General features: G+C 36.0%; 5 protein-coding genes across 5 annotated transcripts in view; 3 read left to right on the top strand and 2 right to left on the bottom strand.

The window, feature by feature from the left end:
* The first annotated feature begins 63,579 nt into the window (after positions 1-63,579).
* On the top strand, positions 63,580-71,592 carry thbs1a (thrombospondin 1a). Its single transcript, XM_073826527.1, has 23 exons — positions 63,580-63,676; positions 63,751-63,822; positions 63,910-64,472; positions 64,760-64,835; positions 64,919-65,011; positions 65,098-65,207; positions 65,349-65,474; positions 65,961-66,057; positions 66,150-66,323; positions 66,405-66,581; positions 66,662-66,835; positions 66,930-67,057; positions 67,149-67,301; positions 67,398-67,616; positions 67,692-67,799; positions 68,236-68,395; positions 68,482-68,600; positions 68,685-68,919; positions 69,008-69,235; positions 69,319-69,590; positions 69,668-69,765; positions 70,014-70,153; positions 70,246-71,592. The coding sequence occupies exons 2-23, from the start codon at positions 63,759-63,761 to the stop codon at positions 70,254-70,256; spliced, it is 3,525 nt and encodes a 1,174-aa protein (XP_073682628.1). The 5' UTR covers positions 63,580-63,676; positions 63,751-63,758; the 3' UTR covers positions 70,257-71,592.
* Positions 71,593-73,585: 1,993 nt separating this feature from the next.
* On the bottom strand, positions 73,586-99,702 carry fsip1 (fibrous sheath interacting protein 1). The gene is made up of 12 exons (XM_073827610.1): positions 99,274-99,702; positions 99,124-99,187; positions 97,108-97,235; positions 96,971-97,031; positions 95,744-95,898; positions 95,593-95,665; positions 95,366-95,458; positions 93,993-94,111; positions 92,297-92,416; positions 85,506-85,643; positions 78,933-79,025; positions 73,586-73,937 (listed from the first exon to the last, which is right to left on the bottom strand). Exons 1-12 carry the CDS (start codon positions 99,367-99,369, stop codon positions 73,737-73,739), a joined length of 1,341 nt encoding a protein of 446 aa, XP_073683711.1. The 5' UTR covers positions 99,370-99,702; the 3' UTR covers positions 73,586-73,736.
* Positions 99,703-99,877: 175 nt separating this feature from the next.
* On the top strand, positions 99,878-106,260 carry dorip1 (dopamine receptor interacting protein 1). Its single transcript, XM_073827447.1, has 5 exons — positions 99,878-99,974; positions 102,007-102,531; positions 104,660-104,749; positions 104,868-105,002; positions 105,451-106,260. Exons 1-5 carry the CDS (start codon positions 99,907-99,909, stop codon positions 105,632-105,634), a joined length of 1,002 nt encoding a protein of 333 aa, XP_073683548.1. The 5' UTR covers positions 99,878-99,906; the 3' UTR covers positions 105,635-106,260.
* Positions 106,261-108,457: 2,197 nt separating this feature from the next.
* On the bottom strand, positions 108,458-118,321 carry LOC141295928 (kelch-like protein 28). Its single transcript, XM_073827214.1, has 5 exons — positions 118,061-118,321; positions 114,783-115,420; positions 112,917-113,360; positions 110,777-110,985; positions 108,458-109,575 (listed from the first exon to the last, which is right to left on the bottom strand). The coding sequence occupies exons 1-5, from the start codon at positions 118,319-118,321 to the stop codon at positions 109,412-109,414; spliced, it is 1,716 nt and encodes a 571-aa protein (XP_073683315.1). The 3' UTR covers positions 108,458-109,411.
* Positions 118,322-123,885: 5,564 nt separating this feature from the next.
* The window catches only part of LOC141296215 (TOG array regulator of axonemal microtubules protein 1), an 18,006-nt gene continuing 4,250 nt past the window's right edge, over positions 123,886-137,641 (top strand). The window contains exons 1-14 of the mRNA XM_073827489.1: positions 123,886-124,914; positions 127,494-127,554; positions 128,842-129,029; positions 129,110-129,333; positions 130,841-130,911; positions 132,209-132,391; positions 133,796-133,858; positions 133,944-134,122; positions 134,201-134,321; positions 134,411-134,608; positions 135,483-135,600; positions 136,543-136,648; positions 136,872-137,107; positions 137,525-137,641. The exon at positions 137,525-137,641 is cut by the window's right edge and continues 42 nt beyond it. Coding sequence (XP_073683590.1) covers positions 123,886-124,914; positions 127,494-127,554; positions 128,842-129,029; positions 129,110-129,333; positions 130,841-130,911; positions 132,209-132,391; positions 133,796-133,858; positions 133,944-134,122; positions 134,201-134,321; positions 134,411-134,608; positions 135,483-135,600; positions 136,543-136,648; positions 136,872-137,107; positions 137,525-137,641 — 2,894 coding nt within the window. The remainder of the gene's footprint in view (positions 124,915-127,493; positions 127,555-128,841; positions 129,030-129,109; positions 129,334-130,840; positions 130,912-132,208; positions 132,392-133,795; positions 133,859-133,943; positions 134,123-134,200; positions 134,322-134,410; positions 134,609-135,482; positions 135,601-136,542; positions 136,649-136,871; positions 137,108-137,524) is intronic.

The raw sequence follows: 137,641 nt of genomic DNA, 5'->3' as shown, positions 1-137,641 counted from the left end.
AAATCTTACATCTCAGTGATTAAAACAAAACTGTCTACAAAACTGTTTGCAAAAATAAGTAAATAAAAAATTATAAAAGCAGTACAGTGCAATGCAAAATGTGTTCTGTGTGAACGGCCCCTAAATAACCTGCTTTATACCAGAATGCATTGCAATACATGCAGATATTTTATACATTTCCTACCATATATATATATATCAAAATGTAATTTTTTAATAGTGACATGCATTGCTAAGAAACTTATTTGGACAACTTTAAAATGCTTTAAAATGCTTGTAACTTAATGCATTTTACAAAACTGTTGCAAAAGACATATAATTTCTATTTAGTTTAAATAAATAAAAACTACAAACATTAAAATAAAAATGTATTTAAAAAAAAAAGCATGCAACTTAATTACTAAAATTAAAACAGAAAATATATTTTAAAAATCCCATAAATAAAAACTATAAATTATAACATCCCAGTGATTAAAACAACTACCAGAATGCATTGCAATACATGCAGATATTTTGTACATTTCCTATCGTAAATATGTCAAAACTTAATTTTTTAATAGCAATATGCATTGCTAAGAAGCTTATTTGGACAACTTTAAATTGCTTTAAAATAGTTTAAATAAATAAAAACTAAAAACATTAAAATAAAAATTAATTAAAAAAAACAAAAGCATGCAACTAAAATACTAAAACTAAAACAGCAAAATATAAAAAATCCCTTTAATAAAAACCTATAAATTATAACATCTCAGTGATTAAAACAACACTGTCTAGTGCATGTTTACAATAAATAAATAAATAAATAAATAAATAAATAAATAATGCAAAAGTAGTGCAGTGCAAAATGTGTTCTGTGTGAACAGCCCCTAAATAACCTTCTTTATACCAGAATGCATTGCAATACAAATCATTCATCAATTAAGCAAGAGTAATTATGAACTGATTTAAACCCACAAATTAAATTTGGTTTGTATATAGCTGCTATTTTTTGTGTTGTTATCTTTGCAACATTTGAGAAATACTACTGAACACTAGGGTTTGGAACAGAGTGAATATGAACACATGCTGCTGTTTTCAACTTTACAATGAGCTTTAATAAATTCATCTTTTGACAGTAACTGGTGTCTATTTGCTAAATGCAGTGTTTTACCAGATAAACTCTAGTTTCCATTCTTCAGGCTGAGGATGATCTGGTTTGGCTAATGCTCGCTGTGAACGTGAGCGGTTTTCTGCTGCATATTAACTCTGTTACGCAACAAGGCCATAGCTGTGGTTACCGCAGATCAGCAGGAGAAAACAGTTCATAGAAGAGGACTGATTCACATTATTCAATTCATTTCATATGACTCCGTTCCACATGGCAGAGAGTCGTCTATTTTAAATCAGTTTGAAATCAGTTAATCTCATTCTTCTTCTTCTTATTTAAAAGAGTCCTTAAAAGGTTTTCATTCATTCTTACACAAGTTAAGGCACAAAGAACTTAAATCAGAGCAGAAAGTCTTCAATTCATAAAGTCAAAACATAGACTGGAAAAAAGGAACTATTTTTTAGTGTTTTTGTCTTGTTTTTCAGTACAAATATCCAAACATCCTACATCAAGATACATTTACTGGAGATGCAAAATTAAGACGTGAAGTCTTGTTTTCTGAGAAATTGAGTTTATGATTAAAACAAGAACAAATATCTGTCAAAACAAAACTTTTTCCCTTCGTTTCCCTTTGAATTAAATAGATTTTTTTGCGCCCGCTAACAGATATTGTGAATCTTTTGATTCAGATCGGGACTTCAAATTGCATTTCTGACTTTATATCTTGCTTTATATCAATTCTGATTTTATCTTGCAATTCTGACTTTTCTTACTTTTTATCTTGCAATTCTGACTTTTTTCTTGTAATTCTGATTTTTCATCTTGTAATTCTGACTTTATATCTTGCAATTCTGAGTTTTTATCTTGCAATTCTGACTTTTTTCTTGTAATTCTGATTTTTCATCTTGCAATTCTGACTTTTCTTACTTTTTTTCTTGTGATTCTGACTTTTTATCTTGCAATTCTGACTTTTTTCTTGTAATTCTGATTTTTCATCTTGCAATTCTGACTTTATATCTTGCAATTCTGAGTTTTTATCTTGCAATTCTGACTTTTTTCTTGTAATTCTGATTTTTCATCTTGTAATTCTGACTTTATATCTTGCAATTCTGAGTTTTTATCTTGCAATTCTGACTTTTTTCTTGTAATTCTGATTTTTCATCTTGTAATTCTGACTTTATATCTTGCAATTCTGAGTTTTTATCTTGCAATTCTGACTTTTTTCTTGTAATTCTGACTTTTTTCTCACAATTATGACTTTTTTCTTGCAATTCTGACCTTTTTCTCACAATTCTGACTTTATATCTTGCAATTCTGAGTTTTTATCTTGCAATTCTGACTTTTTTCTTGTAATTCTGATTTTTCATCTTGCAATTCTGACTTTATATCTTGCAATTCTGAGTTTTTATCTTGCAATTCTGACTTTTTTCTTGTAATTCTGATTTTTCATCTTGTAATTCTGACTTTATATCTTGCAATTCTGAGTTTTCATCTTGCAATTCTGACTTTTTTCTTGTAATTCTGATTTTTCATCTTGTAATTCTGACTTTATATCTTGCAATTCTGAGTTTTCATCTTGCAATTCTGACTTTTTTCTTGTAATTCTGACTTTTTTCTCACAATTCTGACTTTATATCTTTTCTCACACTACTGACAGATATTTATTCATTTTGATCATGAAAGTGAAAATTGTGAATATTTATGTAAAATGAATGTTTTAATGTTTTTTTTCCTTTAAAGTGCTGCTAATGCAAGGCGTTTAGAGATCATTTAGACATTATGTTCCATTCAATTTATATCTTAATGTTTCTTTAAATAATCTTAAAAGCGCTTAAAAAGTCTGTTTTTAGTGAAACGGCTTATAAAAAAAGAATAAATGTAGGACGGGGCTCGGTTCTATCCATCGCCCGTTGATTGGATGTTGAGACGTGGAGGCAGATCGTAGTGGATCTTAAGAATTTACTGATTGGAGAACTTTCGTTCAACTTGGATTTTGATATTTTCATTTAAAAAAAAAAGTTATGTAATAGTTCACAATAACGACATCTTCTTTATAGAAATGTAATTTCATGTTGACTTTAATCCTCATCTTCTGTTCCGGTTATTTTGTCCTGGAGAGAATTTTATTTTGCCTAAAAATGCTTGTTAATGTTACAGCATCAGACTAAAGCTGTTTTCTATCAGTGAGCACAGGTTTATGTTTGTTTTTTTGAAGCTCTCACGGACTGAACTTATGCACCTCGGTTATTGAGTGAACATATCCACAAATTATGCTTTTTTCACTCCAAAGCAGATGTTTTGGTGAGTTTTGGAACGGGACAGAAGTGGTCTGGAATGAGAGAGTAAATAATGAGCGAATGTTGACTGTTACTGAACTGGTTCTTAAAGGGCAGCAGCAGCAGAGTCTCTATTAGATCATGTTTGTGTTCTTAATAAAACTGACGGACGGCAATCCTGCTGCTGTTTCGGTGTGTTTGAGCGCGTGACGCTCTTGTTTTTCTCCATCATGTGTAGCTTCTTCTTTAGATTATGTGTCGGCGGTTCTTCTGTGTTCCTGCGGACGCTGGGAGAGATGAAGTGCAGCAAACGTGAATCAGACCGCAGCATGTGCTTCTGTCATCTGTTTACATCTGCACTGCCTGGAAAAAACCCTGTCATGTGAATTTCTATCAAAACATCATTTCTGTGGCATATCGGTGATACTAGAGATCAACACAAGAACAAAAATGACCTTTGAAAAGGAAGAGCTCAGTGCATACAACTGTAAAAGACTAGAGAGAATCACCTGTTGGACTGATTACAGCAGCGGCGAGACACGACGTCTGTTCGGTATACGCTTTAATTTGGCTCGTTTTTCATTTCCGCTGACATTCTTGTTTACCTTTGAATTATTTTAGTTTTAGTTATTTTAGTACATCAAGTCAAACTAAATGAAAATGAGAAGAATTACCTTGGCAACTCAATTATCTGACATAAGATCTTTAATAGTCATTTTTCCAGCGGTTTTCATTGTATTTAAACAATAATAACCCTGTCTGGAGTGCTTTTGAATCTGCAGAGGCTCTTTTTCCCATCACAGGAGATGCTGGACATCTGACGTTTATCTGGCTTGGTTTCCTGTGAGTCACGCAGACTTTGGATCAAACACTTTTCAGAACCGAAGATCTGATGTTCACCACCCAGAAACAACACAGATAACACGCTTCCTCTGGACACAAACGTTTGCTGTTCAGGTGACGACTGTCTGACTCAAACACAAAGTTCCTCAGTGTCCAGTGATCTGGCGGCTCTGAAGCCAGTGGTAGTACTGACAGTGTCGTGTAAACATGGCTGAAGACGTGAAAAGCGGAGGAACAAACCAACCCAATCAATTGAGTGAGTCATTGATTCAAACTGGTGACTTCGATCATTCAGTTCAAGCGATTCACTAGCAAAAACCAGATCAAATTACATTTCCAGACAAGCAAAAACCAGATCGAAGTTCAAAATCACTTGTAATGATTTTGAAAAGCATGTATAATTCTGACATTTTTCTTGCAATTCTGACTTTATATCTTGCAATTCTGACTTTATATCTTGCATTTCTGTCTTTTTTCTTGTTATTCTGATTTTTCATCTTGCATTTCTGATTTTATATCTTGCAATTCTGACTTTTTATCTTGCATTTCTGTCTTTTTTCTTGTAATTCTGACTTTATATCTTGCATTTCTGTCTTTTTCTTGCAATTCTGACTTTATATCTTGCATTTCTGTCTTTTTCTTGCAATTCTGACTTTATATCTTGCAATTCTGACTTTATATCTTGCATTTCTGACTTTATATCTTGCAATTCTGACTTTATATCTTGCAATTCTGACTTTATATCTTGCAATTCTGACTTTATATCTTGCAATTCTGACTTTATATCTTGCAATTCTGACTTTATATCTTGCAATTCTGACTTTATATCTTGCAATTCTGACTTTATATCTTGCATTTCTGTCTTTTTTCTTGCAATTCTGACTTTTTATCTTGCATTTCTGTCTTTTTTCTTGTAATTCTGACTTTATATCTTGCATTTCTGTCTTTTTCTTGCAATTCTGACTTTATATCTTGCATTTCTGTCTTTTTCTTGCAATTCTGACTTTATATCTTGCAATTCTGACTTTATATCTTGCATTTCTGACTTTTTTCTTGCAATTCTGACTTTATATCTTGCATTTCTGTCTTTTTTCTTGTAATTCTGACTTTTCATCTTGCAATTCTGACTTTATATCTTGCAATTCTGACTTTATATCTTGCATTTCTGTCTTTTTTCTTGTAATTCTGACTTTTCATCTTGCAATTCTGACTTTATATCTTGCAATTCTGACTTTATATCTTGCAATTCTGACTTTATATCTTGCATTTCTGTCTTTTTTCTTGTAATTCTGACTTTTCATCTTGCAATTCTGACTTTATATCTTGCAATTCTGACTTTTTATCTTGCATTTCTGTCTTTTTTCTTGTAATTCTGACTTTATATCTTGCATTTCTGTCTTTTTTCTTGTAATTCTGACTTTATATCTTGCATTTCTGTCTTTTTTCTTGTAATTCTGACTTTTCATCTTGCAATTCTGACTTTATATCTTGCAATTCTGACTTTTTATCTTGCATTTCTGTCTTTTTCTTGCAATTCTGACTTTATATCTTGCATTTCTGTCTTTTTCTTGCAATTCTGACTTTATATCTTGCATTTCTGACTTTATATCTTGCAATTCTGACTTTATATCTTGCAATTCTGACTTTATATCTTGCATTTCTGTCTTTTTTCTTGTAATTCTGACTTTTCATCTTGCAATTCTGACTTTATATCTTGCAATTCTGACTTTTTATCTTGCATTTCTGTCTTTTTTCTTGTAATTCTGACTTTATATCTTGCATTTCTGTCTTTTTTCTTGTAATTCTGACTTTATATCTTGCATTTCTGTCTTTTTTCTTGTAATTCTGACTTTTCATCTTGCAATTCTGACTTTATATCTTGCAATTCTGACTTTTTATCTTGCATTTCTGTCTTTTTCTTGCAATTCTGACTTTATATCTTGCATTTCTGTCTTTTTCTTGCAATTCTGACTTTATATCTTGCATTTCTGTCTTTTTCTTGCAATTCTGACTTTATATCTTGCATTTCTGTCTTTTTCTTGCAATTCTGACTTTATATCTTGCATTTCTGACTTTTTTCTTGCAATTCTGACTTTTCATCTTGCAATTCTGACTTTATATCTTGCAATTCTGTCTTTTTTCTTGTAATTCTGACTTTTCATCTTGCAATTCTGACTTTATATCTTGCATTTCTGTCTTTTTTCTTGTAATTCTGACTTTTCATCTTGCAATTCTGACTTTATATCTTGCAATTCTGTCTTTTTTCTTGTAATTCTGACTTTTCATCTTGCAATTCTGACTTTATATCTTGCAATTCTGTCTTTTTTCTTGTAATTCTGACTTTTCATCTTGCAATTCTGACTTTATATCTTGCATTTCTGTCTTTTTTCTTGTAATTCTGACTTTTCATCTTGCAATTCTGACTTTATATCTTGCAATTCTGACTTTTTATATTGCAATTCTGACTTTTTATCTTGCATTTCTGTCTTTTTTCTTGTAATTCTGACTTTTCATCTTGCAATTCTGACTTTATATCTTGCAATTCTGACTTTTTATATTGCAATTCTGACTTTATATCTTGCAATTCTGACTTTATATCTTGCAATTCTGACTTTATATCTTGCATTTCTGTCTTTTTTCTTGCAATTCTGACTTTTTATCTTGCATTTCTGTCTTTTTTCTTGTAATTCTGACTTTATATCTTGCATTTCTGTCTTTTTCTTGCAATTCTGACTTTATATCTTGCATTTCTGTCTTTTTCTTGCAATTCTGACTTTATATCTTGCAATTCTGACTTTATATCTTGCATTTCTGACTTTTTTCTTGCAATTCTGACTTTATATCTTGCATTTCTGTCTTTTTTCTTGTAATTCTGACTTTTCATCTTGCAATTCTGACTTTATATCTTGCAATTCTGACTTTATATCTTGCATTTCTGTCTTTTTTCTTGTAATTCTGACTTTTCATCTTGCAATTCTGACTTTATATCTTGCAATTCTGACTTTATATCTTGCATTTCTGTCTTTTTTCTTGTAATTCTGACTTTTCATCTTGCAATTCTGACTTTATATCTTGCAATTCTGACTTTTTATCTTGCATTTCTGTCTTTTTTCTTGTAATTCTGACTTTATATCTTGCATTTCTGTCTTTTTTCTTGTAATTCTGACTTTATATCTTGCATTTCTGTCTTTTTTCTTGTAATTCTGACTTTTCATCTTGCAATTCTGACTTTATATCTTGCAATTCTGACTTTTTATCTTGCATTTCTGTCTTTTTCTTGCAATTCTGACTTTATATCTTGCATTTCTGTCTTTTTCTTGCAATTCTGACTTTATATCTTGCATTTCTGTCTTTTTCTTGCAATTCTGACTTTATATCTTGCATTTCTGTCTTTTTCTTGCAATTCTGACTTTATATCTTGCATTTCTGACTTTTTTCTTGCAATTCTGACTTTATATCTTGCATTTCTGTCTTTTTTCTTGTAATTCTGACTTTTCATCTTGCAATTCTGACTTTATATCTTGCAATTCTGACTTTTTATATTGCAATTCTGACTTTTTATCTTGCATTTCTGTCTTTTTTCTTGTAATTCTGACTTTTCATCTTGCAATTCTGACTTTATATCTTGCAATTCTGACTTTTTATATTGCAATTCTGACTTTTTATCTTGCATTTCTGTCTTTTTTCTTGTAATTCTGACTTTATATCTTGCATTTCTGTCTTTTTCTTGCAATTCTGACTTTATATCTTGCATTTCTGTCTTTTTCTTGCAATTCTGACTTTATATCTTGCATTTCTGTCTTTTTCTTGCAATTCTGACTTTATATCTTGCATTTCTGTCTTTTTCTTGCAATTCTGACTTTATATCTTGCATTTCTGTCTTTTTTCTTGTAATTCTGACTTTATATCTTGCATTTCTGTCTTTTTCTTGCAATTCTGACTTTATATCTTGCATTTCTGTCTTTTTCTTGCAATTCTGACTTTATATCTTGCATTTCTGTCTTTTTCTTGCAATTCTGACTTTATATCTTGCATTTCTGTCTTTTTCTTGCAATTCTGACTTTATATCTTGCATTTCTGTCTTTTTTCTTGTAATTCTGACTTTATATCTTGCATTTCTGTCTTTTTCTTGCAATTCTGACTTTATATCTTGCAATTCTGTCTTTTTTCTTGTAATTCTGACTTTTCATCTTGCAATTCTGACTTTATATCTTGCATTTCTGTCTTTTTTCTTGTAATTCTGACTTTTCATCTTGCAATTCTGACTTTATATCTTGCAATTCTGACTTTTTATATTGCAATTCTGACTTTTTATCTTGCATTTCTGTCTTTTTTCTTGTAATTCTGACTTTTCATCTTGCAATTCTGACTTTATATCTTGCAATTCTGACTTTTTATATTGCAATTCTGACTTTTTATCTTGCATTTCTGTCTTTTTTCTTGTAATTCTGACTTTATATCTTGCATTTCTGTCTTTTTCTTGCAATTCTGACTTTATATCTTGCATTTCTGTCTTTTTCTTGCAATTCTGACTTTATATCTTGCATTTCTGTCTTTTTCTTGCAATTCTGACTTTATATCTTGCATTTCTGTCTTTTTCTTGCAATTCTGACTTTATATCTTGCATTTCTGTCTTTTTTCTTGTAATTCTGACTTTATATCTTGCATTTCTGTCTTTTTCTTGCAATTCTGACTTTATATCTTGCATTTCTGTCTTTTTCTTGCAATTCTGACTTTATATCTTGCATTTCTGTCTTTTTCTTGCAATTCTGACTTTATATCTTGCATTTCTGACTTTTTTCTTGCAATTCTGACTTTATATCTTGCATTTCTGTCTTTTTTCTTGTAATTCTGACTTTTCATCTTGCAATTCTGACTTTATATCTTGCATTTCTGTCTTTTTTCTTGTAATTCTGACTTTTCATCTTGCAATTCTGACTTTATATCTTGCAATTCTGACTTTTTATATTGCAATTCTGACTTTATATCTTGCATTTCTGTCTTTTTTCTTGTAATTCTGACTTTTCATCTTGCAATTCTGACTTTATATCTTGCAATTCTGACTTTTTATATTGCAATTCTGACTTTTTATCTTGCATTTCTGTCTTTTTTCTTGTAATTCTGACTTTATATCTTGCATTTCTGTCTTTTTCTTGCAATTCTGACTTTATATCTTGCAATTCTGACTTTATATCTTGCATTTCTGACTTTTTTCTTGCAATTCTGACTTTATATCTTGCATTTCTGTCTTTTTCTTGCAATTCTGACTTTATATCTTGCATTTCTGTCTTTTTTCTTGTTATTCTGATTTTTCATCTTGCAATTCTGACTTTATATCTTGCATTTCTGACTTTTTTCTTGTAATTCTGACTTTATATCTTGCATTTCTGTCTTTTTTCTTGTAATTCTGACTTTTCATCTTGCAATTCTGACTTTATATCTTGCAATTCAGACTTTTTTCTTGTAATTCAGACTTTTTTCTTGTAATTCAGACTTTTTTCTCGCAATTCTGACTCTTTTCTTGCAGTTTTGACTTTATATGTCACAATTCTGACTTTCTATTTGCAGCTCTGATTTGAGATATAAAGTTGCAGTTTTGTGACTTCTGTAATAAGCTGAGACTTGTTTCATCTCAAAAGTTGTGGTGTGGTTGCTATGATGTTCTGTGGTTGCTAGGTGAGATCTTATGCATCTGTGGGGTTTATTCATCTGTTTTCTGGTCCAGCAGGTGACAGCGGCGTATCTGATCAGCGTATGATCTGAGGAATCAATCCATCAGCTTAAACTCTCACAGAATGTTCTAGTGATTGTGACCCCAGTAAACAGCACTAATGAGCAGATGAATGTAGTGAATGCTGTTCTCATCTCTTCCCAGCATTCACGGCACAAAGCGGCTCCTCATGACACACGTCTGAGTCTCTCCAGGAATGAGAGTGGCGGCTGTCGGATCGAGAGGCATCTGATGATGCCAGCAGAAGAGCTATGAGAGAAATGAGCACACGTGTTTCCTCCATCAGATCTACAGCACAGACTCGGGTCAAACCAGAGCTTTTCTGTCATTCTGATGAGTTCTGAAAGCAAACTGCAATAAATCCGTTATGTAACCGTGTCTGCTTTCATTCAGACGCTTCTTTTCTGGGTTTATGTGGTAATCTGAGCATGTGTTTGCTGCTGATCGTCCCCACAGCTGAAGAACTGATCCCAGATATGCACGGCCTATCAATATTTTTTCGTTTTCATTTTTGGGTCCCAGATAACAACTTTCACTAACCTTAAATATTAGGTCAAAACTTAATTAAATGGTTATGAAATCTTCTTATAATTTTATTAATATTTGATATTAATAATTATATTATACTATTAATAATATATTAATTAATTGTCCCTTATATTTTATTTTGTATTATATTTATTTTCAAATTTTCATTATATATTGTTGTATTTGATTATATTTTTGATGTATTTGGTTTATTAGTGGTATTTGGGTTGTGTTCAGTGTTTCTGTGTTTTATAGTGGTTTATAAGTGATATTTGGGTTGTTTTTGGGGTTTTATAGTGGGTTTTTGTGGTTTATTAGTTGTATTTGGGTTGTTCTTGGTGTGTTTTGGGTTTTATAGTGGGTTTTTGTGGTTTATTAGTTGTATTTGGGTTGCTCTTGGTGTTTTTTGCGTTTTATAGTGGGTTTTTGTGTTTTTTTAGTGGTATTTGGGTTGTTCTTGGTTTCTTTGTAGTTTATTGTGGTTTTTGAGTGGTTTACAAGTGTTTTTTGGGGTTGTTCTTGGTGTTTTTTGGGTTTTATAGTGGGTTTTTGTGGTTTATTAGTGGTATTTGGGTTGTTCTTGGTGTTTTTGGGGTTTTATAATGGGTTTTTGTGGTTTATTAGTTGTATTTGGGTTGTTCTTGGTGTTTTTTGTGTTTTATAGTGGGTTTTTGTGGTTTATTAGTGGTATTTGGGTTGTTCTTGGTGTTTTTTGGGTTTTATAGTGGGTTTTTGTGGTTTATTAGTTGTATTTGGGTTGCTCTTGGTGTTTTTTGTGTTTTATAGTGGGTTTTTGTGTTTTTTTAGTGGTATTTGGGTTCTTGGTTTCTTTGTAGTTTATTGTGGTTTTTGAGTGGTTTACAAGTGTTTTTTGGGGTTGTTCTTGGTGCTTTTGGGGTTTTATAGTGGGTTTTTGTGGTTTATTACTGGTATTTGGGTTGTTCTTGGTGTTTTTTGCATTTTATAGTGTGTTTTTGTGGTTTATTAGTGGTATTTGGGTTGTTCTTGGTGTTTTTTGCATTTTATAGTGTGTTTTTGTGGTTTATTAGTGGTATTTGGGTTGTTCTTGGTGTTTTTTGCATTTTATAGTGTGTTTTTGTGGTTTATTAGTGGTATTTGGGTTGTTCTTGGTGTTTTTTGGGGGTTTTAAGTGGGTTTTTGGTGGTTTATTAGTTGTTTTTGGTTTGTTCTTTTTTTTTAGCTTAATGTTGGGCTTTTGGTTGTTTATCAGTGGTATTTGTGTTGTTCTGGGTGTTTTGTTGTGTTTGTCTTCATTGAGATTTCTGTGCTGATTTGTTGCATGAACTTGTGAATGCGTTTGTTTGCATATATTTCTTGTGTCTCAAACTATGAGTCAAACAGCAGGAACCAATCCGCTGCAAACGCTCAAAGACTCGATTCTTCACTGCTCCGTGTTTCCGCTCGCTGAGCTGCCCATGAAAGGAAGTGCAGGAAGCGTTCCGTCACTGACCGGAGGAATTCCTGAGGGAATGATGGGAGATTACGGCCAGGGAGACACAGCAGCTGCTGATGATCTGAGTCACTTTCACTGCAGTGTTTCTGTGTCCAGACGTCTTGAGCCGCTGTCAGTCACTGAGCGGCCGGTAATCAGTGAAAGCGGCTGCGGGGGATGTTTACGGGAGACGGGTGTGTGTGTGTGTGTGTGTGTGTGTGTGTGTGTGTGTGTGTGTGTTGTTGTGCTGTTGCTGTGCGGTTCCCTTGGTGACAGATGTGCTGTTGCACAAGCGTGTTCTTATCAGACTGACCACTTGTGTGGCCTTTCCTCAAACATCAGGAGTGAATCTGTGAGGGAGCGGGGTTACTCTAGGCTGTTCTCAGCAGTTTGATCAGCTTCAGTTCTCCATCTGTCTGTCTTCATGAATCGACACAACAAACACCACAACAGTCATAAAATGCTGTTTGCAATCACTGCAGATGAAGTGTAATGCATCATATGGCAGTTTACATCCATAATGTAGTTTATTTCTGATGATATTCAAGGAAAACATTAAGAGTGTAACTGGATTTTATCTGTGGTGAACTGATTGATGAACTATAAAATATGATCAATAGGTCATATTTTAGATCACAAGATCAAAAAGATTAAAAAAAAATGTACACAGCCTTGTACAGTCGTTTTTTTAATGATGGGTTAACTGGGTTTTAGTTGGACTTTTGACTGTTTTCTGGTGGTTTTTGAGGGTTTTTAGGGGGTTCTTGGTGTTTATTTGTGTTTTATGGTGGGTTTTTAGTGGTTTATCAGTGGTTTTTGGGTTATTCTTGGTGTGTTTTTTTGTTTTATGGTGGTATTTTGGTTGTTTATGAGTTTTTTTTAGTTGTTAGTTTTATGCTAGGATTTTGTGTGTTTTATGATGGGTTTTTGGTGGTTTGTAAGTGGTTTTGGATTGTTTTTGGAGTTTTTTATGTCTTATGATGGGTTTTGGTGGTTTATGAGTGGGTTTGGGTTGTTTTTGATGTTTTTTTTGTGTTTTATGGTAGGTTTTGGTGGTTTATGAGGTATTGTTTGGGTTGTTCTTGGTGTTTTTTGTGTTTTATGATGGGATTTTTGGTGGTTTATGTGTTTTTTTAGGGGTTCTTGGTGTTTTCTGTGTTTTATGATGGGTTTTTGGTGGTTTATGAAGGTTTTTTGTTGTTCTTGGTGTTCTTTGTGTTTTATGGTGGGTCTGTGAGTGGTTATGGGTGGTTTTGTGTGTTTTTATGGTGGTTTTTGAGTGGATTTTAGTTGGACTTTTTTGTTTTTGGTGTTTAGTCTTTTTTTGTGATTTTTGGTGGGATTTATGTGTTTTATTGAGTGGTTTTAGGTTGTTTTGGTGTATTTTTGTGTTTTAATGGTGTGTTTTTTGGTTTGGTTTGATTTGTGGTTAGGTTATAGTTAGTTTTTTTATGATTTATAGTGAGTTTGGTGGTTTATGGGTGGTCACTTGGCTGACACTTTTATCCAAAGCAACTTGCATTTTAATAATGAACTGCTAAATATCAAAACGAATAATATTATTAGTAATAAAAACAACAACAATAAAAATAATATTAATAATAATACATTACATGAATAATAATGATGTTAACAGTAATATTAAATAGAATAATAAATTAATAAATGCTTTAGAGGCATTGTTCATTGTAAGTTCATGTTAAATAATAGAACATTATTGTGAAGTGTTACTATAATTTGTCATAAGAGCCACAATATTCATACAGTAGTGCACAATGGCAAACATGAGATAGAACAAATGAGAAATGCAGAAAAGAGCATCATATTGTAAAAGAGCTGAAGTGCTGCAGGTCTGATGACGGTCGTTTGGTGAATGAGGGACTGATTTGCAGTTTCAAGATCTCTAGTAAGAGTTGAACATAGGACTGAATGATTTGAGAGTTACTTACTGCAGATGATCCGGATCGAAGTGTTTCCTGATGGATCTGAAGTCCTTATATGGAGCGGAGCATCCGCGCGGCTCTGACTCAGATGATGAAGAGAGTCCAGCGACAGACTGGAAAAAACAATCAGTTGCATAAGCAGGGAAATCTGAACCTTGAACTTTGGGTTGGTCAGCAACCGGGAATGACAGGAATCCTCTTAGCCAAGGATTTAGAGCTGTTCCCGGGCTTTGACCAACAATCCCACATTGTGTTCCTGACGAGACCAGAGGCATGTGGGTTCGCTGATGTGTGACTAAAGCATCAACATAACCGTACTGTAACCGCTGATCATCACGATCACTCACGGCTTTAATTTACTGCGGGAAACACACATGCTGACATGACATTAAGAAGACAGCTGCTTGTCATTATGGAACCGGCTGATTTATTAGTAAACACATCCTGACTAATTAACAGAAGCGTTCGGTGGAATATGAAGAAGATCCATTTCAGCCTTTAGTGATGTGTGTTTGTTTTGAGATGATGGATTTGTGTCAGTCATAATTTTGATTTCCTGCCGAATTGATGCCCAGCGATAGAAACACGGTCATATGTCATGAATCATGTTTGGAAACGCTGAGACGCTGAGAAAAATCATATGATCAATAAGTCACCACATGTTCTTTCATTATTTGAACTCAGTGAAGTAGAACTTGAAAATTTCAAGTTATGTGAGATTCAACAAGACAAGCTTTGAAAAAAAATTGTAGAGTTGAAATGACTTGTACAGCCAGGGTGATTTAACTTCAAAATGTGTGTGTGGTTTTTTTTAATGATGGTTTAACTATGAATTTTAGTTCGACTTTTAGTGTTTTTTTGTGTTATGAGGGGTTTTTTTTGTGGTTGATGAGTGGTTATGGGTTGTTTTTGTGTTTTCTGCTGGGTTTTTGGTGGTTTATGAGTGGTTTTAGGTTGATTTTAGTGTTTTTGTTGTCTTTTATGACGGGATTTGGGTTGTTTTTGTGTTTTTTGTTTGGTTTTTGATGGTTTATGAAATTTTTGTGTCGTTCTTGTTGTTTTTGTGTTTTCTGGTCGGTTTTTGGTGGTTTATTAGTGGTTTTAGATAGTTTTTAGTGTTTTTGTTGTGATTTATGATGTGTTTGGTGGTTTGTATGTGGTTATAGGTTGTGTTTTGTGTGTTTTTTATGGTGGGAATTTGGTGGTTTATGAGTTGATTTCAGTAGGACTTTTTTGTTTTTGGTGTTGTTTAGTCTTTTTTTTGTGATTTATGGTGGGATTTATGTGTTGTATGGTTGTTTTTGAGCGGTTTTAGGTGGAACATAAAGAAGATCCATTTCAGCCTATAATGATGTGTGTTTGATTGGAAATGATGGATTTATGTCGATCATAATGTTGATTTCCTGCCGAATTGATGTCCAGCGACAGAAACGCGTTTATATGTCATGAATCATGTTTGGAAACGCTGACTTTCCAGTGATTATATATAATTGTCAATTTGATTATCCATTTTGTACAATTAATTGCGTAAGAATGCAGTAAAAACATTAATATAGTTAATTCTGACTCTTGTAAATTACATAATTAGACATTCTTTCCCATTATAGTAGTGTCTCTGTGTGAAGCATGTGTTAGTGATTCTGCAGAATGAGACGACGCTCAGAACATTACAACAGGCTGATTTTACTGTCATTCAGATACTTTTATAGGCTTTATTATAATTATTTTATTCCCTGTTATTATTTTCTAATAGTATTTTATTTGATCAGTGTGTGTTGAGAGCATGTGACAGGTCAGCAGCATCTTCTCCCATCTGGTAAATGTCTCCTCCTCTTGTTAATGTTGGGATTTATGTGGAAAGAAGCACTAGAGCTGCTGAGGTGTTTCACAATCACTTTAGTCTGTGAACATTTCTTCCATTCTGAGAGAAATCATTCAGTCATTTAGCTGGAATCCACCTGGAGACTTACAAACGCTTGGCAGGAGTTTACATGTGTGTGTGTGTGTGTGTGTGTGTGTGTGTGTGTGTGTGTGTGTGTGTGTGTGTGTGTGTGTGTGTGTGTGTGTGTGTGTTCACTACTGTGTGTGTGTGTGTGTGTGTGTGTGTGTGTGTGTGTTCACTAGTGTGTGTGTGTGTGTGTGTGTGTGTGTGTGTGTGTTCACTACTGTGTGTGTGTGTGTGTGTGTGTGTGTGTGTGTGTGTGTGTGTGTGTGTGTGTGTGTGTGTGTGTGTGTGTGTGTGTGTGTGTGTGTGTGTGTTCACTAGTGTGTGTGTGTGTGTGTGTGTGTGTGTGTGTGTGTGTGTGTGTGTGTGTGTGTGTGTGTGTGTGTTCACTAGTGTGTGTGTGTGTGTGTGTGTGTGTGTGTGTGTGTGTGTGTGTGTGTGTTCACTAGTGTGTGTGTGTGTGTGTGTGTGTGTGTGTGTGTGTGTGTGTGTGTGTGTGTGTGTGTGTGTGTGTGTGTTCACTACTGTGTGTGTGTGTGTGTGTGTGTGTGTGTGTGTGTGTGTGTGTGTGTGTGTGTGTGTGTGTTCACTAGTGTGTGTGTGTGTGTGTGTGTGTGTGTGTGTGTGTGTGTGTTCACTACTGTGTGTGTGTGTGTGTGTGTGTGTGTGTGTGTGTGTGTGTGTGTGTGTGTGTTCACTACTGTGTGTGTGTGTGTGTGTGTGTGTGTGTGTGTGTGTGTGTGTGTGTGTGTGTGTGTGTGTGTGTGTGTGTGTGTGTGTGTGTGTGTGTGTGTGTGTGTGTGTGTGTGTGTGTGTGTGTGTGTGTGTGTGTGTGTGTGTGTGTGTGTTCACTACTGTGTGTGTGTGTGTGTGTGTGTGTGTGTTCACTAGTGTGTGTGTGTGTGTGTGTGTGTGTGTGTGTGTGTGTTCACTACTGTGTGTGTGTGTGTGTGTGTGTGTGTGTGTGTGTGTGTGTGTGTGTGTGTGTGTGTGTGTGTGTGTGTGTGTGGTATTTATTTACAGCACTAATTACTTTCCCTTTCTCACAGACTGAACTACTATAAAGTTACACTGTTTCAGTTTAAAGGAAACTCCAGATTTTTAGTTATTTCTCATGATGATTTTAAAGCAGTGCAACTTTATTTATTTATTTATCCATTCATCTATCGAACCTGGTCATTTTGAAGTAGTCCAACTTTCTTTCATTCATTCATTCATTCATTCATTCATTCATTCATTCATTCATTCATTCATTCATTCATTCATTCATTCATTCATTTATTACTCCTAATCATTTTGAAGCACTCCATCCATCCATCCATCCATCCATCCATCCATCCATCCATCCTGTTGGTTTTGAAGGTGTGCGACTGTTCTTGATTTGTTTGTTTGTGCTGGTCTGGTAGTGTCCTGCATGAGTGTGTTAGTGGAGTCGTGATCTGTTTGTGTGTTTTGCAGTCAGTGAGGTCTGCAGAGAGCTCTAGTGAAGTTGATGTGTCACTGGTGTGTGTTTAGTCAAACATACAGTGAGTGGTCAGTCAATTACTCTGTTTACATTCAGTTCTCATGAGTCTCTGAGCTCAACTCCAGAACGGATGAATGTGATCTGATTCAGACCTCAGTCCTGCTGCTGTATGAATAGATGATATATACACATAAATCCTCAGATTAGTTCAAGAAATCAGAATAGACCCAGATGAGTCACTGATGTAAGCCAGCTTGATTCTGCCACAGGATTTAAAAGATAAATATTTTTAAATTTCACAAATGTGACCCTCGACCACAAAACCAGTCTTAAGTAGCAAGAGTAGCCAAAAATACATTGTGTGGGTGAATCTTATCGATTTTTCTTTTATGCCAAAAAACATTTGGATATTAAGATCATGCTCCATGAACATATATAGTAAATTTCCTACCGTAAATACACTACCGTTCAAAAGTTTGGGGTCAGTACATTTTTATTTTTCCTTTTTTTTTCCTAAGAAATTTTCAAACGACTTCATGACGACAGATGTTAGCACCACAGGTCTGTAGTCGTTAAGTCCTGTTATCTTGGATTTCTTTGGGACAGGAATAATAGTTGAGCGTTTTAGGCAGTGAGGGACTTCACACAGCTCCAGAGACCAGTTAAAGATCTGTGAAAAGATGGGGGCAGGCTGATGTATTCACCAAGGATGTAAGTTAATAATTAAAAGTTTATTAAAAGTTAATAATAAATAATTTACATTGTTATAAAATATTTATATTTTGAATAAACACTGTACTTTTTAAACTTGTTATTCAAGAAAGAATCCTGGGGGAAAAAAATCACAGGTTCCAAAAAAAATTTGCAGCACAACTGTTGATATTATCCAACATTGATCATTCTAATAATAAATCAGTATATTAGAATGATTTCTGCAGGATCATGTGACACTGAAGACTGGAGTAGCAGCTGATAAAAATTTAGCTTTTCATCACAGGAATAAATTCTATTTTAAAGTATGTTCAAATAAAAAACATTATTTTATATTCTAAAAACATTTTGCAATATAACTGTTTTTTTCTGTGTTTTTAATCAAATAAATGCAGCCTTGATGAGCAGAAGAGACTTCTTTAAAGACTATTACAAGTCTTACTGACCCCAAACTTTTGAACGGTAGTGTATATCAAAACTTAATTTTTGATTGGTAGTATGCATTGCTAAGAACTTCATTTGGACAACATTAAAGGTGATTTTCTCAATATTTAGATTTTTTTGCACCCTCAGATTGCAGATTTTCAAATAGTAATATTTTAGTCAAATATTGTCCTATCCTAACAAACCAGATATCAGATAATAACAAATCAGATAATGAATAAATCTCAATTTCCAAAAATTGACCCTTACGGCTGGTTTTGTGCTCCAGGGTCACATTGTGAGAGATACAAAGTCAGAAGTGAAAGTTTAGAGCAACAAAATGAACATGGAGCAGTTTAGACTTTCATGAGAGTTTATGATTGCAGATCTCAAGATTAAGTGCTGTTGTTTTTTTCTCATGAGAAACATTCGAGAAGCAGTTTTTAATGTCACTTTTAAGTGACTGTGGTGCAAGATGAAGAATCTGAGCTCTGGAATACTGCAGCGACGCGCTCGATGGGCAGAAATATTCCTCCAGGTGTATTAAGTGACATTTTCCTCAGAAACGCATTAAGACGGTTTATGACTGAAATTCGACGCCGCAATTGACCAGAACGGAGCGAATAATATTATGTTAGGCTGCTGTTTTGACAGCTTTGAGACATCGGTGTCGAGTTTGAACTGGAAATGGTTTGTGGAGTGAAGGATTGCGACATCAGAGCAGATCCAGTGTTTGTGTTTGTTGCTAAGAGCAGTGAAGCAGCGGCCGCATGCGACAGACGATAAACACCATGACAATATCAGCAAAAACACACCAACAAACACAAACCACATCTATTACGGTCATTACTTAAACCAGTCCTTATGGTCTGACCAGACGGATGAACTCTGGCTAATTAGACATGACAATTATGTGCTTCAAAGATGAAACAACTCTCAAAAAAAGGATTAAAGAGCAGGAGAAAGGATTAAATTCATGTCCTGACAGAACAAATACAGCACTGCTCAAAAATCTGGAATAATTACAATTTTTAATGCATCTCTTCTGCTCACCAAGGCTGTATTCATTTATTTAAAAATACAGGAAAATTTTGAAAAAATATAAAAATTTAAAACAGATGTTTTCTGTGATCAGTAAGATTTTTAATGCTTTTTAAAGGAGACTTTTCTGCTCTTCAAGGTTGCTTTATTTGATTAAAAATACAGAAATAATGGTAATATTGTGAAATGCTAATGCAATTTAAAATATTGGTTTTCTTTTTTAATATACTTTAAAATCTAATTTATTCCTGTGATGCAAAGCTGAATTTCTCAGCATCATTACTGCAGTCTTCAGTGTCACTTGATCCTTCAGAAATGTTTCAACTTTTCATCAATTTGATGTATCCTTGATTATTAAAGTATTTTCTTTTTAAAAAATCTTACCACAGATGAGTTTTCTCAAAAATATTGAATATTTTCAACATTGCTAATAATCCAAAGTGTTTCTTGAGCAGCAAATCAGTATATTAAAATTATTTCAGAAGGATCATGTGACACTGAAGACCGCAGTAATGATGCTGAAAATCCAGCTTTGATCACAGAAATAAATTACACTTTAATGTAGATTCGCATAGAAAACAGCTATTGTAAATTATAATACATTTTCACAGTTTTTACTGTATTTTTGACCAAATAATAATTCACCTTGATGAGCAGAAGAGACTTCTTTCAAAAACATGAAAAAAAAAAGTTTCCAAGCATTTGTTCACATTTACAGTACACTCTTAAAAATAAAGGTGCTTCACGATGCCATAGAAGAACCTTTTTTTTTTTTGTCTAAATGGTTCCATAAAGAACTTTAAACATCTAAAGAACCTTTCTGTTTCACAAAAGGTTCTTTGTGGCGAAAGAAGGTTCTTCAGATTATAAAAAGGTAAGAAAGAGATGGTTCTTTAAAGAACCTTTGACTGAATGGTTCTTTGTGAAACCAAAAATGGTTCTTCTGTGGCATCGCTGTCAACAACCTTTGAAAGCAGCTTTATTTTTAAGAGTGTATCTCATGTTCTTCTCCTGTGTTTTTACTCTATGCCAGTGTTTTATATTAGAGGTGTTTGGATGAATGTTCTGGAGGAACCTCAGAGGAACGTCTGTAGGAGGATTTTAACACATGCTTTTGTGCTTCATGTGTTGTTTTCCAATCTAATATCTCTTCTTTATGACTTGCGTTTTATGACTTCAGTTTTTCCATACTTGAATATTTTTGTGATTTATATTATAATATTGTGCATGTGGTCTGTTGGTGATCTGGTCTGAGGTCTCTTGGACACACAATCTTAAAAATAAAGGTTCTTTATTGCCATTGATAGTTCCATAAAGAACATTAAACATCCACAGAAACTTTCAAATGCACAAAAGCTTCTTTAGATTTTTAAAATGATGTTCAAAATGGTTATTTTAGGAACTGTTCACTGAACGGTTCTTTGAGGAGCCAAAAATAGTTGTTCTATGGCATCACTGCAAAAACACCCTTTTGGAAGCTATTTTTAGGAGTGTACAGGAGCTCAGTGTTCTGTCATTAGTGTCTGAATGAGGAGCGATTGAGTGTTATGATCCGTAGCTGCGGTGTTCAGATGTGGGAAAACTCTGGACAGCATTTGGCAGAAGAGTCTGTTCATGATAATAGAGCAAAGGTGAGGAGAGGAAGATGAAGCAGGATTTTAAACTGACTATTTCTAAAGAGAATATTGTCTCTATCTCTGTCTTGCTTTCCAGTAAAAATATCTGAACATTCATAAATCAGGACACATGAGATGCAAAATGACAAAAGTTGTTTTGTTGTCTGAAAAATGTACCAAAACAAAGTTAAAAATGTAAAAATAGTTTTCTTGTTTTAATCATAAGCTCTTTATTTTGATCAGTTTCTCTTCTTATCTTCTGTCATTTTGTTGCTTCAGTAAATCTGTCTTGATTTGCAAATGTTTATATATTTGTATTGGAAAACAAGACAAAAATATTTGATTCTGACTCCACAAGTTTTATTTAAGTGTTATTAACTGGTTTTATTCAAGGTACAAATCTTGTTTAATATCACTGAATCAAGTGACATTTATAACAACAATACTAACATTTGTGGGTTAAATCAAGTAGAAATACTTCTTTAGGGTCACTATTGCTGGTCAACATTTATTACAATGTATAATTGAAGAATTGAAATTCATATTTTAGATATATTGTCAGTTTTATTTTTATTTTAACATTTTTGTAATTTTGTCATGTGTTTTTCTCATTTAATAATTTTATGTTTCTCTTTAGCTTTAATTTATTAAAGTAATTTAAACGATATTACCAGTTTATTTTTATTTCAGTTTTAATGCTTATTCTTAAACTTATTTGAGGTATATATTTTTTTCTTTTTAATTTTAGTTTAAATTTTTATAATTTTGTCATGTGCTTTTTTATTTATTAGTTTTATGTTTTTATTTACCTTTAATTTATTAAAGTATATTTAGTAAAGCATATTTTTTGTTTTCTTTTTAATTTTACTTTAAATTGTACTAATTTGGTCATGTGCTTTTTTTTCATTAATAATTTTGTTTCTATTTAGCTTTAATTTATTAAAGTATTTTTAAAAGACATGAACGGTTCATATTTATTTCAGTTTTAGACATTTTAATGCTTAATCCTAAACTAATTTGAGGTGTATTTTTAGTTTTCTTTTTAATTTTAGTTTAAATTTTAGTAATTTTGTCATGTGCTTTTCTCATTTAATAATTTTATGTTTGTATGTAGCTTAAATTTATTAAAGTAATTTAAATGATATTACCAGTTTATTTTTATTTTTTCAGTTTTAATGCTTAATCTCAAACTTATTTGAGGTATATTTTTAGTTTTCTTGTAAATATTTGTTTACGTTTTAGTAATTTTTGACGTGCTTTTCTCATTTAATAATTTTATGTTTCTATTTAGCTTTCATTTATTAAAGTATATTTAAAAGACATGAACAGTTTATTTTTATTTCAGTTTTAAAGCTTAATCCTAAACTTATTTGAGGTACATTTTTAGATTTCTTTTTAATTTTAGTTTAAATTTTTGTAATTTTGACGTGCTTTTCTCATTTAATAATTTTTATGTTTCTATTTAGCTTTCATTTATTAAAGTATATTTAAGTGATATTACCAGTTTATTTTTATTTCCGTTTTAATGCTTAATCTTAAATTTATTTGAGGTATATATTTTTTTCTTTTTAATTTTAGTTTAAATTTTAGTGATTTTGTCATGTGCTTTTTTCATTTAATAATTTTATGTTTGTATGTAGCTTAAATTTATTAAAGTAATTTAAATGATATTACCAGTTTATTTTTATTTTTTCAGTTTTAATGCTTAATCTCAAACTTATTTGAGGTATATTTTTAGTTTTCTTGTAAATATTTGTTTACATTTTAGTAATTTTTGACGTGCTTTTCTCATTTAATAATTTTATGTTTCTATTTAGCTTTCATTTATTAAAGTATATTTAAGTGATATTACCAGTTTATTTTTATTTCAGTTTTATTGCTTAATCTTAAACTTATTTGAGTTATTTTAAGGGATTTTTTTTTAAGTTTAAAATTTTTTATTTATATTTTGGTTTAAGCTTCATTTGATATGTTAAAAAGCCAGTAATTGTGGGATAAATTTACTTCCGTTTAAACCCATTTCTGTCTTTCTCTGTCTGCTTTGGCTTTGAGTTCAGCTGGAAAGAGGACATTATTCCTTTTATACTGTCAAATAAAACTTGTAACCTGAACGTCGGCAGAATTTATATGCGTTTGCAGCTTTATTCAGAATTTACAACACCACTGCTGTCGAAAACACAAAACTGAGTTTATAGAGCCAAAAACTCTGAGAAATACCCAGAACTCCTTTTAGATGTTTGGTAATTGTGCATCAGCTGTGTGTTTAGTAGATTATGAAGCTTGTTTACTGAATGAACTGAAAGTCTGTCAAATGCATGCATGTATTTTAGTTTAGTTTATAGCTTCAACCATTCATTCTGATCTTTGTCACAAGCCTTCTTGTGGTGAAAGAAGGCTCCTCAGATTATAAAAAGGTAAGAAAGAGATGGTTCCTTAAAGAACCTTTGACTGAATGCTTCTTTGTGGAACTAAAAACAGTTCTTCTATGGCATCGCTGTGAACAACCTTTTAAAGCAGCTTTATTTTTAAGAGTGTAGGCTAATCCAAAGGCATGATTCTAATTAATCTCTTAATCTGGGAAGGTGTTTGTAAAATCATGATTGTGTGATTGCGAATCTGTTTATATTTAATAAAGGAAAGCGAGAGAGAGCAGATTTCCACATCCCACATTCTCCTCTTGTCATAGCGCAGCGCTTCAGACGATTTTTCCGAAAGAACGAGCTGAAAACAAGTGAGCGGAGAACATCTGTTTTCCATCAGGTCCTCCTGACATGATCCTTCCACTGGCTTCAGTTCACCTTCCTTCGCTCTTACGATAAAGCCGGCCGTATCAGTTGATCGCTCGCCAGCGTTCGCCGAGGCCCAACGTAAAATATTCCTGCCGGTAATCAGAGCGCCGCTCGTTAACATTAAATCACGGAGCTGTTCATAATCAGAGCTGGAACTTCTGACTGGATTTAGTCGAGTAAACATTGCTCAACAAACAGACGCTCTGTAATCTTTACTAATCAAACACTGACCACTGCATGACCAGAACAACAAAACTCAGTAGACCACAACTCAGTTATTGAGCTCATAAATACCTCATCTGTAATGCTTCATGCCTTCCTCATGTCCTAATATAATGGACAAAATATATATTTTTTTAATTATCTGTTTGTTTGTGTGTGTGTGTGTGTGTGTGTGTGTGTGTGTGTGTGTGTGTGTGTGTGTGTGTGTGTGTGTGTGTGTGTGTGTGTGTGTGTGAACTCAAGTTTTAAAGATTAAATTACATAATTATCACAATATTAGTTTAAAGCTTCATATTTTTACATTTATACTGTTTTCTAATTAACTCTTTAATTTATTGCATGTGTTAATAAATATTTAAAATTATGTATTTATTTATTTTTTTAGGTTGTTTATTGGGTCATTTTAGTACTTCAACATTAAAATATTTATTATATATATATATATATATATATATATAAAATTTATTACATTATATTTAAATTGCATTAATAAATAATTTAAATTGTTTATTTATTTAATTTTGTTTTATTTTAGGTTGTTTATACGGTTCTAAGGTTTATAAGGTGTAGTCATTTTAGTACTTCAACATTAAATTATTTATTATTAACTTTCATTTATGTTTAGTCAATTTTATATATTTTTTGTTTATATATATATAATTTATTTTGTTTATATATATAATTTATTACATTATATTGAAATTGTGTTAAGAATTATTTCAAAATGTTCATTTATTTATTTTATTTTATTTTATTTATAGGTTGTTTATAAGGTTATAGGTGTAGTCATTTTAGTACTTCAACATTAAATAATGTATTATTAATTTTCATTTAAGATTAGTATTTAGTATATATACATACAGTATTGTGTTAATACATATTTAAAATTGTTTATTTAATTTTGTTTTATTTTAGGTTGTTTATAAGGTTATCGGTGTAGTCATTTTAGTACTTCAACATTAAATTATTTCTTATTAATTTTCACTTAAAGTTAGAATTTTTGTTATATATATTTGTTTATATATATATATATATATATATATATATATATATATATATATATATATGTATATAAATTAGTACATTATATTTAAATTGTGTTAATGTTTTTTTAATTGTTTTTTTATTTAAATTAGTTTTATTTTAGGTTGTTTATTAGGTTTTAAGTATAGTCATTTTAGTACTTCAACATTATAATGATAAATTATTTAATATTTAATTATTACAATTATTTATTATTAATTTTCATTTAAGTTGAGTCTTTATATATATATATATATATATATATATATATATATATATATATATGTGACCCTGAACCACAAAACCAGTCATAGGGGTTTTGAAATTGAGATTATTTTTCAGATTATTAAATATTGATAGGACAATATTTGGCTGAAATACAACTATTTGCAAATCTGGAATCTGAGGGTGCAAAAAAAAATCGCCTTTAAAGTCAAAAATTAAAGTTTTAATATATTTATGGTAGGAAATTTGCTAAATACCTTCATTGAACATGATCTTTACTTAATATCCTGATGAATTTTGGCACAAAAGAAAAAGACAATGTATTTTTTGGCTATCGCAACTTAAGACTGGTTTTGTGCTCCAGGGTCACATATAATGTTTTATTTCCATCTCTGTGAAGTGAATGAGGTTTAAATTGGGGGTTTTAAATTTAAAAGTCAAGTTTTAATTGTTTTACTGCTTCCAGATGTTTCTTCATGATGTTTTGTTCTTTAATCAAAATAGGTCATCCAATGACATCATGCATCGTCCTGCAGGAAGTGACATCATTCTGGAGGGAAATCCACTTCGGTAAGTGTTATCTGTGGATCTGATGAATTCTGGGCTGTTTTCTGGTGTTTGTGTCTCTAAATGTTCATTCAGTTTGTTGTAGTGGCTCGATCGCTCTTTAGTTCCATTCAGTGCTTTGCTCTTTAATTTTGCTGTCTTTAAAGTTTTCCAACATTTTTGTGATCTTTAATAAAGTTAAAGTACACTCTTAAAAATAAAGGTGCTTTAAAAGGTTGTTCACAGCAAATCATTTTTGGTTCCACAAAGAACCATTCAGGCAAAGAACCATCTCTTTCTTACCTTTTTATAATCTGAAGAACCTGCTTTCACCACAAAGAACCTTTTGTGGAACAGAAAGGTTCTTCAAATGTTAAAGGTTCTTTATGGAACCATTTAGACAAAAAAGTTCTTCTATAGCATCGTGAAGCACCTTTATTTTTAAGAGTGTACTGAGCAGATTTCCGAAATATTTTCTTTTAGTGTTTACCTCCTTTAACCTCGTTCTCATCTCCTGACAAATGCTTTATTTCCCTCCAGTTATGTTTAGAGTTCATGTTTGTCCTTCAAACTCATATCCTGCAGTGATTTATATTCCCGCTGATGCTGGATCTCATCCGTCCAAACGCATCTCTGGAGAACATCAATCGATCAGCTGGAGATCAGCCTCCAGAAGGTCAGTCCAGTTTGTCTTAAACCCTTCACTTCACCTTTGCATTTCTCACATGTCAATTATTGTTTCAACTCTCAGTGTTTCCATGAAAGCATCTGTGTGTCTGATGAACTGTGCGCCAAACAAACCCAAATGCCATTTGCCTTTATTCCTGATGAAGTTCGGATGGAAAGTGCGAGCTGAGAGCCAAAACTGAGACAAAACCCGCCGTTAAATAATGAAACGGCCATCCAAACATGACGTAGACCAGCAGCACTGCAAAAAATCTGTCTCATATTAGTATTTCTGTTGCTTCCCGACACAAATATAAAGCAAAATCAACACAAGATATAAGCAAAGTCTTGTTTTCTGAATAATGCATCATAGCATTGCATATATGTGACCCTGGAACACAAAAAATGGAGTGCAAAAAATGTTTTTCTTACTTAAAAATTCTAGATATTCTAGAGTAAAAATTATTGTCTTGCTTTCAGAAAAAAACAAGTAAACATTAAGTGCATTTTAGCTTGAAACAAACAAAATAATCTGCCAATGGGGTAAAAAAAAAAATCTTGTTCTAAGCAAATACTCACTTAATACTCACTCACTTGGTTTTTTAAGTTTTAGGTGTAGTTATTTTAGTACTTCAACAATAAATTATTTATTATTAATTTTCATTTAAGTTTAGCCTTTATAAAAATATATATATATATATATATATATATATATATATATATATATATATATATATATATAATTTTTTCATTATCTGAAAGTGAAATAAATACATTTTCCATTGATGTATGGTTAGGACAATATTTGGTTGAGATACAACTATTTGATCTAAATATCTAAGAAAATCTAAGAAAATCATCTTTAAAGTTGTCTAAATATCTAAAAATTCTTAAATTAGATTAAAATAGATTTTCAAGACGAGTAAAAATTATTGTCTCATTTTCAGAAAAAAACAAGTCAAAATTAAGTGCCTTTTTGCTTGAAACAAGCTAAATAATCTGCCAATGGGGTAAGAAAAATAATCTTGTTTTCTGTTTGTAAAATTTTTTTTTTTTTTGCTCACTCCATTGGCAGATTATTTTGCTTGTTCTAATCAAAAACCCACTTAATTTTGGTTTGAGTTACTTTTAATTTGTACTCGTCTAGAAAATCCTTCTTGATTTAAGAATCTTTAGATATTTTGGCTCAAGACAAAAAACAAGACGAAAAATCTAAATAAGAAAAGCATTTTTTGCAGTGGAGATACAACTATTTGAAAATCTGGAATCTGAGGGTGCAAAAAAAAAAATCTAAATATTGAGAAAATCACCTTAAAAGTTGTCAAAGTGATTTTCTTAGCAATGCACATTACTAATCAAGAAATAAGTTTAGCTATAGTTACAGTAGGATATCCTCATGGAACATGATCTTAATATCCTTATGATTTAATGGCATAAAAAGAAAACTGGATAATTTTGACCCATGCAATTTCTACAAATATATGCTACTTAAGACTCCAGGGTCACATATATTCTTACTTTCAAAATAATGTCTCAAATGTATGTAAGTTTCAGAAAATGGGGTCAAAAACATCCAACTTAATTCAAAGGAAAAACAAGTGTGTTTTTCTGACCCCATTGGCAGCTATTCATTCTTGTTTTAATAATTTAAACAGGAACTTACTTCAGTTTCATCAATGTCTCTTCTTATCTTCTGTCATCTTTAGTAAATGTTAAAAAGATTAGATATCTGTAATGGAAAACAAGACAAAAATGCTGAGGAAAGACGTCATTTTTTCTTGTGAACAGTTTCCAAATCTGCTGGAATCATGCTTGTAGATCCCTACCAAATGAATTACTCAATGTACAAACCAACAAAAGCTGTTTACAGATGCATTTTACACACATGTGACCCTGGACCACAAAACCAGTCTTAAGTCGCTGGGGTATATTTGTAGCAATAGCCAAAAATACATTGCATGAGTCAAAATTTTTGATTTTTCTTTTATGCCAAAAATCATTAGGAAATTAAGTAAAGTTCATGTTCCATGAAGATTTTTTTTAAAATTCCTACTGTAAACATATCAAAATGTAATTTTTGATTTGTAATATGCATTGTTAAGAACCTAATTTGGACAACTTTAAAGGTGATTTTCTCAGTATTTTTGATTTTTTTGCACCTTCAGATTCCAGATTTTCAAATAGATGTATCTCGGCCAAATATTGTCATATCCTAACAAACCATACATCAACAGAAAGCTTATTTATTGAGCTTTCATATGATGTATAAATCTCAGTTTTGTCAAATTTAACCTTATGACTGGTTTTGTGGTCCAGGGTCACAAATGTCAAATATCTTTTAGTTATTAATCAGCTTTAACTATCTACTGGAAGCGGAACACTTTCCCCAGATGCACAATATCGCTCAGCTCCATTCAGATGTAAACATGAGAGCAGTTTGGGATTGGCTCTGATTTTCATTTTGCTCAAACACTGGCTTCCTCTGACAGATTCCCACTTCAAACAGACCGTGACACTGATCCCAGAGCAGATGCGACCGAGACGACTGAAGCCCAAAATGCGTGTTTGATTGCGACGCAAGTATCAGATCCGTCCGAATGCAGGATCAGTAAGTGGTTGAACAGACGGAAGCTGCATAATGGTCCAGCTCTGAGGACTGAGGAATGAACACATGCAGGAGTGATTATGCTGCGCAGGGGGCCGCGACACACACACACACACACACACACACACACACACACACACACACACACACACACACACACGCAGTGAAGCGTGTCTAGCAATGCCACTGGAATCCTCTTGCCTATATTCCGGAGGCCTGCGGTCGAACATACAGGCTTGAGCTGATGTGAAAAGCGTATGTAACGCGTGCTGATGACAGATGAAATATGGAGGAGCTCAGTGCCTGGTAAACGCATCGCAGCTGCAGTCTCTGCAGAACAGCAAAACATGAATCCACAAAACAGGGAATATTATGAACAAACACGCTTGCAGTAACATTAAAGGAGAAGTTCACTTTTAGAACATCATTTACTCACTTGCTTGTCATCCAAGATGTTCTTGTCTTTCTTTCTTTTTCTGTTTAGTTGCAAAGAAATTGTTTTTTGACAATAACATTTTAGGATTTCTCTTCATATGAGAGTTTGAACTTACAAAATACGGTTTAAATGCATCTTCAAAGGGCTCTAAACGATCCCAGACAAGGAAGAAGGGTCTTATCTAGCAAAACGATTGGTTATTTAAAAAAAAAAAAAAAAAAAAAAAAAAATGTAAAGTTTATATACTTTTTAACCTCAAATGCTGGTCTTGTCTAGCTTTGCTTGAACTCTGCACTCTTAAAAATGAAGCTGCTTTCAAAGGTTGTTCACAGAGATACCATAGAAGAACCATTTTTGGTTCCACAAAGAACCATTCAGTCAAAGGTACTTTAAAGAACCATCTCTTTCTTACCTTTTATAATCCCTTCTTTCATCACAAAGAACCTTTTGTGAAACAGAAAGATTCTTCAGATGTTTAGGGTTCTTTATGGAACCATTTAAACCAAAATGGTTCTTCTGTGGCATTATGAACCACCTGTGTATTCCGGTTCAAGACAGTTAGGGTATGTCTAAAAACTCCCATCTCATTTTCTCCTCCAACTTCAAAATCATCCTACATCGCTGCAGAAGTACCGACCCAGTGTTTAGCAGTGCTGTGGGTAATGCATTACAAATTACATAATCAGATTACTTTTTTCAAGTAACTAGTAAAGTTACGCTTTACTTTTTAATTTACGAGAAAATATTTGAGTTACTTTTTCAAATAAGTAACGCCAGTTACTTTTTTCTCCCCATTTATTGTTTGAAAGCTCTCCTGTCCCCATGTTGAGAGAAATCGGGAGTAACTAAGATGTTACTTTAGTTCTAGAATGAATGTGAACTTGCATAATTCATTTCACTCACTTAAAAAATGAAAATTAGATTTAGTACACTGCAAAAAAATGTTTTTCTTACTTAGATTTTTTGTCTCGTTTCCAGCCAAAATATCTGAAAATTCTTAAATCAAGAAGGATTTTCTAGACGAGTAAAATTTTTTTTCTTGTTTTCAGAAAAAACAAGCCAAAATTAAGTGATTTTTTGCTGAGAACAAGCCAAAAAATCTGCCAATAGGGTAAGGAAAAAAAATCTTATTTCAAACAGAAAACATTTTTTTTTCTTACCACACAGATTATTTTGCTTGTTTCAAGCTAAAACACACTTTTTTCTGAAAACAAGACAATAATTTTTACTCGTCTAGAAAATCCTTCTTGATTTAAGATTTTTAGATATTTTGGCTGGAAACAAGACAAGAATTTCTAATATGATATATGACATAAAATAATATGAATAAAAACAGTGAAAAGCAACTTAGAATATGATGCAAACCTGCAATAATTAAATATGTTAAATAACACATATCCTTTATGTATTTAATCCGATTTTATTAACCAATGTCTTTGCTGCTGACTTTTAATGATTCAATTCAACCATAGTAATAAGGAAAAATTACTCAAGATAAACTAACATTTTTTTGTTTGTTTTTTTATTGCTGAAAATTCTTCTGCGTTCTACTGTACAGACATGGATTTTCTTTTCCTTCAGCCTGAGGCTTTTTGTGTGAAAATATAACTTTTTATATTAAAACAAACAAGCCCTGCCCAGATTTAAAAAGTAACACAAAAGTAGCGTAATGCATTGCTTTCCATTCGAAGTAACAAAATAACATAATTAGTTACTTTTTTAGGGACTAATGCAATATTATAATGCACTACTTTTCTACGTAACTTTTCCCAACACTGGTGTTTACAAAGTGACTGTGCAAACTAGATCAAATGCCCTTTACAAAAAAAGGTAAAAAAAAAAGTGATGAAGGATGATTTTGAAGATGAAATGAGATGGGAGTTTTTCGACATACCCTAACTTGAACTGGAATAGACAGAGTTCATGCAGAGCTAGACAAGAGCATTTGAGGTTAAAAAGTATATAAATTGTCTTTTTTTAAAATAATTGATCGTTTCGCTAGATAAGACCCTTCTTCCTCGGCTGGGATCGTTTAGAGTCCTTTGAAGCTGCATTTAAACTGCATTTTGGAAGTTCAAACTCACGGGCACCATTGAAGTCCACTATATGGAGAGAAATCCTGAAATGTTCTCCTCAAACTGCGACTGAAGAAAGAAAGACATCTTGGATGACAAGGGGGTGAGTACATTATCTGTGAATTGTTGTTCTAGAGGTGAACAACTTTAACAGAGCTCTGCAAAAACCTCTGCTCAGTATTTCTGTCTGGTTTTCCAGTGCAAATGTCTAAACATTTTAAAATCAAGATACATCTACTGAGATGCACAATGATTTAGGATATTTTTGTTTCATGAAAAAAAATTCAAAAGCAAATGATTTTTCTTGCTTGAAACGAGAACAAATATCCGTCAGTGTGGTTTCTCTTTGAATTCAGTAGATTTTTCTGACTCCAATGAGTGATATTTGTTCGTTTATAAGCAGAATTTAACTTAACTTTGATCACTTTTTCCTAAAACAAGACAACAATCACTTTGCTTCTGAAATAAATGTCTTGATATAGAAATGTTTAGACATTTGTAGTGGAAATCAAGATAATGTTTTTGCAGACAATCCTTAAGACAATCATTTTTTTCATCCAAAGTTAAACTTTTTAGTTGGATGTTCATCTCATGTTTCAGAACATTCAGAGAATATTCAAAAGTAACATTCCACTAATGTTTGCAAAATGATAAAATGGACTGTTCAGTGAACATTCAGTAATGTCGTTTTTATAATGCTAACATTACCAAGTCATTCTAAGAACATTGTTTTGGCTGAAGATCACGTTTGTTCTCCATGTGATCCAGCACTAATGATCTTTATCACATCTGTCATCATTTCAGGTTATTATTGTGTGCTAAATGACTGAAGTCACTGCCTGTTTTCTGTTGATTTGAACCTCCGGTTCCTGACGGTGTCTGTTAATCGTCTACTGGACTTCTTAGAAAGTGGCAGTTCAGATCAAAGCAGAAGTCAAGGATAGTGCTTTACTGTTTTATTTACCTCTTCATTATGAGATAATTGATAATTGATGTTCTTCTAGGTGAAGTTCTACTATCTTCATCATTCTGGATTCGAGAGGACATGGAGATCTGCGGCACGGAGCAGGTATTCGGCCCTTGGCGCGCCAGTGGAAAAACTGAGCTGTTGAATGTGAATCTCAGAGATAGTGGCTGAACTCAGACGACAGTGAGGTAATGACAGAGAGCAGAAAAACATCCGTCTGCAGAGAGCCATTGAGAATACCTGATTTTGTTGGTTTGATCATGACAATCAGACCTGAATAATGTCTGGGACATCACCGATAACTAACCTCTTCACCTGATGGAGGATAAAAACAACCCTATATTAGGTCTAGAAGCTATTTTCACTTAGAAATGACTAGGGCTGCCCTCTAACCATTAGTCAATGAGAAGAAGCTTGGTAGACCAAAGTTATATTAGTCGCTTAGTCACAGAAAAGAAAAATCACACAGTCTGGGCAGGACATCCATATGCTCACCTATCATTCATTGACCTCAAACATGGCTTCTGAAAAATGTAAGAAAGTAGCAACTTTAGATGCCTGCTCCATCTAAAGTTAAGAGTGTGGAAGCCCAAAGCATGCCTACTTCACTTGCTCTTAAAATACTCGAACGAAACGTTGCTCTTTTGTAAAATAATGAAAGCAAACAGGATGCACTTTCTGTCTCAAGACAGAACTTAAGCACAAAACTTCGAACAGTGTATACTTGCCTTACAGACATGATAAATATATCTATAGAGAGTGAAATGTCTACTTTTAAATGAACCAATTCGAACAGAAAACAAATATTCTCAGATTATGTAATTCGTATGAAACATGCATCCACATCCACTTGCCGACTTCATCTCCTACACTCATAAAAATAAAGCTGCTTTTAAAGGTTGTTCACAGCGATGCCATAGAAGAACCATTTTTGGTTCCGCAAAGAACCATTCAGTCAAAGGTTCTTTAAAGAACCATCTCTTTCTTATACCTTTTTATAATCTTCTTTATGGAACCGTTTAAACAAAAAAAGTTGTGTTAAAAATGAAGAAAGCACTAGTTTATCAATAAATTAATTTAACATGCAGTCTCCTTGCTGTTTTTCCCTGACACATTCATAATTATTATATCTGCTTTTGCGCTGTGGCAAGCTTTTTTTGCTTTCTTTCTCTTGAGTGCTTATTAGGCTATTCAGGCAATTAAGGCTCATTATTATGATTTATGTGGTTTATTAATAAATGTGTGACTAATAGTCGACTAATGCTTAAAATGAACCAGAAAAATCTTTAATCGAGGGCAGACCTAGAAATTAACAGTACTTTGAGCAATTAGTTAAAAAACAACCCATAATGCAGGCAAAAACTTTGTTTTTTTTTTTACCATGCAAGACAAAAGGCTGAACTTAAATCTTGAACTTTAACATTATTAATATTTATTTCTTCCATCTAGCAAAAAACTATATTTTCTATGGAAAATGCAGGTCTAGTTTCCATCATTGCAGTCTGTTTTTTCTGCGTTTCAATGTAAGTGTTAAGGCAAAACGTTTTTTACAGCAATGTTAATATTTGATCAGCATTCTCAGATTGTCCTTAACTGATGAACATTCTAAGAAAAAGTTTTGTAACATTTGTGACCCTGGACCACAAAACATTAAAAGTCTTAAGTAGCATGGATATATTTGTAGCAATAGCCAAAAAAAACATTGTATAGGTCAAAATTAATTATTTTTTTATTCATTTGGTCAACTTTAAAGACGATTTTCTCAGTATTTTAATTTTTTTGCACCCTCAGATTGCAATTTTCAAATAGTTGTATCTCAGCCAAATATTGTCCTATCCTAACAAACCATACATCAGCGTATTTATTCCGCTTTCAGATTAGTTTTGTGTTCCAGGGTCACATTTAAATAACATTCTAATCACTGGACATTTGAACATTCTTGGCATATTAAAAATAAACATTTGAATAACATTACAATTTGGCTGAAAGTAAAGTTAGTAGAACACTGTAACATTTTAGAAACATTAAAACAACGTTCCCACAACGTTTTTATAACTTAAAATTGTTACCTGTGGAATTGAATGAACACTGATCTGAACTGATGTGAATGATGACTCTATTGTTCTTCTGTAGAACTGCTTTGCAGCTGAAATTGAGTTTGTCTCATATTTGATAGATTTTTCAATATTAACACTCTCCTGTTCCTGTTTATTTTGTGAAGCTGCTTCAGATCAGTTTGTATTGTACAAAGCACTGAGTTGATATGAATATGAATGCCGTAACACAAACTCCAAACCGCCGTCAGCAGGATCAGTGATGGAGGTTGTTAATTGTTTGTCTCGAACGAGTCCAGTTTTCCATGTTGAGGGAAACGTGAGGAACATCTGCTTTGAGGATCTAAGCTCCTCTTGTGTTTTTCCACATGTGGCTCTCGCTCAGACAGTAAATACGAGCGTGAGCACGCGTCTTCAGGTCGTCTTCCTTCGGCAACACCTCCGCAGGTTTGCAAACGCCGATTGTTTGTTTCATCATGTTTCTCCGCTTCCGTTTGTTTTCGCTCTCACTACATGAGCGCTTGCATGTGAGGGGGATTTTGTAAACATTAGGGAAATGTTAGTTTTGAATGTTTTCTGAAGAGTCCTGAAACAGGAAAGAGAGAAGAAGAAAATCAAGCACTTGGTTTGATTTCTGATGTGTGGAGCAAATCCAGACGTGATGTCACTCCATCTGTTTAACATTTCTGACAGCAGTTTATGAAGATGCTTGTGTAAAAAATTATGTAAAATCACAGATGGGTCTGATGGATGTTTTGATTATTTGAGCGGTCAGATCAGAGGAGCGGAATGAAGCGTATATGAGCAGAAACACAGATGTGATGTGAACGTAAAGCACAGTGAGTTCATACAGTAGTCTCTCTCTCGGCTCCAGGCTTGAGGCTGAAATGTGATCGTCTCAGGAGAGACTCATAAATTCCTCGGCTGAATAAATGGAGGTTGAAGTGAGACGCTCAACAGGATCTTTCCTGCACTTATGTTTCCTTAAGAATATCCTACAATGATCTGGAGAGGAGTTGATTTTTCCCGGAAATGCTTTGGACTCAAACTTACTTACTTTGTTCACACAAGCTATAAAAACTATAAAAACGAGTATATTTGTAGCAATAGCCAAAAATACAGATTTTTCTGTTATGCCAAAAATCATTAGGATATTAAAGATCATGTTCTATGAATATATTTTGCAAATTTCCTACCGTAAATATAGCAAACTTAATTTTTGATTAGTAATATGCATTGCTAAGAACTTCATTTGGACAACTTTAAAGGTGATTTTCTCAATATTTGGATTTTTTTGCACCCTCAGATTGCAGATTTTCAAATAGTTGTATCTCAGCCAAATTTTGTCCTAATCTAACAAATGATTTATAAATCTTAATTTCCAAAAACTGATCCAGGGTTGCATATTATCACCAAATTCAGTCTTTGTCAACTTCTATTCTTTTAATTTCAGTTTATGAGTGAAAACAGCATTATTTGTGGATATTTTGGACTCAAACTTACTTACTTTGTTCACACAAGCTATTAAAACTATAAAATTTGGCCCACAAAACCACTCTTAAGTAGCACGGGTATATATGTAGCAATAAACAAAAATACATTTTTTTTCTGTTATGCCAAAAATCATTAGGATATTAAATAAAAATCATGTTCCATTAAGATATTTTGTAAATTTCCTACCGTAAATATATCAAAACTTAATTTTAGATTAGTAATATGCATTGCTAAGAAATTAATTTGGACAACTTTAAAGGTGATTTTCTCAATATTTGGATTTTTTTGCACCCTCAGATTGCAGATTTTCAAATAGTTGTATCTCAGCCAAATTTTGTCCTAATCTAACAAATGATGTATTAATCTTAATTTAAAAAAACTGATCCAGGGTTGCATATTATCACCAAATTCAGTCTTTGTCAACTTTTATTCTTTCAATTTCAGTTTATGAGTGAAAACAGCATTATTTGTGGATATTTAGGACTCAAACCTACTTACTTTGTTCACACAAAACCAGTCTTAAGAAGCACAGGTATATTTGTAGCAATAGCAAAAAATACAGATGTTCTTTTATGCCAAAAATCATTAGGATATTAAATAAAAATCATGTTCCATGAAGATATTTTGTAAATTTCCTACTGTAAATATATCAAAACTTAATTTTTGATTAGTAATATGCATTGCTAAGAAATTAATTTGGACGACTTTAAAGGTGATTTTCTCAATATTTAGATTTTTTTTGCATCCTCAGATTACAGATATTCAAATAGTTGTATCTCAGCCAAATATTGTCCTATCCTAACAAACCATACATCATGGAAAGCTTATATGTGACCCTGGACCACAAAACCAGTCATAAGGTTACATTTTACAAAACTGAGATATATACATCATATGAAAGCTCAATAAATAAGCTTTCCATTGATGTATGGTTTGTTAGGATAGGACAATATTTGGCTGAGATACATCTATTTGAAAATCTGAAATCTAAGGGTGCAAAAAATCTAAATACTGAGAAAATCACCTTTAAAGTTGTCCAAATTAAGTTCTTAGCAATGCATATTACTAATCGAAAATTACATTTTGATAGGTTTACAGTGGGAATTTTACAAAAAATCTTCATGGAACATGATCTTTACTTAATTTCCTAATGATTTTTGACATAAAAGAAAAATCAATAATTTTGACCCATACAATGTATTTTTGGCTATTGCTACAAATATACCCCAGCGACTTAAGACTGGTTTTGTGGTCCAGGGTCACATTTATTCAGCTTTCAGATGATGTATAAGTTTCAAAAAATTGACCCTTAAGACTAGTTTTGTGATCCAGGGTCGCATATTATCACCAAATTCAGTCTGTCAACTTCTTTTCTTTCAATTTCAGTTTATGAGTGAAAACAGCATGATTTGTGGATCTTTTGGACTCAAAAAATCAATCAACTGAACAATTTGTTCTAAAACGAAATACAAAACCTGTTCTTACAGAAAGAAGCTGATATCAGCCCAGTTTCACAGACAGAGTTTAGCCTAAGCCAGGATTAGGTCATAGTTCAATTAGGACATTTAAGTAACTTTTATAAACGTGCCTTAGGAAAAAACATTACTGGTGTGCATCTTGAGACAAAACAAAGGCACTGATATATTTTAAGTTTCTTTCATTTGAAACAGCTCAGACTTGCATTTCAGTCTTGGACTAGGCTTAAACCTTGTCTGTGAAACTGGGGGAAAAAGACTGAATCCAAAATAATCTATCATATGGAGAGATTCCCATATGCAGTAGTTTCAAAGTAAATCTTCACTGCAAAAAATGCTTTTATTTTACTTAGATTTTTTGTCTTGTTTCCAGCAGAAATATTTAAGAATTCTTAAATCAAGTAGGATTAAATGTGTTTTTGCTTAGAACAAGCAAAATAATCTGCCAAAATCTTATTTCAAACGGAAAACAAGATTATTTTTCTCACCCCATTGGCAGATTATTGAGCTTGTTTCAAGCAAAAACGCACTTAATTTTTTCTGAAAACGAAAATAATTTTAACTTAACTTGATTAAAGAATTTTTAAGATTCTTTGACTGGAAACGACAAAAAAATCTAAATTAGACAAGCGTTTTTTGCAGTGTTGCATCTTTTTTTTGCAGAAGAGATGAGTCATGTGTTCTTGAGGAGATCTGCTGTCCTCTTACTCATGGCTCTGATTATTGGGAGCTCTTTTCCAACACTCACCGTTCTTTCTTGTGATTGTGTAATAGGTGATGGGAATGTGACTGTGTTGTAGTATAGGATTTCCCTCAGTTTTCTGGCTGTTTTAAGTTCATTTGTTCTCGCTCAGGCTGATCTGGTGAATGCGTATTCCAGTCAGTCCCAGCAGGAGCGAGCAGCTCTATATCACACACAGGAACACAAACAGATCCGGACACACGTCTGATTCTGAGTTCTGTTATACACTCACTTCGTCACGGCAGATCAACACCTTCATCTATCATCTCAGCTTCCGCTTCTCAGCATATAACTACATCTCTCTCTCTCTCTCTCTCTCTCTCTCTCTCTCTCTCTCTCTCTCTGCAGCTCCAGTAATAAGTGAACCTGGATCGGCCGTCTCACTGTTTCCTTCTGCACACTCTGAACCTCCTTTGTGTGCAGCATATCAGGTGTGTTTCACGCTGCTCACATGTGCATATTAAACCCACATAATGTGTTTTAAATCCCTGTTTGGACCAGAACAATCTTTATTTTATAAATCATAATTATTTTATTATTTTTAACTAAAAGCAAATTCTCAAATTGATTATTATGTCAGGCCTGGTTCTACAGGGGTACTAGACAGTGATAACCAGTGTTGGGGGAAACGCATTAATGCAAGTTACGTAATAATATGACTTTTTCTAAGTAACTAGTAACGTAACGCATTACTTTTTAATTGACAAGAAAATATCTGAGTTACTTTTTCAAATTTATTGATTAAAAGCTCTCCTGTCCTCATGTTGAGAGAAATCAAGAGTAAGATGTTCCTTTAGTTCTAGAATAAATGTGAACATGCATTAATTCATCTCACTCACTAAAAAATGAATAAAAACACTGAAATTCAACGCAAACCTGCAATAATTAAATATGTTAAATAATACAAATATCCTTTATGTATTTAATCCCATTTTATGAACCGATGTCTTTGCTGCCGACCTTCGATGATCCAATTCATCCATACTAATAAACAGAAATTACTCAAGATATTCTAACATTTGTTATTGCTAAAGAGTTGACATTTGTTCTTCTGCGGTCTACTGTACAGACGGCAATTTACTTTTCTTTAAGCCTGAGGCTTTTGGTGTGAAAAGGCTTTTACATTTGACAAAAATACAACTTTTTATATTAAAAGCAAACAAGCCCTGCCCAGATTTAAAAAGTAATGCAAAAGTAACGCAACGCATTACTTTCCATAAAAAGTAACAAAGTAACGTAATGAGTTACATTTTAGGGAATTACTCAATATAGTAACGCATTACTTTTAAAAGCAACTTTCCCCAACACTGATGATAAATACCCTCGAATGAAAGCAGTGATTGACATAGTTATAACCAAAGCAATGGACAAAACAAAAAATATAAGTGAGAGCCGCCTCAGTGATTTCTGGAAGCGTTCCTGGCCAAACTTCCACAGACAGCGTGTCCTGAGCGAGAACCAGTTCACGGACAAAAAGTGTGTAAACTTTATTGAGATCTGGACATATCAACCAGTAATTTCATTTCCAGTAACAGACGGTAGAAAGTTCAGAAATGAACGGTATGCCATTTATGACAGACTTTTGTCCCACAGCTGATCGTTTATTTCTTCCTCACGTGGCTTTCCTTTGGTAAAAACGATATAAAGCGGACATATTTCAAGTGACATGGGAAAAAGACATGGAAAACTTTAATGAACATGAGAGAAGCAGTGTGCACATTTCTGGTTGAAAATGAAAGGCCAATAACTGACACTTAAAACGACTCACCGACTCAAATGTTGTCCATGTATGTACAGGTGAAGTCAAAACTTAAATGTTAATTATTTTAGCAAAATAAGAGGGATCATACAAAATGCATGCTATTTTTTATATAATACTGACCTGAATAAGATATTTCGCATAGTTTACATATAGTATATATTTATATAAAAGATTCTTAATACTGTGTTGTTGCCTGAATGATCCACAGCTGTTTTTAGTGATAGTTGTTTGTCCTGAACAGTTAAACTGCCTGCTGTTCTTCAGAAAAATCCTTTAGCTTAACAAACTCTTTGGTTTTCCAGTATTTTTGTGTATTTGAACCCTTTCCAACAATGACTGTATGATTTTGAGATCCATCTTTTGACACTGAGGACAACTGAGAGACTCATATGCAACTATTACAGAAGGTTCAAACACTCACTGATGCTCCAGAAGAAGAAAAACAATGCATTAAGAGGAATTTGAAGATTAGGGTAAATTTAACTTATTTTGTCTTCTGGGAAACATGTAAGCATCTTCTGTAGTCTCTGAAGGGCAGTTCTAAATGAAAAAAAAAAAAAAAAGATATTTAGGCAAAATTAAAAAATGTAGGCCTACACATCTCCAATCTGTTCAAAAGTTTTCACCCCCGGCTCTTAATGCATTGTTTTTCCTTCTGGAGCATCAGTGAGTGTTTGAACCTTCTGTAATAGTTGCATATGAGTCCCTCAGTTGTCCTCAGTGTCAAAAGATGGATCTCAGAATTATACAGTCATTGTTGGAAAGGGTTCAAATACACAAAAATACTGGAAAACCAAAGAGTTTGTGGGACCTGAAGGATTTTCTGAAGAACAGCAGACAGTTTAACTGTTCAGGACAAACAAGAGACTCATGAGCAACTATCACTAAACAAAAAAACACAGCTGTGGATCATTCAGGCAACAACACAGTATTAAGATTAAGGGGATGTTCAACAATTATTTTCTCTTGTGGACTATATGTAAATATCTTTATGTGAAATATCTTATTCAGGTCAGTACTAAATAAACAATAGCATGCATTTTGCATGATCTCTCTTATTTTGGTAAAATAATTAACATGACTTCAAGTGTATATATACACAAATATAAATATATAAACAAACTGAGGATTATCTGTATGAACGTCTTAGGAATGAATGGAATTTAATTAAATTCCTCTTATGCTGAGCTCATAACTCAGGATTACTCACAAACAGTCCGAAGTTACGAAACCTGCATATTTAGTTCTAACAAAACAACATAAATATTACTCAAAATTTATTTATTTTACTTGCATAAACTTTTACTTTCGGATTAAAAAGTGACAGATTTTTCATGCCTCAGTGGTTCATCAACAGAGGTTCATGTTCATCAACAAAATTCAGTCCAAATGCATGTGAAATATAGACTAAAACAATGTATTTTGAGGGTCGTTTGCAACGTTTCATTCCCTCATTAAAAACTATGCATTATTTAGAAATTGTTATGCATGTGTTAAAATCCAGAATGCATTATGAGTGTCAGTGAAGCAGTGTGCAATAATAAGAGTGAGGCTTGTCTGTCAAACGTCATACATGTAGCACTCATGCAAAAGTCATTTTTGTCCAGTGTTTGCTGTGAACATTGATTTTCTGTTGATCTTCAGGAGTCTGAGGAACAGATGCTGAGCCACTCGGAGAATCTGGAGCGTGACGTCGAGTGACGTGGCACTTGTTCAAAGACATTCCTGATGCTCTTCTGCTGAACGCCGAGTCCGTGGCACGCCGGTGATCTACGACTTCCCTCGGGATCAGAGTTACCGTAATCTCATCAGCCGTTCACACACGAGGAGCTGCAGCTGAAGGGTGTCACGCAGATGTGGCGGATCATTCCCGTCACCCTCGTCTGTCGTAAAGAGTTAAAAACGGAGCATTCCTCTCATTTCAGCATGTTCCAGTAAACTCAGTCTGAGCGCTGGACCCAGCTTCATGTGTTTCCAATGATCCCATTCCTTTATTTTTAACTATGTGCTTGAGTCACCGCTTTTATTCCACCGTTCATGTCACGGAATTACACCCAAACTACATGTGGGCACAAAATACATCACTGTTTGATTTAGAGGTATTTAGAGGTATTTAGAGGATTTAGAGGATTTAGAGGACTCGAATGCCAATATTAATTATCATTAAAAAAAATACATACAGGGCACAAAATTCATCATTGTTTGATTTAGAAGTACTCAATTTTATTAAATTTATTATTAAATAAATAAATGTACTTAAATATTACATTTATTTATTATTAATTAATAAAAAATATATATACATGGAAAACAAAATGCATAGATGTTAGATACGCTCACGTCAAAATTAATTCCTAAATTAATTATTAAAAAATACATATTGAACACAAAATACATATGTTTGATTTAGAAATAAACAAATATCATAGGTAATTATTATTTAAGTTAGTAATTATTTAGAATAATACATGTGAAAAACAAAATACTTGTTTGATATAGAGGTACTCAAATACTACATTTATTTATTATTAATTAATAAAAAAATATATATACACAGAAAACAAAATGCATAGATGTTAGATATGCTCCAATGTCAAAATTAACTCATAAATTAATTATTAAAAAATACATGATGAACACAAAATACATAGATGTTTGATTTAGAAATGAGCAAATATCATAGGTATTATCATTAATTTAAAATCATACATGAGGAAAACAAAATACATGTTTGATTTAGAGATACTCAAATGCCGAAATTAATTCAGAAATAAATAAATAAATATATATATAAATAAATAGATACAGATATACTTGAATGCCAATATTAATTCATAAAAAATGCATACAGGGCACAAAATAGATGTTAGATATAGTCAAATGTCAAAATGTATTAATACATTAATTATTAAAAAATACATGTTGAACACAAAATACATAGATGTCTGATTTAGAAATGACCAAATATCACAGGTAATTATTAAGCAAGTCATTTTTAAAAATGCAATAAATAAATACATGTGGAAAACAAAATACGTTTTTGATTTAGAGATACTCAAATGCCAAAATGAATAAAAAAAAATAAAAAAAAATAAATTGATTTAGATATACTCAATGCCAATATTAATTATCAATCAATGCATGGTAAAAACAGAATACCTAGATGTTTGATTTATAAATGATCAAAAATCATAAGTAATTATTAGTAAGTAATTATTTTTTTAAATCATTCATGTAGAAAACAACATACATGCTTGATTTACATGTATTTGACCCCTTCAAGCTAGTTCTCCTGCACTCACTCACATCATGAACACATCCCTTCACACAGGTGTTTTTCCCTCAGCATTTAAACAAGCTCCTATAACCCCTCTACTAAAGAAACCCACACTTAATCTCTATTACAGACCAGTTTCCCTTCTTCCTTTCATTGCAAAAACACTTGAACGAGCTGTGTTCAACCAATCTCAGCCTTTCTCACACAGAACAATCTCTTGGACAGCAACCAGTCTGGTTTCAGAAGTGGACATTCAACGGAGACTGCCTTGCTCTCAGTTGTTAAAGCCCTAAGACTGGAAAGAACGGATTCCAAAGCTTCAATACTTATCTTGCTGGATCTGTCCGCTGCTTTTGACACAGTTAGGCACCTCCTGTCAACCCTATTAGCAAAGGGCTTCTCAGGAACTGCACTCCAGTGGTTTGAGTCTTACACTGCAAAAAAAAAATGCTTTTCTAGCTTAGATTATTTGTCTGATTTAAATTCTTAAATCAAGAAGGATTTTCTAGATGAGTAAAAATTATTGTCTTGTTTTCAGAAAAAAAAGTCTTGAAACAAGCAAAATAATCTGCCAATGGGGTAAGAAAAATAATATTGTTTTCTGTTTGAAATAAGTTTTTTTTTTCTTACCCCATTGGCAGATTTTTTGGCTTGTTCTAAGCAAAAACTCACTTCATTTTGAGTTGTTTTTTCTGAAAAAAAAAAAAAATAATAATAATAATAATTTTTACTTGTCTAGAAAATCCTTCTTGATTTAAGAATTTTTAGATATTTTGGCTGGAAACCAGACAAAAAATCTAAGATAGATCCTTCAAGGTTTCTTGGAGAGGTGAGGTATCCAAGTCACAATGTAAAGCTACTGGAGTGCCTCAGGGCTCAGTTCTTGGACCGCATCTCTTCTCTGTCTACATGGCAAGGTTCTGTCATTCAGAAACATGGCTTTTCATATCACTGCTGTGCTGATGATGCTCAACTCTACCTCTCATTCCATCCTGATGATCTGATAATAGCTGTTTGGATCTCAGCTTGTCTAACAGACATTTCTTGCTGGATGAAGGACCATCACCTTCAACTCAACCTTGCCAAGACAGAACAGCTTGTGGTTCCATCAAACCCACAGTTTCACCATCCAGTTAGGCACATCAACCATTACTTTTTTAAAAACAGCCAGAAACCTTGGAGCTGTGATTGATGATCAAGACTTTCTCAGACCACATTATTAAAACCGCCCGGTCCTGCAGATTTGCTTTATTGAACATCAGGAAAATCAGGCTCTTTCTTTTGGAACATGCTTCAGAACTCATTGTTCAAGCTCTTGTTCTGTCCAGGCTGGACTATCGCAATGCTCTTTGGGCAGGTCTTCCAGCCAGTTCTATCAAACCTTAACAATTAATCCAGAATGCGGCCGCAAGATTAATTTTTAACGAGCCGAAAAGAACGCACGTCACCCCTCTCTTCATCAGTTTGCACTGGCTACCAATAGCTGCTCGCATAAAATTCAAGGCATTAATGTTTGTCTACAAAACCACCACTGGCTCTGCACCCCTTTACCTAAATTCATTACTTCAGACTCATGTGCCTCTAAAAGCTTATGTTCTGTAAGTGAACAGTGCATTATTGCGGCACCCATAGACGTGACGTCATCCGTAGGTTTCTGAAGAGCAATTTTGTGTGGGCGGGAATCAGCCATCGCCATCTTGGAATCGCGTCATTGTGTGTCACTCCTGGATAATCGAAAATGGACAAAGAGGCGGGGCGTGGGTGGAGCTGGTTGCTGAAACCACGCCCAGCTAGAGCAGCAGCGGCAATCCCCCTGTCACTCAAGTGGCCACGCCCTTAATTATGCAGAACTTTACGGCTTAATATAACTTAAACGGATGAGTTATAAAAAAATTCACCCCCCTCACAGTTGACATGACGGGCGAACTCAGCTATGTAGACCAAAACCACGTTTTGTACCAGGCTGTAAACATATTTTTTTCTGCTGTAAAGTTGGGCATTTTAACATGAGGGCATCTATGGGATTGACTCTCTTTTGCAGCCAGTCTCTAGCGGCCAGTCGATGAATTGCGGTTTAAGCCACTTCCGTGTTGGTTTCAACAGAGAGAGCAGGAGGTTGCCGCTTGGTGGCATCCCAAAGAGGCACAAAATTACTTGGACTTGGTGGAATGATCTGCTCTTTTGTTGTTTTTGATTGCTTCCATTGTCCTTTTTACTAAGCTGCTTAATGTCTAAATGTAAATGTAAATGTCATTATTTTAAATCATACAAGTAGAAAACAAAATACTTGTTTGATTCAGAGATACTCAAATGCCAAAATTAATTCAAAAATAAATAAATAAATACATTTAAATATACTCAAATGCCAATATTAATTAGCAATTAAAAAATGCATGTTAAAAACAAAATACATTGATGTTTGATTTAGAAATGATCAAATATCATAGGTATTATTATTAATTAATTATTTAAAATCATACACGTGGAAAACAAAACACTTGATATTCAAATGCCAAAATTAATTCAAATAAATTCATAAATAAATATATTTAAATATACTCAAATGCCAATATTAATTATCATAAAAAAATTCATGTTAAAAAAACAAAATACACAGATGTTTGATTTGGGATACTCAAATACCAAATTTAATTATCATTAATTAATTATAAAAAAATGCAAATATTTCAATATTAAATATTAACAAATTAAAATGAATAATTATTAATTATCAAATTAATACGAACATTAATTTTAATTTTAATAAGATTATTATTGTGAATAACAATAAGAAAGAGCTTTTTTGGTTCATTCCATTTGGTATGTTTATGGATTATATTGAGTTAGATTTTATATTGATTTGATTTAGTTTAAAGTGAAAATTAATTGTGAATAAAAATATCAGCTAATAAAAGTGACCAGATTCAGTGTGCTTATAATTCAGTCAAAATGTTCATGTTTTCTTCCTAAAAATTAATTAACCAAATTAATATATTTGTAGAATAATATCTAGAACAATAGAGAATTATACAGAATTGCTAAATTCAAATGCACAATTAAAAAAAAAGAAGGTGAAACTGGTTTGAGACGCTCAGACATATAGTGCAGGTTTACTAAGAATAAAAAGCTCTCCTTTCTCAGGCTTTGTTGTGTGCTGTTCTCAGATCCATTTCAAATGTTTATTATGGAGGTTTGGCTGTTCGTGTCAGGTGAGGAGGACAGAACCCAAACACAGACAGCTTCAATTCAGACCGCTTTATTAAATAAAAGGAAAAAATGCTAAACAAACAAGGCCAGGCAAAAACACAACACAGCCCAGACTACCGCCAACAGAGCTGGAGACAAATGGCCTGTGGTGAAAAACTAAATAACAAACCTTGAATAACAAAAAGCAAAACAACTCGACTGACTAAGAGCAGGTACGTTCAGGAAAAACACCGGAGAAACAAACAAGGAAGGAAACGAGGAGGGTAGAGAAAGGACAAACGGGGTAAAATCAACTACTGATCAGATACAATGCAGGGTTAGGACAATAGACATGCAACACATGCCACATAGAAACACAGCAGAAAAGCCACGTGCTCCAAACATGATGACATAAACGCACGACAACCTCACAAGATGCGTGCAACACCAAACACAACAAAACACCACCGGACGATCAAACACAGGTGTGAAAAACACAAGAGCACACAGTGAGGGAATGCGTGGGAACATTCAACCACACTCAACTCAAAACCAAACCACACTTAACCTGTTTAATCCCACACATGAACATACACACATCATTTGTCGTTAGTAACCCTTTGAAATAATCAATTATTTTTGGAAAAAACATATTTCTCTAGTCATACAATTGGTTCTATATCTTAGCTCAGCTGTTTGAAACAGTTTGATCGCATTCTAGGGTTATTATTATGCATAAAAAAAACCTTATACAACATCTCAGGAATACTGAGATAAAAGACTAAAATATATAATCATCAATGTATTTCAAAATTGTTAACATATATTATCAATTATATTAGTGCTACCAGTATTGCAACATCAATATTGTTACTTATTTGTAGCATTAGAACTTTTGATTTATGTCACGGCAACATTTGAGTGCAGTCTAAAGAATCTAAGTAAGAAAAGCATTTTTTGCAGTGTTTAAACTTTTTGATCACAGTTTAAAAGCCTTAAAAACCTGTATACGACATTGAAAGGAATACTGAGATAAAAGACAAAAATGTATATATAATTATCAACGTATTTCAAAATTGTTACTTTATTGTAACATATGTCATCAGATTGTTCTATTAGTGCTGGCAGTATTGAAACATCAATATTGTAACTCATTTGTAACATTTGAACTTTTGCTTTAGTGCAACATTTTGTCATTGTAACATTTGAGTGCAATCTTCACAACAACTGCATTGGGTTTATATTGTAAACATAAGCTGACTCACTGGAAAAAAAGCTTTTCTTACCTAGATTTATTTGTCTTGTTTCCAGCCAAAATATCTAAACATTCTTAAATCTAGAGGGATTTTCTAGACAAGTACAAATTATTGTCTTGTTTTCAGAAAAACAAGTTAAAATTAAGTGAGTTTTTGCTGAGAACAAGCAAACTAATCTGCCAATGTGGTAAACACAATCATCTTATTTCAAGCAGACAACAGGTTAGTTTGCTTACCTCAGTGGCAGATTATTATTTTTTCACTTAATTTTAATTTATTTTTTCTAAAAACAAGACAATAATTTTTACTTGTCTAGAAAATCCTTCTGGATTTAAGAATTTTTAGATATTTTTTCCTGGAAACAAGACAAAAATCTAGGCAAAAAAAGCAGTTTTTGTAGTGTGCAACTGTTTGATCACATTCTAGGTTTACTATAATACATAAAAAAACCTTATACAACATTGAAAGGAATACTGAGATAAAAGACAAAAAAAAAAAACTATCATTAACGTATTTCAAATTTGTTACTTTATTGTAACATATGTCATCAAATTGTTCTATTAGTGCTGGCAGTATTGCAACATCAATATTGTAACTAATTTGTAACATTTGAACTTTTGCTTTAGTGCAACATTTTGTCATTGTAATATTTGAGTGCAATCTTCACAACAACTGCATTGGGTTTATATTGTAAACATAAACTGAGTCACTGCAAAAAAAATGCTTTCCTTAACTAGATTTTTTGTTTTCTTTCCAGCCAAAATATCTAAACATTCTAAAATCTAGAAGGATTTTCAAGTACGAATTATTGTCTTGTTTTCAGAAAAAAAACAAGTTAAAATGAAGTGAGTTTTTGCTTAGAACGAGCAAACTAATCTGCCAATGTGGTAAACACAATCATCTTAATTCAAGCAGACAACTAGGTTATTTCTCTCACCCCATTGGCAGATTATTTAGCTTGTTTCAAGCAAAAACTCTCTTAATTTGAACTTATTTTTTCTAAAAACAAGACAATCATTTTTACTTGTCTAGAAAATCCTTCTAGATTTAATAATTTTTAGATATTTTGGCTGGAAACAAGACAAAAAAACTAGGCAAGAAAAGCATTCTTGCAGTGTTTAAACTATTTGATCGCATTCTAGGGTTACAATTATGCATAAAAATCCCTTATACAACATTGAAAGGAATACTGAGATAAAAGACAAAAAAAATACAATCATTAACGTATTTCAAAATTGTAATTTTATTGTAACATATATCAAAATGTTATATATTAGTGCTAGCAGTATTGCAACATCAGTCTTGTAACTTATTTGTAACATTTGAACTTTTGATTTAGTGCAACATTTTGTCATTGTAACATTTGAGTGCAATCTAAGTTCACTGTTATCCCACCGTCAACATGTTTCCTCATCCTATGACCACACTCAACAAAACTCAATATATGTCCATTTATATATTAATACTAGACACCTTAGAGAGAATGTGCTCCAAAAATCTTTATGTTAACATACTCTACTAGCCTTGTGTTTTAAAGCTTTAATGCAGCCATCATGGTCTCATGGTGCAAACAGGAAATAAACTGCTCAGGTCATGTGACAATTTGCACTAACCATGTGAAACTGCACATATTTAATTGAGACCCTTTATTTTTTCCATATTAGCAGGAAGTGCACTGAAACATCAGTCAGTAAAGTGTTTAGAGCTTTTAAAATGAAACCCTTTTTTACGGTCACAATTGTGAGCGGGGGGACCAACTGGAATCGCCACACTAAGAATAAAACCAACCGAAGTGACAGAACCCTGATTACGCCAGACCGAACCCAACACCAAGACTGACAATCGGTCCTGGCTAAACTTCCACAGACAGCGTGTCCTGAGCGAGATCCGGTTCACGGACCAAAAGCGGTAATTTCATTTCCAGTAACAGACGGTTAAAAGTTCAGAAATGAACGGTATGCCATTTATGACTATTATGAATATTGTTCAACAGCTGATCGTTTATTTTATCCTCACGTGTTTCGCCTTTGGTAACAACGATTCAAAGCGGACATATTTCAAGTGACACAGGAAAAAGACATGGAAACTTTAATGAACATGAGAAAAGCAGCATGCACATTGCTGTTTGAAAATGAAAGGCCAATAACTGACACTTAACATGGAAAGCATCACCAGACAAAGCTTGCCCAGTTTAGTATTTATTTATTTTAGTTATTCTTGACTGCTTTGATGTGTTTCAATACGGTGTGGCATTGTTTTGAGACTTATATCCTAAAAAGTATTGACGCAAGAGTCAAATCTTGCCTGTGTATGTATATATATTTACACACAAATATGAATATATATACAAACATATAATCTGAGAATGATCACTATGAACTCCACTGGAATGAATGGAATTAAATTCCTACGAGTTTATAACTCATGATTGCTTAAAAACAGTCCAAATTTATGACACCTGCATATTTATTTCTAACAAAACAACATTAATATTACTCTGAAAAGTTTTTAAACAAAATACATTTCTTTTGCTTGCATAACCTTTTACTTTCGGATGATAAAGTGGTTAATTTTTCATGCTGCAGTGGTTTATCAACAACACTCAGAGTGAAATAGAGAAGGGAAGATTTTAATGCTTTTTAAAGGAGACTTTTTCTTTTATCAAGGCTGTGTTTATTTGATTAAAAATACAGAAAAAACTGTAATATTTTGAAATGTTAATGCAATTTAAAATAGTGTTTTTCTATTTTAAGATACTTTCAAATATAATTTATTCCTGTGATCAAAGCTGAATTTTCAGCATCATTACTGCAGTCTTCAGCGTCACATGATCCTTCAGAAATCATTCTAATATACTGATTTATTATCAATGTTGGAAACAGTTGTGCTGCTTAATATTTGGTTTTGAAACCTTTGAAACTTTTTAAGAGTTCTTTGATAAATTAAATGTTCAAAAGAACAGTATTTATTTAAAATAGAGGGGTCAGTACATTTTTCTTGCTTTCTCTCTTTGAAAGAAATTAATATTTTTATTCAGCAAGCATGTGTTAAATTGATAAAAAAGCGCTAGTAAGACTTACATTGATAGAAAAGATTTCTATTTTGAATAAATGCTGTTCTTTTTAACTTTTTAATTCATAATATTAAGCAGCACAACTGTTTCTAACATTGATAATGAAAGTAATAAATCAGATTATTAGAATGATTTCTGAAGGATCCTGATGCTAAAGACTGGAGTAATGGCTGATGAAAATTCAGCTTTGCATCACAGAAATAAATTATATTTTAAAGTATATCAAAATAAATAACTATTATTTTGAATTGCAATAATATTTCATAATATTACTTTTTTCTGTATTTTTGATCAAATAAATGGAAATTTGATGAGCATAAGAGACTTAAAAAAAACTTATGAGCAGCAGTGTACCCGAGTCAAAATGACACAAACACACATATCCTTTAAAAAAAAAAAAACAATTGTAAAATGTTTCATCTCCTCACTAAAAACTGCATTATTTAGAAATTTTATGTAATTGTTATAACCCAGAATGCATTTTGAGAGCTAATGAAGAGAACTGAAGAGAATTGAAAAAGGGGAAAAACACACAACAGTAGCCCAAACAAATAAGACAGGGTCTAGTCAAACCAGAACCCCAGCTGACAGCCAGAGCGATGCTGGAGAAACATACTGTGAAGGGTCCAGATGAATCCCAGTGGACAGCAATGGCCGTGACAGAGGGATAGACCAGGGAGGATCTGAAGGACCAGGAATCCCGGTGGACAGTCAGGGTGGTGCTGAAGTGATGGACCATGACAGATCTGAGGGGCTGGAGTGGACTGAAAAGGGGAGAACGGGTGGCTCTGGGACCACTGAACCTTGGGAATTGGCTGGAGCCTTCCTTCTCCACTGCTTGTGAAACTGAGGTGCTGATGTGTAGTTGGCCATCTCAAGAGAAACTGCTGTGGATGTCACTATCATTGGGAAAGCACCAACAACTTTTTCAGGACCTGCAGTGATTCGGCCTTCTTCTGGAAAGACTGCAGCCAAATTTCTCCCACCTCTATAACAACATCTGGGCAGCAAGAAAGCAGAAGGTGGGTTACACCAGTGGTTCCCGACCACATTTCTGGAGTCCCCACTGTACATTTTGCATGTCTCCTTTGTCTGACACAGCCATTTCAGGTCTTGGAGTCTCTCCTAGTGACTTTTAAATATATGCACTTAGCAGATGCTTTTACCCAAAGTGACTTACAGTTGAGGAACACAACAACTGATTCATCATGAAAAGGCAATAAACATGAGAACTGCTAGTTTTAGGTAAGGAAAGGATGTGATGTGTGGCCAATTATGGTGACCCACACTTGGAATTTGTGCTCTGCATTTAACCCAATCAAGTGCACACACACCTGGGGCAGTGGGCAACCATTTTGCTGTGGCGCAGTTGGAGGTTCAGTGCCTTGCTCAAGGGTCTCACCTCAGTCGTGGTATTGAGGGTCTAAGAGAGCACTGGTTACTCATTCCTCCCCCCTACAATCCCTGCCAAACCTGAGACTCGAACTCGAACTTGAACTTGGGTTACAAGTCCAATACTCTAACCATTAGGTCATGACTGACCCAACATGACATTGTTTCGAATATTCTAGAAGCTTACGATTCTTGAATATTGTCAAGGATTTGCACTGGCTCCCTATTAAACATCGTATAAATTTTAAAATCTTGCTGACTACTGATAAAGCCCTCAGTGGTTTAGCTCGTTAGTACATAAGATAGCTCTTGTCATATTATAGTCCCTCACGTCCACTGCGTTGTTAAAACTCTGGCAATTTGATAATACCTAAAATATCAAAATCAATTGCCGGCGGCAGATCATTTTCTTATTTAGCGTCTAAACTCTGGAACAATCTACCCAACAATGTTCGGGAGGCAGACACACTCTGTCAGTTTAAATCTAGATTAAAAACACATCTCTTTAACTTGGCCAACATTTAACACATTTCTATAATCCAAATCCGTTAAAGGATTGTTAGGCTGAATTAATTAGGTCAACCGGAACCGAGAACACTTCCCATAACACATGATGTACTCGTTGCACCGTAAGAAGAATGACCTCTACGCTAATATTAGTCTGTTTTGTTCTTATTCCAAGGTCACCGTAGCCACCAGATCCAGTACGTACCCAGCCCAGATGGTGGATCAACACCTAGAGAAAACCTCTACAGCCCTGAATGTCAGCTAGATGAGCCCCAGAGATGGATCATCAGTAAAGAACTCCTCACCTAGACGGCCGCTGGCACAAGACCACAGGACCTATTTAATACTTTAAAGTTGCTTTGACACAACCTGTATTGTTAAAAGAGCTGTATAAATAAAGGTGATTGATTGATTGATTGAAGGATTTGGTGTTTAGGATAGGCTTGGAATAATCATTCCACCGTCAAAGAACAGTGTCTGTGATGGCGTCGCTTACTTGCTGAGCTCAAGTTTTCTGGAGGGGATGTAGACTGGTAAGAGCGAGGTAGGAGGATGAAGCATCAGTGTCTTGAACTTGATGTGAGTGATGAGGTGAATCAGGTGTGTTTGATTAAGAGGACAGGGAAATCTGCAGTGTTGGGGGTAGGGCTATGAAAATAAATCAATGCAGAATGAATTCGTGGATCGATTCTGAGATCTTCCGAATGCATCGCAATTCTCTCTGGAATTGATTCTGAGCTCAGATTTTCTTACCTAGTTTTTATCTGGACACTCAAATGCTCCTGAAGAAGAGTGTTGAGGAGTGTTTGTGTGTTCGACCAGATTAATGTAAACACAGCCCACTGTAAACACCCTTTTAATTCGCTTGAACTTTTTCGAATTCTATGAATGATTATTTTAGGTTCAAGTGTATGTAAGGATTTGGAAACAAGCAGAGTACGGCCGTTTCTAAAGCATGCAGTGCCATCTGCTGTTCAAAATAACCCTCAGAATTGACTCGAGAAAGAATTTGGAAACTCTAAGAATTGATGCTGAATCATTTCGTGATTCACAGAGCATGGATTTATTTTCCCAGGTCTAGATGGGGGATTCAGGAATGAGGTTGGGAACCACTGAGTAAGGAACGAACAGGGAGGTAGGATCAACAGTGAAAGGAGCCCATTTCCCCTGCAGGATCTCCATCTCCTTGAGGTGGCAAACGTGGTCGGCCACCTCCCAGTAAGTCGGTGATTTCAAGTGACCCTACTCCTCCCGGGCAAAAGGTTCACAGAGTCCAGCAAAGTGAACTTGCCAAAAGCCCCTGTTCTGCCTCAAGGAGGCCTTGTGCACAAAACCCAAAGGGGAGATGGTTCTGGCAGAAATGTAACATCCTATCAGCCCGAGGTGTGTTCTTGGAGGCCGACTCCTGCCAGTTAGGAACTGGGAACAGGAGCAACTCCATGCAATGCTGTCTGCTGGGTTCTCTGGGTGGTTCAGTCTGTCTGGTTGAAGAGGTAACGCTAAACAAACGGGCATAACACAACCCAGGCTACAGCTAACAGGGACAGAACTCTTACCCATACTGAAGTGTGATTCCTGTCAGGACGTGTTGTTGTAGGGTATTGTGAATGCTGAAGAGCATGTAAAGAATGATGAGGATGCTCTGTAAGGATAAGCAAGTGTTCAGCCTCTGTGGTAAAGATGCATTAGTCCAAATTACAGCTTCTGAACTGGTTCAGTATGTTTTTAACAGCAACTCTTTCCATGTTGCACCATTTTTGTTTATTCTTTCTGTTTACGTTCAGCTTCTAGATTCCTACAACTCCAGCAGCCGTTCAGAGAAATGCACAAGGACAACTGGTTTTGAGGAAACATTCTGAGGAGCATTTGATGTGCAAGATCTTAAACTTTCACAAACCTAGTCCTGCATCTGATGCTGGAATGATATAAGCTTTCGGTTTCTGTAAGAACTTAAAAACCTAATAAATCAGACCTGTTTAAAGTCTGGAAGCGTCCAGATCAAAACCAAAACGTTTTTGAAGGCATTGTGCTTACATTCAGCTCCTAGATTTCAGAACTCCAGTCTGCATCCAAAGAAACACATCAGGACAACTGGCTTTGAGAAAACATTTGAGGAACATTTGATGTGAAAGATCTTAAATTTTCACAAACCCAATCCTGCATCTGATGCTGGAATGATCTGAGCTTTCATCTTCTGTAAGAAAGTTTGAACATCAGGCTCAAAAACCCAATAAATCAGACCTGTTTAAAGTTTGGAGATGTTCCAGTTCAAAACCAAAACGTGCTTTTCAACATATTTAATGGGATTTCTAACTGATTCAGATTGTGCAAGCGTAAACGGCCTCTCTGTGCATCTCCTGATACGGTGGTTTTGAGCAGCCGTTTATTACGGCAGATCTTTATATTGAGGTAAATTACAGGCTGTTGCTCTGACACACGCTTCTGTTCACTGTGAAAGCAAACGCTGGAAGCCGCAGACTTCACCATCCTGCGCATAAATCAGTTCAGCAGACATGTGTGTGTTTGCTGTAGTCTCTGTAGCGGGTCGAGCTTTGGCATCCAGCGGTTCCTTTGCCCCCCTCAATGAATGATCCCGCTTTACTTTTCTCAGCTGGGTTCCTCTGAGGTTCTGACCCATATTTGAGGAGCGTGATTCTTGAGCGTTACTGATGCCAGTGCGCATGTGTGTTCAGAGCCTCACACGCTGCCCAGAGCCGATGCCAAACAAGTACATTTATCTGCTGTTCCTGCTCTCAGTGATGATAGATGCATGATTTCAGAGTCCAGTGAACATAAAGTCTGAACATCTGCATGTTTGTAAATACTTTAGATGGCATGAAGAGATGTAAATAATGCACATGGCATGTGTCCCAAAGCTTTTCACAGAAATATGTTCATAAATAAGTTTGTAAACCTATAAAGAATAGACAAACAGACAAATAAAAAGTGATTTGCAATTGTCTAGATCTTCATGATTTCATGGGAAAGACCAGTGCTGTGAACGACCGTCTCTGCTTCTAATGATCACATTATATTTTATGAGTTTCTGGCCCTCCAAGATTGAGCAACAGTGAGCAGCTGTGATTTCATGAGCTGTGATATTGAGGACATACAGGCGGTGAGTGAATCAGAATGACCTTTGGCCTCTGACTCACACGCTTTACATGTACAGTTCAGACAGATCAGATATCTGAAGGAACATGTTCTCTGATCTCTATTGTTTATTCATTTACTTTTGCTAAATTGTTTTCCGAGGCATTTACGATGAAGATGTTGGCAGCAATAAGATGCCGTCACAGTGAATGTGAGACTCTGTATAAACAGTGTTGGTGATGTAAGACGCACAGATGTGTTTGTCGAATATTCCCGCTTGCTGATTTGGGCTCCCTCACTGCCCATAAATGGAGATGCAACGTGAGACACGTCGGGAACAACCGGCTACTGCTGCACCTTTCCTTGATTCTTCATTCAGATGTTTTTAAGATCCTGCGGGACAGACACATTCCCTTCCTATGATCCGAACGAGGCCTGTGCCACACGAGAAACCCTTACGAACGTTCTCTGATTCTGTCTGTGTTTTCATAGAAGCATCCAAACTGGATGTGGTTAAAATAGGACATTCCAATGATTCTAAGCTAAATCCATTATCCCTGTTACTTCAGCCCAAATTCAGCATCTGTTCATCGACCTGCTCTGTGTTTGGGACAGATGGACAAAGCACAGGGTGGACTTTGGGAGAGCAGACGGACGAGCTGTAAATGTTGTGTCGATCTGTGTGAGATAAGAAAAGAAATGGATCCAACACTGACTGAACTCATTATGTGTTGAGTTTCCAGGAGCTTCTTGATGTGCGACATGACCAAAATCTTTACCACAATATAAGCCATTTTCAACTACAGTAATGAACGCCATCACAATATAGAATTTCAGCCTGAAATTAGACACATTAGTAATTGAAATAAAAGCCATGCTGTATATTTCTCAATGTTGACTGCTAATTACATTTGAAAAATGTTACATTTACATCAGACCTTTTTGACAACTGTCTGTTTCTCACTTTAGAAAACTAGGTGATTCATTACTTATGCAAGAGTATTTTCATTAATCATCATTAAGTAATACTTTAATAAATTTTTTAAGAGTTGCTAACTGTTCATTTGAAAAAAAAAAAAAACCGAAATCTGGCAGACATTTAAATCTCTTACTAAAATATAACTGATCGATGTTTAATTCTCTTAATCAAGCAAAACTGACTGACATTTAATTTTTACAGAACAAAACCAACTGATATCCAATTTTCTTATTACAACAAAACTAAGCAATATTTAAATCTCGTAACAGAACAAAACGAACTTAGATATTTAACTTTTTTAACAGAACAAAACTTAAATATTTATCTTCATTTACAGAACAAAACCAACCAATATTTAACTTCATTAACAGAACAAAACCAAACGATATTTAACTTTGTTAACAGAACAAAACTTAGCGATATTTAACTTTTTAACAGAACAAAACTTAGATATTTATCTTCATTTACAGAACAAAACCAACCGATATTTAACTTCATTAACAGAACAAAACTTAGATATTTGTCTTCATTTACAGAACAAAACATACCGATATTTGACTTTATTAACAGAACAAAACCAAACAATTTTTTTAACAGAACAAAACCAAACAATTTTTTAACAGAACAAAACCAACTAATATTTAACTTTTTTTACAGAACAAAACCAACTGATATTTCACTTTATTAACAGACAAAACCAGATATTTAACTTTTTTAACAGAACAAAACTTAAATATTTAACTTCATTAACAGAACAAAACCAAACAATATTTAACTTTGTTAACAGAACAAAACTTAGCGATATTTAACTTTTTTACAGAACAAAACCAACCAATATTTAACTTCATTAACAGAACAAAACCAGACGATATTTCACTTTATTAACAGACAAAACCAGATATTTAACTTTTATAACAGAACAAAACTTAAATATTTAACTTCATTAACAGAACAAAACCAAACAATATTTAACTTTGTTAACAGAACAAAACTTAGCGATATTTAACTTTTTTACAGAACAAAACCAACCAATATTTAACTTCATTAACAGAACAAAACCAGACGATATTTCACTTTATTAACAGAACAAAACCAGATATTTAGCTTTTTTAACAGAACAAAACTTATAGATATTTAACTTTTTAACAGAACAAAACCAACCGATATTTATTTTCATTAACAGAACAAAACCAAACAATATTTAACTTTGTTAACAGAACAAAACCAAACGATATTTATCTTCATTTACAGAACAAAACATACCGATATTTGACTTTATTAACAGAACAAAACCAAACAATTTTTTTAACAGAACAAAACCAACTGATATTTAACTTTGTTAACAGAACAAAACTTAGCGATATTTAACTTTTTTACAGAACAAAACCAGATATTTAACTTCATTAACAGAACAAAACTTAGCGATATTTAACTTTTTTACAGAACAAAACCAACCAATATTTAACTTCATTAACAGAACAAAACCAGACGATATTTCACTTTATTAACAGAACAAAACCAGATATTTAACTTTTTTACAGAGCAAAACCAACTTTTAAAACCGATATTTAAATCTCTTAATACAACAAAACCAAATGGTATTTAAATCTCTTAATTGTATAAAACAGAATATTTTAATCTTTTTATCATATAAAACTTGATTTTCTTAATGTAACAAAACCATCTCATATTTAAAACTCTCATGCAAAACTGACTATTCTTTAAATCTTCTTTAAATCCAGAACAGTAGTGTTCTTCATAGTAGCATGACTTTCTGTAAAGCTGCATGTGCTACGCAAACATACTTGACTTGACTTGATCTCCTCATTAATCTCCATCTCTCACAGCCGTGTTGTTCATCTGACAGCTTCAATCACATCCAGAAGCATGAAGCAATCTGCAGAGATTTTCAAGCTCTTGTTCCCGGAAGGTCAAGCGTGTCAGAGATGAGCAAAAGCGTGTGTTCCCTGAGGACATGTGCTCCTTCACCCCGTTACCTACATACATCATGAGTCCAGACTGAGCCCTGAGGACGCGGCGGGGCAAAGAGTCTAAATAACAGCATCTGTGGACGGATGATCCACAGCACGTTCAGAGGACCAGCTAGTAACTACCTGACAGGACTGAGAATTCCTGGCAAAGGACGTAATTTGAATATAAGGAAGATTACTGTCATAACTTATGTCCTGCTCGTAATGTGAATGATTCATCAGTGACATTAGTCTACAAAAATAATTGTTCATCTTCATAATCCTAAAACAAAATGGTCTGGAAACAACATTCTTTCCAGCGGACCTCATCAATACCTTTTATTAATCCACCGCTTTCACCATTTGATCAAATATCATGTTTCACCCAAATTACACAAGAAAAATGGATTGCAAACGACTAGTTAATGCACTTCAATGTTGTCTTCATGACTGAACAGGTACTGTGCAAATCAGGGAAATATGCCAAAATAAAGCAGCATCAAAGAATGCAGAAGTTATTTTCATATAATTGAGATTGAGTTATAGTTATTATTTTTATCAGTTTTCATTTTTAGTTAGTTTTCGTAAAAAAATGTTTTGTTGTTGTTGTTTTTATTAAATGTAGTAATAAAATGCACATTTGTATTTTCCATTGTAGTAGTTGTGTTTTATATATATATGTGACCCTGGACCACAAAACCAGTCATAAGGTTAAATTTGACAAAACTGAGATTTATACATCATATGAAAGCTCAATAAATAAGCTTTATATTGATGTATGGTTTGTTAGGATAGGACAATATTTGACTGAGATACATCTATTTGAAATCAGAAATCTGAGGATGCAAAAAAATCAAAAAGACTGAGAAAATCACCTTTAAAGTTGTCCAAATTAGGTTCTTAACAATGCATATTACAAATCAAAAATTACATTTTGATATGTTTACAGTAGGAATTTTACAAAAAATCTTCATGGAACATGAACTTTACTTAATTTCTTAATGATTTTTGGCATAAAAGAAAAATCAAAAATTTTGACCCATGCAATGTATTTTTGGCTATTGCTACAAATATACCCCAGCGACTTAAGACTGGTTTTGTGGTCCAGGGTCACATATATAAAACACAACTACTACAATGGAAAATACAAATGTATATATATATAGTTTGCATTTTTTTCCAGCTTTAGTTTCAGTTAATTTATTATATCCAGGTAAACTAAAACTGAGGAATGTTGCCTTGCCCACTAGATCAAATAGAAGGTTTTTCATATGTTGTTTATTTCAAGTAACAAAAATGTTTTTGAATGTTTTTATTTTAGTTGTAGTTTTAGTTAACTATAAAAACCCTGGAATGCAGACTGGTGGGTTGATGCAAATGTCAAGCATTTGTTTTCTAGTATACTTCAGATGCAGAAAACCCCACTAAATCTTCATTTCCATCTGTGAAATCCGAGAGTTTGACTAAGAGCCGCTCAGGTCAGTGAATGAGAGCGAATGCATGTTTGGATTGGAGTGTTTGGGTCAATCAGACAGTGTTTGTCAGACCACATCATCTAAACTGCCTTTATTTAGTTATGGAATATTTTCCAAAGAAATGAAAAGCGGTGCCATGAAAATCTGAGGAAATGGCATCATTCCTGAAGGACAAATCTCTCGAATGATCGATGTGAGGAAGGATCCAGATCTTTTGTCTGAGTGTCAAATTAAACACGTTGACGTTCTTGAATTCAGGGGAACTCGGTCTTTGTCGAAGCTTGACAGCAGCGCCCGCGGCCAAAACCAGAACCGATGCCACTGACTCATCATTTATTGGAAAGTTCCAGGCCTGAGGCGATAGAGCCCACCATCACCCTCAGGTCCACACACATCCGATCTGAGGGAGAGTTTCAGTGACGTAGGTCTATAAATCCTGCTTGACAGATATAGAATCACATCACCTGCTAATTATGAAGACAAGTACAAAACTGTTACAGGTGTTATATGTCATAGACGGATTGAAATCTGAATTTAGTTTCAGATTTTGACTGTTTCACCAATGGATCCTCTGTAGTGAATGGGTGCCGTCAGAATGAGAGTCCAAACTGCTGATAAAAACGTCACAATATTCTACAAAACCCCTCCAGTCCATCAGTTAACATCTTGAGAAGACAAAAGCTGAAACAAATCCATCATCAAAACGTTTTTAACTCAAATACATTGAGTCCGTAATCCATATTAACACTTCCTTCAGTGAAAAAGTGGTCTGGTCTGAATCAGGAGAGAAATCTGCACCATTTCAATCAAGCATTGTTTACAATCCAAAACAGCTCTAAAACAAATATGTGTCTGGATTTTGATGTGAGAGACAACAGGAGATGGACTTTTTCATCTTTTTAGTTAAAAACATCTTAATGATGGATTAGTTTCAGCTTTTGTCTTCTCAAGATGTTAACTGATGGACTGGAGTGGTTTTGTGGATTATTGTGATGTGTTCATCAGCTGTTTAGACTCTCATTATGACGGCACCCATTCACTGCAGAGGATCAATCAGATGTGCAATGACACATTTCTTAAAATTTGATTACCTCATCATTTTGGATGGCTTGAGGATGACTAAACTTTGAGCTAATTTCAATTTTATGTTTCAACTCTTCCTTTCAGTGTGCAGGACCAGACTCACGCACTCAAAATCTTCCACAGGTAAGCAACACTCGTGTTTTCTTCAGTAAATGTCTGTGAAGTTAAAGCTGATGGTACAGTTAAAATCTGACAGTCATTATGAGGATGTTTTTCATCTTTCACAGGCTGAACAAAAAGCTTTCGATGGTTTGTTTTTTGCAGATGTCCGATAATCAGATGTATTCTGGAGCTCCGTATGTTCGCTTTACTTTATCTTCATCTTCTACAAGTTCATCTGACCTACTTCTGTCACAATTACAACTACAATTCATAAGCGTGAGGTCATTTTCTATGAGGCAATTTACAATTCAGAGCTTCTGTAATCAATCTTATAAATGTTTGACCGCATGAGTCTGTATCTGATCAGACGCTGCTGGAGAAGCTCCCAAAACAAACTTCACTCCAGTCTTCCTTTGCTTCCTTTTCTACTGAATGACATTCGAACACTTGAATGTGTTTTGCGACCACTGTCTTCATTACATTATACATTAGAGGAATTACATGCACTGATAAACTTATGTCATATTATCATTATTTTTTCAGATGACGCAGTGCAGAGATGTTGGAGTGTGTAACTGTTGATCGTCTGTTTGTTTTAAGCTCCAGAGAGTGATATTGAACAGGCGTTCGGTGACACACATATCTCTGTGTATCCACTGGAAACACTGACATCAGGCCGGTTCCGTCGAGCCTTCAGAGGGCTTTGTGTTGCTCTGTGCCGCCCACATGCGAGCGTCAGCGGGCCTGTACCATCACACCGCTCGATTTTACAAGCCATGACTGCATCACTATAATATTTGATGTTTCCTGGGCGTTTACATAATTAAACACACACACACACACACACACACACACACACACACACACTGGCTGCATTAGAATCTGTCAAACTGGAGAAAAATCATCTTAAGGATCAAACTAATTTTGATTTCATGAATTCTTAAGATGCACTTAGTTGCCAAGGTATAGATAAATTTGACTAATATGAGGAATAAATCACAGTTATAAACAGGAAATACCATAATGTCCAAATTTGAACTTTTTAAACACAATCCTAATGGAATGCTAATGGAATTTCTGTCATAACAAATGATTCAGAGACCAAACAGAATCCTGCTGGATGAGCGGAAAGTCTTTCATTATTTAGTAAGAAATGAATGACAGTAAAGACATTCATAAGTGTTTCAAATAAATAAACGTTCTATTCATCTGTGAATCCACAAAATGCTCTTTTTGTTGACATTTATACATCATCTGAAAGCTATAAATAGAAAAAATAAAAAGCTTTCTATTGATATATGGTTTGTTGGGATAGGACAATATTTGGCTGAGATACAACTACTTTAAAATCTGCGGGTGCAAAAAAATCCAAATATTCAGAAATTCGCCTTTAAAGTTGTCCAAATGAAGTTCTTAGCAATGCATATTACTAATCAAAAATTAAGTTTTGATATATTTACAGTAGAAAATATATTTTCATGGAACATGATCTGTACATAATATACTGATTTTTTCCATTTAAAAAATCTATAATTTTGTCCCATACAAGGTATTTTTGGCTATTGTTACAAATGACAGCTTTTAAATGTTTCTTGAGCATCAAATCAGTATATTAGAATGATTTCTGAAGGATCATGTGACACTGAAGACTGATGAAAATTCAGCTTTGATCACAGACATCAATTATATTTGAACAGATATTCAGATAGAAAACAGCTGTTTTAATTGTAACAATATTTGACTCGGCTGTATTACTGATTTTGCTGTATTTTGGGGTAGAAGAGAAAATCTTACTAACCCCAAAAATTCGATTTGCCGTGTATAATATTTATATATAAAGGTCATTTTTGGCTTGTGTGTGAGCGAGTGTGTGCGCGCCCGCGCAGCAGATTGTTGGCTGATGGAAAGTTTGCTGTGGAATGTGCAGTTTTTTCTCCTGATGTTGAATATGCGCGTCCTGCTGAACGCTGATTGGTCGAGAGCGCAGCTGAAGAATGTGTGAAATTACTTAAATAGAGCTGGAGTGTCCTGTGCGGATAGAGCAGAACATCTCCAACACAAACACAAACACACACACACTCCAAGATACCAGGGAATTTCTTCTTCAAATCTTCTTCACTATAAGAGTGTCTCTCTCCAGGTGAGTGTTTGTTTTTTAGCGTTGTGAGTCTTCACAGATATAGACAGATGTGTGATGATGTGATGTGATTTCAGAGGGAATCATGATTCTGAGAGGACTTGTTGTGTGCCTCTTGTTGTGGAGTTCGGTGAGCACCAGACACCTAGGTGAGGAGAAACTTTCAGCTTCTGTTTTCTCATATGTTTGATGTATTTGTGCGCGCTCTTTAACGCGTTTTCTCTCGGAATCCGCAGAAATGCCTGACGATGACACTGTGTTCGACTTGTTCGAGCTCACAAACGTCCATAAGAAGCATCACGGAGTGAGTTTAGTGAAGGGACCTGATGCAAACAGCCCCGCGTATAAGATCCTCAACCCGAACCTGATCCCCTCAGTGCCCGAGCTCTCCTTCAGGGACCTGATCTACTCCATCCAGAGCGAGAGAGGCTTCATCTTCACCGCCAACCTCAAGCAAGCCAAGCGCACCCGCGGCACCCTGATCTCCGTGGAGAGGACAGACGGCAGCGGGTCCGTCTTTGAGATCATCTCCAATGGGAAAGCCAACACCGTGGATCTGGTGTACTGGACCGCGACCGGGCAGCATGTGGTGTCCATTGAGGACGTGAACGTGGCGAACGGGCACTGGAAGAACATCACGCTGTTTGTGCAGGAGGATCGAGCTCAGGTCCATGTGGGATGCGAGGAGATCAACACTCAAGAACTCGATGCTCCGATCCAGCAGATCCTGAATCAGGAGAGCGCGGACATCTCGAGCCTGAGGATCGCCAAAGGAGCCGCCAAATCTGATCGCTTCATGGTAAGAATCTGGATGAAAGGATCAGAGCTGTGTGATTGTAGTTAGCTGTGGTATTATGCTAATTATCGTTGTTGTATAAACTTTCCATTTGACGCATATTTTCGTCCTCTAATGAGATGTCTGGAAACGCGTAAAGACGCGGTTAATGCGCGCAAAGCGCTTCGTCTTTAGCGAGTGTTTTTGTTTTACAGTCTCCGTCAGAATGTTCCATGTAATAGTAGCTGTTGGAACTGTGTTCGGTTTTTTTTCTGCCAGTCACGGTTTTTGACCATTATCCTTTTTTCCAGGGAGTTCTCCAGAATGTGCGGTTTGTTTTTGGAACAACGCTGGACGCGATTTTACGCAATAAAGGATGCGAGAGCTGTGAGTGTTTAATAGAGAAAAAAACTTTTTATATTCTCAAATGAAAAGTATGTATTTCTAAAGCTTATGTGTTGTCCATACAGCAACCTTCATCACTGATGTCATGACCCTGGAGACCCCCGTGAACGGATCCAGCCCGGCCATCCGCACTGATTACACCGGACACAAGACTAAAGGTCAGATGATCGTCATGTGCTTGTAATGTGTCTGGGGTCTCATCACGGACTCGCAAAGTTAACGTCACAATCCTGTTCCTCTTCAGATCTGCAGGACATCTGCGGTTTCTCCTGTGATGATCTGTCCAGCATGTTTAAGGAGCTCAAGGGACTCGGCATGGTGGTGAAGCAGTTGTCAAACGAGCTCCGCCAAGTGGTGAGGATCAAAACCATCTGTCTGTCTGTCTGATGTTCATATGTACATGTCTCTCCACCCTGTTTCTCCTCTAATGCCAAAGAGTTGTTCCTTCCCTCACATGAATTGAAGTTGTTTCTTTGTTCTTTTTCTGGCTTTCAGACAGCAGACAACAACTTAATCATGACTCAGATTAAGATCCACGAAGGCGTCTGCATGCACAACGGCATCGTTTACAGAGACAAAGACGAGTGGACGGTGGACAGCTGCACCCACTGCACGTGTCAGGTATGTTCAGTGTGCTTTTTACTTAATGTATAGTGGTCAGTATTTATTTAGCTTGGGTAGCTGGTGGTTAAGTTAGTCAGAAGCCCTGGATGCAAAAGGCAACAAGGTGCAATTTTTTCCTCTCTCAGTCCATTCTGTGTTTCTGTCTCCGCACACATGCATCTAAATGGCCGGGATTCAGGAATGTTTTAATTGGTGAGTGATACCCGCTGTGTCTGGTTTCCGGTGTGTGTCAGTGTGTGTGCGGTTGTGGCCGCTGACTCAGTGTGTCTTCTCCACCCTCATGCTGGCCACATTAAAACACTTTGTTAGTCCGGTCAGATGTATTCCCCTGCTGCCCGCTCACAGTTTATATCACCACACCATTTTCCTGCCAAAGCCGGGGGTCACTTTTTATTGCCAGCTGAGAGGCGTTTATTTCTCATCCATTATGTGCAGCTGTTGGGATCGTGCGATTAAACTTGCTTCAAATATTTTATTTCGCAGAACTCCGCCACTGTGTGCCGTGAGATCTCCTGTCCTCTCATGCCCTGCGCCAACGCTACCGTCCCAGACGGCGAATGCTGCCCGCGCTGCGGAACACGTAAGTCCAGTTTCAGAATTGATTACTTTGGTTATTGTTCATCTGATCTCTGGACACATTTGGAGACATTTTCTCTGATTCTTGTCTTCAAGCGAACGACGCGGGTGTGGACGGCTGGTCTCCCTGGTCCGAATGGACACACTGTTCGGTAACCTGTGGCAGAGGCATTCAGCAGCGCGGACGCTCTTGCGACCGGATCAATAGCAACTGCGACGGCACATCTGTCCAGACGAGAGACTGCTATACTCAAGAATGTGACAAGCGCTGTGAGTTCAGCAACATGCACTACTGGCATCATATTTGGATCCCCAAGCACTTCTTTAATGCTTCCTTCTGTTTTCATGCAGTCAAGCAAGATGGTGGCTGGAGCCACTGGTCTCCCTGGTCTTCCTGCTCAGTGACGTGTGGCGAGGGCGTCATCACTCGCATCCGCTTGTGCAACTCCCCTACGCCTCAGATGGGTGGAAAAGATTGTGAGGGAGAAGGCCGTCAGAACGAACCGTGCCAGAAGGACCTGTGCCCAGGTGAGTGTTTGCAACTATTGAAGTGTTTGGAGAATATAACCTGAAAACCCAAATGACCCTGTGTTCTCTCTATGTCTCAGTGAATGGAGGTTGGGGACCCTGGTCACCCTGGGATTCTTGCACCGTCACGTGCGGTGGAGGACTGCAGCGTAGACACCGTCTGTGTGACAGCCCAGTTCCCAAATACGGTGGAAAAGAATGTCTGGGTGACTCCAAAGGAACCCGTCTGTGCAACTCCCAGTCGTGTCCAGTTGGTAAGGCGTAAAATGCTTCATTGATAAGAATCAAGCTGAAAATTCTTGTCGTGGGATATCAAAATAAAACACTGTTTGATTCTATCATGAACAGATGGATGTCTGTCTAACCCGTGCTTCGCTGGTACCAAATGCACTAGCTTCCCCGATGGCTCTTGGAAGTGCGGCGAGTGTCCGGTTGGATACACTGGGGATGGACTCCACTGTCAAGACATTGATGAGGTGAGGTGTCATGATAATAAAGACAGATAGATAGAAACCTCTAAATGAAGATACCAGTGTTTCTAAATGTTCTTAATTTTGCTATCTGCAGTGCAAAGACGTTCCTGATGCTTGTTTCGTGCTCAATGGAGTCCATCAGTGTGTGAACACAGAACCAGGCTACAACTGCCTGCCTTGCCCGCCACGTTACTCTGGACCCCAGCCCTTCGGCAGGGGAACGGAACAGGCCATTGCCAAAAAACAGGTTAGACTAGTCTTAACAACAGTGTTGGTGATGGGAAGAACCAGTTCTTTCTCCTTGCGTGAAGTGTTAACCAACATTAAATCGACTTGTTTACAGGTCTGCACACCTAGAAACCCATGCGAGGACGGCAGCCATGATTGCAACAAGAATGCCAACTGCATCTACCTGGGCATCTTCTCTGACATCATGTACCGCTGCGAATGTAAACCAGGCTACGCTGGGAATGGTCACATCTGCGGAGAAGACTCTGACCTCGACGGCTGGCCCAATAAAGACCTCCAATGTGTGGAAAACGCCACCTACCATTGCAAGAAGGTATGTGAGAGTTTCATAACCATATCCCATTATGCAATGAGGTTACAAAATCTTCATCAAAACATGTCATTTCAGGACAACTGTCCTGACCTTCCCAACTCTGGGCAAGAAGACTATGACAAAGATGGAACTGGAGATGCTTGCGACAATGATGATGACAACGATGGGATCACTGATGACGGGGTGAGTTGTAAACATATTGTTCGTCTGCGAGAGCATTTAGAGATGACTGTCATAGCTACTGCTTAAAAAAGAAAGAACGGAGTGAACAAAAAAGAGAAAGGGAGAAACCTTGCCAGTAGCAAATAAATAAAGCATTTATGGTGGCTTCCATCCAGCCGGTCTAACATCCATAATTCAAATCGTACACTGGGAAAAAATTTGACTGGGCAAACAAACAGTCAAAGTCTTGAAACCAAACGGTGCATTCCAGCACAGCTGTGTCCCAAACCGTCACGTCCATGGCATATCGCTTCAGACATTAATTTTGTTTAGTGCTTTTTTATGATGTGTGCGTGTATTTATAAATTTTGGTTGGTGAGGTAGAGAGCATCTCCAGATGTTTTCTGTCTTTCTGGTTTCATCACTAACTTGGCTCGATGTTCTTGTTTTGAATCAGGACAATTGCCCATTCATCTTCAACCCAAGACAGCATGACCACGACCGCGATCAAGTTGGCGACCGCTGCGATAATTGCCCATACGACAGTAATTCAGAACAGACCGACACTGACAACAACGGCGAGGGTGATGCGTGTGCCATCGACATCGATGGCGATGGTAAGTCTTCCGTCACGTAACCCGATCGACAAACAAAGAACACAGAAACCATCATAAGGGTGTAACACTGAAATGTATTCATCCAGGCATTCTAAACGAGAAGGACAACTGTCCATACGTGTACAACACTGACCAGAGAGACACTGACGGAGACGGAGTCGGTGACCACTGTGACAACTGCCCACTGGAGCACAACCGTGACCAGGTGAGATGCTTGAACTTGCTTTTCTAAAGCATGAGTGTCCAGTAACAGAAGATGAAGGCTGCAATAATTCATTTGATGTCACAGATCGACTCTGACTCGGACAACATTGGAGACAAGTGCGACAACAACCAGGACATCGATGAGGACGGACATCAGAACAACCTCGACAACTGTCCTTACATCCCCAACGCCAACCAGGCCGACCACGACAAGGACGGCAAAGGAGACGCCTGCGATCACGACGACGACAACGACGGTGTGCCTGATGACAAAGACAACTGCCGACTTGCCTTCAACCCGGATCAATTGGATTCGGACGGTGAGTCACCACTTGCGTTGATTTTAGTTTATGTGAAATTTTCTTTGTGTTCCACATTCTGAATTCGTGTCTCTTTTCTCCCAACCAGGTGACGGACGAGGTGACATCTGCAAGGATGACTTCGACGTTGATAACGTGCCAGATATTTACGATGTTTGCCCGGAGAACTTTGGCATCAGTGAAACAGACTTCCGCAGGTTCCAAATGGTTCCTCTCGATCCCACAGGAACGTCCCAAATCGACCCCAACTGGGTCGTCCGTCACCAGGGCAAAGAACTTCTGCAGACCGTCAACTGTGATCCTGGCATTGCTGTTGGTAAGTCCTTGAAAAACACCAGCTCATGTTAACAAACATTCCTTCATCTACATCCAAATGTTAATCCTCTTGTTGTCCCTCAGGTTTTGATGAGTTCAATGCCGTGGACTTCAGCGGCACGTTCTTCATCAACACGGACCGTGACGACGACTATGCCGGCTTCGTGTTTGGCTACCAATCCAGCTCACGTTTCTATGTGGTGATGTGGAAACAGATCACGCAGACCTACTGGTCTCATACACCCACTAAAGCACAGGGTTACTCTGGACTGTCCATCAAAGTAGTGAACTCGACCACAGGACCAGGCGAGCACCTCAGGAACGCTTTGTGGCACACTGGAGACACCGAGAGCCAGGTACATATCATTCTCAAGCATTCAATTGAGTTGGGTGTTTGAAATGTCCCGCTCACTTTATTTTGAACCATTTGCAGGTGCGCACCCTGTGGCACGACCCCAAGAACATCGGCTGGAAAGATTACACCGCCTACAGATGGCAACTGATCCACAGACCCAAAACCGGACTCATCAGGTGAGTCTGGAAGCCTATTTTAGATCGGGGTGCCCAGTCACGTTCCTGGAGCTGTACTTTCCTCAGCTTAGCTCCAGCCCTCATCAAACACAAGCTAATTAAGGAACACTTGACAGCAAGGTTGGAGCTGGTCCAGGAACAGCATTGGGCAGCCTTAACTAAAATCAACCACTTTGTCCTAGTTACTAAATGACAGCTATTTTGGAAAAGAGCCTTCACTCACTGGTGTTCTTTTGATTGATTTTTAGAGTTACCATGTATGAAGGCAAGAAAGTCTTGGCTGATTCAGGAAACATCTATGACAAGACATATGCTGGAGGAAGACTCGGGCTCTTCGTCTTCTCCCAGGAGATGGTTTACTTCTCAGACCTCAAATACCAATGCAGAGGTAACTTGTTTGAATGATTTTGCATGATATTCCTCTTTATAGTTCTCTTACTGTTCTGGAAAGCTCACAAGTGTTTGTTTACTCTCTTGCAGATTCATCATAACAGTTTTCCTGAAGGATGTGCCTGTTATGTCTTCTTTTCTATCGGTTTAAATGTGTTCTGTGTTATAAAACTCTTCTGTGGATCCAAACCTGGAGGCCAAAAACGTTCAGTCTAAACAAGGACCACAGGAGCAAGTCGAGCATCAATACTTTCATCTCATCGATCTCTAAGCGGCTCTCGGCTTGTTTCTTCTCATGCGACTGGTAAAGGGAAGTTCTTCTGTAATGTCACCTCAGATCTGCTGTGGACTACGATCATGACACTAATGAACTGAAGCAAACATTTCCCCTCGATTCTGGTGGGTTTGACATCCCACAGGAGGAACTGTTGAGGGGTGACGCACAGGACGGACTGTCGATTTGACTTTGTGAAAGCGTGTTCTGCGTTGAGACATCCAGATCTTCAGGACTCCATAAGTTACCTATTACCCCCCCCCCCTCCTTCCAAATTGAGCAGTCTTCATGTCTGCTTTTGATGTTGACATCCAAAGACTCTTAATTTCACTGTTTATAGAGTGGAGTGCTTCTCAGGGCTAGAAGGACCTTTGTCATTTGCCGCTCAATGCGGAAGTTCATGTCTTTGGTTAATACGCAGATGTCCTGATGAGCTTTTGTATAATCATTTACAGCCTCAAGAGTTTTTGTGGTTCTAAACAAGCAGAAATGAAAAGGAAGCGGAGATGTTGCAGAGGGATAATAGGCACGCTTGTTTAATGTATTTATTGTGTTGAGAGGAGATGGATGCATGAGAAATCATCTCAGTGCCACTTATTACTGAAACAAACAGAGAACAACTGGAGCGTCTCCTTCCGTCCGGGAGGGGAATGAATGGTGAACAAAATATGATGTAAACACACAAATATTACCTCACTGTTGTATAATTGAACTCAGCAAAAATTGCAAATTATATTTGTGCCATTTATAATTCAGTTCTATTTTGTTTTAGAGCTACTGTATGTAGTAAAACATTAATTTTGTAAATAATCAAAGAAAAAATCTTTTTTTATGAGATGCCCCAGTAGAACATGAATGGAAAGTTGTTAATATAGTAATATAGTAATATGTGCCTAATTCTTTTTTTTTTTTAAATAAGTTATTGGTAAAGTTGTTTTTAATGATGTCTTATGTGTAGATATATGCTATTTAAATAATTTATAAGGAACTGTAACCTGACATTGGAAGTGTTTGTATAAACTCTTTGCACACTGATGAGGATTTTCTTAGTTTTTTATGTTTGAGGATGCTTCGGTGTCAGTATCGTTACTAGTTTTACACAATAATGTTGTTTAAGTCTTATGTAAAATCAATGACAATAAATTCTTTTGAGTAAAAAATGACTTTTGTTTTTAGTAGCTTTGAATCTGCTTAAATGACGTCTTCCCTTGACGGACGACATGCGCTGGGCTCCGTCTAAATATACAGTCGGCTGGCCCGGTTTCTAAAAGTTTACACTATAAATCTCACAGAAATCCCGTCCATAAATAAGAAGTTGTCTTAAGTAGACATTTTAATTGTGGAGTCTGTCTGTGGTGTGGTTTATGGTTGAAATGACTCAGGGTTACTGCTACAATAAAAGCTAATTTGGTTAAAAGAGCATTTTAAAAGCCCTCTATTTTCTCACGTTCTTTCGCATGAAATCCGGGATCTTTTATCGGCAGACGCTCGGCTCACCTTCAAGGTCAGGAATGCCGGGAATGCCGGAGTCGCTGTAACACGTCCGTACGAACACGACACCACACTCACCAAACACTCGCTCGGGACGCACTGCCAGATTAGAAATGCCATGCTTTACACTCAATCATCTACAGTTAGTCAAGACACTCTGAGCTCTAGTCATAGATTCAGTTCACTACTGTTCAAAAGTTGGGCTTTTAATTTTTTTGCTCACCAAGGCTGCATTAATTTGACCAAAAATACCATAAATCAGTAATATTTTCTGTGTGAATATCTGTTACAATGTAATTAATTTTTTTGATCAAAGCTGAATTTTCAGCATCATTACTGCAGTCTTCAGTGTCACACGGTCCTTCAGAAATCATTCTAATACACTGATTTACTGCTCAAGAAATGCTGCTTATTAAGTTAGCTTGAGGCATGCTAGTAACATGCTAACAACAGGCTAATCATGCCAGAACCACCTTAACAACATGCTACACATGCTAATGATGCTAGCAAAATGCTAGAAACTTGTTAATCATGCTAAAAACATGCTAACATGTTATTGATGCTAACAACATGCTAATGATGCTAGCAAAATGCTAGAAACTTGTTAATCATGCTAAAAACATGCTAACATGTTATTGATGCTAACAACATGCTAATGATGCTAGCAACATGCTAGTAACATGCTGATCATGCTAACAACATGCTACTATCATGCTAACAACATGCTAGCAAATTGCCAATCATGCTAGCAACATACTAACAACATGATTATCATGCTAGAAACATGCTAGCAAAATGCTAGAAACTTGCTAATCATGCTAAAAACATGCTAACATGTTATTGATGCTAACAACATGCTAATGAGGCTAGCAACATGCTAGTAACATACTAATCATGCTACAATCATGCTAAAAACATGCTAGCAACATGCTAATCATGCTAACAACATGCTAGTAACATGGTAATTGTGATAAATCATGCTAGCAACATGCTAGAAACATGTTAGTAACATACTAATCATGCTACCAACATGCTAGAAACATGCTAATCATGCTAGCAACATGCCAGTAACATGCTAATCTGGCTACCAACATGCTAGTAACATGCTAATCATGCTACCAACATGCTAGAAACATGCTAATCATGCTAGCAACATGCTAGTAACATGCTAATCAGGCTACCAACATGCTAGTAACATGCTAATCATGCTAGCAACATGCTAGAAACATGCTAGTAACATTGTATTTGTGATAAAATCATGCTAGCAACATCCTAGTAACATGTTGCTAACATGATTTTGGTCTTTCTGTGAAAACCATCCTACATTTTATTTTTCAGGATTCACAGATGAACAGAACGTTTGACTGCATTTATTTGAAATAAACTCATTTTGATGAATTCAAAGCATTCTTGCTGAAAAATCTGAGTGGCCCCAAACGTTTGGACAGTAGTGTGTATAATCGTGGTGTTAATGAGGTGTAACACAAGTGCACTAGTGAGGGTTCTCGAACCCAAGAACACGGTCAGACTGACTCAGATGGATTTCAGCCACATATTTTGGGGGTTAATCAAAAGCCCATGACATGAATAAAAAGACATATTGGTTTGATTTTTGAAAAGGAACATTTTATTTTGTCCTCTTACGTTATTTCAGATGTTCTGGAGTCTGATTGTGATACTGACGCTGGCGACGCTTCAGAGACTCAGAGACAAACACGCGTCCATGTCCTCACTTATTGTGCAACTTTAAAAGCATGAAGACCCAGATCATGACCCAGAGCACAATGGGAAACAGAAGAACAGTCTCTTTCATATTTCATGCCTCTTTCTTTGAGTCATTCTCACTGCGCCGCGGCGTCCCGTAGAGCAGATCCCAGCCGGAGAGACGTGGAGAAGCGTCCAGAGATGAGCTCGTCCTGAGAGATGATTCTGATGAGGAACCTGCAGGAGATCGGATCATTTCCTCCTCACATTCCAGCAGCAGATTCCTCAACTCATCGTCAGACAAACCAACCGACTGCAGGAGAACAGCAGAGACAGACATCAGCACACCTTCCTCATCAAGACCTCAAACTGGTTCTGAGGTGGAACTAGAGAGCATGTTTTCACAAGCATTTACATCCATATGGAAAAAAAAAAAAAAAAAAAAAAAAAATATATATATATATATTGCTAGAAAATATATTTATGTAAATGTATTTTGAAACATTTTACCAAATATGCTTTTTTGGTACATTTTAAAAAATATATATTAAAAATATATTAGAAGACATATTTAGTTGCTGGACAAATATATTTTGGAAATAGAAAAAACATTTGGTTTTAACCTTAACATAACAAAATATAATTCAAAATGTATTTCAGGGGCAAATGTATTTACAATCTTTAAAAAATGCTTTTAAAATATATTTATATTTTTTAAAATATATATAGATTTTTTTTACAAATATACAAAAAACAACCAAAAAATATATTGCTAGAAAATATACTTATGTAAATATATTTTGAAACATTTTTGACCAAATATGCTTTTTTGTTACATTTTGAAATATATATTAAAATATATATATTAGAAGACATATTTAGTTGCTGTATATAAAATATATATATATATTTTTTTTAATAAATACAAAAAAAAAACATACATAAAATATATTTATGTAAATGTATTTTGAAACATATTTTAGCAAGTACATACAGTATGTTTGGTAATTTTTTGTGTGTTTTAAATTTTAAAATAGATTTTTTGAAAAATAACAAAAGTTTTCCACATAAATCTCAGGAGAGATCACTTGGCCCAAAGTTGAAAGAATTCTTGGTTTGAACAGACTAAAGTACAGCGTGTTCATCATTAGCTGCTGCTGAGAGTTTAAACACACAATGACATTCTCCAGAAACCCAAGCAAAGAGCTCCAGTCATCAGCTCGTGTTCCTCAGCAAACTAATGGCTTTCTTCCCTCGGGGTGCGAGAGGCGCTGGAGGTCGAGATGAGGGTGAAGGTTGAGTTCAGACCTCCTCAATTTACCACCAACACCATTACAACACACTCACACTGCACTAACTCATGCTCTAACTGGGTTTCTGGCTGAGTTTCCAGTGCAAATATCTAAACATTCTTAAATCAACACACATTTATTGAAGAAGCAAAATGACAGAAGATAGAGGGCCAGATTTACTAACAGCTTGTACCAGCGCAAATGTTTTCCTAAAGACGCGTTGTGAACAATTAGTGCTGAAAAGGCATGGATAGTTATTTTTGCACCTGACCTTATTGAATATGCATTTGTAGGAGTTTCCCTTTCAGGTGCAAAATTTATGGGAGGATAATTGAATTACGCAACGAGATTTCCTAACATTTGCTTTTATCAAAATACTGGTATTTGCACCATTATTTAGCGCCTTTCTTACGTAGATTTTTTGTCTTGTTTGCAACCAAAATATCGAAAAATTCTTAAATCAAGGAGGATTTTCTAGACAAGTAAAAATGATTTTCTTGTTTTTAGAAAAAACAAGTCAAAATTAGATGTTTTTGCTTGAAACATGCAAAATAATCTGCCAATGGGGTAAGAAAAATAATCTTGTTCTCTGTTTGAAATAATGATTTTTTTGCTTAACCCATTGGCAGATTATTTTGCTTGTTCTAAGCACAAACTTAATTTTGACGTTTTTTCTGAAAACAAGACCATAATTTTTACTCGTCTAGAAATATAAAAATGTGTGTGTTTTTTTTTTTTTTGGTAATGTTAAAAATAATTATAATGCTGTTTATGAGATTTGCAGTTGTGGAAAAAAGTAAAAAAAAAAAAACTTTTGTTTTTACCTGATTTTATTTATTTATTTATTGTATTAATTAGTCTGAATCCATTTAGAGTAAATTTGACCTGCACCATAAAAATGCATCTAAAATTTGAAGAACAAAACATACTATCATAAGTCTCATATTGATGAGTAAATAATAATAGAAATCTAATTTTGTTCTTTAGAATATGACACCAGACCAGACCAGAGAAGGACAGAATTCTGGTGAAAAAGACCCATACAAAATATAGGTTTTTGTGGCCAACATATTTTAAATATATGCTAAATACATGATGTAAACAGGGAAATTTAATCAAATATATTTTTCAAATAGAAAATACATTTAGTTTTAACCTTAATATACCAACATATAATTCAAAATATATTTTAGGGGAAGAACATTTAGAATTTAAAAAAATGATTTTAAACATATATTTATATTTTTTTAAATATATATATATAAAAAAAAATATATATATATATTTTTTTTTTAATATATATATATTTAAAAAATATCTAAATATATTTTTAAAAAATGTTTAAATATTTTTTATTTTTTCAAAATTCAAAATGTATTCCAGGGGCAGGAAAATAAATGTACAAATATTAAAAAATGCTAAATGCTTAAAAAATATATCTATAATTTTTTTTATATATATTTTAAAAATATACAAAAAACAGCCCAAAAATATATTGATAGAAAATATACTTAGGTAAATATATTTTGAAACATATTTGAGCAAATATGCTTTTTTGTTACATTTTAAAATATATATTAAAAACATATTAAAACACATATATAGTTGCTGAATGGGGAAGCAGGTGAGGTGTTTTGACCCACAGAAGACCTTGAGACGGAACAGACAGATGTGTGACGCCTTCAGCGGAGTCTGTCTGAACACGAGAAGAGCAGCGTTTACGGCTGCGAGCGTCTCGTCTGCAAACGCCTGCGGTCGAATCAACGACGGCTCAACAAGACTCACACACGCGTGTCAAATACTAGTGAGCAGTGTGAGACCTCAGCTCTAACACACACTGCTTTAAAACCTTCACTGACGTCTCAGAGGTTTCTCCCAAACAGACAAGAGGAGAAAAGGAGATTCACACTGATCTGAGAGTCTTCAGTTGATCAATCTGTGTTTCACTAGAGAAAGATTCTCACAATTGACAATCACATATACACTGATGCTCAACAGTTTGGGATCAGTAAGACTTTTAATAGTTAGTTCTCTTATGTTCATTAAAGTTCTATTTATTTGATCAAAAATACAGAAAAAGTAATATTGTGAAATATTACTGCAATTCAAAATAAGAGTTTTTTATTTTAATATACTTTAAATTATAATTTATTTCTGTGATGCAAAGCTAAATTTTCAGCATCATTACTCCAGTCTTCAGTGTCACATGATCCTTCAGAAATCATTCTAATATACTGATTTATTACTTTTAATATCAATGTTGGAAACAGTTGTGCTGCTCATTTTTTTTACATAAAATACAATCAGTTTTAATCTTAATATACCAAAATATAATTCAAATGTATTTCAGTGGCAGGAAAATACATTTACAATCTTAAAGGGGCTATATGCAACTTAACAATAGCCTTTTAATTTGACCATTTATGACTCAAACATCTCCTGATGAGCATACTGACAGTGGGTGCACCTATAAGCCTGTATCCTATTATTCCTATTTTCTGTCGGGTCGGATTTTTCGCACGCTGTCTGCGGATGTGACGTCAAGCGCGTTCGTGTTAAATGTTTCAGGTTACTCTGTCAGCAATTAGCCTATTATTGCAAACAAACTTAGTTTCTCAAACAATATATGTATTTGACTGTTCTTACCTCTGTAAACATAATGTTGACTTCTTTGCAGCGGATGCGAGAGCGAGCAGAAAGGAAGAGCAGTTCCGTTTTTTGGCCACAGTTATCAGTCGCGAGTTTAAATTTCAGAAAAATGCATATAGCCCCTTTGAAAAATGCTTTTAAAAATATATTTATATTTTTAAAAATATAATTTTAAAAATGTACAAAAAACAGCCCAAAAATATACTTAAATATATTTATTAAATATATTTTGAAACTTGTTTTAGCAAATATGCTTTTTTGTTACATTTTTAAATATATATTAAAAATATATTAGAAGACATATTTAGTTGCTGTATGTATGGGGAAGCAGGTTTTAACAGTAAAGACGAGGCGTTTTGACCTGTGATACTTTTTTCAGGATTCTTTGATGAAAAAAATGTTAAAAAGAACAGCATTTTTTAAAAATAGAAATCTTTTCTAACAATATAAGTCTTTACTATCACTTTTTATCAATTTAACACATTCTTCCTGAGAAAAAATAATTAATTTCTTTCAAAGAAAGAAAGAAAGAAAACATTTACTGACCCCAAACTTTGAACGAGGTGTTTATTGTTACAAAAGTTTTCTATTTTAATTAAATGCTGTTCTTTTTAATGTTTTATTTATCAAAGAATCAAAAACAAATATTAAGCAACATAACTGTTTCCAGCACTAACAATAAATCAGCATATTAGAATGATTTCTGAAGGATCATGTGACACTGAAGACTGCAGTAATGATGCTGAAAATTCAGCTTTGCATCACAGAAATAAATTAATTTTAAAGTATATTAAAACAGAAAACCACTGTTTTAAATTGCATTAACATTTCAGAATATTATGTTTTTTTTTCTGCAGAAAAGTCTCCTTTAAAAAGCATTAAAAATCTTACTGATCCAAAACTTTTGAGCGGCAGTGTAGTCATTATTTCTAATCATCACACACACTGTTTGCAGATCAGACACGATATTAAACAAGTATTCAAACTAAAGTCATGTGGGCCTAACATCAGGCTCTATTTTTAGATGCATGTGTGAGATTCATTCACCTGGAGATGGTTCATGAATGACCCCTGTTTCTACACATCTTGAAAGAAAAGGAAGGAATGAAGTAAAGAAAGATGATTCTAATTTTCAGCTCAGTTCGGTCTATAAACCTTCAAAGCTGTTTGAAGTTTTTCCAGCGGTGGTCGGTTGCATAAACTGCAAAAAAAAATGTCATGTTTGTTCTTTCAGACGGTCATAGCATTCTATAGTCAATTACAATAAGCTTTAGTGAGTCCATCATTCAGAGCTGCTATAGAAGTGAGAATGTCAGCTCTATTTGAATAATTGTATCTAATTGATCTAGATCACACACTGAACTCACGTTGCTGGGATCATTGTCCTCCAGGAGCTGCAGCTGTTGCTGGATTTCTCTCAGACGTCTCTCTGTGTCTCCAGTGTTCTCCTGCAGACTCTCCTACAGCACAAGACACTCATATGAACACAAATGCAGAATTAAACTGGTGTTTCAGACCTATAGGATGTTAGTTTAGCAGTCTGGTTAATGACATTAACACCAGATCTTGAAAAGCAGAGCAAGAGTCTCTGATAAAATCATCTGTTAAATGCATAAATATAAACTCCAGAACATAAACCACATTCACTGATAAACGCCACACACCACTGAGCTCAAGTCTGCTGTAAAATGACATGCACAACTATGAAAACAACATCATATCATCATGATCACACTGCAAAAAATGCTTTTCTTACTTAGATTTTTAGTCTTGTTTCCAGCCAAAATATCTAAAAATTCTTAAATCAAGAAGGATTTTCAAGACAAGTAAAAATTATTGTCTTGTTTTCAGAAAAAAAAAACAAGTCAAAACAAAGTGCTGCCAATGGGGTAAGAAAAAATAATCTTATTTCAAACAGAAAACAAGTTAATTTTTCTTACTCCATTGGCAGATTATTTTGCTTGTTTCAAGCAAAAATGCACTTAATTTCGACTTGCTTTTTTCTGAAAACAAGACTATATTTTCTTCTAATCTAATTTTTATATTTTGGCTGAAAACAAGACAAAACTTCTAAGTGCATCTTTATATTTTTGTCTGGCATTTATAGCAGTGTGGCTTGAGTTTACGAACGTACAAATGTTTGACGAGCCCATAAAAACTTCATGTAAAATAATTAAAGACCAATTATAAACAATAATGTCTGATGTCACTTCCAGTTTAGTCTCTTTGACTGACATCCTCTCATCATTTTTTTATGCTATTATCATTTTTATTCATATTTTGAATTTATATTTTTATATTTTTAGACTTTTTAATTTAATTTTTAATCAAATTTTAACTTTTTTAAATAAATAACATTTAACATTTATCATTATTATGTATCAAACAAGCAATCAACAAATGAATGAATGAATGAATGAAGTAAGAAAAATAGTTATTTTTCTGGGTTTAGTTTCCATGAACTATAATAACTCTGAACTCTGATCTGAAGGCAGCTCAGTTCTTGTATGTATATATGAATGCAGTGAAATGCATGATGGATCTAAACAAACACTGGATTCAGAAGGATCATGACTAACTGGCTCATTCTCACGCTTGTTTACTGGCCTTCGCAACCACTAAATACACGTTTGGTTTTGAAATAAGCGCTCTCACGTGATGTTTGACCATCGTCCTTCGCCAAGCACAGAATGACAGCACTTTGTTTCTGTTCAGCGTTATGAACGAGTCATTGTGCATCATTCTGCTCCGTCAGATTCAAAGCATGCACATTTTTGGGTTTGACAAACTGAACTGAAACTTTTATGACTGACTGTGTTGTTTGACCACAATATATACACTTATAAATGTTACTATATTTACTACGGCAGAGTCCAACTATAGCTAAAATCATTCACATCTCTAACAAACCACAAATCACTACAAAAGACTAACACTAGAACTGAAATTAATATATTTTATGAACATGTGGTTCATATATTTATAAACAAAAACTAATAGTAATAAAATGGCAAAAGCTGCTACAAAACTGCTACAACTTAATCTAAAAATGAAAAACTATAAACAACAACACAAGCTAATTCAAAACACTAACATACTATAATCGTATATAAATTCTAGTAAAGCAGCACTGATATGTAAACGTTGATTTTCATAAGTCTTCCTGAAGGCTGTGTAACGTTCTTGCTGGAAACTGGCGTCTCTCTTATGAAAACAGAGACTGAATGAGTCACAGAGAGTCAGAGGAGCTCTGGACGTTCGGTCAATGCCACGTGGAAACAGGAACCCAGCCAGACTTTCCCTGAGCAGCCCCATCACGAGAACCACTGCAGCCAGAACACACACACACCAGACCAGACCAGACCAGACCGGACCTGAACTAACGCACCACACCAGACCAGACCACACCAGACTAGACCAGACTTGAACTAACACACACAACAGACCAGACCAGACCAGACTAGACCTGAACTAACACAGCACACCAGCCCAGACCACACCAAACTAGACCAGACTTGAACTAACACACACAACAGACCAGACCAGACCAGACCAGACCACACCAGACTAGACCAGACTTGAACTAACACACACAACAGACCAGACCGGACCAGACCAGACCAGACCTGAACTAACGCACCACACCAGACCAGACCACACCAGACTAGACCAGACTTGAACTAACACACACAACAGACCAGACCAGACCAGACCTGAACTAACACAGCACACCAGCCCAGACTACACCAAACTAGACCAGACTTGAACTAACACACACAACAGACCAGACCAGACCAGACCAGACCTGAACTAACACAGCACACCAGACCAGACCACACCAGACTAGACCAGACTTGAACAAAACACACACAACAGACCAGACCAGACCAGACCAGACCACACCAGACTAGACCAGACTTGAACTAACACACACAACAGACCAGACCGGACCAGACCAGACCAGACCTGAACTAACACAGCACACCAGACCAGACCACACCAGACTAGACCAGACTTGAACTAACACACACACCAGACCAGACCAGACCTGAACTAACAAACCACACCAGACCAGACCACACCAGACTAGACCAGACTTGAACTAACACACACACCAGACCAGACCAGACCAGACCGGACCACACCAGACCAGACCAGACCTGAACTAACGCACCACACCAGACGAGATCACACCAGACAAGACCAGACTTGAACTAACACACACGCACACGCACACACACACACACACACACACACACACACACACACACACACACACACACACACACACACACACACAATACCAGACCACACCGGACCAGACTTGAACTAACAAGTCTGGCCACATCAATTCAGACCTCACTGGACTGGACCAGACTAGGATTAACACGTCACACCAGACCAGACCACACCACATCAGACCAGACCGGACCAGGACTAACACACACACCAGACCACACATCACTAGACCACACCACATCAGACCGGACGAGACCTGGACTGACACACCACACCGGACCAGACTAACACACCAAACCAGACCACACCACACTGGACCAGACCACACCGCATCAAACTAGACTACAACGGACTGGACAAACACAACAGACCTGGACAAACACACAAGACTGGACCATATCAGACCAGGACTAACAGACCAGACCAGACCTCACCAGAACAGACCAGGACTAACACACACACACACACACACACTAGACACACCACATCAGATGAGACCACACTGGACTGGACCGGACTAGGACAGAGACACCACACCGGACCAGAACACACCACATCAGACCTGACCACAACGGACTGGACCGGTTCAGGGCTAACACACATCAGACCAGATTGGACCGGACCAGACCAGGAGGGAGACAACACACTGGACCAGACCAGACCAGGACTAACACACCAGACCAGGACTAACACAACAAACTAAACCAGACCAGACTAATACTAACATACTACACTGCACCAGAACAGACCAGGATTAACACACCAGACCACACCACGCAGGTTTGACCACAGCGTGACTCGCCCACACACTCCTGCAGTATTAGAGAGGAAAGCAGTAGATCAGAAGCATATGAATCAATGTTACACCTTTACTCAAAGACAGAGAAATGCAGCATCAGGGTACGATTCACAGAGAGCAGATTTAGTTGGGACTCTGTCCAGTCACTGAACACATAACAACAGAACAACAAAAGCAGAACAAAACATGTCTGATTGTGGGCTGAATGTCACCAGCAGAGACAAATGTGACTCACAAATGCCTCTGATAGTGGCTCTACTGAACACTCCAGCATCTCTGACCCATATTTCCCAGCTGGGACCAATCTCTGATGTTTTCACTGGTCAGACACAGTCTGCTGAGAGTCCATCAGATCACACACCAACACATCCACATATCTGACAGCAGGCATCTCCATCTCACCAGAACAACTCCTGGACTTCACACACCTTACATCACGATATTCCACCTGAATGCATTTCTCAAAACCGTTTTGAGTTTTGCGATGTCATGGTGGTACATAAACACACAAACAAACAGATAACACACCACTATGATAATCATTAAACATAATGCATTATAAAGGTATTCATGATGTACACTGTAATGTTTTTTTTTTAATAAATAATTGTAAAAAACTGTAACGTGAAGGTTTGTTTGTCATGTGTTTTAATGCATTTCACTTTCTAAAAGTATAACAATGAATAAATAAGTATTATAATATATTATAACTGTGGTTATAAATATTCATAAGATCATATGATGCATTATGAGGTGCATTACAAGCCATAATAAATGAATTCAAATTATTTTATAAAGGATTTAAAGGGATTTATTCAAAAATATCCTAATTTGTGTTCTGAAGATGAAAAACAGTCCTACAGGTTTGAAACAACATGAGGGTGAGTAATTAATGACAAAATGAGTTTAAATTTGTTGTGAATATGCATTTAGGTACAGTTTTAGTGAATGTCAAGTAATAATAATAATGAAGATTTTTAAGGAATATCACACTGTATCACAATTATAAACAATAAACCTCTGTTGTTTGCCCCCCCAAAAAGTTATCAGAATAATTTTAATTTATTAATTGCCACTGTCTTGTCTTTGTATTAAATCACAAAACAGATCAATTTTAGAATTCATGAAAAAAAAAATCATTTCATACAGGGCACTTTTATTGTAAAAATTTTAATACACTATTAAGTTAGGTTTTATTCCAATTAATAAGACATTACTAAATTACATTTTTGAATATTATGCTTAAAAAATTGGATTATAAAATTTTATAAGACAATCAAAACAGGTAAACATAAAAATGGAATATATAGAATTTGGGAAAAATTAAACATATTAAAAGTTTAAAGGATTAGTTCACTTCAAGAGCAGAAAAGTACAGATAATTTACTCACCCCCTTGTCATCCAAGATGTTCATGTCTTTCTTTCTTCAGTCATAAAGAAATGTTTTGTGAGGAAAACATTTCAGGAATGTTCTCCATATAGTGGATTTCTATGGTATCCTCGAGTTTGAACTTCCAAAATGCAGTTTAAATGCAGCTTTAAAGGACTCTAAACGATCCCAGCTGAGGAAGAAGGGTCTTATCTATTGAGACGATTGGTTACTTTCTCAAACAAATGAATATTTATACACTTTTTAACCACAAATGCTCATCTTGTCCAGCTCTGCGATGCACACTCCAGTTCAAGACAGTTAGGGTATGTCTAAAAACTCCCATCTCATTTTCACCTTCAACTTCAAAATCGTCCTCCATCACTGCAGAAGTACCGACCCAGTGTTTACAAAGTGAACGTGCAAAGAAGATCAAACACCCTCTACAAAAAAAGGTATAACATCTATGTAGGACGATTTTGAAGTTGGAGGAAAAAATGGGATGGGAGTTTTTTGACATACCCTAACTGTCTTCAACCAGAGTGTGCATTACAGAGCTGGACAAGATGAGCATTTGTGGTTAAAGAGTGTATAAATATTAATCTATTTAAGAAAATTACCAATCGTTTCACTAGATAAGACCCTTCTTCCTCGGCTGGGATCGTTTAGAGTCCTTTGAAGCCGCATTTAAACTGAATTTAGGAAGTTCAAACTCAGGGCACCATAGAAGTCCACTATATGGAGAACATTCCTGAACTGTTTTCCTCAAAAACATAATTTCTTCATGACTGAAGAAAGAAAGACATGAACATCTTGGATAACAAGGGGGTGAGTAAATTATCTGTACATTTTTGTTCTGGAAGTGAACTAACCCTTTAAAGACTGTCAGATCTGGTTTTTAGAGCGAGTGATGAGAGAGTTCACAAACAAATGGTTTTAATCATGAAGATGTCACGAAGAGAGTGTTTTCATTCTGTTTGTGTAGCAAAAGTGTATTGAAAGTTCATTAGGCAGCAGAACAGAAAAACACTGCATGACTCTGATTATAATTCTTTCACTGATTCTGTGTGTGAAACAACAGCGACAGACTAAAACTAAAGCCTCTCTCCTTAAAACCTGACATTCAACTATCAAATATTCTTGCAATGAGCGAACGCTGGAGTCGCACCGGAGCCGCACACGCTGAACCCCATCCAGGACCGGCGTCAATGGGAAAGAGTTTCAAACTGCTCCCAGGACGCATAAGACGAGAAATGAACCTCAATATTTCATTATTTATGACACTTCTCCAGCCTCGGTGAAGGCTCTTGGCCTGATGAAAACATGGGCTTCTGTTACAGACGCTCATAATGAGCAGATTCAAACCATACGGTGATGATTCATCGATTCACAGAGTAAAACAGCTGGTCAAATGTCAAAGAACATCATGATTCAGACCAAACTGATGTCTGTTTGCTACCGGACCTGTGTAAAATTGATACGCAAACAATGTAAGTCATCCACAAAACCAGCCCGGCTAGTTAGATTAGTACCTGCGACGGGCTCCACACAAACAGGAAGTCCTGCACAGGAAGCAGCAGCTGCAGTCTGGAGTCAATATGATGGAGACTGTGGAGTTCAGAAGGTTCAGGACTGAAACCTTCACCAACTGATGGAGATGACGAGACCACCTGAAAACCAGAGGAAAAAAAAACTCACCCAACAATCAAAAGAAGTTTTATTTCCACATGGCCTTCAGCACACACCCAAAAATTATTATTCTGTCATCATCATTTACATTTATTTGTTGCTCCAAACCTGTAGGACTCACTTTCTCCAGTGGAACTTACAAGAAGATGTTCTGGAAACAACAAATTTTGGACCCCATATGAACTTGCTTAATACTAATCGTCTTTGATATGATGACATTAGAAGACAGAATGATCTTTTCATGCTTTTATGGCTTATATGTTCCAATACAGTGAGAATATAGAGGAAAAACTGCTTGGTTTTATTCAGACTCAAACTGAGAAAAAATATGATTTTCGTTGCAGATGCTGATATTTATATGAGGAAATTCTGCTTGTAATGTAAATCAATGAGATCTTTATAACAGTAGAGCAGATACTGACATAAAACGTTCTAAATATCAACAGTCAATCTATATCTCCAATAATACGTCTTAGTAAGATGAGACTGAAATGTTCTAAACATATAATGCAATGCAATCCAATGATGATTGAGAGGTGAACAAATAAACATTTGTGAGATGTGAGATGTTTTAGAGGCTTGGGAAGATCATTCCTCCACTGAGGAACAGTAAAAGTAAAGCTTCTGGAAACAAGTATTCCTCAAAATATCCTGATGATCAGATTTGAGACTAAAAAATGATTGATGGAGAATCAAGTAAAGCCAAGCTGCTTGAGTCCAGTAAGTGTTCATCTGGAAATATGACTGCAGTTATACATTTACTTGATCAAAATTAGTCAAGATTTGACAGCAAAAAGACATGCGATGCACCAGCTGAAGGTGGACATTGGTGCAAACTTGTAAAAAAAAGCTCTAAACTCTCAATCCGAGACAGAAGGCATGGAGTCTGATCGTGTTGATCATTCAGAGGCTTTAGAAAATCCTAATACAGTACCTTGATGAGGTTAAACAAAGTTCGACAGGATTGAAAGACTTTCAATGGGAGGCTGAAGAGTATTTCTCAATAACATTTATTATCTGAGTTTGAAAACATCAGCAGACACAGATTTCATGCTGTTTTGCAGAAGCACTCACAAGAAAATAAAGCCCAGCGGTTTTCCTGCACCTGGTATTTGCTCTTGGACTTCACACAATATCCTGATTGCTGCTCGCGGACGCTCGGCCAAAGAGCCCTTCAAAGCCAAATATCTAAGTCTTGACTAATATCCTTCTGTTTCCCAATGAGCGAATCTCCCATCAGGCCGAGCGGCGAGCGCTGAGGTCAGAGGTAGGCGAGGGTGAGGTAAGCGTTGACATGCTGCCCGCGTGAAGCAAAGCCTGATGGGTGATTAAAGGACTCAATATAATGACTGTGAGCTCATAGAGCTGCCGCATAGCACTGGAATATCAACATACTGTATAGCTCCAGATAATAATAACAAACACTACTGAACCACATACGGAGGTTAGAACAGAGTTTGTTTAGCATCATCAAGAGTTGGGTTTTATTTTTTATATGTTCTGCTTTTATGTTAAAATCCTCTCTAGAGTTTTAGTATTTTGCTGTTATTAGTATTTACTGTTTTTAAATATGTCTCTATCGTTTTTAGTTTTATGTCAGTTTTAGTTGTAAAGTTTTTTTTTTTTTACATCAAATAAAAAAAATGTTTAACCCATAAGGACCCACTGTGACACGGGTGTCACAAACAATTGTAATTATCTGGAAAGGTCTTTTTAAAGCAATATTCCTTATTTTCAACTCAGGAAATCCCAAAGTGACACATAAGTAACATCCAGGTTCAGTCACGTGAAAATGTGTGCATTTTTTGTTGTCATGGTAACATTTCCAAAATGGTGGACTGTATGGTGAGCACATGTTGCAGTGTCAGCAATTTTTAAAGATGCTTTTTTTTGTTACTAAAGGTATGTTTCAACCCATTCAACTATTCTAATGTTTTAATAACACATCCTAGATTACACTTACCCTGATTTTAATACATTTCTTGAACAAACTGATATAAAACAAGTTACAAAGATATTGTGGTGACATATACGTCACATCGGGCTGTTACCCTTAAAACAATAGGTGGAATTTTGATGTGACATATTTGTCACATTAAGAAAAATGCTAATAAACTGCTCAATTAATTTAGCTGATTAAAGTTTTTTAGTGTTATATATTTTCTACTGCTCATTTCAAAGAATATATTAACAAAAAGAACATTTAAAATAATGTCACATTAAATAAATTGTTAATGAAATGTATTTTGAAACTTTTTTTATAGTTACAGTTTTATTGCACAATATACAAATTATTGCAATGTTATGTGCATGTTTAACATGTTGACCTCCAGTGTGAGGTAGTTATTTATTTTTATTTAGTTCAAGTTATGAAAAAAAAAACATGAACAACCATATACCAAAAAAGGTAGAATTCTGATGTTTCGAGAGAGTTGTTGTAAAATGTAATGGTCACAGTTATGTAGCTTTGAAATATGTTATGGAAAAGCAAATAAAAAGAAAAAAAAATGTTATGTAGCAAATAAAACTGACAAAATATACTTTTTTCAATTCTGAAATAAATGCCCAATGTGACATATGTGTAACATGAAAAAATTATTATAAACGCCCAATGTGACATATATGTAACATTACAGATCTTTCACAAAGAAGGGTTGCATTTCAAAAACAACTGCAGAAACATGTTATAAGTGGTCCATTTGGTCTGTATTATATGCCTCATAATTTTCCTATAAGGAGAAATAGGTCCGGGTTCTTATGGGTTAAAATTAACTTGTTTTGGTTGCAGTTTTAGTTTTAGTTTACTATAATAACCCTGGGTTATAAACTATGAGGGTGTTTTAGTGCCATGTAAAAAAAAAAAAAAAATCTAAGATTATAAGATTCAAGTTGTAATATTTAGAGAATAAAGTCAAAATTACGTGAATAAAGTCAAAATATTATGAGAATAATGTCAAAATACTACGAGAATAAAGTTGAAATGTTCCAAGAAATAATAAAGTAGAAATACTACAAGAGTAAAGTCGAAATACTAAGATAATAAAGTCAAAATTCTATAAGAGTAAAGTGAAAATATTTCAAGAACAAAGTATAAATACTACGAGAATAAAGTCGAATTACTACAAAAATAAAGTCAAAATACTACTAGAAAAAAAGTCTAAATATTTCAAGAATAAATTGTAGTAGAATTTAAATTGTAGAAATAAAAGTTCTTATATTTTGAGAATAGAGCCTATTTTGTGCATGCAAAGGCAGATAAAACAGCTGTTTTCTACGTGAATATCTATTAAAATGTAATTGATTGCTGTGGTGAGGCCTAAATTTTCAGCATTATTTCTCATTTTTACAGACTATGAAGTGGGTAAATATATACAAAAAGACCAGACCAATCAAAATTCACTATGGAAATGCATTATGATGATGTTTTGACTGGCAAACATTCTAAATGAAAGTGTTTCCTAAACACAATTTCAACACAATTTTTTAAATCTGAATTTTAAGTTTATATCTCACATTTTTTTTTTTTTAACTTTTTCTCAGAATTCCAAGTTTATATCTCACAATTTTTACAGTTTTTTTTTATTCTGAGTTTATTTCTCAAAATGTAACTTTTTTATTCAAATTTTAAGTTTATATCTCACATTTTGTTTTTCTTAGAATTCTTTACTTATATCTCAAAATTTTACTTTTTTCTCAGAATTGCAAGTTTATATCTCACAATTTTTTTCTTTCTCAGAATTCCACACTTATATCCCACAATTTTAGTTTTTCTTAGAATTCTGAGTTTACATCTCACAATTTTTACAAAATGTTTGCTTTTTTCTCAGAATCGCAAGTTTATGTATCACAGTCCCAACTTTTGTACTCAGAATTCTAAGTCTACATCTCGCAATGTGTACTTTTTTCCTCAGAATTCCAAGTTTCAGATTTTACTTTTTGAACAAACATGCGTTCAGTAACAGAACGGCGTTCACGACAGCATAAGCAGGGCTGAAATGATCATAATTGTGGACATTATGTGCTCACGCTGAAGTAATTCGGAACAAGCACGTTTGAGGGGTATCAGCGCAAGCGCTAATAACACGATCCTCTGGCGCTCACACCAGCAGCATCTACTTATTTCCATCCGCTGGTTCCAGAAGCGCATGTGTGAGAATACAGCGAGATCAAAACCAAGGTAACGGCTGACAGAAGCCCGAGCCGACACAGAGCGCTCTTTGTTCGGCCATCAGAATCGATTTCCCCAGCTCTGCCTCCTCTGGCACGGAGGACGCTTTCAGGGCAAGAGCAGGAGGGTTCATTCAGATTCCAGTTCAGCGCCAGAAGCACCTTCAACTGCACATTTTGTGGGCTAAACGTGCACATTATGTGAGCGCGAGACTCTCTTAAAGAGGAATGAGAACAGCGGCGGTCAGCGGTTCACTGCTGCGTATGGAACAAAGATAGAAACAAAGAGTTTGTAGTTTCTGTGCAGAACATTTACAGTTTATTTGCTCTGGCTTCATTGCGCTTGCAAAGCTGCATGTAAGATGCATAGTGGATGGATATTGTGGGATTTGTTGAAGAACATTTATTCTTTGAATAAGGTTGAAATTCAAATAAGACGTGCACAACGCTGCATGGATATTGTGTCAACTGTTGTGTCATGTTTATTCTTCTAATGAAGTGTATTTGTTGTTACGTAAATGGTTTATTTAGTGTAAACTGTGTTGATAATTTCCAGTAATGGTTGTTGATACAGACCAATCAGTGTTTCTCTAGAAAAACAATCATCCAGCTCTGAACAAATAAGTCAAAATAAGCAGTTTACACAGCGCTTTATGAAACACAGAAGAACTACAGCGATTAATGATGAGGTGATGTAGAGCCAGACTCCAGCAGAAGGTGGGGATTCTGACAGCTGAAGGGAAGTGATCCGTCATACTGTAATGTGCTTTGGCCTTCAGCGCTGGTGACCCTTAAAATACAGTCGTATGATGGAAATAAGCCCAACAACACCCTCCAAATCAGCTCTCTGTATTTAAAAAAAACTACTAAAGTCATAATGGGCAGGCAGAGCCACACTGACCCAAATGATTCACTAAACACCAGTTGAACAGCCCTGCTTTAACTGCCGAGGACTAACATTATCACAGAGAAGTGTTTATCTCTTATATCTGTTGAGAATCTGTGTGTTTTGAACTGAAATACAGTTAAACGTTGTCGCCGGATCCTTGCATTAACCTTCATGCTGTGGATTCAACTAGACGTCATCCATCATGCCTAAAAAATTCATTCCAATTCTAATCTGCAACTTTCCCCCCAAAATTACAATTTTATATCTCACAATTTGTATGTTCTTTCTTAGAATTGCAAGTTTATATCTCACAATTAAATTTTTTTCTTAGAATTCCAAGTTTATATCTCACAATTTGTATGTTTTTTCTTAGAATTGCAAGTTTATATCTCACAATTAAATTTTTTTCTCAGAATTCCAAGTTTATATCTCACAAATTTTATTTTTTTCTCAGAATTTTAAGTTTATACCTTACAATTGATTTATTTTTTCCTCCAAATTAATATATTATATCTCCAAATTAATTTGTTTCCTCAGAATTTCAAGTTTATATCTCACAATTTTTGTTTTAGAATTTCTAGAATTCTGAGTTTATAAATTTGTACTTTTTTTTTGTCAAAATTGCAAGTTTATGTTCCACAGTCCCAACTTTAGTACTCAGAATTCTGAATCTTTCTTAGAATACCAAGCTTATATCTCACAATGTGTACTTTTTTTGTAGATTTTATTTAATGAACAAACATGCTGTTCAGCTTATAAAACACTTTATATCCAGTAATATTATTGATTTGACATCAGATGAGAACAAAAGGTGAATTGAATTGATCTGAATAATGACTCTATTGTCTTCTGTAGAGCTGTTTTACAGCTAAACTGAACTTGTTTCATTAACTGATGAATTTACATTAACACTGGTATTTTCTATTTTACTTCTGTTAAGCTGCTTTGAATGGGTTTGTAGTGTATACAGTGCTATAGAAACTAATGTGAGTCGACCTGTGGAATGATCTACTATCAGACTGAATCCATCAGACCGATCCCGCTGTGAGTCTCAGTCTGTCAGGGTCAAAGAGTCAAACACACGCAGTGAGATTTAATTATACCAGAGGATGCCGAGTCCAAAAGACATCAAACATCTCCTGACCATCAACAGGAAGTTTCCATCGGACCTGTGAGGACCATCCAAACATCTGCGGTCCTGTTCGGCTTCCGCACGTAATTACAGAAATTGGTTTGCATAGGAAAGAAGGACTCTATAAATGTAGAAGCCAATTCCTGTGGCGGTGAGATGAGAATCAGATGAAAAGAGCTCATAAACACCGGCAGAATGAAGAGCAACGAGTGACTCGAAACACACCGCAACCTGACCAACGCTTCAACTCACAGCTGTCCATCATCTGCTCTCTTTCACTGACTAATACACTTTTGTCTTTAAATGATCACAAACTGTCAGTCACAACATCTGAAAATGATTTATTAAATTAAAAGTGTAATATTGAGTGTCAGAGGACTGGTCACTAGTACTAGAGATGACTGACTCAGTAAAATACCACTAATACATGTGTATGTATGACGTACCTGCGGCTCAGTCAGCAGGTCGCTGTCGTCCTGTTCTTCCTCCAGATCTTTCAGCAGTTCCTCTATTCTCTCTTTCTCCTGTTGTGTGAGCAGAAACCAGTTTCCTGACGCTCCTGCCAGCTGAACAATCACAAACACCTTCCATCAAATAATCAAATATTTGCTTTACGATCCAATCCCTGTCTAAATATTCTTAAATCAAGATACATTTACTTGAGATGCAAAATAAGTAGTCTGGTTTTGTGAGAAATTGTTCAAATGAAGTGAGTTTGCACTGCAAAATATGCTTTTCTTACTTAAATGTTTTGTCTTGTTTCCAGCCAAAATATCTAAAAATTCTTGAATCAGGAAGGATTTTCTAGACAAGTAAAAATTATTGTCTTGTTTTTAGTAAAAACAAGTCAAAAGTAGGTGAGTTTTTGATTAAGACGAGCAAAATAATCTGTCAATGGGGTAAGAAAAAAAATCATATTTCAACTAGATTCTTTTTCGTACCCCATTGGCAGATTATTTTGCTTGTTTTAAGCAAAAACTCACTTAATTTTGACTTGTTTTTACTAAAAACAAGACAATAATTTTTACTTGTCTAGAAAAGCCTTCCTGATTGAATTTTTTTTTTTAGATATTTTGGCTGGAAACAAGACCAGTGCCAGTGGGCTCAGAAAAACACTTATTTCAAAGGGAAAACAAGTTTTCATTCCCATTGGCAGATATTTGTTCTTGTTTAAATCGTAAAACCAGACTTCTTATCTTCATTTTGCATCTTCAGTAAGCGTATCTAGATTTGAGGATGTTTAGATATTTGTACTGCAATACAAAACGGAAATACTGAGGAAGATATTCATTTATTTGCAGCGCATGCAACAACTTCATGAATTTCAGGCCTTAATTTGTGGAAGGATGAATGAAGACTTTTTAAAACCCACAGAAACACTAAAGATACAATTGCTGGAGATGCAACAGCGCTTTGCAACGATTTGTATTGTGAAAAGCGCTATACAAATAAACTTGAATTGAATTGAATAGATGCAAAGTGATAAGGTTAAAAAGCCGTTTCCTCATAAATTGATCAAAATGAAGTGAGTTCACAATTAAAGCATGTACAAACATCTGCCAACGGGGTCAGAAAAATTAAACTTGTTTTCCTTTTCAAATGAGTTGATTTTTCTGACCCCATTGGCAGATATTACTTACTTTATTTCGGTTAAATGATCTCTTTATCTGATGTTCTTGTGCATAAAATACTTAACTATTTGTACTGGAAAATAAGACTGAAAATAATTACTGATGAGGTACATCAGTTTCTGCAGTGCAGCTGGAACCAATTGCGCAGGAAAATAGAGCAGTTTTAATTAAACATTACACTATAATTCCATTCTGTCCTCATACGAATGGACGTCTTTCCATGTTTAAAGACCCCATGAAATACAAATGTGAGTTTTGCACATTTCAGTCTTTCTCTCACAGGAAAACAGACCAAAACTCTGAATGACATCACTGGGTGCATTTCTGTCCAATCAGATGCCCCTCCCTCTGAGAATCAATATGACATGCAGACTATTTAAAAAACAAATGGGACTAGCCCTTCAGTAAAGCGTACGCCAGCAGGGGTGAGAAAACCCTGGCTCTTTCCAGCATTCTTCACCCACATGTTCAGTCATATGGCTCTAATCAGCCTGACGTGACCTCGACATACCTCAATATTTCTCTTGACAAAGTCTTGTCTGCACTTGCTGCGAGCAGCTCCTCGCTGTCTGCCGTCTGCCGGCTGATCCTCCATCACCTGCTGACCCGCTTCAGCCTGACTCGCATCTTCTGTTCTCACACACACACACACACACACACACACACACACACACACAGACACAGACACAGACACACACACACACACACACACACACACACACACACACACACACACACACACACACACAGACACAGACACAGACACACACACACACACACACACACACACACACACACACACACACACACACACACACACACACACACACACAGGAGTGGATGCTGAAGATGTAAGTGAATGTCAGAAGAACACTGAAATGACATGCTGCTATTAAAACATGATTCCTGACATCAGAACGCCCTCTAGTGTGACTCTACAGATAAAACAACATTATCAATAAAACAAACACAATCAAAAGAGATACATACAGGCAATATTTCAGCAGAAAATCACATATGTGACCCTGGACCACAAAACCAGTCTTAAGTAGCACAGGTGTATGTATGTAACAATAGCCAAACAATAAACTGAATGGGTAAAATAATCGATTTTATGCCAAAAATCATTAGTATATTAAGATTATGTTCCATGAAGATATTTAATAAATTTCCTACCTTAAATATATCACAACTTAATTTTTGATTAGTAATATGCATTGCTAAGAACTTCATTTGGACAACTTTAAAGGTGATTTTATCTTGAATTTGTGTATTAATTAATTTTGTAACATTAACACTGTTGTCTTCCTGTTATTTCTTTAAAGCTGGTTTAAAATGATCTGTAATTGTATAAAGCGCTATAGAAATAAATGTGACTTGTAATGTCACAATAATGCAAAAAGAAAAAAAATCCTAAAATAGGTATCATTCTTAATGAAAAATATAATTTTTCTTTAAAGTTATAAATGAAGCTATTGATTTTTAAAGCAATCTATATTGCATAAAGCACTATATGAATAAAACTGACTTGAATTGATTTAATAGTGAAATATGAGCTGTGACAGTTTTTGTCGATTTCTCTCAGATTAAATTTATTCAAAGCTGACAGTATAAATTAACTCTACAAACTTTCATTCACATCACACTGTAAAAATCAATTTTTCAAAGTAGTAAACAGGCCTAAAACAAAAATGACAAGAAAATACTGTTTCAGTACTTCAATAAAAAATTCACACTTAATTTAGTGTTACTTGACATTTCTTTGTAAATATTTGAGTGAAAAAGTTCCTACGTCGACATTTTTGTATGTTCTGTATGAACTAAAACAGTGATGCAGTTTCAGAAATGATTGCACAGGTTTAGAATGATGTTTCAATCCTTTACCTTCCGTCTCGTGTCTGGTGTTCACATCATTCTTCAGATCGAGAACTTCAGTCTCAAACACGGGGACAAAATCCACTTCATCACAGTCCTGATCTGAGGTGATTTGAGGGAAATAGGAGTTAATGATGTAGTTCACAAATAACACACATTTGATCATGCATCTGAATTATGCTGCATAAATTATCTATTTTAAAAATACAAACATTATGTAAGTCTAATAGGCTCACGGTTGTTGGGTGTCAGTGCCAGGAAGCGTCTGGTGTTCTCCATCTCATTGCTGCTCATCTTGAGACTCACGGCCTGTAAGTGTGTCAGCATTAGTAAAACACACAGACGTCCGTATGAAACTCTGATGTGTTTCTAGATCTACAGACGGACCTGCAGCTCCTGCCAGAGTCTCTGGTGCTGCTCCTTTCCTCTCTGCTTCACCTCTTTCTCCGCTGACGCCTTGAGAGCCAGAATCCGGTCCAGTCTCTTCATTTTCTTTATGGCTTTTCTCAGCTCTGGATCTTCGTTTTCTTCATCAGACTCTTCTGTGAAATTATCAGTCAGCAGAACACTTGAATAATAGAAAATCTAGCTCAGACATAAGACTTAACCACGCTGGTCTGAGCTGGTTTATGCAGGTTTAGCACCAGTGTTCTCAGCAGCAAAAAATGGGTTATGTTTAATTTATCTACAGAGTTTTCTATAACCCCAAACAAAATTGATGTAGAAACAAGGTTCATTCTGGAATTAAATTTCACAAACAATTACAAAGAAATGGCTAGTAACACTAAACTAAACTTGAAATTTTGAAGTACAAAGACTAAAATTTTAATATTTTCTAATATAACATCCAATTATATTTCTTTTATTTACAACTGTAAATAAATAAATAAATATGTGTGTGTGTGTGTATATATATATGACATCTGCTAGAAAAACAAAACATTCCTGCTGTGCATTTTCAGCTGAAATATAAAAAAATACAATTAAAAATAAAATAAAAAAATAGAAAAATTATATTATTTATTATAAAATGGTTAAATGGTAATAGTTAAATAGAACTAAAATCTTTATAAAAATCATTATTTAAAATAAATTTAATGTTAACTGAAATTAAATAAAATATCTTTTATAAATATATTATTTCATTTCAGCTATTGATAAGGCAACATTTCCCATTTTTCTATAGTTTAACTTGTACTAAAATAATTAAAATAAACTAAAATAATCAATACATTTATATAAGACATTTAAACATATTTAAACAAAAACCAATAGAAGGAACAAAACTACTAAAACTTTATCTAAAATAAAAATTATTTTTAAAATATCATTAAAATAAATTAAATTATATATATATTTATAAAAATTACAACTAATTTAAAATATGAACAAAAGCTATGATATTACCTCAATTAAGTATTAAAATAACTACAACTAATAAAAAATAAAAACTATGTAGACATCTAAAAAAAACTAATACAAATGACAAAAGAAAATGCTGAGTAAATAAAACTTTAACTAAGACAAAAAATAATTGGAAAATATAAAAGAGATCACACTTTAATTTTCAAATGAAAACAGCTCTGCTTTCTCCGTCCAGCAGCTCATGTTTACCTTGATCAGAGCTGTTTTCTGCTGTGAGGTCAGTCCTCTCGTGTGTGCTGCTGCTGCGAACCTGCTTTAGGAGACAGTCAGCCATCAGTTATCTGGTCTACAGACGCTCAGATGATCTGATGAAGGAGCTGATCTACCTCTGAATGTGTGACGTCAGGACTGAGCACCTCCAGAGATCTGGGACAATCTCGACTCAGTCTTTTGATCTCACTGGAGGCTGGCCGAGAAATATCATCCAGAAAGCCCTTTGTGATGTCCATATGATCTGTTTAGTGTTCAAATCAATTCATATCAAGTAACATTTCATTATATAGAGCTTTTCATAACGCACATTGTTTCAGAGCAACTTTACAGATATCATGAAGTTAATGTTTATAATACATTCATATCTTCATGCCTTATAGTCACATCTTTCAGATTAAAACAGGGCAATGATTTAGTTTATATTTGTGACCCTAGACCACAAAATCAGTCTTAAAGGAGTAGTTCACTTTCAGAACAAAAATATACAGATAATGTACTCACCCCCTTGTCATCCAAGATGTTCATGTTTTTTTTCTTCAGTCGTACAGAAATTATGTTTTTTTAAGGGAAACAATTTAGAATTTCTCCATATAGTGGACTTCTATGGTGCCCGCGAGTTTGAACTTCCAAAATGCAGTTTAAATGCAGCTTTAAAGGACTCTAAACGATCCCAGCCGAGGAAGAAGGGTCTTATCTAGTGCAATGATCGGGTATTTTCTAAAAAACAATTACAATTTATATACTTTTTAACCTCAAATGCTCGTCTTGTCTAGCTCTGTGTGTACTCTGTGTAGATTAAAACTATATAAATTGTTAATGTTTTTAGAAAATCCCAACCGAGGAAGAAGGGTCTTATCTAGCGAGACGATTGGTTATTTTCTAAAAACATTAACAATTTATATAGTTTTAATCTACACAGAGTACACACAGAGCTAGACAAGACGAGCATTTGAGGTTAAAAAGTATATAAATTGTAATTTTTTTTTAGAAAATACCCGATCATTGCACTAGATAAGACCCTTCTTCCTCGGCTGGGATCATTTAGAGCTCTTTGAAGCTGCATTTAAACTGCATTTAGGAAGTTCAAACTCAGGGCACCAAAGAAGTCCACTATATGGAGAGAAATCCTGAAATGTTTTCCTCAAAAAACATAATTTCATTACGACAGAAGAAAGAAAATGAAGGAGAAAATTCTGGAAGTGAACTACTCCTTTAAGTAGCACGGGTAAATTTGAGGCAATGGCCAACAATACATTGAATGGGTCAACAACATGATCAATTGTTCTTAATATGCCAAAAGTCATTAGGATATTAAGTAAAGATTATGTTCCATGAAGATATTTTGTAAATTTCATACTGTAAATATATCAGAACTTATTTAGTTCTTTAGATTAGTAATATGCATTGCTAAGAGCTTCATTTGGACAACTTTTAAGGTGATTTTCTCAATATTTCGATTTTTTTTTGCACCCTCAGATTCCAGATTTTTAAATAGTTGTATCTCAGCCAAATATTGTCCTTTCCTACCAAATCCATACACCATACATAAATGAAAAGCTAATTTATTCAGCTTTCTGATGATCTTAAATCATAAACCCTAATGAGTGGTTTTGTGGTCCAGGGTCACATTTTGTATGCTGCAATGATGTAAACAATCAAGCAGATTTGCTATATAGTATATATCATGCACATACACACTATAATATAGAATTTGATTTCTACAAGTGATGTCATCGTTAATAACAGGACTTTACATTTTACACTGTAAAAAATGATTGCTGTGATTAGTTAACACAACTTAAAATTCAGCATCAGAATACTTTTTGTTTTAAATGGTTCATTTGGATATCTATGTAGAAAGAACACTACATTTTAAGTTGTGACAAATAATTGCAGCAACATTTTAGCAGCACACTAGTGACAATTTTACTCCTGATATCCAGAATTATTATATTAACAAATGAAAATGTACTGTTACTGTAACTACAAAATACTACATATACTAATCGTGTAGAAAAACACAAGAAAATAACTATAGTTACTTCACTTACAGCCGTACATGTTCATGTATGTTTTAAAATTATATTTCATTACTCATAATTAACCCTTGATGATTGCTGATGTCAGACCTTGATCAGTGAGCATCTTCTCAGCTTGACAGCCGCTGTTCTTCTCATGAAACCCCTCTGGATCCTGAACAGATGGATTACAGCATGTTTACCGAAGGTTCTTTGAGTGTATGAGAGTATATTTATATGAGTATGATGTGTATTACTGACCGTCAGTGCTGTGGGATCCGGGCTGATGAGCTTCAGGGTCCGCGGACTCCCATCAGAGGCTGTGGAACGACACACATCACCCGCGGAAACCTCCATTATCACCCACAACAGCACATTTACCGCGTGTGCTAATGTCTAATAAATGCTAATAAATCGCGTGTGTGTATATATTACAATAAATCAGTCTCTCACACGACGAAATTCGTTCTGTTTGAAAGTGTAAAACCCGTTTGTTTACATCTATCACGCGGTATCCAGGGACGCCAGACTCCCGGATGTAGTAACTAACATTTCATGAACTCCCTCAGGAACTTTACTGAGGCAATAATGACGACGTTCAATCAGAAAAACGACAAAGTGAAGGCGAAATTCTGTGAGCGGATCTCTGACACCGCAGTGAGACGATAAAAGCGAAATTCTTTGAGTCTAAAGCGGTTTTGGAGCAAATTGCCGATCACCGTGACAGACTGTCACCACAAGAGCGCGCCAAACTACAGCTCGCCAGAGCGCGAGTGGGCGGGGCTTGTAAAGAAATGGCGTGACGCGTACGTGCGCTGCTGTGAGTGGGCGGGGCGCTGCGCTGGTAAACAGATGCCATGTTGATTCCGTAGAGATGAAGACGTGCGGAACATTATGGAGAGAGATTTCTGTTCTTTAACAGAAACTGCGGAGCTGCAGAGCTTCATCTCACACTCGGACAGGTGAACGAACACACACACACATCACTGTAGTACTCTGCTTCATTACTTTAATGCAGAACTGCTATATCAACAACACGACTCAATCACAAGTGCAGAAAGGATAATTATGTCAATTAATCAACTGCAGTTTTTCAGCATTAAAGATAAATGAGTTTTGTTTTATCAGCCAGGTTCCTGATATCAAGATAACATTTTAAACTTTAAAACTTTCAAATATTGGCTCATTATTGTAGCTGTTGGGTTTTGAATGTATTGAACTGTAATGTTTATGTTATTATTTTTCATTTATGTAAGGTAAGACACTATAGGTATATGTCGGGTAAAGATTTGAACTAATATACATCACCATACGAGTTATTTAATCACAGTACTGAAAGATGTTTTGTATCACATATTGTCGGACATGTTCTGATTAAATAGACAAATAATGCATTCATGGAAATAAATATTCACTCATTTGACCAGAAATGTGACTCTGGACTACAAAACCAGCCATGGGGTGAATATTTTGAAATTGAGATTTATACATGATCTGATGAATAAGTTTGTTAGGACAATATTTGCTCGAGATTCAACTTTTTGAAAATCTGCAATCTGAGGGTGCCAAAAAAATCAAAATATTGAGAAAATCGCCTTTAAAGTTGTCCAAATAAAGTTCTTAGCAAGGCATATTACTAATCAAAAATTAAGTTTTGACATATTTACAGTAGGAAAGTTGCAAAATATCTTCATGGAACATGATCTTAATATCCTAATGATTATTGGTTTATGAAAAAAAACAATAATTTTGACCCATGCGTTTTTGGCTATTGCTACAAATGTACCTGTGCTACTTAAGACCGGTTTGTGCTCCAGAGTCACAAAGCTGAACATTAGATAAAGTCAGGTCCAAAGTTCCTGTTTGATTTTATTGATATAGTAAAGGTATTTTAATCACTCATTATATCAATAAGCTTGATTTTGCAATGGGATGAAAAAATGTAAATAAATATTAAAACTGTAAAAATGTAGTTGCTTTTTTCTTTTAATTCTGCAATATATACATAGAATAATTAGGTATAAACGCAGAATTGTGAGATGTAAGTGCAGAACTGCAAGAAAAAAGCAATTAACTTTAAAAAATATATATATTCCATGGTGGAAACAAAAAAAACATTGAGATGTAAGATAAAAACTTGTATTTCCCTTTCTGTTTTTGTGTATATCATGGCAGAAACAGGTATTCATATAAAATACGGTCAACACACAGATAACAAGCACATTTTCCCCATGTTTTTAAGAGTAAAATGTTGTATAAATCAGTGTGAATCAAATATGAATAACCTTCAGAATATAGAGAGGAATAAATCTGTAAAGTTTGGTGTTTGTAAAAGAAAAATTGATTGGAATTAAAATCTACAGATGCAAATACAGTAGTCAACATTTGAAGTGGATCAATAAAAGTTCATCAACGGGTATAGTTTCGGTTTTAGGACAACTTTGATAAAAGGTTTTGATCCACTTGACATGTTGACTGCTATAGGTAATGTGTAATAACAATAAACAGTTAAATGTTTGTATGTTTTCTATTCACTAGTCTGAAAGAACACACATGATATGACAGCAAAACAGACTAAAAGCTCAAAACTGATCCAAAATGTACCCTGGGGCCCAAAACCAGTCTTAAGTAGCACAGGTTTATTTGAAGCAATAGCCAACAATACATTGTATGGGTCAAAATTATCCATTTTTCTATTATGCCAAAAATCATTAGGATATTAAAATCATGTTCTATTAAGATATTTTGTAAATTCTCTACCATAAATATATCAAAACTTAATTTTGGATTAGTAATATGCATTGCTAAGAACATCATTTGAACAACTTTAAAGGTGATTTTCTCAATATTTAGATTTTTTTGCAGATTTTCTATCCTATCCTAACAAACAATACGTCAAGGGAAAGCTTATTTATTATGACACATATGACTGTTTTGTGGTCCAGGGTCAGAGCACCTCTGGTATGTTTTCTAAAGGTTGTCTTGTTCTGTCAGGACCAAGACGCTGTTTGAGGAGATCCGCGCCTCCATCATCAACAACGCGGAGGGCGAGCGCTCGTTCTGGCGGCCGGTTCTGCCGTGGGGCGGCGTGTTCACCATCCGAGCGGGACGCAAAGCCATCGCCTGCACGCCTCTGTACGTCAAGATCAATCTGAAGAACACCTGCACCATCGACGGCTTCCTCATGCTCCTCTACGTCATCCTGAGAGACAACCACAGCTTCCCCCGAGAGGTGGGCCTGTTCCTGGGCAAGCGCTTCGTCGAGCACTTCCTGTACCTGATGGACTCCTGCGAGTACACCACCGTCAAGATGCTGTGGATCTGGGACCGCATGTCCAAGCGCCAGTACCGCTCTGAGATCCACCAGACGGCCCTGGAGATCGACCTGTTCGGCAACGAGCACGAGAACTTCACCAAGAACCTGGAGAACCTCATGTCCAGCCTGCAGGAGAGCTGGTGCTCCAACTGGAGCTGTCCCAACCGCTTCCAGGAGCACCTGCGTAAGACCATCAGCGTCAAGTGCGTCTGGTTTTATCAAACGGAAACCTTTAGACTAAATCTGAAGCGTCATATGAGATCTTTATAACAGTAGAGCAGATACTGACATAAAATGATGGAAATATCAATGGTCACTCAATATCATCGTAAACCATCTTAGGACCATCGTAAACCAACTTAGGACCATCATAAACCATCTTAGGACCAGCATAAACCAATTAAGGATTGGCATAAACCAATTTATAACTGGCATAAACCAATTTAGGACTGGTATAAACCAATTTAGGATTGGCATAAACCAATTTATAACTGGCATAAACCATTTTAGGACTGGTATAAACCAATTTAGGATTGGCATAAACCAATTTATAACTGGCATAAACCATTTTAGGACTGGTATAAACCAATTTAGGATTGGCATAAACCAATTTATAACTGGCATAAACCATTTTAGGACTGGTATAAACCAATTTAGGATTGGCATAAACCAATTTATAACTGGCATAAACCATTTTAGGACTGGTATAAACCAATTTAGGATTGGCATAAACCAATTTATAACTGGCATAAACCATTTTAGGACTGGTATAAACCAATTTAGGATTGGCATAAACCAATTTATAACTGGCATAAACCATTTTAGGACTGGTATAAACCAATTTAGGATTGGCATAAACCAATTTATAACTGGCATAAACCAATTTAGGACCAGCATAAACCAATTTATAACTGGCATAAACCAATTTAGGATTGGCATAAACCAATTTATAACTGGCATAAACCAATTTAGGATTGGCATAAACCAATTTATAACTGGCATAAACCAATTTAGGACCAGCATAAACCATTTTAGCAACATCATAAACCATCTTAGGACCAGCATAAACCAATTTATAACTGGCATAAACCAATTTAGGACCAGCATAAACCAATTTATAACTGGCATAAACCAATTTAGGATTGGCATAAACCAATTTAGGACCAGCATAAACCAATTTATAACTGGCATAAACCAATTTAGGATTGGCATAAACCAATTTATAACTGGCATAAACCAATTTAGGATTGGCATAAACCAATTTATAACTGGCATAAACCAATTTAGGACCAGCATAAACCATTTTAGCAACATCATAAACCATCTTAGGACCAGCATAAACCAATTTATAACTGGCATAAACCAATTTAGGACCAGCATAAACCAATTTATAACTGGCATAAACCAATTTAGGACCAGCATAAACCAATTTATAACTGGCATAAACCAATTTAGGATTGGCATAAACCAATTTAGGACCAGCATAAACCATTTTAGCAACATCATAAACCATCTTAGGACCAGCATAAACCAATTAAGGATTGGCATAAACCAATTTATAACTGGCATAAACCAATTTAGGACCAGCATAAACCAATTTATAACTGGCATAAACCAATTTAGGATTGGCATAAACCAATTTATAACTGGCATAAACCAATTTAGGACCAGCATAAACCATTTTAGCAACATCATAAACCATCTTAGGACCAGCATAAACCAATTAAGGATTGGCATAAACCAATTTATAACTGGCATAAACCAATTTAGGACCAGCATAAACCAATTTATAACTGGCATAAACCAATTTAGGACCAGCATAAACCATTTTAGGACTGGTATAAAACAATTAAGGATTGGCATAAAACATTTTAGGACCATCATATATCATCTTAGAACCATCATAAACCAGCTTAGAAGAACCAGCATAAATCATTTTAGGACTGGCATAAACCAATTTAGGACCAGCATAAATCATCTTAAAACCATCACAAACCAGCTTAGAACCAGCATAAACCATTTTAGGACTGGCATAAACCAATTTAGGACCAGCATAAATCGTCTTAAGGCCATCATAAACCAGCTTAGAACCAGCATAAACCAGTTTAGGTCCAGTATTATCTTAGGTCCAGTATAAACCATCATAGGACCTGCATAAACCATTTTAGGAGCATCATAAACCATCTTATAATTCTAACTATCAATCAGACGACCAGAAGACGTGGAGTAGATTGAGTGCTTGATAAATGTCCATAATGGCGTTGGAGTTGAGCGTCTGACAGATGTTTGTGAGATGATTGACGGCTGTATCTCTGTGTGTTTCTCTGTCAGTCCTCCTCATGAGCTTCCAGACAAAGATCCCATTCAGTCGGCGCTGGACGAGTTCTTCTGTGCGCGGCTGGAGCTCTGTGAAGAGCTGGAGTGAGTTGTTTCTCAGTGTTTGATGGTCGTGTGTGGATCTGATCTTCTCGCTCACGTCTGTGTGTGTCTGTGTGTGTTTGTGTGTGTCTGTGTGTGTCTGTGTGTGTTTGTGTTCCAGCTGTGACGGTCTGAGAGAGTTCAGTCAGAGGTTCTTCTGTCACGGCCCGCCGCCCTTCGTCATCCTCAACATGCAGATGTGGCAGTCGGAGGATATGTCGTATGTGCCGTATCATCTGGAGCTCTCTGAACAACGGTATTCTTCTTACTCTTGACTTAACTTTTGAGGTTAAAAAGTATATAGATTGTAATTTATTTCAGAAAATAATGAATCATTTCACTAAATAAGACCCTTCTTCCTTGGCTGGGATCATAAAATCTTTTGAAGCTGCATTTTTAACCTTCAGTCTGTTGAGCACCATTGAAGTCCACTTTATGGAGAAAAATCCTGGAATGTTTTCCTCAAAGAACTTCATTTCTTTATGACTGAAGAAAATGTTTATTTTGGAAGTGGAGTGATCCTTTAATAAAACTGTGCATGATTTAACTAAAACTTGCAAACTCGTTGGTTTCTGTTCCTGCAAGTCAGCTTCAATGCAGTGGTCTGTGTTTTGTAAGCGTGTGCTCATGTGTGTGTTTTGTAAGCGTGTGCTCATGTGTGTGTTTTGTAAGCGTGTGCTCATGTGTGTGTTTGTGTTGCTCAGGTACTCACTGGAGGGAGCGACGCTGTTCAACAGAGACGAGCATCATTATTCGGCTGCGTTCCAGATCGACGGCTACTGGATGCATTACGACGGCCTGCGCAGCGACAACCTGGTGCTGCTGAACAAACCTCCGGAGTTCCTGCTGCTGTCCTCACTAGTCTACATCAGGACCACAGAGCGATGAACACCTGTGCAAACACTCAGACCATATTCCCTTTACAATCAACTCTTGATGACAGTATACTTTCGTGTGTTGCAGTGATGTTTTATATTGACTTTTGCAATTTTGTACGTGATTCTCTGGTCTGTTTTCTGCTACTTGGAATCCAAGAGTCTGTGATGATGGACTATAATAGTTCTGGGTGCTTGTGTGAAGAAACTTCCAGAAACTTATTTCTTAACTTTCATTTAACAGAAACATTCATGCAGTTCAGAAACATCTGTGTCATCCACACTGATACAGACCAGACAGAAAATATCATATATTTACTTACAGTATCATCAGAAATGGGTCCTGAACTCACTGATGGTGATTAACGAAGATTTAGATTCATGTATACATTTAGCCTCCAACAGAAAATCACTTGTTTCTTAATCATCTTTATTATTGTTTGTTTATAGCTCTTCATCTACTTTATGACTTGCACTCATCATGACTAGTTAGAGGACTAGGATTAGATGAGGATTTGTTTACGGAAGCATCACAACCATCAATGAAATGTTACACATGTGGTATGAATTGATGTGTATTAATACTTTTATAATCCATATCCACTATTAGTCAGATATTCTATCTGCTGTCACTGCAAATAAAACTTTCTATGTTTGTAACCTTGTGTCTGTGTTCATGAGCTCAATCAAATCAGCATTTATTATCCAACGGATCCGCTGGAGTGAATGGGTGCCGTCAGAATGAGAGTCTAAACAGCTGATAAAAACATCACAATAATCCGCAAAACCACTCCAGTCCATCAGTTAACATCTGGAGAAGACAAAAGCTGAAACTAATCCAACATTAAGACATTTTGAACTCAAATACATCTAGTCTCCAGTGGAAAAAGTCTCTCACATCTAAATAAAGCCACATATGTGACCCTGGAGCACAAAACCAGTCTTAAGTAGGACGGGTATATTTGTAGCAATAGCCAACAATACATTGGATCAAAATTACAGATTTTTCTTTTATGCCAAAAATCATTCGGATATTAAGTAAAGATGATGTTCCATGAAGATATTTTGTAAATTTCCTATTGTAAGTATATCAAAACTTAATTTTTGATTAGTAATAATAAGCATCGCTAAGAATTTCATTTGAACAACTTTAGCATTTTTTCCTAGTATTTAGATTTTTTTGCATAAATCTCAATTTAAATTTGGTTTTGTGGTCCAGGGCCACATATTAGTTAAGAGCTGTTTTGTCTTGTTATGGTACTTGATCTGTGCAGATTTCTCTCCTGATTCAGACCAGACCACTTTTTCACTGGAGGAAGTGTTATTATGGACTCAATGTAATTTGGTTAAAAATGTCTTAATGACGGATTTGTTTGAGCTTTTGTCTTCTCCAGATGTGAACTGATGGACTGGAGTGGTTTTGTGGATGATTGTGATGTTTTTATCAGCTGTTTGGACTCTCATTCTGACGGCACCCATTCACTGCATGTGATCCACTGGTGAGACGGTGACGGAATAAGACATTTATACGAATCTGATGAACAAACAAACTCATCCTAATCTTGAATAGTCATTTGAGCAGAACTATTGGCTTAAATCTGAAGCAGAAAGACGCTGAACTCCTGCAGAATGGTTTCCAGGCCTTTATTTCTCGACTGGTTGAGCTGCGACACACATAAATAAACTGGCAGAAGTATGCTATGCTCTCAACGCTTGATAAAATGTGAAAAATAAATACTGCGTTTGTAGCTAAGGTTATCGGTTTAGTTCCAGTAACAATCCACAGGTTTATAAAAATTCACTCTATTTCATACACAAGCTGGACGGACGGACAGAAAAAGAAAATGTGGCATCATCATCATCATCATCATCATCATCATCATCATCAGGAAAAATGAACAAAAAGTTTAAGACAGTGAGGAAGTCATTCTGGACTGATTCAGATTCCCTCGTGAGACGAGCACTTTGGTGAGAGCGGCCATTCAGACACGAACACCAAACACTCTTCGTTTTGCAGATTGACGTTCTCCACGAATGGCCTTTAGGATGGAGAGGAAACAGCCGGACGGAGCCGCTCACGCTCACGGTCACGCCAGCGTGATTTCACCATCATCTGATGATCAGAAACCCTCAGATCAGATTTAATGACAGTGATGAACATTCATGATGCAAGGAAATATTCTTATTGCTAATCAAACACAGATGCTTCCCTTTGTGCCTCCGAATGAAGATCTAGACTAAAATCACGTCCCGGACTGAGAGACGTCACACGCTTAATGCCGAATCGATCCAGTACACGCTTCTCAAGGCAGTTCAGATCCAAAATGAACATCAGAAGTGTCCAAATCCAGAATAACCAGCAACGGAAAGAAACGAAGCGACGAGAGCCGTTCGGGTCAGTCACAGGATTCCCAAAAACACCTTGGCAATTAATGACCAAAATAAAAAACAAGTTGAAGAAAAGTCTTATTGCCTCAAAGGAACTCATATTTACACAGTAGAAAATGGTTTGGTAAGTGCACAACTTCAGTATCTCCGCAAACACACGCCGTCACTCACACTCAACTCATGATTCGACGGGAAACGGAGACGAGGGCGGGAACGTTTGGCACCACGTGACCGGCGTCTGACGTCACTCACGCCAACAAGCGACGTTACTGCGTGATGCTTCAATCTGAACGCCACAGGAACAGGAAATCAAGACTCACACCATGACAGAACTAAAACAACACAATCCTGAAGAGAAAATTAGCACCAGTCAGTATGAGACACACACACACACACACACACACACACACACACACACACACACACACACACACACACACACACACACACACACACACACACACACACACACACACTCTCAGGTGAATCTCAACAAATCGTCACATTTTTACATTGTAACATTTTTTTCCATAACAATTTTCCAAATGTTGTAAATTTGAATTTGATGGGGTATTTGACCATTTAAAATATTTGTAGTGTTTTAAACAGAACATTTTAGTTTGAAATGAAGTTCAATACAATTTTTGTACAATTAATTTATTTTTAATTATCTTTGACTTTGCAAAAAAAACAAAAACCAAATTGCCTTTTTGTCTGCAAAAAAGCATATAATTTTGAGTTTGTGTTGAAACATTTTTTTTTTTGCCTTTTTTGACTGCAAAAAAAGGATATAATTTTGAGTTTGTGTTGAAACATGAACAAAAAAAACATGAACATTTTTTGCATTTTTTGACTGCAAAAAAAGGATATAATTTTGAGTTTGTGTTGAAACATTGAAACGTGTTTTGATGAGATTCACTCATTTCCAGCTGTAAGGACACACATGAGCGCATGGATCAGACATAAACAGACGGTCAGTGCAGTGGCTTGGACACACTCACACACACACAGCTGTATGTAGAGGACAGAAGCAGCCCTTATCACGAGTCCCAGGCTTCTCCTCCAGACCGAAGCGCTGACTGAACTCATGCATGCATCACTCACACACACACACACACACACACACACTCATGCTCACACTCTCGCCGCACGTGCGTCCCTCATCAGAAGCCTTGAAATGTAAAGGGGGAAGAGCTGGGCGCTCCGCGTCCTCCGAGGGTTTGCGGAAGGCTCTGGTGTTCGTCTGACCTGTGCTTCGGTGCCGGCGGCGGCGGGAGCGGGTCCGTAAACGCTCCGCGTCCCAGCGCCGGCTGGAGCAAACGCCGCCGGATGAGCGGGAAACACACTCCAGAAACAAAGCCAGTTCCCCTCGCGTCTCTGACGGTCAGCCGGGCGCCCAGGGTCAAAGGGCGGTCAGGCCGAAGTTACAGCGGCAGTACATCATGCCGCTGGAGTCGTGCCAGCTGTCCGTGATGGGGTCGTACCGCTGGACCGTGTTCAGGTACGAGGAGCCCGAGTGTCCGCCCACCACGTAGAGGTAGTTATCGACCACGCCAGAGCCCACGCCTGACACAAACACAACAGCAACACATTAACACTCAACACACACAGCATTTCTACATTTATACACATTCCAGGACTTTAAGCACTAGTTTTTCGATTTTCAAGGACTTTAAATAGAGACCTCACTTGTCAAACAATTTCAAATTCTAAAAAACATAAATAGATAAATACAAATATAACTGAATGGCAAAAAAACCAAAGCTCATGCAAAGTATGCAATGTCAACGATGCTTTCTTTGGTTTGTTTGACTGCTCAAAAATGTTTTAATTAATTACATACATAAACAAAAATCTGGCTCTAAACCTCTCTCTTCTTTATTTGTCTACTAGACAAGTACATGGAAACTATCCAAAGTTCTGTTCATCCTAAAAAAACTGTCCCTGTACATTCATCCTATGTGTCCTCTATGGTGTAAATGTATTACTTTTTTGTTTTGTTTTGGGTTCTTTACTCCAAAAAAATCCACATGGTTGCATTTTGAATCAAATGATTCGCAAACACCTAAACCTAACCCTAAGTAGTTCAAGCACCTTGTAGGTACTCCCTGCACACACAAAGTTCAGATCTGAATCAAAAGATTCACAAACACGCTTTAAAATTTCCATCTGAATCAAATCACGAATCCTCTCCGAAGTTCGGATCTAAATCAAATGATTCATGATACCAAATTTAAAATCCCAATCTGAATCAAATGATTCGCGATCCAATTGGAGTGCTTCGAAACAGTGATTTACGTTAAGCAGTAGTTTAACAATGGTTTTTGAGTTTCGAAAAGGTATAGGTGCTTTTTAAAATCATTAGGAGCGATGTTGAAATCAGAAAATTAATGGCTTTTTTTAATTTGATCTGGTTTTTGCTAGTGAATCACTTGATCGATCGGGGCGGTTCCAGTGTAAATGACTCACTCGGTTGATTCAGTTTGTCTGTTCCTCCGCTTTCAACAATTAAAGCACTTTTCAAGTACCTTTTCAGGAACATTGCTTTTTTAAAGGGTTTCCAGACCTTAAATTTCAAAAAGTCAAAGTTAAGTAGTTCAAGCACCTTGTAGGAATCCTGCACACACAATTTTTCAATTCAATCATGCTGGATATGAAACTAAAAGTCAACTTATTCGAACGGCTGATTCATGTTTAATCGTAGGGTGCAATACCCTAAACTGGACGTGTTGTGTTTGACTCAGTGATGGTGTCACGTGACTCTCACCGGTGCGCGGCTCGTTCATGGGTCGACACGCCGTCCACTGGTTCTGGTGCGGGTCGTATCGCTCGATGCTGGACAGATGAGACACGCCGTTGTGTCCGCCGACGACGAAGATGAAGCCCAGCATCACGCCCACGCCGAAGTTAATGCGCTTGTCCGCCATCGGCGCCACCATATCCCACGAGTCTTTGCTTGGGTCGTATCTCTCCACACTGAAACACACATCAGTCACCGATCAACTCTGATTCCTGTCCAAACTCAGGCAGTAGCACTAGTAACATTCGATTTAACAAACGCCACTCATCTCCAATATAATGCCACAGCAGTATGCACGTTTCCATTACAGATTTGCACAAAACTTTGGTGATATTTTATAAATGTCGATCAGAATGCGAAATGACGGGGTTTCCATTAACCGATGTTACGTGACTGAAACATAATTTTTTCCTCTCGTGATAAGTCATGGCAACTGATTTTTATGGGATTTTGGCTCTATTTAATCGATTGTCACCTGTAAATGCAAAAAAAAAAAAAAAGGTTTCCATTGCTGTTTTGCAAAATATTCCTTTTTCTAATTGCCTGAAAAACCACCTCATGCAAGCGTAAAAACTTTTTTGCGCAACTGACGTGTTTCCATTAGGCGTATTTGCAATTTGAAATTTCAATTTGTGCAATTTAAAGGGTAATGGAAATGCAGCTACTGATACGATTTACCAAAATAGAGTGAATATCATTCAGATCTCACAATGTTTCAATCAGCTGGAAAAAATCAAAATCACATCTGAATGACCGCTGGCTCCGTGAAACACGTGAAACCATGGCAGTGTCCCATGAGTCCCTGTTCTTTCCAGAACTCTTGACACATGTTTAGAGAGGAGAAACACATCTCACGAGAGCCAGCGCTCATGGAGACACAAGCACAACACAGGAGCGCCCCATGAGCCCCAAACCACAAGAACATCGAGGATCAGATGAAACCAACCGTCCTCATACTGGAACTACAGCAGCAACACACAACTGCAAACTGTCTCAGAAAAAAGAAACGTAGATCTATAAAAATAGTCATTCAGTAGATTTTATTTGCAACAAGGCCTGGAATATAATTGTGTTTCTACTAATTTACTGACCAGTGTTATTTTATTATCATTACAATAGTATTATAGTACTTATTAAAACGTTTTTATTGAATATTTAGAATTTATTTCAGTTATTTGTATAGTTATTTATGTTAAAGGATGACTCCATTTCCAGAATAAAAATGTCCTGACCATTTACATGTCATTCAAGATATTCAGTCGCAAAGAAATTATGTTTTTTTAGGACAACACTTCAGGAATGTTCACTATATAGTGGACATCTATGGTGACCGTGAGTTTGAACTTCCAAAATGCAGTTTAAATACAACGTCTCTAAACAATCCCAGATGAGAAATGAAGGCCATTGCACAGAGTACCACATTTTCATCCGCACATTAAATAATAAATACGACGTCATGCTGTGTCAATCACATTTACACACCGGCTCCGAAACTTTCGTCCATCAAAAAAAGTTCGGATCAGGTTTGATTTTCTGCGTTTTCACAAAGCATTTTCGATAGGAAAGGATGACGCATATGAAAAAAACAAAAAACGCATACAAAGATTTCGTACTCGGTGTGCAATGGCCTTAAAGGTCTTATCTAGCGAAACGATCAATCTTTTTCTTAAATAAATTAATATTTATACACTTTTTAACCACAAATTAATATATAATGTCTACTAGAATGTTAAAAATGTTTAGAGTTAAATAAAAAAAATTTTCTTTAACTTTGATTTTCTTCTTTGAAAAGCAAGACAAAACTGCAAAAAGTAAATATTGGCTATTTAATTTATGCAATGGTCAAATAAAATGGCAAAATAGATGGGGGAAAACCATGTTCGGTAATCGGCCTTCAGCCCAGTGCGTCATTTTGTTCGTCTTTGGCCAAGAAAATTCATTTCGGTGCATCTCTAGCTTTAAAAGTAACCCCCTTTGTATTGCATTGTCTCTCCTATTGACTTTGTCCTACAAGTGCAGCTCTCATGGAAAAATAGTGAGGAGCACTGCATCAGAAGCCAGGACTGCGGTTACCGATAGTAAGAGCGCTGCGGCAGGTGAGCGTTACCTGTTCATGTGCGCGGGTCCGTATCCTCCGATGGCGTAGATCATGCCGTCCAGCGCGGCGGTGGCGAAACAGCTGCGTGATTTGGTCATGGGCGCCACCGGCTGCCACTCCTTGACTTTGGGCACGTATTTCTCCACGGACTGCAGGTAGTACTGTCCGTCGTATCCGCCGAGGGCGTACAGCTCTCCCGCTAACACCACCACTCCCAGCGTGCTCCTGCATTCGGCCATGCGCTCCACGGACGCCCACGTGTTGCTGTCGGGATCCCAGCGCTCCACGGTGCTCTCGTGCCGCCGGTAGCTGATGCCCTGCCGCATGTGTGTCGCGATGCCGCCCACCACATACACCTTCTGCTCCAGAACCGCCACACCGAACTCATAGCGCGGCACCGTCAGCGGAGCCAGACCGATCCACGAGTCCGTCTGCGGGAAGTACATCTCCATACTGGCAGAAACAAACAACTCTGGTTAATTCATTAGTTTAACCATTTTATAGACATAAATACACTACTGCTCAAAAGTTTGGGATCAGGAAGATTTTTAATGCTTTTTAAAAGAGAAGGCTGCGTTTATTTAATTAAAAATACAGGGAAAAAAAGTGTAATATTGTGAAATGTTAAGGCAATTTAAAATAGTGGTTTTCTATTTTAATATACTTTAAAAATAAAATATTCCTGTGATTCAAAGCTGAATTTTCCGCATCATTACTGCAGTAGATCATTCTATGCTGATTTATTATCAATGATGGAAACAGTTGTGCTGCTTAATATTTGAAAGACCAGCATTTATTTAAAATAGAAAACCTTTGTAACAATAAACACCTCGTTCAAAGTTTGGGGTCAGTAGTTTCTTTCTTTCTTTCTCTCTTTGAAAGAAATTAATACTCTTATTCAGCAAGGATGTGTTAAATTGATAAAAAGTGATAGTAAAGACTTATATTGTTAGAATATACATACATACATACATACACATACATAAAAGTAATAAATCAGTATATTAGAATGATTTCTGAAGATTGATTCAGAGAATGATTTCTTTGCATCACAGAAATAAATAAATAAATAATATTTTAAAGCTATTTTTAATTGCAATAATATTTTAATTACTTTTTTCTGTATTTTTGATCAAATCAATGGAACTTTAAGCATAAAAAAACATTAAAAAACGTACTAATCTCAAAATTTTGAGCGGCAGTGTATATGTTTTTAAGCACTTTTTAAAACAACTAATAAAAATAAATACATTTCATTTATATATATATGTTACAATTTTTTTTTAATAATTACAAATTAATAATAAATCAATTAAGTATTCAAATTGAGATAATTTTGACATAATTGACAATTTTGTAAACGTAATTACTATTAGTACTATAAAATAATAATAAATGAATAATAAAATGCACAAAATTCAATTGAATTACAGATTAATAATACCTTAAAACTATTACGTCATTTTGACCCAGCATTATTTTAATATATAGGCCCAATTTTAAGTGGGCCAAATTGTGCAGACCTACAAAGACGCTCAAAAAACCTGCCATTCTTCATCATTTTTAAAAAACATATTTTAAATTTCATTTGCAATTTTTAACCAAAAACAATTTAAAAAAATGCAATTAATTATTTTATTATCATTACTTAATATATATACTATTATAGTATAGTTTTGCCATTATTATTTAAAAAAATGTCTATACAGTTTCTGTTCATTTTTATTTATTTTTATTTTTACTACATAAAGTTAAACTAAACGAAAATGAGAAATGTCCTTTTGTAAACTAGCTGACATAAAATATAAAAACCATTTTATTTCAGTTAACATTTATTTCACTTCAATGCAAGTCCGTAACTACGTCTGTGGTCACCTTTCCAGTGTGGCGAAGAGGCCGGCTTTTCCTCCGACGGCCAGCAGGACTTTGGGAGCGCAGCGCGGCCGCGTGGACAGAACGGTCTGGTAGGAGAGCCGGTGTTCGGGCATGAAGTGGTACTTGAGCGCCTCGTTGAGCAGGTGTTTGCAGGCGTGGTCGTCTCGGATCAGGTGATTGGCCTCGTAGAGCCGCGTCAGGAACTTGACGCTCAGCAGCGGCAGCCTCACGCAGTGCAGGAGCTGAGCCAGATACTGCTGCCGCTCCGTCAGGTCGTACTTGATCCAGGACTCCAGCGCGTAGAAGACGCTCTCCTCCGTCAGCACGTTCAGGCAGTCGTTGGACACGATCTCGTCCAGCTCGGCGCGCGTCAGCTCGAAGAACTCCTCCGTCTGGCACACCTCCTCGAAGTTCTGGCAGATGAATTTGGTGGCGGCCAGGCACAGGTCGTGGCAGCCGTAGGTTTCGGCGAAGCGCGAGATCCCGATGCAGTTTCCCGCGTCCAGCTGACTCTCCAGGAAACTGCAGCACTCCTTCAGCACCAGCTTGACCTGCAGCAGGTTGGCGGCAGGAAGCAGAGACTCCACCGTTTCCTGTGAGATGAAGACGGTTCCTGTGTAGGCGTACTCCACTATGGCCTGATGAGGAGACGCAAACACAGCGGGAATGAAAACACATGCACTCACACAAACACAGGCCTGGGTCACAGTTCTCCACCAAATCAATACATTTCGTCACCTTAGAATTATAAGGTTCTATCTGCATTCTGAGCACTTTCGAGATATTGAGCTTCAAAGATTTTGCATTCCATAGACTTCTGTAGATAGAACCATTTTTGTTTTCTAAAAAAAGGCCCAAAATGTACACAGCTTACAAAAGAAACATCAAATAATGTAAATAAGTTGTCAAAGAATAAGAATATGTGAACAACTCAATTTTGACAAAAATGTCAGATAGAACCTTATAATTCTAAGTTGACGATTTGCCCTTCATACATACAAATATTTCACCATTAATCTGATTTGTAATTCTCACTATTCTCAGTGGTGATGATTGTCAATAAATTCTCATTAACCACTTAACTGTCACTCCCATTTTTGAACAGAGACGTGCAAATGAAGAATTCTAACTTTTTATAATTCACGAATGAAAACATTTTCTAATATGATTTTGATGTACATTTTCCATGTTAACGCAATCTCCGATTTTAAAATTGTTTTCAAAGGATGTATTTTGAGATTTTAAGTTTTCTTATGAATTCTAAAGTGTAACAGGGAAGACTGTTTGTGACAAAGGTCCGAATACCTGTTATGAAGTAGATTTTTGAGGTGCACTCTTGCCATAAACTAATCTATTATTTTTCTTTCATTATTTGTAAGACAAAAAAGTAAAATATCTATTTAGGAGACTTCCCATTGATATTTAGTTTGCCATGATTAGATTAGGATTTATTTGTAAAATGGTGAAGTAAACTTGGGAGACAGTGACAGATAAGGGTTTAATGTAATAAAAAAAAAATATAAATACTCACTACCGCTAAAAAGTTTGGGATCAGTAAGACTTGTAATGTTTTTAAAGAAGTCTCTTATGCGCATCAAGACTGTGTTTATTTGATCAAAAATATATATATAAAAAAAACAATAATCCTGCTAAATGTTACTACAATATAGAATAATGGTTTCTATTTTAATATACATTAAAAAAAATTCCTGTGATGCAAAGCTGAATTTTCATCAGCTGTTACTCCAGTCTTTAGTGGCACACGATTCTTCAGAAATCATTCTAATATGCTGATTTATTATTAGAATTATCAATGTTGAAAATAGTTGTGCTGCCAAATATTTCTTGGGAAACTAAATATTTCTTCAGGATTTTTTGATGAATAAAATAATGAAAAAAAAAAAAACAGCATTTACTCAACATCTAAATCTTTTCTCACAATATAAGCCTTAAGTCTTAAAAAAAAGAAAGAATAAAAATGTACTGACCCCAAACTTTTGAACACTAGTGTATATTGTTAGAAAAGATTTATATTTTAAATAAATGCTGTTGTTTTTAACTTTTTATTCATCAAAAAAACCAGAAAAAAGTATCACATGTTCCAAAAACACAATAAGGAACACAACTGTTTCCAGCACTGATAATAAATCAGTATATAAGAATGATTTCTGAAGGATCATGTGACACTGAAGACTGGAGTAATGATGCTGAAAACCACAGGAATAAATTACATTTTAAAATATAATCAAATAGAAAATAGTTATTTTAAATAGTAAAAATATTTCAAAATTTAACTGTTTTTGCTGTATTTTGGATCAAATAAATGCAGGCTCGGTAAGCAGAAGAGACTTCTTTAAAAAACATTAAAAATCTTACTGTTCAAAAATCTTACTGTAGTGTATACTGAAATTTTTGTACATTGTTATTTGCTAAAGTGTTTGCTACATTTAATATAGATACAGAAATGAGTAATATATAATTAATATAGCTATAGTGTTTGCCAGTTACACATAAAATACAAAAGGACAGTAAAATAGTATTAAAGTAAGACAAGTAATGAATAAAATAAAACGAAAATTGTAAAATATATGTACATTTGATATAAAATGTGTAATTAGTTAACACTGTAATTTAAATGATTTTGTTTAAACCAGCATTAATTTGTAGATATTTTACAATTTAAATCAATCAGAAGCACTGATCAAAATCTAAACACTGGATGAAGTCAGTTTCAAAATTATATTAGAGTCAAATGTTTTTACAGAGGGGATTTTGGCTCTCATTTCATCACACCATAATTCAGAAAACACTATATATTTTTCAATTTTGGGGGGAATAAAATGTTGTATAAAATTAAGAAAATGATATATGAACAAATCCCTCTGTAAAAACCTGCAGGATATAGACAGGAATACAAATGCTCAGTGTGGTGTGTGTAAGTGCTGCTGAAGTGGAGATTTATGGCTCAGTGTAGGAGAAAAAACTCATTGGCTTTAAAAATATGGATTGTAATTGAAATCTATTGACACAAACAGATAAAGTGCTGTAAAAGAAACACTTAACAGTGTCTTTTGGATATTTTCTGTCCACTAAAAAACACTTTATGAAAAATCAAAAAGCCCAAAATCTCAAACTTGCGGGTGCATAAAAAAACTTTTTTCCCTTAAAGCAGCACATTTTTGTTTTTCTGGGTTAAAATATGAGCTGCACATATAGGTCTGTGATTTGAAAATGACTGATGCTGGTCTGTAATGGTTTGCAGGGATGTCAGCGCTGACCTTGAGCGCCGCTTCATCGATGCACTGGAACTCCACCTCGGACGTCTCTTTCTCGGACAGGTTTCCGGTGAACATGGCCTTGAAGTAGGGGCTGATGCTGGCCAGCACCACTTTGTGAGCGTGGATCTTGGCGTCTCCCACCCGCAGCACGATGTCGCAGAGCTCGTGATCCTGCCGCAGGAGCTGCAGACCCTGCAGGAGCTGCTCGGAGTGAGGACGCGTCAGGCTGGCAAACATGTACGGCTTGGCCTGCTGCTCCATCTGACAAACACACAGACAACACTCACGGTCTGCTACTTCACTACTCAGGTACCGAAACTGAGTTTGAAACAGGGGTTTTCCTGCAAATGTAGAGTTTATGGACCGAACCCCTGAAGCACATCTGGAACAGTCACCCAAACCGACAAAGTTTCATTCTTAGTTTCAATTCTAGGAGTAAGGAGATCTCATGAATGCCAGTGTAAGTCAGCAGCTCAGTGAGGTTTGAGAAGCAGAGTTCAGACTCGTGAGAGCGTTCTTCAGTTCTTGAGGGACACTAAAGTCCCAGAAGATCAGCAGATGAACAAACAGCAGCAGTCAGGAGACTCTACGCTACAGCTCTGAGAAACACTTCCACAATCTCACAGTCTCACAGTTCTCAAATACAGAAACAAATGCAAATGCCAAAATAAGCTCAGAAAACAACGGAAGCCCGTTTCTGCCACAGAACAAAAAGATGACTTTTTAAACTCACAATTTTGAATTATTTTCTCACAATTCCAAGAAAGAAGTCATCATTTTGAGAAATAAACTCAAAAAGTCAGGCTTGATGGATATAAAGTCAAATCTGCAAGATATAATTATAAGCTGCAAGAAGAAAGTCAGAACTGCAAGAAATAAATGTCTTGCAAAAAATTGCAAGATATAAACTGAGAATTGTGAGATATCAATCAGCTTCTGTGCGATATAAAGATATATATCATGCTTTTGAGGAGAAATATTAATTGTGAGATTGTGTCTTTATTCCATATATTTTTATTGCAACTGGAAGTTTTTTCTCAGAATTTTTCTTAGATGCAAAAAAAATTACATTAAATTAAATATAGATACAAAATGAATAATATATAAACGCTAGTTACAAACGCATATTATTGCATATTATTTGTCCTATATGTATGTATGTTGCAAAAACGAATAACTCCATTTAAAAAAAATGTAAAAAATCATGTTTGTTCACTGAGAATTTCAATTAATCTCAATCAAACTGCAGTTGACAAACATGACATGAAATGACATGAAAAACATGATTTTTGAAAAAAGAAAAAAAAAGTTGTCTTTTTTTGCAAATGAATATATATATATATATATATATACACACACACTGCCGTTCAAAAGTTTGGGATCAGTAAGACTTGTAATGTTTTTAAAAGAAGTCTCTTCTGCTCATCAAGACTGCATTTATTTGATCAAAAATATAGAAGAAACAGTAATACTGCAAAATGTTATTACAATATAAAATAATGTTTTTTATTTTAATATACATCAAAATACATATTTTTTTCCTGTGCTGCAAAGCTGAATTCTCATCAGCCATTACTCCAGTCTTCAGTGCCACATGATCCTTCAAAAAAAATAATTTTAATATGCTGATTTTTTTTATGCTGCCAAATATTTTTTTGGAACCTTTGATACTTTTTTCAGGATTCTTTGAAGAAGAACAAGTTCAAAAGAACAGCATTTATTTAAAATATAAACGTTTTCTAACAATATCTAACAAATTAAAGTCTTTAATTTAACACATCCTTGCTAAATAAAAGTAATAATTTCTTTAAAAAAAAAAAAAGAAATAAAATGTACTGAGCCCCTTTTGAACAGTTGTGTACATTGTTAGAAAAAAATTATATTTCAAATAAATGCTTTTTCTTTTGAACTTTTTATTGATCAAAGAATCCTGAATCAATGAAAGCATCACAAGTTCCAAAAAAATATTAAGCAGCACAACTGTTTCCAACACTGATAATAAATCAGCATATTAGAATGATTTCTGAAGGATCATGTGATGCTTAAGACTGCAGTAATGATGCTGAGTCTTATCAGCTTTGATCACAGAAATAAATTAGATTTTTAATATACATTAAAGTAGAAGAATGTTATTTTACAATAAACATAATATTTCACAATATAAAATTTTGTCTGTATTTTTAATTAAATAAACACCGCCTTGATAAGCATTAGAAACTTATTTAAAATACATAAAAAATCTTACTGATCCCAAACTTTTGAATGGTAGTGTATGCATTATTTTTGCTACTGTGATATTGTACATATCATCTGTGGTTTTGTTAATTACCAACCTTATTTGAGCGCTATTTTACTGTTTGCTGTTGTAATATCATACATTTATTTTCTCAACATTGCATGTAAACACAATCATGTCAATAAATCACCTTAGAAGTGAACTGTAAATCTCTGACATGAATCAGCAGCTCGTATCGAGTTTGTTCAAATCACACAGTATTTCTGTGCTCCCTACAAACAGCATCATTTAAGTATGTCCTCGACACCTACCTAGACAGCAACGCCTCAAACCTGCTGCTGCACTCGTGTGTTCTCCAACAGCTGCTGTCTAGACAAACACACTGAGCCACAAACGCTCCCTATGTAGACAGCATCCCTACATCAGCTCCCTAGGTTTGACACACATATCCATTCACATCCACGAACAGCAGAAATCACATCAGGAGTGAGGAGGGACAACACCAGAGCTCACAGTCTTCCTCGGACATCACGATCATCTTCATCTGACATCAATCAGCTGATATGAATAAATGAAGCTGCTCATCCCCTGCTAACATTAGCATCAGCATCAGAGCCCAGCTCAGGACAAACGCGCACTTAACGCGCATTTACACTCTCTCAGGCGGTCATTTAAAGCAGTAAAGTGCAGCAATAAAAGGTTTATTTAGCGTTTACCTGTATGTCTGGCTGATTTCTGGCAGTTTGAAGCGCAACACGGCCGCGACTGTCAGGAAAACAAACACAAATCAGCGCATGCGTCACTTCCGGGAAATCAGCGCGCGCGCGGAGCAAAATAAAACCTCTGCGCTTTTAAAATAGATTATATATTACAATTAAAATGACTTCTCTGTGGATGTCAGGTGCATTTAATATGTGTGTATTAAATAATGTAACAATAATATTTATATTAAATAATATTATTATGCATATAATAAACATAAATATAAGCCTTTACGTGTTTGTTTTTAAATTACTATTTTATTAATATTGTTTAAACCCCGGTGAAGCCGATTTAACAAGACTTTTCTAAAGGAAAATACTTTGTTTGTTTGTTTTCCCGCGCTACATGTTAGTTTTGCACTCTGTGTAAATATTTAAAGCGAACACGTTTATTCAAATAAATGCATTGCTGTCTCCGTCTGTGCTTTACATGCAAATGTGTCCGTTACTCTCACGGACTACACCTCCCACAATGCACCGCGCCCGCCAGCCAGTAAGGGGTCAGAGGGCGCGTCGCCATGGCAGCGGCTGGTTGTGACATCAGCGCCATTTTGCCTGAGTGTTGTGATGGAAGCAGCGAGAAAATCAGAATCCGACAGAAAAACAACGAAAATCAGACGCGAATCAGACGAATTCAGAGCAGAGGAAGTGCATTCGCTGAACCAGTTTGAATCGCGTCGAGAATCGAACAGAATCTGGACGGAGGTCGTTCGGAGTCGGAGCGATCTGCGATAAAAGGTTTGATTTTCCCTCAGACACCTAAAACACTTCAGGTATTTCAGTCAGTTTCGTGTGTAAATAGTGCTAGGGTGTTTTCAAATTCTATGTTATCAGTTAATTCTGTCGCATGTTGTCATAAATACCGAACAGACGTCCGATGTGATGAATGAGATTCATTAATAATACTGTAGAATCACCTCACTGTTTTATTAAGCTCAAACATGTGTGTCAGGTGAATGAATATTCAATAAATTATCGAGTGAACACTGAAAGAGCCACAGGTGGTTTTTCCGCCGAGTACATCCGAATATTCGTCATTTATTGATGAGTTGAACTGACAAATGTCTGATATAGCTCATTGATGAGGTTTATTAATGCTGTAGAATCACCTCACTGTCTAATAACGCATAAATATGTGTGCATATATGTGAGGAAATGATCGAGTGAATGCTGTAGAAGAGCCACAAGTGGTTTTCCCTCAGTATTTTGCAAATATTTGTCATTTACTGATGTTTTAACAATGAATACCAGTCATTACTGTGGTTTAGTGTTGCTCTACATGAGCTGGTAAATATAGCAGGATGTGTTCTGGTGTTTGACAGCAGCTGCTCTCTATTTTAACCATCTCAGCAGCTTCAGCTGAGTCAAAAAATGTGCTTTTAGGACAGACAGCTGTCTCTCTCCTATAGGCTTTTGACGTGACATGGCATTTTTACTGTCCCACAAGATCAAAATTACTATTATTAATATTGTCGTTGTTTAAAATGCTTTTTTTTTCTGTCCTACATGTCCAAAAAGCTGCAGTGTAATTCGATTGCCAAACTCTCAAAATTGTCCTATAGTGTGACTGTCTCAAGCATGGTTCAATAATTACACTTTTTATAAATTATAAAGAAAAGCGTAAAAATGTTATTAAATGCGTGATGATCATGTTACTGAAGGCCATGACATGTGCACATGGAATATTTGTGTTTTAGAATTGTTCAAATATTTAACTTTTTTGGAACCACTACAAAAGTGTTACGCTTTGTTGTCCATTGTTGTGACACCCCTAAGTTATATTTTTCAATTAAAAACTGTATTTTAAACTACATAATAATGGAAAAATATGCTAATGTGTTTTGCAAACCGCTACTGACAGGTTAGTTTGGAATAGTAAGGTCATTGATTGACACAAAAGGCTGAGATGTCCTATGGTGCGATAGAAAATGTCATGCGGTGTGACACCTGTACTGTAACACCATAGGACAAAGATGTCACACCAAAGGACAAGGTCTTTTCAAGAATGCATTTTAAATAATGAAATAAAATTTGTTTAACTCTTTTTTTAATTCATTTTTGATCATTTTCAGTGTTCTTAAATGCAATAATTACTTTAAATTATTTTCTGATGTTTTTGCAGAAAACTTGTACTGTCACTTTCCAAAACATGTTGATATTGTTTGTATTAACAATTAAAATTAATCAAAATTAAATAGAAATACTTTAATAACTACCACTTCTGTCCTTTAGTGTGATGTAATGTCCTATGATGTGACACACATAAAAGAACAACAGATTTGTTTTTATCTCAAAATAATAATAAAAGAAGCAGTTGAGTATTGCATTAGGGGAGATATAAATATCACTCATCTTAAAATGGTATGATTTTCAGCAGTTCTGAATGGATGACAGCAAAGTTTGTCTTGGAATTCTCCAACAAGTCATGGGTCAAAAATGATGTTAATAATAATTTCATATTAAATACATTACACTATATGAAAATAAGTTTCTAACAATAAAGATAAATCTCTCTCATGCTGTTTGTATATAATCAAAGAGGGGTTTTTTCTTAAATTTTGCTGTCACACCATAGGACAAAATATAGTACAGTTCAGTAAAAATGTTTAAAAACTTTCACACTACGTAAATATATGCATTTCTTCTTGTCTTTTACAAAATAAGCTTTTACTGCCTATTTGTCAACTCCACATATATTTAGCTCTGATGTGTTTTCCTGTGTGTTTCAGGTCTGCCGCCGCAACATGTGACGCTTCCCATCCCTCACCACCATGACTGATTTCCACGCGTCCCAGGCTCCGTCTGGACTCTGATCAGCAGGATCCATGATGATTTATGGGTTGATTCCTCAGGAGTTACACGCGCAGCTCCTGGACCACCAGAACTATCAGAACCGGACCAGCGGGGTGGAGGAGCTGAAGAACATCCTCGTGGAGCTGGATCTCCAGCAGGTCTCCTCCGGCAGCATCGTGGAGTTCATCCAGTTCTTACGCAAGCTCCTGGACGACAGCAACTTCAAGGTGTTGTACGGCACGCTGCAGCTCATCAACCTGCTGATCCAGAAGCTGGACTACGATGTGGAGCGATATTATAAGGAGATCGTGGGCGTGACGGTCCGAGCGCTGGGCGACTCGCGTAACGTCACGCGTCACGAGTACATGAACGTCTTCAGGCAGCTGATGAGGATGGTGGGGCCGCAGAAGGTTCTGGATCTGGTGGTGGCTCAGCTCAAGCACAGGAACTCCAGGGTTCGAGAGGACGCCGTCAACATCATCACGGCCGCCATGCTCACGCACCCGCGAAAGGACTTCGACATCCCCGGCCTGTGTTTGGAAGCGGCGCCGGTGCTCGCCGACAGCAAGAAGAAGGTGCGTCACGCGGCTCTGGAGCTCTTCGCCGTCTTCGACTACTGTCTGGACACGGGGAAGAAGCAGCCGCTCATGAAGGCCGTGGATCGAGTGGAGCTCGCGGGAGACGCCGAGGGCCTCATGGCCGCCGTACAGGCACGGAGAGCGCGGCACATCCTTCCTCGACTGTCCCCTGACGGCACGGTTGAGTACGCACTTGTTCTTCCCAGACCCGGACAGAGACGGCCGCCTCAGCTGGGCTCCGGGGCCGACTTGGACTGGGTTCTGAACGGAGGAAGGGTTCACAGCTCTCGCTCAGACGTGGATCTGACGGATAACACTCCACAGCAGAGGAGGATCGTGAGTGCGGGCAAAGGGAAGAACAAACTTCCCTGGGAGAGATCGGCTCTCTCTGTGGAGCATCAGACCAATGGAACGTCACCTGATCAGGTGAGCAATGACATCAGCATCATCACACACCTGAGATCTCTGAAACCCTATAAAGCTGCGGTATCGTGACATTCTCAGACCTCTAAATGATCAACATGATCAAACTCTGCTGTCACTTAATCTACCGCATGCCTTCTGTCAACTGGTTGATAGTTTAGAGGTTTTTTTAACCAGTAAAATCTTTGCTTCACATGTCTTTTCTGTCAAATGTGACCCTGGACCACAAAACCAGTCATAAGGGTCAATTTCTTTAAATTGAGATTTCTATATGGAATAAGCGCTCCATTGATGTATGGTTTGTTAGGATAGGACAATATTTGGCTGAGATACAGCTATTTGAAAATCTGCAATCTGAGGGTGCAAAAAATCTGAATATTGAGAAAATCGCCTTTAAAGGTCCACTGAAGTGCCTTGAAACATGCAGCCTTATTCTATGTGATGAAGTAATTTTAACTGAAACAAAAACATATCGCCCAGCTCCGCCCACTTCTTTTGAATAGCCAATAGCGTTCCATTAATATCTGCTCGGGCCAGAGCCGTTGAGCTCGGTAAATCCGCATTTGTAAGTTTATGACAGCGACAGTCTAATAAATTGCCCCCTAGATTCAATATGAAACTCTTGTTAAAACAAAATAGTGATCATAATCATGCTGTGTAGTTTAATACATGCCGACCGCGCATATGATCCGCTCTGTGCTATCACAACGTGAACCAGACCTCATTTGCCCCAATGGAAAGCACATTTACACCGTCTGAATCGTTCTCTATTGCCTACATTGCGCACTACATGCCGTTCACCAAACAGAAAACACTAACACTGTGAACAAGTGACTGATTTTAGGCGCAGATTCAGCGTGTATTTATAGTGTAGGGGGCGGGACGCTACAGACTCTAGAGAGCATTTGATTGGACAGAACGTTTGATGAGAAGCTGAAGTGCACGGTGATATCATCAAAATCGTTGATTCATATTGGCGGAAGTGACGAGACTGTAAGTTTTGAATGCCCATATCTTGTAAACGCGAATTTTGTCATTGTTTTGAAGCACACTAACTTATAGATGACCTTAAGGCTAATATAGTCATACTAAAAGCCAAAAAAAATTTATTTTAATTTCATGGTTACTTTAAAGTTGTCCAAATGAAGTTCTTAGCCATGCATATTACTAATCAAAAAAAGTTTTGATATCTTCTTGGAACATGATCTTTACTTAATATCCTAATGATTTTTGGCATAAAAGAAAAAAATCTGTAATTTTGACCAATACAATGCATTTTTGACTATTGCTACAAATAAACCTTTGCTGCTTAAGACTGGTTTTGTGCTCCAGGGTCACAAATCTTGACTGATTTTTATTAGTAAATGTTAGAATAACTGTAGTCATATTTTCAGATGAAAACTTACTGGACTGAAGCAGCTTGGCTTTAACTGATTCTCCATCAATCATTTTGTAGAAAAATCAGTGAGTCTCAAATCTGATCATCAGGATCTTTTGAGGAACGTTTGTTTCCAGAAGCTTTACTTTCACTGTTCCTCAGTGGAGGAATGATCTTCCCAAGCCTTCAAAACATCTCACATCTTTTCAGGAATGTTTATATGTTCATCTCTCATCATCATTCGATTGCATTGCATTATATGTTTGGATCATTTCAATCTTACTAAGACATATTATTTATGATCATTTTATGTCAGTGTCTGCTCTACTGTTATAAAGATCTCATTGATTAACATTACAAGCAGAATTTCATCATATAAATATCAGCATCTGCAGCAAGTTGCATAATTGTGTCTCTGAATTAAAATGAGCTGTTTTTTTCCTCCATATTCTTATTATATTGGACTGCATGAGCCATAGGGGCCTGATGGTAAATATATATATATATATATATGTATAAGTCTCAGTAAGTAAGTGGTGAGTGAAGATCTGACTAACCGTGGCTCACTGGAGGTGGTGTGTGTGACTGTCAGAATGGCTCTCATGACGTGATTTAGTGTGTCAGCGATCTGGCCATGTTTCCCAGCAACACTCACACACCGCAAGACTTCAGATGAGAGACCAACAAACACATGGAGACACTCTTGAGAACTAGCTTCAAATCAGTGTTTGGACCCTGGCTGGTTTTCAGTGCAAATATCTAAAGATTTTTAAATCAAGATAGATTTACCCAAGAATTGAAATCACAGAAGATAAAAAGAGAAAATGATCAAAATGAAGTGAGTTTAAACAGGAGCAAATATCTGCCAATGGAGTCAGAAAAAATCAACTTGATTCAACAAAAACGATGATATTTGTTCTTGTTTTAAGCAGAACCTCCCTTTAAGCAGACCATTTTCCCTCTTTATCTTTAGTCATTGTAAATTCCATGTAAATTTATCTCAATTTCAGAATCTTTAGATGTTTGTACTGGAATACAGGACAAAAATACTAAGGAAGAGCAGCAGTTTCTGCAGTGCAGCGTCATTCCTGTTTAGCTCTTTTTTAAGCATTTTAACTTTTAAGTTTGGTCGATCTCACTGTCAGACATGGAGTGTGTCGATGTGGATCCATGAGATCTCAGTGTGATGAAGGTCTTGTGTGGTTTTGATTAAAAACATGAACGTATGTGTTGATTATCTCACACTGATTGTTTATTCCAGCAGGTTAGCGGTGAAGATCCATCTTCATCCATGAGACTCCGTCAGGACACTGGTGCCAAATACAGTAAGTACACTCTTCAGTCTTGCTCATGAACCACACAGCGGCTCTATTACCCATCCATCCTCTTGCTGAACTGATTATATGAAGCAATTGGAGCTGGGATTGACTTTATAAAGACATCAGTAACACTTAACAATATTAAAGTGATAGTACCATTCATGTAATCCACCAAAGTCACAGATCCAGTGATGGTTTAGATAACTGTACTGTCCTCTGTTCTGGTCCAGGTCTATCAGAACCTTTCCAGTCTCCAGGCCGGACCCGCAGGTCTCTGGGTCGACTGCGCCGCAGCGGGAGTTTGGACTCGGATCCAGACATCTTCAAAGCGACCAATCCCTCTGAGTCTGAGAAAGGTGACAGCACTGATTGTTCTTGTGTGTCAGACAGGGTCTACTGAACCAGTTTAAAGTGATTTTATCAAGTTCTTTGTGCAAACTTTTTTTTTTAAGTTGTAATTTAACACTGTTTGAATTTCTATCGCAGGTTTTCCCAAGACGAGTCGTTTCCTGTCGGGCAGCGTTGAGCGAACGTTCTCCCTCCCGACTAACTCCACACCTCCAGGCTCATTTCTCCTGCCCTCGTACCCGCTGACCGCACTAACAGGAAGTCTGCTGACCCCGACCTTACCGCGCAGAACCCACGCTGACCCCTCGCTGTCCATGTCCAACACGTGGCCCAACAAACGTGACGCCAGCCCTCATCGCAGGAGCGACATCGCTGGTCAGGACACATGCACTACAAACACCTATACACTTTAGAGTTGTTTCAGATCAGGTGTTCAAGCAAACATGAATGGGGCTGTTGATCAAAAGTGTTCATTTTGTGCAGTTCATTTTGAAAAAAATTGCCTTTTCCCAATATCTGCACAATTGCAAATGTAAACTCTTTAAAGTTAATGTTATGTTCAATTTTATACACAATATTGTAAATATTGTCCATTTTTGCTCAATTCTGCTCAAAGTCACAGGGGAACTGTTGAACATCTAAGACATACAGCAGTGATTCATTATTGAATGAATCAGTGGCTCATTCATAAAGGCAGTGACTCATTTCTCAATCAGCTGTTTGAATGAATCTGTTGAGTGAATGATTCAGCGACTCACTAATTAAGACTGGCATTTTTTTGGTGTCATAATTGGACTTTAATTAGATTTTATGTATCAATATTCATTTTTGAAAAGAACATTAATATTCCCATATATTATGATTGAAATAGGAAAGATGCCTTGCATTTCCCATGTCATTTCTTTACACGATGTTCATTAACGAGCTCCTCTGATGATGTTTAAGGTGAGATGAGCTCCAGTAAGCGCTCTCCGCTGCCTCCTCGAACTGTACGGGCCTCATCCATCCATCAGAGCCGAAACACCAGCAGACCCTCGTCGCAGGACAAAAAACCAGATAGAAACCTGCACCTGGACCTGTCTGTCAGCAGCGGTGTGGGAGAGCCGGAGGACGAGCCGCTGGACCGTGAGGAGGTGAGTGTGACGTTCTGACACACATGTATGTGCCCTGATCTCAGCCGACCGTGACTCTGAGGTGTGTGTTTGTCTTTCAGATGCTGAACTCCTTGCGCTCGTTGAGGAACAGCGCCGCTAAGAAACGGGCCAAAGTCAGTGCGAGCGGCTCTGAGCCGGATCCAGACAGTCCAGACTCGGCTGTGAAGCTGGAGCTGGTTCCTGATTCTCCGGATCAGATGTCCCCATCCATCACCAGCCCTCTGAGCGAGAGCGGCCTCAGCAGCCTGTACTCGCCCCCGTCACCCAACGGCACCAAGAGCAGGTCAGACCCTCCGTCTCTGGTGATTCAGTCAGGTATAAATAAGTCTGAATCGTTTACTCAAACCTAGAGGTGGGAGATTTACCGGTAGATGTGATGAACTGATTCTGGATCGTTGTCTCTATAGTGGTTATGTGACATTGTAGTGCTGTGCCCTCATGAATATTTGTGTTTTTAAGCCATACCGATCGAATGAATCAAGTGTGTCAACGATTTAGTGATCATTCATATAGACAGTAACTTGCTTTGTTTCTGAATTAATCAGCTATTTAAACAAATTGGATGAATGAATCACTCACTGGTTTACTCATTAACACCACATATAAGTCAAAAGGCCTGTTTTGGTGAGTATTCACAAAACACTAAAACTGTGTACACTGCCACTTAAAAGTTTAGGATCAGTAAGAATTTTTATATTTTTTAAAGACATTTCTTATTCTCATCAAGGCTGCATTTATTTGATTAAAAATACAGTAAAAAATGTAATATTGTGAAATATTATTTCAATTTAAAATAACAATATAATTAAAATAAATAATGTTTTCTGTGAATATCTGTTAAGACATAATTTACATAATTTCCTGTGATTTAAAGCTAAATTTTCAGCATCATTACTCCAGTCTTCAGTGTCATGTGATCCTTCAGAAATCATTCTAAATGCTGATTTATTATCAATGTTGGAAACAGTGGTGCTGATTAATATTTAGTTGTAACCTGTGATTATTATTTTTTTTTTAGAAATAGAAACAGAAATCTTTTGCGACAGTATAAACTACCATCTAAACGGTAGTTCATCAGTAAATTGTTATGCTTTTTTTTTTGAAAGAAATGAATACTTTTTTTATTCAGCAAGGATGTGTTAAATTGATTAAAAAGTGATAACAAAGACTTATATTGTTAGAAAAGATTTATATTTTAAATAAATGCTGTTTTAACCTTTGATTCATCAAGAAGATTCCAAAAAAAAATTATTAAGCATCACAACTGTTTTCAACACTGATAATAGCAATAATTAATCAACATATTTGAATGATTTTTGAAGGATCATGTGACACTGTAAGCTGAAGTAATGGCTGATGAAAATTCAGGAATAAATTATATTTTAAAATATATTAATATAGAACACCATTATTTTAAACTGTAATAATATTTCACAATATTACTTTTAGTATTTTTGATCCAGGAAATGCAGCCTTAATGAGCATATAAGAATTCTTTAAAAAACATTAAAATTCTTACTGATCCCAAACTTTTGAGCAGCAGTGTATATGTAAATGAAGTTGGGGAAAATAGGTTGTGTATCATTATATTAGATCCATGCATTAGATCTTAAAGTGACAGCAGCCTTATAGTGCTGCTATCTGCGTCATTAATGTTTATCAAACAACACAAAGCAAATTGAAAATCCATTCGATTGATGATAACAGCAGGTACAAACATGACCCTCATGATCTAACAGATGCTGTACAGTAGTTTTAATTCTCATTTCTGCTTTTTTTTATGACTGTAGCCCTGTGCACTCTGCTGCGAAACCACGGGTGCCATCAGGAAGACATGTCACAGCGGATATTAGCGCTCAAGGTGTGTATGTGAAACACAAGAGCACAGCGCCATACATGCTGTCACACATGTGTTACCTGTCCTCTGTGTTTGTGTGTGTTAAGTCAAGTCAAGATTATTTATACAGCGCTTTTTACAATACAAGTTGTGTCAAAGCAACCTTACAGTATTAAAATAATAAAGTAAAATGTCAATAATAATGCAAGAGTTCCATATTGCAACAAAATCAGATTAGAGAGGACTCATCTGGTTTTCGCTGTCTTGCGTCGATGGCCGTCTTGGTGATGAGGTTTTCACTGATGATCTGTCTTTGATGTGGTCTCTGCTGACATTCAGGGCTGTAGAGGATATCTACATATGGGTCTTTAATCTAGATTTAAACTGACAGAGTGTGTCTGCCTCCAGAACAGTGTTAGGTAGATTGTTCCAGAGTTTGGGCGCTAAATGTGAAAAGATCTGCCGCCCCCAGTTGATTTTGATATTCCAGGTATTATCAAATTGCCAAAATTTTGAGAACGCAGTGGACGTGAGGGACTATAATACGATAAGAGCTCGCTCAAATACTGAGGAGCTAAACCATTGAGGGCTTTATAAGTAATTAGCAAGATTTTAAAGTCTATACGATGTTTAATAGGGAGCCAAAGCAGTGCTGACAGAACCGGGCTAATATGCTCATACTTTCTGGTTCTAGTAAGTACTCTAGCTGCTGCATTTTGGACCAGCTGGAGTTTGTTTATTAAGCGTGCAGAACAACCACCCAATAAAGCATTACAATAATCTACCCTTGAGGTCATGAACGCATGAATTAATGTTTCAGCATTTGACATCGTGAGCATAGGTCGTAATTTCGATATTTTTTAGATAAAAAAATGCGGTTTTGCAAATGCTAGAAATGTGGCTTTCAAAGGAAAGATTGCTATCGAATAGCACACCTAGGTTCCTGACTGATGACGACGAATTGACAGAGCAGTCATTGAGTATTAGACGGTGTTTTAGTTTTATTACATGCGGAGGTTTTAGGTCCAATAATTAACACCTCTGTTTTTTCAGAATGTTACTTGCCATCCAATTTTTTATTTCAACTATGCATTCTGTTAGTTTTTCAAATTGGTATGTTTCGCCGGGCCGTGAAGAAATATAGAAATATAGCTGCGTATCATCAGCATAACAGTGAAAGCTAACACCATGTTTCCTGATGATATCTCCCAAGGGTAACATATAAAGTGTAAAAAGCAATGGCCCTAGTACTGAGCCTTGAGGTACTCCATACTGCACTTGTGATTGATATGAAGCGTTACAGGTGTTACATGCGTTACAGGTGTGACGCAGCAGAAGAAGAGTCTTTCTGATGGGAATGTGAGTGTGATCGGTCAGAGACTCGTTTACTCAAACAGATCATTAGATCCAGACGAGGAGAAACCCAGTGACATGACAACATCCTCATCACCGCAGATCAGAGCCACCGGCCGCGAGCCGCTCCGCGCCCTCAGACCCGCTAAAGGTGAGCATCATTACTGCAGTCTTCAGTGTCACATGGTCCTTCAGGAATCATTCTAATATGCTGATTTGCTGCTCAAGAAACATTTCTGATTATTATCAATGTTAATGTTAATATCAGTGGCTAACATTTTTGTGGAAACAGTGATACGCTTTATTTTTCAGGATTCACAAATGAATGGAAAGTTCAAAAGAACAGCATTTATTTGAAATAGAAATCTTTTGAAACATTATAAATGACTTTACTCTCACTTTTTGATCAATTTAATGCATCCTTGCAGGGTTGGGGCCATTCATGAATTGAATTGAGAATGAATGGTAAATTCCAATTCACTTCCTGGAATGGAATTGTAATTGGAATCGCATGCAGCTGACAGGAAATGGAATTTGGAATTGAATTGGAATGTCAGGAAACAGAATTGAAATCAAATAAATTCCACTAAAGTCCACTTGAGTTGCTAAATAAAATAATTTGACTTGATTTGCTTAATAGTTTTATAGTACAAAAATATATTGTAAATCACATAAACAACAAACATATAAAAGAAATACAAAGTACTGTATGTTAAGCATGATCATTTCACATGCCAAATTTCAGGAAATGATGAATTCAATGCATTAAAAAGTGAATGAAATCCATGAATGAACATGACTCATTTGTTTGTGAGTTGAGACATATATTATGTGCTAATCATATATTGAATGTATAGTACATCCAGAAACTTATCACCACTGTCATTCAGTTATTAATTCATAATGTACAGTTCTCATTTTTATTTACTTGCATTTGATCAACTCTATTTCATACATTACTTGGTATTTGTAAAGCATCATAAATAAAGTTCAAATGTATGTCTCTAAATGCAATCACAAATAAATGCTCAGAAACAGCAATAAACGGAATTCAGTGGAATTTCCCTCAATTGAATTCCACTTCCTGTAATTCCAATTCAATTCCTGTAATTGTTGTTGAATTCCAATTCCATTTCCTCCTTTGAATTGGAATTGTTGAGTTCATTCCTGAATTGACCCCAACCCTGCCTCCTTGATTAATATATATAATTAATTTTTGTGTGTGTGTTAATCTTCTTAATTTGCCCAAACTGGGCCATGAATGGCAGTGATTCATGGTTTCACAAAAATATTAAGCAGCAAAATATGTTTTCAACATTGATAATAATAAGATATTCTTGCCATCTTTAACCTTTGCCATCACAGGAATCTATTACATTTTACAGTATATTAATATAATAAACCATTACTTGTATCAAATAAATGCAGCCTTGGTGAGAAAAAGAGACTTCTTTCAAATACATCAAAATCTTTATTTAAATTATTCCAGTCTTTTGTATGTTTGAGAGTCCTGTTGAATGATTTTTGATGTAATAATGTGATGTGTTTCTCTTAGGATCTCAGCAGCACGTGTCTCAATCCTGCAATCGTGAAATGTCGGAGGGAGTGATCGGACGAGGTCGGTTCACAGCTGTTTTACTGACTGTTGATCTAAAGCACTGCCGCTTTCATCCCTCATTTGTCTTCTTTCCTCATGTCTGCAGGAGTGTTTGGTTCAGTTGTTCTTCCCAGTCGTCCCAGTGTGGCGTCTTCTCCTGAGCAGGGCGACTCCAGCGGCAGAAGCGCTCGTGATCCTCCGTCAGCCGTATACGGACACGCGTTCACCAGCGCACACGTCGAGTCTGACGGCAGCCCTGAACCGGAGGAGCTGCCGGTCACTCAGGTGCGTCTCAAACGGACCGACGGTGTTAAAACATGCATTCGCTGTGATCCAGACTCACATGATCTCTGTGTGTTGCAGGAGAGAGTCAGACTCTCTAAGTTTGCGAGCGATAAGATGCGTCAGCGGCGTCTACAGCAGCAGGATATGCCCCCCACTCAGGACCCAATGAGACGCCGCTTGCTTATCGACGATGTGAAAGGTGAAAGGATCGTAAACAAACAGCAGTGCTAGCCGTCGCTCATCTGTGTCGTCTCTGTTGTCTTTACCGTTTCTGCGTTTGTTTTCTAGACATGAATGTGAATGGATGCGAGTCGCTCTCAGATGAATCTCCCTCCAGTCCGACTGGACCGCAGAATCCGGTGAAATGTCTGAGCCCCGCCCATCAGCCCGCCCCCCCGACCGGCCCGCCCAATAGGAACACAGCGCCACGACTGAGACGAGCATCTAGTCTGAACCGGACCAGACCGCCTGTGTCACACAGCTCCGGTGAGAGAGAGAATATACATATCAACAACCATAAAAACACACACTTACTTAAATATACCGCAGACTTTACATTACTGTTCAAAAGTTTGGAGTCAGGTTAAAAAAAAATAAATAAATACTTATATTCATCAAGAATGCTTTAAACTGATCAAAAGTGCCGATAAAGACATTTATAATGTTACAAAAGATTTCTATTTCAAATAAATGCTCTTTCTTCTGAACTTCTTCTGTTCAACTGTGAATCCTGAAAAATAAAATGTATCAGTTTCCACAAAAATATTGGGCAGCATGACTTTTTTTCAACATTGATAATAATCAGAAATGTTTCTTTGGGGAAATTAGCATATTAGAATGATTTCTGACAGTCACAGGAATAAATTACAGTTTAACAGACATTCACATAGAAAACAGCTGTATTCAATTCTAAAAATATTTAACTTTTTTTTGTGAATAGAGGAGACTTTTTTCAATAAATCATTTTTCTAACCTCAGTCTTTTGAACTGTAGTGATACTACAGGAAACACACATCTGTTAAGGTTGGCTCACTTTTATTGTTGTTTGGTGAATTTTCACAAGTGAAATCCAGTCATTTTCAAAGGAATCATCACTACACTATTGACATTGGACTTTTTTCATGCAAATTTTAGCTGAAATGTAGCTATTTTCACTGTACCTTTAGTCAGTAAATAGAAGATGTATGGATTTAGTTCCCAGGGAACACAGTGCTAACATGTTTACCATACATGCACCATGGGTTGATTTGGATAAAAGCCTGTTCCAAATTCCTGAAAATCATGTCAAATATAATCAGATTATCGCTGAGGTTGGTCTGGGTGTGTGTGATCAAAATAAAGTTGTTTGTTTGACCATCAGATGAGTTGATTCCTGGGAGTCCGAAGAAAGAGGGTCAGGATCAGGCAGATCTGCGGCCGTTCTCTAAACCGGAGCTGGCGCTGACGCAGAGCTTCAGACTGATCTCATCCGACGACTGGTGAGTCTGACAGCACATCATCAGCATTAAAGGAGAAGTTCACTTCCACAACTAAAATTTACAGATGATGTACTCACCCCCTTGTCATCCAAGATGTTCATGTCTTTCTTTCTTCACTTGTAAAGAATTTTTCTTTTTTTTCAAGGATAACTTTCAAGGATTTCTCTCCATATAGTGGACTTCTATGGTGCCCAGAGTTTGAACTTCCAAAATGCAGTTTAAATGCAGCTTCAAAGGACTGTAAACGATCCCAGCCGAGGAAGAAGGGTCTTATCTAGTGAAATGATTGGTTATTTTCTGAAAAAATTGACATATTTTATACATAAATTTTATACTTTTTAACCTCAAATGCTCATCTTGTCTAGCTCTGCGTGAACTGGAATTTTGGAGTTACAGTTGTAATTTTCTCCTCCAACTTCAAAATCGCCCTACATCTCTGCAGAAGGACTGACCCAGTGTTTACAAAGTGAACGTGCAAAGAAGATCAAACACCCTTTACAAAGAAAAACACTTCACAAAGCACTCTGTCTTGAAGTTGACAAGACAACCATTTAAGGTTAAAAACTATATAAATTGTCAATTTCTGTAGAAATGAACTGATTGTTTCGCTAGATAAGACCCTTGTTCTTCAGCTGGGATCATTTAGAGCTCTTTGAAGCTGCGTTTAAACTACATTTTGGAAGTTCAGACTCGCGGGCACCATTGAAGTCCACTACATGGAGAGAAATCCTGAAATGTTTTCCTCAAAAAACATAATTTCTTCACAACTGAAGAAAGCAAGACATGAACATTTTGAGTGACAAGGGGGTGAGTACATCATCTGTAATTTTTTGTACGGGAAGTGAAGTTCTCCTTTAACACAGATGTGCTCATTCATCACATAAAAATAGAGATAAACGGATCCTCTTGAGATGTTAGCATAAATTTGTTCCATTCATGAAGGGAGAAGAAGATCGAGGGGATGAACTTCCTGCGTAGTTTGGCTCAGTATCACCCTGACGTCCTCACGACCAGGATTCATGACGTGTGTCTCGCTCTCATTCAGGAGGTCAGTCACTTCTGCAGCTTACACGCACAAACAAATCATTTCAACATGTGCCAGATTTCTATAGCGCTTTATACACTACAGATTGTTTTAGAGCTGCTTTGCGTTATTAAAACACTGAAATAACTGTGTTAAAGTTGTAAAATTTACTTATCATTCAATTATGAAACTAATATCAGCATTAAAGCCGCTCTACAGCTCTCATCTCATGGTGTCTCTAATAAAGGTTCGTAACCTGCGCTCCTGCGTGTCCCGTGTGGCGGTGGTGACGCTGGGGGAGATGTTCGTGGTGCTGCAGAAGGGAATGGATCAGGAGCTGGACGGGACGGTCAGAGCTCTGCTGCATAAAGCCGGAGAGTCCAACGCCTTCATCAGACAGGATGTGGAGCGCGCGCTGGACAGCATGGTGCAACACTGCACTCTCACACGCAGCATGAACGCACTGCTCACCGGAGGACTCAGGTCAGAAACACTCCTGGGTCACATGATCACACACATCTACTGACTACTGTATTCATATAAACGGTTGTACACTGCAAAAAAGGCCTGTCCTACTTAGTATTTGTGTCTTGTTTCTAGTCAAAATATCTAAAAATTCTTAAATTGAGATTCATTTACTAGATAAGCAAAATGACGCAAAAAGATATTTAATCTTGTTTCCAGGGGGGAAAACTAAATTAAGTAAATTTAGCTTAAAACAAGTAAAATGATCTGCCAGTGGGGTAAGTAAAATATTCCTAGAACAAGAGTATTTTACTTGTTTTAAGAAAAATGCAGAATTAGATATTTTGACTGGAAACAAGACAAAAATACTAAGTAAGACGAGACTTTTTTTGCAGTGTATGTTTCATGTTTCTCATCTGTGTGTTTCATTCTCAGTCACCTGAACTCAGTAGTGCGCAAGTGTACTGCTCAGCATCTCAGTGCTCTGGTGGAGCGGGTCGGTGCCGCCCGTCTGCTGTCTGGGACTAAAGATGTGACCGACCGCATCTTGCC

This window comes from Garra rufa, chromosome 21 (genome assembly GCF_049309525.1).
Source record: "Garra rufa chromosome 21, GarRuf1.0, whole genome shotgun sequence".
Lineage (NCBI taxonomy): Eukaryota > Metazoa > Chordata > Actinopteri > Cypriniformes > Cyprinidae > Garra > Garra rufa.
Note: the sequence above shows the minus strand (reverse complement) of the source record. Positions and strands in the feature narration are given on the sequence as shown.

Bases quoted from the DNA above. Each gene is read 5' to 3' on its own strand.
- fsip1 (XM_073827610.1), bottom strand. From the start codon at position 99,369: ATGGAGGTTTCCGCGGGTGATGTGTGTCGTTCCACAGCCTCTGATGGG. The intron at 97,236-99,123 runs GTCTGACATCAG...AACACTAAACAG, and splicing joins GAAGATGCTCACTGATCAAG to ATCATATGGACATCACAAAG. The intron at 94,112-95,365 runs GTAAAGGATTGA...GTGTGAGAACAG, and splicing joins CACCAGACACGAGACGGAAG to AAGATGCGAGTCAGGCTGAA.
- dorip1 (XM_073827447.1), top strand. From the start codon at position 99,907: ATGGAGAGAGATTTCTGTTCTTTAACAGAAACTGCGGAGCTGCAGAGC. The intron at 99,975-102,006 runs GTGAACGAACAC...TTGTTCTGTCAG, and splicing joins TTCATCTCACACTCGGACAG to GACCAAGACGCTGTTTGAGG. The intron at 104,750-104,867 runs GTGAGTTGTTTC...TTTGTGTTCCAG, and splicing joins GAGCTCTGTGAAGAGCTGGA to CTGTGACGGTCTGAGAGAGT.
- LOC141295928 (XM_073827214.1), bottom strand. From the start codon at position 118,321: ATGGAGCAGCAGGCCAAGCCGTACATGTTTGCCAGCCTGACGCGTCCT. The intron at 110,986-112,916 runs GTAACGCTCACC...TGTGTGTTTCAG, and splicing joins GGACCCGCGCACATGAACAG to TGTGGAGAGATACGACCCAA. The intron at 109,576-110,776 runs GTGAGAGTCACG...TGTTTGTGTCAG, and splicing joins CATGAACGAGCCGCGCACCG to GCGTGGGCTCTGGCGTGGTC.
- thbs1a (XM_073826527.1), top strand. From the start codon at position 63,759: ATGATTCTGAGAGGACTTGTTGTGTGCCTCTTGTTGTGGAGTTCGGTG. The intron at 63,823-63,909 runs GTGAGGAGAAAC...CGGAATCCGCAG, and splicing joins GGTGAGCACCAGACACCTAG to AAATGCCTGACGATGACACT. The intron at 64,836-64,918 runs GTGAGTGTTTAA...TTGTCCATACAG, and splicing joins CAATAAAGGATGCGAGAGCT to CAACCTTCATCACTGATGTC.